We start from the raw sequence: 144,179 nt of genomic DNA, 5'->3' as shown, positions 1-144,179 counted from the left end.
CATAACATGGTAAATGCACTACATAACATGGTAAATGCACTACATTACATGTTGAATGCACTACATAACATGGTAAATGCACTACATAACATGGTAAATGCACTACATGTGATTATACATGCACTACATAAGACGGTAAGTGCACTACACTACATGATAAATACACAACATAACATGGTAAATGCACTACACAACATGATAAACGCACAAAAAAAACATGGTAAATGCACAACATAACATGGTAAGTGCACTACATAACATGGTAAATGCACTACATAACAAGGTGAATACATTACATAACATGGTAAATGCACTACATAACATGGTAAATGCATTACATAACATGGTAAATGCACTACATAACATGGTAAATGCACTACATAACATGATAAAGGCACAACATGACATGGTAAATGCACTACACAACATGATAAATACACAACATAACATGGTAAATACACTACACAACATGATAAATGCACAACATAACATGGTAAATGCACAACATAACATGGTAAATGCACTACATAACATGGTAAATGCACTACATAACAAGGTAAATGCACTACATAACAAGGTAAATGCATTACATAACATGGTAAATGCACTACATAACATGGTAAATGCACTACATAACATGATAAAGGCACAGCATGACATGGTAAATGCACTACACAACATGATAAATGCACTACATAACATGGTAAATGCACTAGATAACATGGTAAATACTCTACACAACATGATGATAAATGCACTACGTAATATTATGAATCCGCTACATAACATGGCAAATGCACAACATAAGAATATAAATGCACTACATAACATGGTAAATGCACTACATAACATCGTAAGTGCACTACATAACATGATAAATATACTACATGACATGGTAAATGCACTACATAACATGGGAAATGCCCTACATAACATACTAAATGCACTACACAACATGATAAATGCACTACGTAATATTATAAATGCACTACATAAGATGATAAATGCACTACATAACATGGTAAATGCATTACATAACATAGCGAATGCACTACATGACAAGGTAAATGCACTACATAATATAGTAAATGCACTACACAGCATGATGAAAGCACTACACAACATGGTAAATGCATTACATAAGATGATGGTAAATGCACTACACAACATGAAGATAAATGCACTACATGTGATTATATATGCACTACATAACGTGGTAAGTGCACTACATAACATCGTAAATGCACTACATAACATGGTAAATGCACTACATAACATGGTAAATGAACTACATAACAAGGTAAATGCACTAAATGTGATTATATATGCACTGCATAACATGGTAGGTGCATTACATAACATGGTAAATGCACTACATAACATGGTAAATGCACTACGTAACATGGTAAGTGCACTACATAACATGATAAATGCAATACATAACATTGTAAATGCACTACATACATGGTAAATGCACTACACAACATGATAAATGCACAACATGACATGGTAAATGCACTACACAACATGATAAATACACAACATAACATGGTAAATACACTACACAACATGATAAATGCACAACATAACATGGTAAATGCACAACATAACATGGTAAATGCACTACATAACATGTAAATGCACTACATAACAAGGTAAATGCATTACATAACATGGTAAATGCACTACATAACATGGTAAATGCACTACATAACATGATAAAGGCACAACATGACATGGTAAATGCACTACACAACATGATAAATGCACTACATAACATGGTAAATGCACTAGATAACATGGTAAATACTCTACACAACATGATGATAAATGCACTACGTAATATTATGAATCCGCTACATAACATGGCAAATGCACACATAAGAATATAAATGCACTACATAACATGGTAAATGCACTACATAACATGGTAAATGCACTATATAACATGGTAAATACTCTACACAACATGATGATAAATGCACTACGTAATATTATGAATGCAATACATAACATGGTAAGTGCACTACATAACAAGGTAAATGCATTACATAACATGGTAAATGCACAACATAACATGGTAAATGCACTACATAACATGATAAGTGCACTACATGTGATTATATATGCACTACATAACATGGTAAGTGCACTACATAACATGGTAAATGCACTACATGTGATTATATATGCCCTACATAACATGGTAAGTGCACTACATAACATGGTAAATGCACTACATAACAAGGTAAATGCACTAAATGTGATATATATGCACTGCATGACATGGTAAGTGCACTACATAACATGGTAAATGAACTACATAACATGGTAAATGCACTACATAACATGGTAAGTGCACTTCATAACATGATAAATGCAAACATAACATGGTAAATGCACTACATACATGGTAAATGCACTACACAACATGATAAATGCACAACATGACATGGTAAATGCACTACACAACATGATAAATACACAACATAACATGGTAAATGCACTACACAACATGATAAATGCACAACATAACATGGTAAATGCACAACATAACATGGTAAATGCACTACATAACATGGTAAATGCACTACATAACAAGGTAAATGCATTACATAACATGGTAAATGCACTACATAACATGGTAAATGCACTACATAACATGATAAGTGCACTACATAACAAGTTAAATGCATTACATAAAAGGTAAATACACTACATAACATGGTAAATGCACTACATAACATGGTAAATGCACTACGTGTGATTATATATACACTACATAACATGGTAAATGCACTACATAACTTGGTAAATGCACTACATAACATGGTAAATGCACTACGTGTGATTATATATGCACTACATAACATGGTAAGTGCACTACATAACATGATAAATGTACTACATGACATGGTAAATGCACTACATAACATGATAAATGCACTACATAACATGGTAAATGCACTAAATGTGATTATAAATGCACTACATAACATGGTAAATGCACTACATAACATGGTAAATGCACTACATGTGATTATATATGCACTACATAACATGTTAAGTGCACTCCATAACATGGCAAATGCACTACATAACATGGTAAATGCACTACATAACATGGTAAATGCACTACATGTGATTATATATGCACTACATAACATGGTAAATGCACTACATGTGATTATATATGCACTACATAACATGGTAAATGCACAAAATAACATGGTAAATTCACTACATAACATGGTAAATGCACAACATAACATGGTAAATGCACTACATAACATGATAAATGCACTACATAACATGATAAATACAATACATAACATGATGAATGTACTACATAACATGATAAATGCACTACACAACATGGTAAATGCACAACATACCATGGTAAATGCATTACATAACATGGTAAATGCACTACATAACATGGTAAATGCACTGCACGTGATTATATATACACTACATAACATGGTAAATGCACTACATAACATGGTAATTGCACTACATAACATGGTAAATGCACAACATAACATGGTAAATGCACTACATAACATGATAAATGCACTACATAACATGATAAATGCACTACATAACATGGTAAATGAACTACGCAACATGGTAAATGCACAACACGACATGGTAAATGCACTACACAACATGATAAATACACAACATAACATGGTAAATGCACTACACAACATGATAAATGCACAACATAACATGGTAGATGCACAACATAACATGGCAAATGCACTACATAACATGGTAAATGCACTACATAACATGATAAATGCACTACACAACATGGTAAATGCACTACATAACATGGTAAATGCACTACATGACATGGTAAATGCACTACATGTGATTATAAATGCACTACATAACAAGGTAAATGCACTACATTACATGATAAATGCACTACATAACATGGTAAATGCACTACATAACATGGTAAATGCACTACATGTGATTATATATGCACTACATAACATGGTAAATGCACTACATAACATGATAAATGCACTACATTACATGATAAATACACTACATGACATGGTAAATGCACTACATAACATGGTAAATGCACTACATAACATGGTAAATGCACAACATACCATGGTAAATGCACTACATGTGGTTATATATGCACTGCATAACTTGATAAATGCACTTAATAACATGGCAAATGCAGTACATAACATGGTAAATGCACTACATAACATGGTAAATGCACTACATGTGATTATATATGCACTACATAACACGGTAAATGCACTACATAACTTGGTAAATGCACTACATAACATGGTAAGTGCACTACATAACATGATAAATGTACTACATGACATGGTAAATGCACTACATAACATGATAAATGCACTACATTACATGATAAATACACTACATGACATGGTAAATGCACTACATAACATGGTAAATGCACTACATGTGATTATAAATGCACTACATAACATGGTAAATGCATTACATAACATAGCGAATGCACTACATGACAAGGTAAATGCACTACATAATATAGTAAATGCACTACACAGCATGATGAAAGCACTACACAACATGGTAAATGCACTACATAAGATGATGGTAAATGCACTACACAACATGAAGATAAATGCACTACATGTGATTATATATGCACTACATAACATGGTAAGTGCACTACATAACATCGTAAATGCACTACATAACATGGTAAATGTACTACATAACATGGTAAATGCACTACATAACAAGGTAAATGCACTAAATGTGATTATATATGCACTGCATAACATGGCAAGTGCACTACATAACATGGTAAATGCACTACATAACATGGTAAATGCACTACATAACATGATAAATGCACTACATTACATGATAAATACACTACATGACATGGTAAATGCACTACATAACATGGTAAATGCACTACATGTGATTATAAATGCACTACATAACATGGTAAATGCACTACATGTGATTATAAATGCACTACATAACATGGTAAATGCACTACATAACATGGTAAATGCACTACATGTGATTATATATGCACTACATAACATGGTAAATGCACTACATAACAAGGTAAATGCACTAAATGTGATTATATATGCACTGCATAACATGGTAAGTGCACTACATAACATGGTAAATGCACTACATAACATGGTAAATGCACTACATAACATGGTAAGTGCACTACATAACATGATATATGCAATACATAACATGGTAAATGCACTACATACTTGGTAAATGCACTACACAACATGATAAATGCACAACATGACATGGTAAATGCACTACACAACATGATAAATACACAACATAACATGGTAAATGCACTACACAACATGATAAATGCACAACATAACATGGTAAATGCACAACATAACATGGTAAATGCACTACATAACATGGTAAATGCACTACATAACAAGGTAAATGCATTACATAACATGGTAAATGCACTACATAACATGGTAAATGCACTACATAACATGATAAGTGCACTACATAACAAGTTAAATGCATTACATAAAAGGTAAATACACTACATAACATGGTAAATGCACTACATGACATGGTAAATGCACTACGTGTGATTATATGTGCACTACATAACATCGTAAATGCACTACATAACATGGTAAATGCCCTACATAACATACTAAATGCACTACACAACATGATAAATGCACTACGTAATATTATAAATGCACTACATAAGATGATAAATGCACTACATAACATGGTAAATGCATTACATAACATAGCGAATGCACTACAATACAAGGTAAATGCACTACATAATATAGTAAATGCACTACACAGCATGATGAATGCACTACACAACATGAAGATAAATGCACTACATGTGATTATATATGCACTACATAACATGGTAAGTGCACTACATAACATCGTAAATGCACTACATAACATGGTAAATGCACTACATAACATAGTAAATGCACTACATAACAAGGTAAATGCACTAAATGTGATTATATATGCACTGCATAACATGGTAAGTGCACTACATAACATGGTAAATGCACTACATAACATGGTAAATGCACTACATAACATGATAAATGCACTACATTACATGATAAATACACTACATGACATGGTAAATGCACTACATAACATGGTAAATGCACTACATGTGATTATAAATGCACTACATAACATGGTAAATGCACTACATAACATGGTAAATGCACTACATGTGATTATATATGCACTACATAACATGGTAAATGCACTACATAACATGGTAAGTGCAATACATAACATGATAAATGCAATACATAACATGGTAAATGCACTATATACATGGTAAATGCACTACACAACATGATAAATGCACAACATGACATGGTAAATGCACTACACAACATGATAAATACACAACATAACATGGTAAATTCACTACACAACATGATAAATGCACAACATAACATGGTAAATGCACAACATAACATGGTAAATGCACTACATAACATGGTAAATGCACTACATAACAAGGTAAATGCATTACATAACATGGTAAATGCACTACATAACATGGTAAATGCACTACATAACATGATAAGTGCACTACATGACATGGTAAATGCACTACGTGTGATTATATGTGCACTACATAACATCGTAAATGCACTACATAACATGATAAATGTACTACATGACATGGTAAATGCACTACATAACATGGTAAATGCCCTACATAACATACTAAATGCACTACACAACATGATAAATGCACTACATAACATGGTAAATGCATTACATAACATAGCGAATGCACTACATGACAAGGTAAATGCACTACATAATATAGTAAATGCACTACACAGCATGATGAAAGCACTACACAACATGGTAAATGCACTACATAAGATGATGGTAAATGCACTACACAACATGAAGATAAATGCACTACATGTGATTATATATGCATTACATAACATGGTAAGTGCACTACATAACATCGTAAATGCACTACATAACATGGTAAATGCACTACATAACATAGTAAATGCACTACATAACAAGGTAAATGCACTAAATGTGATTATATATGCACTGAATAACATGGTAAGTGCACTACATAACATGGTAAATGCACTACATAACATGGTAAATGCACTACATAACATGATAAATGCACTACATTACATGATAAATACACTACATGACATGGTAAATGCACTACATAACATGGTAAATGCACTACATGTGATTATAAATGCACTACATAACATGGTAAATGCACTACATGTGATTATAAATGCACTACATAACATGGTAAATGCACTACATAACATGGTAAATGCACTACATGTGATTATATATGCACTACATAATATGGCAAATGCACTACATAACAAGGTAAATGCACTAAATGTGATTATATATGCACTGCATAACATGGTAAGTGCACTACATAACATGGTACATGCACTACATAACATGGTAAATGCACTACATAACATGGTAAGTGCACTACATAACATGATAAATGCAATACATAACATGGTAAATGCACTACATACATGGTAAATGCACTACACAACATGATAAATGCACAACATGACATGGTAAATGCACTACACAACATGATAAATACACAACATAACATGGTAAATGCACTACACAACATGATAAATGCACAACATAACATGGTAAATGCACAACATAACATGGTAAATGCACTACATAATATGGTAAATGCACTACATAACAAGGTAAATGCATTACATAACATGGTAAATGCACTACATAACATGGTAAATGCACTACATAACATGATAAGTGCACTACATAACAAGTTAAATGCATTACATAAAAGGTAAATACACTACATAACATGGTAAATGCACTACGTGACATGGTAAATGCACTACGTGTGATTATATATGCACTACATAACATCGTAAGTGCACTACATAACATGATAAATGTACTACATGACATGGTAAATGCACTACATAACATGGTAAATGCCCTACATAACATACTAAATGCACTACACAACATGATAAATGCACTACGTAATATTATTAATGCACTGCATAAGATGATAAATGCACTACATAACATGGTAAATGCATTACATAACATAGCGAATGCACTACATGACAAGGTAAATGCACTACATAATATAGTAAATGCACTACACAGCATGATGAAAGCACTACACAACATGGTAAATGCACTACATAAGATGATGGTAAATGCACTACACAACATGAAGATAAATGCACTACATGTGATTATAAATGCACTACATAACACGGTAAGTGCTCTACATAACATGGTAAATGCACTACATAACATGGTAAATGCACTACATAACATGGTAAATGCACTACATAACAAGGTAAATGCACTAAATGTGATTATATATGCACTGCATAACATGGTAAGTGCACTACATAACATGGTAAATGCACTACATAACATGGTAAATGCACTACATAACATGATAAATGCACAACATGACATGGTAAATGCACTACACAACATGATAAATGCACTACATAACATGGTAAATATACTAGATAACATGGTAAATACTCTACACAACATGATGATAAATGCACTACGTAATATTATGAATCCGCTACATAACATGGCAAATGCACAACATAAGATTATAAATGCACTACATAACATGGTAAATGCACTACATAACATGGTAAATGCACTATATAACATGGTAAATACTCTACAAAACATGATGATAAATGCACTACGTAATATTATGAATGCAATGCATAACATGGTAAGTGCACTACATAACAAGGTAAATGCATTACATAACATGGTAAATGCCCAACATAACATGGTAAATGCACTACATAACATGATAAGTGCACTACATGTGATTATATATGCACTACATAACATGGTAAGTGCACTACATAACATGGTAAATGCACTACATGTGATTATATATGCCCTACATAACATGGTAAGTGCACTACATAACATGGTAAATGCACTACATAACAAGGTAAATGCACTAAATGTGATTATATATGCACTGCATAACATGGTAAGTGCACTACATAACATGGTAAATGTTCTACATAACATGGTAAATGCACTACATAACATGGTAAGTGTACTACATAACATGATAAATGCAATACATAACATGGTAAATGCACTACATACATGGTAAATGCACTACACAACATGATAAATGCACAACATGACATGGCAAATGCGCTACACAACATGATAAATACACAACATAAGATGGTAAATGCACTACACAACATGATAAATGCACAACATAACATGGTAAATGCACAACATAACATGGTAAATGCACTACATAACATGGTAAATGCACTACATAACATGGTAAATACTCTACACAACATGATGATAAATGCACTACGTAATATTATGAATCCGCTACATAACATGGCAAATGCACAACATAAGATTATAAATGCACTACATAACATGGTAAATGCACTACATAACATGGTAAATGCACTATATAACATGGTAAATACTCTACACAACATGATGATAAATGCACTACGTAATATTATGAATGCAATACATAACATGGTAAGTGCACTACATAACAAGGTAAATGCATTACATAACATGGTAAATGCCCAACATAACATGGTAAATTCACTACATAACATGATAAGTGCACTAAATGTGATTATATATGCACTACATAACATGGTAAGTGCACTACATAACATGGTAAATGCACTAAATGTGATTATATATGCCCTACATAACATGTAAGTGCACTACATAAAATGGTAAATGCACTACATAACAAGGTAAATGCACTAAATGTGATTATATATGCACTGCATAACATGTTAAGTGCACTACATAACATGGTAAATGTACTACATAACATGGTAAATGCACTACATAACATGGTAAGTGCACTACATAACATGATAAATGCAATACATAACATGGTAAATGCACTACATACATGGTAAATGCACTACACAACATGATAAATGCACAGCATGACATGGCAAATGCGCTACACAACATGATAAATACACAACATAACATGGTAAATGCACTACACAACATGATAAATGCACAACATAACATGGTAAATGCACAACATAACATGGTAAATGCACTACATAACATGGTAAATGCACTACATAACAAGGTAAATGCATTACATAACATGGTAAATGCACTACATAACATGGTAAATGCACTACATAACATGATAAGTGCACTACATAACAAGTTAAATGCATTACATAAAAGGTAAATACACTACATAACATGGTAAATGCACTACATGACATGGTTAATGCACTACATGTGATTATAAATGCACTACATAACATGGTAAATGCACTACATTACATGATGAATGCACTACATAACATGGTAAATGCACTACATAACATGGTAAATGCACTATGTGTGATTATATATGCACTACATAACATGGTAAGTGCACTACATAACATGATAAATGTACTACAGGACATGGTAAATGCACTACATAACATGATAAATGCACTACATTACATGATAAATACACTACATGACATGGTAAATGCACTACATAACATGGTAAATGCACTACATGTGATTATATATGCACTACATAACATAGTTAATGCATTACATGTGATTATAAATGCACTACATAACATGGTAAATGCACTACATAACATGGTTAATGCACTACATGTGATTATATATGCACTTCATAACATGGTAAGTGCACAACATAACATGATAAATGTACTACATGACATGGTAAATGCACTACATAACATGGTAAATGCACTACATGTGATTATATATGCACTTCATAACATGGTAAGTGCACAACATAACATGATAAATGCACTACATAACATGGTAAATGCATTACATGTGATTATATATGCACTACATAACATGGTTAATGCACTACATAACATGGCAAATGCACTATATAACATGGTAAATACTCTACACAACATGATGATAAATGCACTACGTAATATTATGAATGCAATACATAACATGGTAAGTGCACTACATAACAAGGTAAATGCATTACATAACATGGTAAATGCCCAACATAACATGGTAAATTCACTACATAACATGATAAGTGCACTAAATGTGATTATATATGCACTACATAACATGGTAAGTGCACTACATAAAATGGTAAATGCACTACATAACAAGGTAAATGCACTAAATGTGATTATATATGCACTGCATAACATGTTAAGTGCACTACATAACATGGTAAATGTACTACATAACATGGTAAATGCACTACATAACATGGTAAGTGCACTACATAACATGATAAATGCAATACATAACATGGTAAATGCACTACATAAATGGTAAATGCACTACACAACATGATAAATGCACAGCATGACATGGCAAATGCGCTACACAACATGATAAATACACAACATAACATGGTAAATGCACTACACAACATGATAAATGCACAACATAACATGGTAAATGCACAACATAACATGGTAAATGCACTACATAACATGGTAAATGCACTACATAACAAGGTAAATGCATTACATAACATGGTAAATGCACTACATAACATGGTAAATGCACTGCATAACATGATAAGTGCACTACATAACAAGTTAAATGCATTACATAAAAGGTAAAAACACTACATAACATGGTAAATGCACTACATGACATGGTAAATGCACTACATGTGATTATAAATGCACTACATAACATGGTAAATGCACTACATTACATGATGAATGCACTACATAACATGGTAAATGCACTACATAACATGGTAAATGCACTATGTGTGATTATATATGCACTACATAACATGGTAAGTGCACTACATAACATGATAAATGTACTACATGACATGGTAAATGCACTACATAACATGATAAATGCACTACATTACATGATAAATACACTACATGACATGGTAAATGCACTACATAACATGGTAAACGCACTACATGTGATTATATATGCACTACATAACATAGTTAATGCATTACATGTGATTATAAATGCACTACATAACATGGTAAATGCACTACATAACATGGTAAATGCACTACATGTGATTATATATGCACTACATAACATGGTTAATGCACTACATGTAATTACAAATGCACTACATAACATGGTAAATGCACTACATGTGATTATAAATGCACTACATAACATGGTAAAAGCAATACATAACATGGTAAATGCACTACATTACATGATAAATGCACTACATAACATGGTAAATGCACTACATAACAAGGTAAATGCATTACATAACATGGTAAATGCACTACATAACATGGTAAATGCACTACATAACATGATACATGCACTACACAACATGGTAAATGCACTACATAACATGGTAAATGCACTACATGACATGGTAAATGCACTACATGACATGGTAAATGCACTACATGTGATTATAAATGCACTACATAACATGGTAAATGCACTACATTACATGATAAATGCACGACATAACATGGTAAATGCACTACATAACATGGTAAATGCACTACATGTGATTATATATGCACTACATAACATGGTAAATGCACTACATAACATGATAAATGCACTACATTACATGATAAATACACTACATGACATGGTAAATGCACTACATAACATGGTAAATGCACTGCATGTGATTATATATGCACTACATAACATAGTTAATGCACTACATGTGATTATAAATGCACTACATAACATGGTAAATGCACTACATAACATGGTAAATGCACTACATGTGATTATATATGCACTGCATAACATGATAAATGCACTTAATAACATGGCAAATGCACTATATAACATGGTAAATGCACTACATAACATGGTAAATGCACTACATAACATGATAAATGCACTACACAACATGGTAAATGCACTACATAACATGGTAAATGCACTACATGACATGGTAAATGCACTACATGTGATTATAAATGCACTACATAACATGGTATATGCACTACATTACATGATAAATGCACTTCATAACATGGTAAATACACTACATAACAAGGTAAATGCATTACATAACATGGTAAATGCACTACATGTGATTATAAATGCACTACATAACATGGTATATGCACTACATTACATGATAAATGCACTACAAAACATGGTAAATGCACTACATAACAAGGTAAATGCATTACATAACATGGTAAATGCACTACATAACATGGTAAATGCACTACATGACATGGTAAATGCACTACATGTGATTATAAATGCACTACATAACATGGTAAATGCACTACATTACATGATAAATGCACTACATAACATGGTAAATGCACTACATAACATGGTAAATGCACTACATGTGATTATATATGCACTACATAACATGGTAAATGCACTACATAACATGATAAATGCACTACATTACATGATAAATACACTACATGACGTGGTAAATGCACTACATAACATGGTAAATGCACTACATGTGATTATATATGCACTACATAACATAGTTAATGCACTACATGTGATTATAAATGCACTACATAACATGGTAAATGCACTACATAACATGGTAAATGCACTACATGTGATTATATATGCACTGCATAACATGATAAATGCACTTAATAACATGGCAAATGCACTACATAACATGGTAAATGCACTACATAACATGGTAAATGCACTACATGTGATTATATATGCACTACATAACACGGTAAATGCACTACATAACTTGGTAAATGCACAACATAACATGGTAAATGCACTACGTGTGATTATATATGCACTACATAACATGGTAAGTGCACTACATAACATGATAAATGTACTACATGACATGGTAAATGCACTACATAACATGATAAATGCACTACATTACATGATAAATACACTACATGACATGGTAAATGCACTACATAACATGGTAAATGCACTACATGTGATTATAAATGCACTACATAACATGGTAAATGCACTACATGTGATTATAAATGCACTACATAACAAGGTAAATGCATTACATAACATGGTAAATGCACTACTTAACATGGTAAATGCACTACATAACATGATAAATGCACTACACAACATGGTAAATGCACTACATAACATGGTAAATGCACTACATGACATGGTAAATGCACTACATGTGATTATAAATGCACTACATAACATGGTATATGCACTACATTACATGATAAATGCACTACATAACATGGTAAATGCACTACATAACAAGGTAAATGCATTACATAACATGGTAAATGCACTACATAATATGATAAATGCACTACATAACATGGTAAATGCACCACACGTGATTATATATGCACTACATAACATGGTAAGTGCACTACATAACATGGTAAATGCACTACATAATATGGTAAATGCACTACACGTGATTATAAATGCACTACATGTGATTATAAATGCACTACATAACATGGTAAATGCACAACATAACATGGTAAATGCACTACATAACATGATAAATGCACTACATAACATGATAAATGCAATACATAACATGATGAATGTACTTCATAACATGGTAAATGCACTACACAACATGATAAATTCACAACATGACATGGTAAATGCACTACACAACATGATTAATGCACAACATAACATGGTAAATGCATTACACAGCATTATATATGCACAACATAACATGGTAAATGCACAACATAACATGGTAAATGCACTACATAACATAGTAAATGCACCACATGTGATTATATATGCACTACATAACATGGTAAATGTACTACATAACATGGTAAATGCACTACACAACATGATAAATGCACAATATAACATGGTAAATGCATTACACAACATTATAAATGCACAAAATAACATGGTAAATGCTCAACATAACATTGTAAATGCATTACATAACATGGTCAATGCACTACATAACATGGTGAATGCACTACATGTGATTATATATGCACTACATAACATGGTAAATGCACTACATAACATGGTAAGTGCACTACACAACATGATAAATGCACATTACAACATGGTAAATGCATTACACAACATTAAAAATGCACAACATAACATGGTAAATGCATTACATAACAATGTAAGTGCACTACATAACATGGTATGTGCACTACATAACATGATAAATGCAATACATAACATGGTAAATGCACTACATACATGGTAAATGCACTACACAACATGATAAATGCACAACATAACATGGTAAATGTACAACATAACATGGTAAATGCACTACATAACATGGTAAATGCATTAATAACAAGGTAAATGCATTACATAACATGGTAAATGCTCTACATAACATCTTAAATGCACTACAAAACATGATAAATGCACTACATAACAAGGTAAATGCATTACATAACATGGTAAATGCACTACATAACATGGTAAATGCACTACATTACATGTTGAATGCACTACATAACATGGTAAATGCACTACATAACATGGTAAATGCACTACATGTGATTATACATGCACTACATAAGACGGTAAGTGCACTACATAACATGATAAATGTACTACATGACATGGTAAATGCACTACATAACATGATAAATGCACTACGTGTGATTATATATGCACTACATAACATGGTAAATGCACTACATGTGTTTATAAATGCACTTCATACCATGGTAAATGCACTACATGTGATTATAAATGCACTACATAACATGGTAAATGCACTGCATGTGATTATATATGCACTACATAACATGGTAAGTGCACACCATAACATGGTAAATGCACTACATAACATGGTAAATGCACTACATGTGATTATGTATGCACTACATAACATGGTAAATGCACTACATAACATGGTAAATGCACTACACGTGATTATATATGCACTACATAACATGTGTAAGTGCACTGCATAACATGGTAAATGCACTTCATACCATGGTAAATGCACTACATTTGATTATAAATGCACTACATAACATGGTAAATGCATTACATGTGATTATATATGCACTACATAACATGGTAAGTGCACACCATAACATGGTAAATGCACTACATAACATGGTAAATGCACTACATGTGATTATATATGCACTACATAACATGGTAAATGTACTACATAACATGGTAAATGCACTACACGTGATTATATATGCACTACATAACATGTGTAAGTGCACTACATAACATGGTAAATGCACTACATATTATGGTAAATGCACTACATGTGATTATAAATGCACTACTTGTGATTATAAATGCACTACATGTGATTATAAATGCACTATATGTGATTATAAATGCACTTCATAACATGGTAAATGCACTACATAAAATGATAAGTTCACTACATAACATGATAAATGCACAACATGACATGGTGAATGCACTACACAACATGATAAATGTACAACATAACATGGTAAATGCATTACACAACATTATAAATGCACAACATAACATGGTAAATGCACAACATAACATGGTAAATGCATTACATAACATGGTAAATGCACTACATAACATGGTAAATGCACTACATGTGATTATATATGCACTACATAACATGGTAAATGCACTACATGTGATTATATATTCACTACATAACATGGTAAATGCACTACATAACATGGTAAATACACTACACAAAATGATAAATGCACAACATAACATGGTAAATGCACAACATAACATGGTAAATGCACAACATAACATAGTAAATGCATTACAAAACATGGTAAATGCACTACATAACATGGTAAATGCACTGCATGTGATTATATATGCACTACATAACATGGTAAATGCACTACATAACATGGTAAATGCACTACATAACATGGTAAATGCACTACATAACATGGTAAATGCATTACATAACATGGTAAATACACTACACAATATGATAAATGCACAACATAACATGGTAAATGCACAACATAACATGGTAAATGCACTACACAACATGATAAATGCACAACATAACATGGTAAATGCATTACACAGCATTATAAATGCACAACATAACATGGTAAATGCACAACATAACATGGTAAATGCACAACATAACATGGTAAATGCACTACATACTGTGCTGTGTATTCAGTCAAAATACTCGTATAATTATTGTAAGGCTTTTAACTGGCTAGCCGATTGCTCGCAAGCATTGCTACGGTAGTATCATATGGCAAAGCCTCCTACGATTTTCTCCAAAGATGAAGAAATATTCGCCAAAGGAAACTTAAGAGGCGATTGCCCCGGAAAAAAATAATGTGCATTTGTGCTTGAAGTGATATGATGGACAGATGATGATACGTGTTAAATTATTTATGCAAGGAAAAATTCAGTACTATTCTAATGTTGCATGTATTGTTGATGTACTGCTAAACATTTCATGTGCTGCTAAAACATTTCTAAATCGTTCCAAATAATCCAAATGACTACATGTGATTACAAATGCACTACATGTGATTATAAATGCTCTACATAACATGGTAAATGCGCAACATAACATGGTAAGTGCACAACATAACATGGTAAATGCACTACATGACATGGTAAATGCAATACATGTGATTATATATGCACTGCATAACATGCTAAATGCACAACATAACATGGTAAGTGCACTACATAATATGATAAATGCAATACATAACATGGTAAATGCACTACATACATGGTAAATGCACTACACAACATGATAAATGCACAACATAACATGGTAAATGTACAACATAACATGGTAAATGCACTACATAACATGGTAAATGCACTACTTAACAAGGTAAATGCATTGCATAACATGGTAAATGCACTACATAACATGTTAAATGCTCTACAAACATGATAAATGCATTACATAACATGGTAAATGCACTACATAACATGGTAAATGCACTACATTACATGATGAATGCACTACATAACATGGTAAATGCACTACATAACATGGTAAATGCACTACATGTGATTATATATGCACTACATAACATGGTACGTGCACTACATAACATGATAAATGTACTACATGACATGGTAAGTGCACTACATAACATGGTATGTGCACTACATAACATGATAAATGCAATACATAACATGGTAAATGCACTACATACATGGTAAATGCACTACAGAACATGATAAATGCACAACATAACATGGTAAATGTACAACATAACATGGTAAATGCACTACATAACATGGTAAATGCATTAATAACAAGGTGAATGCATTGCATAACATGGTAAATGCTCTACATAACATCTTAAATGCACTACAAAACATGATAAATGCACTACATAACAAGGTAAATGCATTACATAACATGGTAAATGCACTACATAACATGGTAAATGCACTACATTACATGATGAATGCACTACATAACATGGTAAATGCACTACATAACATGGTAAATGCACTACATGTGATTATATATGCACTACATAACATGGTAAATGCACTACATGTGATTATATATTCACTACATAACATGGTAAATGCACTACATAACATGGTAAATACACTACACAAAATGATAAATGCACAACATAACATGGTAAATGCACAACATAACATGGTAAATGCACAACATAACATAGTAAATGCATTACAAAACATGGTAAATGCACTACATAACATGGTAAATGCACTGCATGTGATTATATATGCACTACATAACATGGTAAATGCACTACATAACATGGTAAATGCACTACATAACATGGTAAATGCACTACATAACATGGTAAATGCACTACATAACATGGTAAATACACTACACAATATGATAAATGCACAACATAACATGGTAAATGCACAACATAACATGGTAAATGCACTACACAACATGATAAATGCACAACATAACATGGTAAATGCATTACACAACATGATAAATGCACAACATAACATGGTAAATGCACTACATGTGATTATATATTCACTACATAACATGGTAAATGCACTACATAACATGGTAAATGCACTACACAACATGATAAATACACTACATAACATGGTAAATGCACTACATAACATGGTAAATACACTACACAATATGATAAATGCATTACAAAACATGGTAAATGCACTACATAACATGGTAAATGCACTGCATGTGATTATATATGCACTACATAACATGGTAAATGCACTACATAACATGGTAAATGCACTACATAACATGGTAAATGCACTACATAACATGGTAAATACACTACACAATATGATAAATGCACAACATAACATGGTAAATGCACAACATAACATGGTAAATGCACTACATACTGTGCTGTGTATTCAGTCAAAATACTCGTATAATTATTGTAAGGCTTTTAACTGGCTAGCCGATTGCTCGCAAGCATTGCTACGGTAGTATCATATGGCAAAGCCTCCTACGATTTTCTCCAAAGATGAAGAAATATTCGCCAAAGGAAACTTAAGAGGCGATTGCCCCGGAAAAAAATAATGTGCATTTGTGCTTGAAGTGATATGATGGACAGATGATGATACGTGTTAAATTATTTATGCAAGGAAAAATTCAGTACTATTCTAATGTTGCATGTATTGTTGATGTACTGCTAAACATTTCATGTGCTGCTAAAACATGTCTAAATCGTTCCAAATAATCCAAATAACTACATGTGATTACAAATGCACTACATGTGATTATAAATGCTCTACATAACATGGTAAATGCGCAACATAACATGGTAAGTGCACAACATAACATGGTAAATGCACTACATGACATGGTAAATGCAATACATGTGATTATATATGCACTGCATAACATGGTAAATGCACTACATAACATGGTAAGTGCACTACATAATATGATAAATGCAATACATAACATGGTAAATGCACTACATACATGGTAAATGCACTACACAACATGATAAATGCACAACATAACATGGTAAATGTACAACATAACATGGTAAATGCACTACATAACACGGTAAATGCATTACATAACATGGTAAATGCACTACATAACATGGTAAATGCACTACATTACATGATGAATGCACTACATAACATGGTAAATGCACTACATAACATGGTAAATGCACTACATGTGATTATATATGCACTACATAACATGGTACGTGCACTACATAACATGATAAATGTACTACATGACATGGTAAGTGCACTACATAACATGGTATGTGCACTACATAACATGATAAATGCAATACATAACATGGTAAATGCACTACATACATGGTAAATGCACTACAGAACATGATAAATGCACAACATAACATGGTAAATGTACAACATAACATGGTAAATGCACTACATAACATGGTAAATGCATTAATAACAAGGTGAATGCATTGCATAACATGGTAAATGCTCTACATAACATCTTAAATGCACTACAAAACATGATAAATGCACTACATAACAAGGTAAATGCATTACATAACATGGTAAATGCACTACATAACATGGTAAATGCACTACATTACATGATGAATGCACTACATAACATGGTAAATGCACTACATAACATGGTAAATGCACTACATGTGATTATACATGCACTACATAAGACGGTAAGTGCACTACATGTGTTTATAAATGCACTTCATACCATGGTAAATGCACTACATGTGATTATAAATGCACTACATAACATGGTAAATGCACTACATGTGATTATATATGCACTACATAACATGGTAAGTGCACACCATAACATGGTAAATGCACTACATAACATGGTAAATGCACTACATGTGATTATATATGCACTACATAACATGGTAAATTCACTACATAACATGGTAAATGCACTACACGTGATTATATATGCACTACATAACATGTGTAAGTGCACTACATAACATGGTAAATGCACTTCATACCATGGTAAATGCACTACATTTGATTATAAATGCACTACATAACATGGTAAATGCACTACATGTGATTATATATGCACTACATAACATGGTAAGTGCACACCATAACATGGTAAATGCACTACATAACATGGTAAATGCACTACATGTGATTATATATGCACTACATAACATGGTAAATGTACTACATAACATGGTAAATGCACTACACGTGATTATATATGCACTACATAACATGTGTAAGTGCACTACATAACATGGTAAATGCACTACATATTATGGTAAATGCACTACATGTGATTATAAATGCACTACCTGTGATTATAAATGCACTACATGTGATTATAAATGCACTATATGTGATTATAAATGCACTACATAACATGGTAAATGCACTACATAAAATGATAAGTTCACTACATAACATGATAAATGCACAACATGACATGGTGAATGCACTACACAACATGATAAATGTACAACATAACATGGTAAATGCATTACACAACATTATAAATGCACAACATAACATGGTAAATGCACAACATAACATGGTAAATGCATTACATAACATGGTAAATGCACTACATAACATGGTAAATGCACTACATGTGATTATATATGCACTACATAACATGGTAAATGGACTACACAAAATGATAAATGCACAACATAACATGGTAAATGCACAACATAACATGGTAAATGCACAACATAACATAGTAAATGCATTACAAAACATGGTAAATGCACTACATAACATGGTAAATGCACTACATAACATGGTAAATACACTACACAATATGATAAATGCACAACATAACATGGTAAATGCACAACATAACATGGTAAATGCACTACACAGCATGATAAATGCACAACATGACATGGTAAATACACTACACAATATGATAAATGCACAACATAACATGGTAAATGCACAACATAACATGGTAAATGCACTACATACTGTGCTGTGTATTCAGTCAAAATACTCGTATAATTATTGTAAGGCTTTTAACTGGCTAGCCGATTGCTCGCAAGCATTGCTACGGTAGTATCATATGGCAAAGCCTCCTACGATTTTCTCCAAAGATGAAGAAATATTCGCCAAAGGAAACTTAAGAGGCGATTGCCCCGGAAAAAAATAATGTGCATTTGTGCTTGAAGTGATATGATGGACAGATGATGATACGTGTTAAATTATTTATGCAAGGAAAAATTCAGTACTATTCTAATGTTGCATGTATTGTTGATGTACTGCTAAACATTTCATGTGCTGCTAAAACATGTCTAAATCGTTCCAAATAATCCAAATAACTACATGTGATTACAAATGCACTACATGTGATTATAAATGCTCTACATAACATGGTAAATGCGCAACATAACATGGTAAGTGCACAACATAACATGGTAAATGCACTACATGACATGGTAAATGCAATACATGTGATTATATATGCACTGCATAACATGGTAAATGCACTACATAACATGGTAAGTGCACTACATAATATGATAAATGCAATACATAACATGGTAAATGCACTACATACATGGTAAATGCACTACACAACATGATAAATGCACAACATAACATGGTAAATGTACAACATAACATGGTAAATGCACTACATAACACGGTAAATGCATTACATAACATGGTAAATGCACTACATAACATGGTAAATGCACTACATTACATGATGAATGCACTACATAACATGGTAAATGCACTACATAACATGGTAAATGCACTACATGTGATTATATATGCACTACATAACATGGTACGTGCACTACATAACATGATAAATGTACTACATGACATGGTAAGTGCACTACATAACATGGTATGTGCACTACATAACATGATAAATGCAATACATAACATGGTAAATGCACTACATACATGGTAAATGCACTACAGAACATGATAAATGCACAACATAACATGGTAAATGTACAACATAACATGGTAAATGCACTACATAACATGGTAAATGCATTAATAACAAGGTGAATGCATTGCATAACATGGTAAATGCTCTACATAACATCTTAAATGCACTACAAAACATGATAAATGCACTACATAACAAGGTAAATGCATTACATAACATGGTAAATGCACTACATAACATGGTAAATGCACTACATTACATGATGAATGCACTACATAACATGGTAAATGCACTACATAACATGGTAAATGCACTACATGTGATTATACATGCACTACATAAGACGGTAAGTGCACTACATGTGTTTATAAATGCACTTCATACCATGGTAAATGCACTACATGTGATTATAAATGCACTACATAACATGGTAAATGCACTACATGTGATTATATATGCACTACATAACATGGTAAGTGCACACCATAACATGGTAAATGCACTACATAACATGGTAAATGCACTACATGTGATTATATATGCACTACATAACATGGTAAATTCACTACATAACATGGTAAATGCACTACACGTGATTATATATGCACTACATAACATGTGTAAGTGCACTACATAACATGGTAAATGCACTTCATACCATGGTAAATGCACTACATTTGATTATAAATGCACTACATAACATGGTAAATGCACTACATGTGATTATATATGCACTACATAACATGGTAAGTGCACACCATAAAATGGTAAATGCACTACATAACATGGTAAATGCACTACATGTGATTATATATGCACTACATAACATGGTAAATGTACTACATAACATGGTAAATGCACTACACGTGATTATATATGCACTACATAACATGTGTAAGTGCACTACATAACATGGTAAATGCACTACATATTATGGTAAATGCACTACATGTGATTATAAATGCACTACCTGTGATTATAAATGCACTACATGTGATTATAAATGCACTATATGTGATTATAAATGCACTACATAACATGGTAAATGCACTACATAAAATGATAAGTTCACTACATAACATGATAAATGCACAACATGACATGGTGAATGCACTACACAACATGATAAATGTACAACATAACATGGTAAATGCATTACACAACATTATAAATGCACAACATAACATGGTAAATGCACAACATAACATGGTAAATGCATTACATAACATGGTAAATGCACTACATAACATGGTAAATGCACTACATGTGATTATATATGCACTACATAACATGGTAAATGGACTACACAAAATGATAAATGCACAACATAACATGGTAAATGCACAACATAACATGGTAAATGCACAACATAACATAGTAAATGCATTACAAAACATGGTAAATGCACTACATAACATGGTAAATGCACTACATAACATGGTAAATACACTACACAATATGATAAATGCACAACATAACATGGTAAATGCACAACATAACATGGTAAATGCACTACACAGCATGATAAATGCACAACATGACATGGTAAATGCACTACACAACATGATAAATGCACAACATAACATGGTAAATGCATTACACAGCATTATAAATGCACAACATAACATGGTAAATGCACAACATAACATGGTAAATGCACTACACAGCATGATAAATGCACAACATGACATGGTAAATACACTACACAATATTATAAATGCACAACATAACATGGTAAATGCACAACATAACATGGTAAATGCACTACATACTGTGCTGTGTATTCAGTCAAAATACTCGTATAATTATTGTAAGGCTTTTAACTGGCTAGCCGATTGCTCGCAAGCATTGCTACGGTAGTATCATATGGCAAAGCCTCCTACGATTTTCTCCAAAGATGAAGAAATATTCGCCAAAGGAAACTTAAGAGGCGATTGCCCCGGAAAAAAATAATGTGCATTTGTGCTTGAAGTGATATGATGGACAGATGATGATACGTGTTAAATTATTTATGCAAGGAAAAATTCAGTACTATTCTAATGTTGCATGTATTGTTGATGTACTGCTAAACATTTCATGTGCTGCTAAAACATGTCTAAATCGTTCCAAATAATCCAAATAACTACATGTGATTACAAATGCACTACATGTGATTATAAATGCTCTACATAACATGGTAAATGCGCAACATAACATGGTAAGTGCACAACATAACATGGTAAATGCACTACATGACATGGTAAATGCAATACATGTGATTATATATGCACTGCATAACATGGTAAATGCACTACATAACATGGTAAGTGCACTACATAATATGATAAATGCAATACATAACATGGTAAATGCACTACATACATGGTAAATGCACTACACAACATGATAAATGCACAACATAACATGGTAAATGTACAACATAACATGGTAAATGCACTACATAACACGGTAAATGCATTACATAACATGGTAAATGCACTACATAACATGGTAAATGCACTACATTACATGATGAATGCACTACATAACATGGTAAATGCACTACATAACATGGTAAATGCACTACATGTGATTATATATGCACTACATAACATGGTACGTGCACTACATAACATGATAAATGTACTACATGACATGGTAAGTGCACTACATAACATGGTATGTGCACTACATAACATGATAAATGCAATACATAACATGGTAAATGCACTACATACATGGTAAATGCACTACAGAACATGATAAATGCACAACATAACATGGTAAATGTACAACATAACATGGTAAATGCACTACATAACATGGTAAATGCATTAATAACAAGGTGAATGCATTGCATAACATGGTAAATGCTCTACATAACATCTTAAATGCACTACAAAACATGATAAATGCACTACATAACAAGGTAAATGCATTACATAACATGGTAAATGCACTACATAACATGGTAAATGCACTACATTACATGATGAATGCACTACATAACATGGTAAATGCACTACATAACATGGTAAATGCACTACATGTGATTATACATGCACTACATAAGACGGTAAGTGCACTACATGTGTTTATAAATGCACTTCATACCATGGTAAATGCACTACATGTGATTATAAATGCACTACATAACATGGTAAATGCACTACATGTGATTATATATGCACTACATAACATGGTAAGTGCACACCATAACATGGTAAATGCACTACATAACATGGTAAATGCACTACATGTGATTATATATGCACTACATAACATGGTAAATTCACTACACGTGATTATATATGCACTACATAACATGTGTAAGTGCACTACATAACATGGTAAATGCACTTCATACCATGGTAAATGCACTACATTTGATTATAAATGCACTACATAACATGGTAAATGCACTACATGTGATTATATATGCACTACATAACATGGTAAGTGCACACCATAACATGGTAAATGCACTACATAACATGGTAAATGCACTACATGTGATTATATATGCACTACATAACATGGTAAATGTACTACATAACATGGTAAATGCACTACACGTGATTATATATGCACTACATAACATGTGTAAGTGCACTACATAACATGGTAAATGCACTACATATTATGGTAAATGCACTACATGTGATTATAAATGCACTACCTGTGATTATAAATGCACTACATGTGATTATAAATGCACTATATGTGATTATAAATGCACTACATAACATGGTAAATGCACTACATAAAATGATAAGTTCACTACATAACATGATAAATGCACAACATGACATGGTGAATGCACTACACAACATGATAAATGTACAACATAACATGGTAAATGCATTACACAACATTATAAATGCACAACATAACATGGTAAATGCACAACATAACATGGTAAATGCATTACATAACATGGTAAATGCACTACATAACATGGTAAATGCACTACATGTGATTATATATGCACTACATAACATGGTAAATGGACTACACAAAATGATAAATGCACAACATAACATCGTAAATGCACAACATAACATGGTAAATGCACAACATAACATAGTAAATGCATTACAAAACATGGTAAATGCACTACATAACATGGTAAATGCACTACATAACATGGTAAATACACTACACAATATGATAAATGCACAACATAACATGGTAAATGCACAACATAACATGGTAAATGCACTACACAGCATGATAAATGCACAACATGACATGGTAAATGCACTACACAACATGATAAATGCACAACATAACATGGTAAATGCATTACACAGCATTATAAATGCACAACATAACATGGTAAATGCACAACATAACATGGTAAATGCACTACATACTGTGCTGTGTATTCAGTCAAAATACTCGTATAATTATTGTAAGGCTTTTAACTGGCTAGCCGATTGCTCGCAAGCATTGCTACGGTAGTATCATATGGCAAAGCCTCCTACGATTTTCTCCAAAGATGAAGAAATATTCGCCAAAGGAAACTTAAGAGGCGATTGCCCCGGAAAAAATAATGTGCATTTGTGCTTGAAGTGAGATGATGGACAGATAATGATACGTGTTAAATTATTTATGCAAGGAAAAATTCAGTACTATTCTAATGTTGCATGTATTTTTGATGTACTGCTAAACATTTCATGTGCTGCTAAAACATTTCTAAATCGTTCCAAATAATCCAAATAACTACATGTGATTACAAATGCACTACATGTGATTATAAATGCTCTACATAACATGGTAAATGCACAACATAACATGGTAAGTGCACAACATAACATGGTAAATGCACTACATGACATGGTAAATGCAATACATGTGATTATATATGCACTGCATAACATGGTAAATGCACTACATAACATGGTAAGCGCACTACATAACATGATAAATGCAATACATAACATGGTAAATGCACTACATACATGGTAAATGCACTACACAACATGATAGATGCACAACATAACATGGTAAATGTACAACATAACATGGTAAATGCACTACATGACATGGTAAATGCAATACATGTGATTATATATGCACTGCATAACATGGTAAATGCACTACATAACATGGTAAGTGCACTACATAACATGATAAATGCAATACATAACATGGTAAATGCACTACATACATGGTACATGCACTACACAACATGATAAATGCACAACATAACATGGTAAATGTACAACATAACATGGTAAATGCACTACATAACATGGTAAATGCACTACATAACAAGGTAAATGCATTGCATAACATGGTAAATGCACTACATAACATGTTAAATGCTCTACAAACATGATAAATGCACTACATAACAAGGTAAATGCATTACATAACATGGTAAATGCACTACATAACATGGTAAATGCACTACATTACATGATGAATGCACTACATAACATGGTAAATGCACTACATAACATGGTAAATGCACTACATGTGATTATATATGCACTACATAACATGGTACGTGCACTACATAACATGATAAATGTACTACATGACATGGTAAATGCACTACATAACATGATAAATGCACTACGTGTAATTATATATGCACTACATAACATGGTAAATGCACTACATGTGATTATAAATGCACTACATAACATGGTAAATGCACTACATGTGATTATAAATGCACTACATAACATGGTAAATGCACTATATAACATGGTAAATGCACTACATGTGATTATACATGCACTACATAAAATGGTAAGTGCACACCATAGCATGGTAAATGCACTACATAACATGGTAAGTGCACTACATAACATCGTAAATGCACTGCATAACATGGTAAATGCACTACATAACATGGTAAATGCACTACATAACATGGTAAATGCACTACACGTGATTATATATGCACTACATAACATGTGTAAGTGCACTACATAAAATGATAAATTCACTACATATCATGATATATGCAATACATAACATGATGAATGTACTACAAAATATGGTAAATGCACTTCACAACATGATAAAGGCACAACATGACATGGTGAATGCACTACACAACATGATAAATGTACAACATAACATGGTAAATGCATTACACAACATTATAAATACACAACATAACATGGTAAATGCACAACATAACATGGTAAATGCATTACATAACATGGTAAATGCACTACATAACATGGTAAATGCACTACATGTGATTATATATGCACTACATAACATGGTAAATGCACTACATAACATGGTAAATGCACTACATAACATGGTAAGTGCACTACATAACATGGTAAATGCACTACATGTGATTATAAATGCACTACATAACATGGTAAATGCACTACATAACATGGTAAATGCACTACATATCATGGTAAATGCACTACATGTGATTATATATTCACTACATAACATGGTAAACGCACTACATAACATGGTAAATACACTACACAACATGATAAATGCACAACATAACATGGTAAATGCACAACACAACACAACATGATAAATGTACAACATAACATGGTAAATGCATTACACAACATTATAAATGCACAACATAACATGGTAAATGCACTACATAACATGGTAAATGCACTGCATGTGATTATATATGCACTACATAACATGGTAAATGCACTACATAACATGTAAATGCACTACATTACATGATAAATACACTACATGACATGGTAAATGCACTACATAACATGGTAAATGCACTACATAACATGGTAATTGCACTACATAACATGGTAAATGCACTACATAACATGGTAAATACACTACACAACATGATAAATGCACAACATAACATGGTAAATGCACAACATAACATGGTAAATGCACTACATGTGATTATATATGCACTACATAACATGGTAAATGCACTAAATAACAAGGTAAATGCACTAAATGTGATTATATATGCACTGCATAACATGGTAAGTGCACTACATAACATGATAAATGCACTACATAACATGGTAAATGCACTACATAACATGGTAAGTGCACTACATAACATGATAAATGCACTACATAACATGGTAAATGCACTACATACATGGTAAATGCACTACACAACATGATAAATGCACAACATGACATGGTAAATGCACTACACAACATGATAAATACACAACATAACATGGTAAATGCACTACACAACATGATAAATGCACAACATAACATGGTAAATGCACAACATAACAGGGTAAATGCACTACATAACATGGTAAATGCACTACATAACAAGGTAAATGCATTACATAACATGGTAAATGCACTATATAACATGGTAAATGCACTACATAACATGATAAGTGCACTACATAACAAGTTAAATGCATTACATAAAAGGTAAATACACTACATAACATGGTAAATGCACTACATGACATGGTAAATGCACTACGTGTGATTATATATGCACTACATAACATCGTAAGTGCACTACATAACATGATAAATGTACTACATGACATGGTAAATGCACTACATAACATGGTAAATGCCCTACATAACATACTAAATGCACTACACAACATGATAAATGCACTACGTAATATTATAAATGCACTACATAAGATGATAAATGCACTACATAACATGGTAAATGCATTACATAACATAGCGAATGCACTACATGACAAGGTAAATGCACTACATAATATAGTAAATGCACTACACAGCATGATGAAAGCACTACACAACATGGTAAATGCACTACATAAGATGATGGTAAATGCACTACACAACATGAAGATAAATGCACTACATGTGATTATATATGCACTACATAACATGGTAAGTGCACTACATAACATCGTAAATGCACTACATAACATGGTAAATGCACTACATAACATGGTAAATGCACTACACAACAAGGTAAATGCACTAAATGTGATTATATATGCACTGCATAACATGGTAAGTGCACTACATAACATGGTAAATGCACTACATAACATGTTAAATGCTCTACAAACATGATAAATGCACTACATAACAAGGTAAATGCATTACATAACATGGTAAATGCACTACATAACATGGTAAATGCACTACATTACATGATGAATGCACTACATAACATGGTAAATGCACTACATAACATGGTAAATGCACTACATGTGATTATATATGCACTACATAACAAGGTACGTGCACTACATAACATGATAAATGTACTACATGACATGGTAAATGCACTACATAACATGATAAATGCACTACGTGTGATTATATATGCACTACATAACATGGTAAATGCACTACATGTGATTATAAATGCACTACATAACATGGTAAATGCACTACATGTGATTATAAATGCACTACATAACATGGTAAATGCACTATATAACATGGTAAATGCACTACATGTGATTATGCATGCACTGCATAAAATGGTAAGTGCACTACATAACATCGTAAATGCACTGCATAACATGGTAAATGCACTACATAACATGGTAAATGCACTACATAACATGGTAAATGCACTACACGTGATTATATATGCTCTACATAACATGTGTAAGTGCACTACATAAAATGATAAATTCACTACATAACATGATATATGCAATACATAACATGATGAATGTACTACAAAATATGGTAAATGCACTTCACAACATGATAAAGGCACAACATGACATGGTGAATGCACTACACAACATGATAAATGTACAACATAACATGGTAAATGCATTACACAACATTATAAATACACAACATAACATGGTAAATGCACAACATAACATGGTAAATGCATTACATAACATGGTAAATGCACTACATAACATGGTAAATGCACTACATGTGATTATATATGCACTACATAACATGGTAAATGCACTACATAACATGGTAAATGCACTACATAACATGGTAAGTGCACTACATAACATGGTAAATGCACTACATGTGATTATAAATGCACTACATAACATGGTAAATGCACTACATAACATGGTAAATGCACTACATATCATGGTAAATGCACTACATGTGATTATATATTCACTACATAACATGGTAAACGCACTACATAACATGGTAAATACACTACACAACATGATAAATGCACAACATAACATGGTAAATGCACAACACAACACAACATGATAAATGTACAACATAACATGGTAAATGCATTACACAACATTATAAATGCACAACATTACATGGCAAATGCACTACATAACATGGTAAATGCACTGCATGTGATTATATATGCACTACATAACATGGTAAATGCACTACATAACATGTAAATGCACTACATTACATGATAAATACACTACATGACATGGTAAATGCACTACATAACATGGTAAATGCACTACATAACATGGTAATTGCACTACATAACATGGTAAATGCACTACATAACATGGTAAATACACTACACAACATGATAAATGCACAACATAACATGGTAAATGCACAACATAACATGGTAAATGCACTACATGTGATTATATATGCACTACATAACATGGTAAATGCACTAAATAACAAGGTAAATGCACTAAATGTGATTATATATGCACTGCATAACATGGTAAGTGCACTACATAACATGATAAATGCACTACATAACATGGTAAATGCACTACATAACATGGTAAGTGCACTACATAACATGATAAATGCAATACATAACATGGTAAATGCACTAAATACATGGTAAATGCACTACACAACATGATAAATGTACAACATGACATGGTAAATGCACTACACAACATGATAAATACACAACATAACATGGTAAATGCACTACACAACATGATAAATGCACAACATAACATGGTAAATGCACAACATAACATGGTAAATGCACTACATAACATGGTAAATGCACTACATAACAAGGTAAATGCATTACATAACATGGTAAATGCACTATATAACATGGTAAATGCACTACATAACATGATAAGTGCACTACATAACAAGTTAAATGCATTACATAAAAGGTAAATACACTACATAACATGGTAAATGCACTACATGACATGGTAAATGCACTACGTGTGATTATATATGCACTACATAACATCGTAAGTGCACTACATAACATGATAAATGTACTACATGACATGGTAAATGCACTACATAACATGGTAAATGCCCTACATAACATACTAAATGCACTACACAACATGATAAATGCACTACGTAATATTATAAATGCACTACATAAGATGATAAATGCACTACATAACATGGTAAATGCATTACATAACATAGCGAATGCACTACATGACAAGGTAAATGCACTACATAATATAGTAAATGCACTACATAGCATGATGAAAGCACTACACAACATGGTAAATGCATTACATAAGATGATGGTAAATGCACTACACAACATGAAGATAAATGCACTACATGTGATTATATATGCACTACATAACATGGTAAGTGCACTACATAACATCGTAAATGCACTACATAACATGGTAAATGCACTACATAACATGGTAAATGCACTACATAACAAGGTAAATGCACTAAATGTGATTATATATGCACTGCATAACATGGTAAGTGCACTACATAACATGGTAAATGCACTACATAACATGGTAAATGCACTACATAACATGATAAATGCACTACATTACATGATAAATACACTACATGACATGGTAAATGCACTACATAACATGGTAAATGCACTACATGTGATTATAAATGCACTACATAACATGGTAAATGCACTACATGTGATTATAAATGCACTACATAACATGGTAAATGCACTACATGTGATTATATATGCACTACATAACATGGTAAATGCACTACATAACAAGGTAAATGCACTAAATGTGATTATATATGCACTGCATAACATGGTAAGTGCACTACATAACATGGTAAATGCACTACATTACATGGTAAATGCACTACATAACATGGTAAGTGCACTACATAACATGATAAATGCAATACATAACATGGTAAATGCACTACATACATGGTAAATGCACTACACAACATGATAAATGCACAAAATGACATAGTAAATGCACTACACAACATGATAAATACACAACATAACATGGTAAATGCACTACACAACATGATAAATGCACAACATAACATGGTAAATGCACAACATAACATGGTAAATGCACTACATAACATGGTAAATGCACTACATAACAAGGTAAATGCATTACATAACATGGTAAATGCACTACATAACATGGTAAATGCACTACATAACATGATAAGTGCACTACATAACAAGTTAAATGCATTACAAAAAAGGTAAATACACTACATAACATGGTAAATGCACTACATGACATGGTAAATGCACTACGTGTGATTATATATGCACTACATAACATCGTAAGTGCACTACATAACATGATAAATGTACTACATGACATGGTAAATGCACTACATAACATGGTAAATGCACTACGTAATATTATAAATGCACTACATAAGATGATAAATGCACTACATAACATGGTAAATGCATTACATAACATAGCGAATGCACTACATGACAAGGTAAATGCACTACATAATATAGTAAATGCACTACACAGCATGATGAAAGCACTACACAACATGGTAAATGCACTACATAAGATGATGGTAAATGCACTATACAACATGAAGATAAATGCACTACATGTGATTATTTATGCACTACATAACATGGTAAGTGCACTACATAACATCGTAAATGCACTACATAACATGGTAAATGCACTACATAACAAGGTAAATGCACTAAATGTGATTATATATGCACTGCATAACATGGTAAGTGCACTACATAACATGGTAAATGCACTACATAACATGGTAAATGCACTACATAACATGATAAATGCACAACATGACATGGTAAATGCACTACACAACATGAAAAATGCACTACATAACATGGTAAATGTACTAGATAACATGGTAAATACTCTACACAACATGATGATAAATGCACTACGTAATATTATGAATCCGCTACATAACATGGCAAATGCACAACATAAGATTATAAATGCACTACATAACATGGTAAATGCACTACATAACATGGTAAATGCACTATATAACATGGTAAATACTCTACACAACATGATGATAAATGCACTACGTAATATTATGAATGCAATACATAACATGGTAAGTGCACTACATAACAAGGTAAATGCATTACATAACATGGTAAATGCCCAACATAACATGGTAAATGCACTACATAACATGATAAGTACACTACATGTGATTATATATGCACTACATAACATGGTAAGTGCACTACATAACATGGTAAATGCACTACATGTGATTATATATGCCCTACATAACATGGTAAGTGCACTACATAATATGGTAAATGCACTACATAACAAGGTAAATGCACTAAATGTGATTATATATGCACTGCATAACATGGTTAGTGCACTGCATAACATGGTAAATGTACTACATAACATGGTAAATGCACTACATAACATGGTAAGTGCACTACATAACATGATAAATGCAATACATAACATGGTAAATGCACTACATACATGGTAAATGCACTACACAACATGATAAATGCACAACATGACATGGTAAATGCGCTACACAACATGATAAATACACAACATAACATGGTAAATGCACTACACAACATGATAAATGCACAACATAACATGGCAAATGCACAACATAACATGGTAAATGCACTACATAACAAGGTAAATGCATTACATAACATGGTAAATGCACTACATAACATGGTAAATGCACTACATAACATGATAAGTGCACTACATAACAAGTTAAATGCATTACATAAAAGGTAAATACACTACATAACATGGTAAATGCACTACATGACATGGTAAATGCACTACATGTGATTATAAATGCACTACATAACACGGTAAATGCACTACATTACATGATGAATGCACTACATAACATGGTAAATGCACTACATAACATGGTAAATGCACTACATGTGATTATAAATGCACTACATAACATGGTAAATGCACTACATAACATGGTAAATGCACTACATATCATGGTAAATGCACTACATGTGATTATATATTCACTACATAACATGGTAAATGCACTACATAACATGGTAAATACACTACACAACATGATAAATGCACAACATAACATGGTAAATGCACAACACAACACAACATGATAAATGTACAACATAACATGGTAAATGCATTACACAACATTATAAAAGCACAACATAACATGGTAAATGCACTACATAACATGGTAAATGCACTGCATGTGATTATATATGCACTACATAACATGGTAAATGCACTACATAACATGTAAATGCACTACATTACATGATAAATACACTACATGACATGGTAAATGCACTACATAACATGGTAAATGCACTACATAACATGGTAATTGCACTACATAACATGGTAAATGCACTACATAACATGGTAAATACACTACACAACATGATAAATGCACAACATAACATGGTAAATGCACTACATGTGATTACATATGCACTACATAACATGGTAAATGCACTAAATAACAAGGTAAATGCACTAAATGTGATTATATATGCACTGCATAACATGGTAAGTGCACTACATAACATGATAAATGCACTACATAACATGGTAAATGCACTACATAACATGGTAAGTGCACTACATAACATGATAAATGCAATACATAACATGGTAAATGCACTACATACATGGTAAATGCACTACACAACATGATAAATGCACAACATGACATGGTAAATGCACTACACAACATGATAAATACACAACATAACATGGTAAATGCACTACACAACATGATAAATGCACAACATAACATGGTAAATGCACAACATAACATGGTAAATGCACTACATAACATGGTAAATGCACTACATAACAAGGTAAATGCATTACATAACATGGTAAATGCACTATATAACATAGTAAATGCACTACATAACATGATAAGTGCACTACATAACAAGTTAAATGCATTACATTAAAGGTAAATACACTACATAACATGGTAAATGCACTACATGACATGGTAAATGCACTACGTGTGATTATATATGCACTACATAACATGGTAAATGCACTACATATCATGGTAAATGCACTACATGTGATTATATATTCACTACATAACATGGTAAATGCACTACATAACATGGTAAATACACTACACAACATGATAAATGCACAACATAACATGGTAAATGCACAACACAACACAACATGATAAATACACAACATAACATGGTAAATGCACTACACAACATGATAAATGCACAACATAACATGGTAAATGCACAACATAACATGGTAAATGCACTACATAACATGGTAAATGCACTACATAACAAGGTAAATGCATTACATAACATGGTAAATGCACTATATAACATGGTAAATGCACTACATAACATGATAAGTGCACTACATAACAAGTTAAATGCATTACATAAAAGGTAAATACACTACATAACATGGTAAATGCACTACATGACATGGTAAATGCACTACGTGTGATTATATATGCACTACATAACATCGTAAGTGCACTACATAACATGATAAATGTACTACATGACATGGTAAATGTACTACATAACATGGTAAATGCCCTACATAACATACTAATTGCACTACACAACATGATAAATGCACTACGTAATATTATAAATGCACTACATAAGATGATAAATGCACTACATAACATGGTAAATGCATTACATAACATAGCGAATGCACTACATGACAAGGTAAATGCACTACATAATATAGTAAATGCACTACACAGCATGATGAAAGCACTACACAACATGGTAAATGCACTACATAAGATGATGGTAAATGCACTACACAACATGAAGATAAATGCACTACATGTGATTATATATGCACTACATAACATGGTAAGTGCACTACATAACATCGTAAATGCACTACATAACATGGTAAATGCACTACATAACATGGTAAATGCACTACATAACAAGGTAAATGCACTAAATGTGATTATATATGCACTGCATAACATGGTAAGTGCACTACATAACATGGTAAATGCACTACATAACATGGTAAATGCACTACATAACATGATAAATACACTACATTACATGATAAATACACTACATGACATGGTAAATGCACTACATAACATGGTAAATGCACTACATGTGATTATAAATGCACTACATAACATGGTAAATGCACTACATGTGATTATAAATGCACTACATAACATGGTAAATGCACTACATGTGATTATATATGCACTACATAACATGGTAAATGCACTACATAACAAGGTAAATGCACTAAATGTGATTATATATGCACTGCATAACATGGTAAGTGCACTACATAACATGGTAAATGCACTACATTACATGGTAAATGCACTACATAACATGGTAAGTGCACTACATAACATGATAAATGCAATACATAACATGGTAAATGCACTACATACATGGTAAATGCACTACACAACATGATAAATGCACAAAATGACATAGTAAATGCACTACACAACATGATAAATACACAACATAACATGGTAAATGCACTACACAACATGATAAATGCACAACATAACATGGTAAATGCACAACATAACATGGTAAATGCACTACATAACATGGTAAATGCACTACATAACAAGGTAAATGCATTACATAACATGGTAAATGCACTACATAACATGGTAAATGCACTACATAACATGATAAGTGCACTACATAACAAGTTAAATGCATTACATAAAGGTAAATACACTACATAACATGGTAAATGCACTACATGACATGGTAAATGCACTACGTGTGATTATATATGCACTACATAACATCGTAAGTGCACTACATAACATGATAAATGTACTACATGACATGGTAAATGCACTACATAACATGGTAAATGCCCTACATAACATACTAAATGCACTACACAACATGATAAATGCACTACGTAATATTATAAATGCACTACATAAGATGATAAATGCACTACATAACATGGTAAATGCATTACATAACATAGCGAATGCACTACATGACAAGGTAAATGCACTACATAATATAGTAAATGCACTACACAGCATGATGAAAGCACTACACAACATGGTAAATGCACTACATAAGATGATGGTAAATGCACTATACAACATGAAGATAAATGCACTACATGTGATTATTTATGCACTACATAACATGGTAAGTGCACTACATAGCATCGTAAATGCACTACATAACATGGTAAATGCACTACATAACAAGGTAAATGCACTAAATGTGATTATATATGCACTGCATAACATGGTAAGTGCACTACATAACATGGTAAATGCACTACATAACATGGTAAATGCACTACATAACATGATAAATGCACAACATGACATGGTAAATGCACTACACAACATGAAAAATGCACTACATAACATGGTAAATGTACTAGATAACATGGTAAATACTCTACACAACATGATGATAAATGCACTACGTAATATTATGAATCCGCTACATAACATGGCAAATGCACAACATAAGATTATAAATGCACTACATAACATGGTAAATGCACTACATAACATGGTAAATGCACTATATAACATGGTAAATACTCTACACAACATGATGATAAATGCACTACGTAATATTATGAATGCAATACATAACATGGTAAGTGCACTACATAACAAGGTAAATGCATTACATAACATGGTAAATGCCCAACATAACATGGTAAATGCACTACATAACATGATAAGTACACTACATGTGATTATATATGCACTACATAACATGGTAAGTGCACTACATAACATGGTAAATGCACTACATGTGATTATATATGCCCTACATAACATGGTAAGTGCACTACATAATATGGTAAATGCACTACATAACAAGGTAAATGCACTAAATGTGATTATATATGCACTGCATAACATGGTTAGTGCACTGCATAACATGGTAAATGTACTACATAACATGGTAAAATCACTACATAACATGGTAAGTGCACTACATAACATGATAAATGCAATACATAACATGGTAAATGCACTACATACATGGTAAATGCACTACACAACATGATAAATGCACAACATGACATGGTAAATGCGCTACACAACATGATAAATACACAACATAACATGGTAAATGCACTACACAACATGATAAATGCACAACATAACATGGTAAATGCACAACATAACATGGTAAATGCACTACATAACAAGGTAAATGCATTACATAACATGGTAAATGCACTACATAACATGGTAAATGCACTACATAACATGATAAGTGCACTACATAACAAGTTAAATGCATTACATAAAAGGTAAATACACTACATAACATGGTAAATGCACTACATGGCATGGTAAATGCACTACATGTGATTATAAATGCACTACATAACACGGTAAATGCACTACATTACATGATGAATGCACTACATAACATGGTAAATGCACTACATAACATGGTAAATGCACTACGTGTGATTATATATGCAACACATAACATGGTAAGTGCACTACATAACATGGTAAATGCACTACATGTGATTATAAATGCACTACATAACATGGTAAATGCACTACATAACATGGTAAATGCACTACATATCATGGTAAATGCACTACATGTGATTATATATTCACTACATAACATGGTAAATGCACTACATAACATGGTAAATACACTACACAACATGATAAATGCACAACATAACATGGTAAATGCACAACACAACACAACATGATAAATGTACAACATAACATGGTAAATGCATTACACAACATTATAAATGCACAACATAACATGGTAAATGCACTACATAACATGGTAAATGCACTGCATGTGATTATATATGCACTACATAACATGGTAAATGCACTACATAACATGTAAATGCACTACATTACATGATAAATACACTACATGACATGGTAAATGCACTACATAACATGGTAAATGCACTACATAACATGGTAATTGCACTACATAACATGGTAAATGCACTACATAACATGGTAAATACACTACACAACATGATAAATGCACAACATAACATGGTAAATGCACTACATGTGATTACATATGCACTACATAACATGGTAAATGCACTAAATAACAAGGTAAATGCACTAAATGTGATTATATATGCACTGCATAACATGGTAAGTGCACTACATAACATGATAAATGCACTACATAACATGGTAAATGCACTACATAACATGGTAAGTGCACTACATAACATGATAAATGCAATACATAACATGGCAAATGCACTACATACATGGTAAATGCACTACACAACATGATAAATGCACAACATGACATGGTAAATGCACTACACAACATGATAAATACACAACATAACATGGTAAATGCACTACACAACATGATAAATGCACAACATAACATGGTAAATGCACAACATAACATGGTAAATGCACTACATAACATGGTAAATGCACTACATAACAAGGTAAATGCATTACATAACATGGTAAATGCACTATATAACATAGTAAATGCACTACATAACATGATAAGTGCACTACATAACAAGTTAAATGCATTACATAAAAGGTAAATACACTACATAACATGGTAAATGCACTACATGACATGGTAAATGCACTACGTGTGATTATATATGCACTACATAACATCGTAAGTGCACTACATAACATGATAAATGTACTACATGACATGGTAAATGCACTACATAACATGGTAAATGCCCTACATAACATACTAAATGCACTACACAACATGATAAATGCACTACGTAATATTATAAATGCACTACATAAGATGATAAATGCACTACATAACATGGTAAATGCATTACATAACATAGCGAATGCACTACATGACAAGGTAAATGCACTACATAATATAGTAAATGCACTACACAGCATGATGAAAGCACTACACAACATGGTAAATGCACTACATAAGATGATGGTAAATGCACTACACAACATGAAGATAAATGCACTACATGTGATTATATATGCACTACATAACATGGTAAGTGCACTACATAACATCGTAAATGCACTAAATGTGATTATATATGCACTGCATAACATGGTTAGTGCACTGCATAACATGGTAAATGTACTACATAACATGGTAAATGCACTACATAACATGGTAAGTGCACTACATAACATGATAAATGCAATACATAACATGGTAAATGCACTACATACATGGTAAATGCACTACACAACATGATAAATGCACAACATGACATGGTAAATGCGCTACACAACATGATAAATACACAACATAACATGGTAAATGCACTACACAACATGATAAATGCACAACATAACATGGTAAATGCACAACATAACATGGTAAATGCACTACATAACAAGGTAAATGCATTACATAACATGGTAAATGCACTACATAACATGGTAAATGCACTACATAACATGATAAGTGCACTACATAACAAGTTAAATGCATTACATAAAAGGTAAATACACTACATAACATGGTAAATGCACTACATGACATGGTAAATGCACTACATGTGATTATAAATGCACTACATAACATGGTAAATGCACTACATATCATGGTAAATGCACTACATGTGATTATATATTCACTACATAACATGGTAAATGCACTACATAACATGGTAAATACACTACACAACATGATAAATGCACAACATAACATGGTAAATGCACAACACAACACAACATGATAAATGTACAACATAACATGGTAAATGCATTACACAACATTATAAATGCACAACATAACATGGTAAATGCACTACATAACATGGTAAATGCACTGCATGTGATTATATATGCACTACATAACATGGTAAATGCACTACATAACATGTAAATGCACTACATTACATGATAAATACACTACATGACATGGTAAATGCACTACATAACATGGTAAATGCACTACATAACATGGTAATTGCACTACATAACATGGTAAATGCACTACATAACATGGTAAATACACTACACAACATGATAAATGCACAACATAACATGGTAAATGCACTACATGTGATTACATATGCACTACATAACATGGTAAATGCACTAAATAACAAGGTAAATGCACTAAATGTGATTATATATGCACTGCATAACATGGTAAATGCACTACACAACATGATAAATACACAACATAACATGGTGAATGCACTACACAACATGATAAATGCACAACATAACATGGTAAATGCACAACATAACATGGTAAATGCACTACATAACATGGTAAATGCATTACATAACATAGCGAATGCACTACATGACAAGGTAAATGCACTACATAATATAGTAAATGCACTACACAGCATGATGAAAGCACTACACAACATGGTAAATGCACTACATAAGATGATGGTAAATGCACTACACAACATGAAGATAAATGCACTACATGTGATTATATATGCACTACATAACATGGTAAGTGCACTACATAACATCGTAAATGCACTAAATGTGATTATATATGCACTGCATAACATGGTTAGTGCACTGCATAACATGGTAAATGTACTACATAACATGGTAAATGCACTACATAACATGGTAAGTGCACTACATAACATGATAAATGCAATACATAACATGGTAAATGCACTACATACATGGTAAATGCACTACACAACATGATAAATGCACAACATGACATGGTAAATGCGCTACACAACATGATAAATACACAACATAACATGGTAAATGCACTACACAACATGATAAATGCACAACATAACATGGTAAATGCACAACATAACATGGTAAATGCACTACATAACAAGGTAAATGCATTACATAACATGGTAAATGCACTACATAACATGGTAAATGCACTACATAACATGATAAGTGCACTACATAACAAGTTAAATGCATTACATAAAAGGTAAATACACTACATAACATGGTAAATGCACTACATGACATGGTAAATGCACTACATGTGATTATAAATGCACTACATAACATGGTAAATGCACTACATATCATGGTAAATGCACTACATGTGATTATATATTCACTACATAACATGGTAAATGCACTACATAACATGGTAAATACACTACACAACATGATAAATGCACAACATAACATGGTAAATGCACAACACAACACAACATGATAAATGTACAACATAACATGGTAAATGCATTACACAACATTATAAATGCACAACATAACATGGTAAATGCACTACATAACATGGTAAATGCACTGCATGTGATTATATATGCACTACATAACATGGTAAATGCACTACATAACATGTAAATGCACTACATTACATGATAAATACACTACATGACATGGTAAATGCACTACATAACATGGTAAATACACTACATAACATGGTAATTGCACTACATAACATGGTAAATGCACTACATAACATGGTAAATACACTACACAACATGATAAATGCACAACATAACATGGTAAATGCACTTCATGTGATTACATATGCACTACATAACATGGTAAATGCACTAAATAACAAGGTAAATGCACTAAATGTGATTATATATGCACTGCATAACATGGTAAGTGCACTACATAACATGATAAATGCACTACATAACATGGTAAATGCACTACATAACATGGTAAGTGCACTACATAACATGATAAATGCAATACATAACATGGTAAATGCACTACATACATGGTAAATGCACTACACAACATGATAAATGCACAACATGACATGGTAAATGCACTACACAACATGATAAATACACAACATAACATGGTAAATGCACTACACAACATGATAAATGCACAACATAACATGGTAAATGCACAACATAACATGGTAAATGCACTACATAACATGGTAAATGCACTACATAAAAAGGTAAATGCATTACATAACATGGTAAATGCACTATATAACATAGTAAATGCACTACATAACATGATAAGTGCACTACATAACAAGTTAAATGCATTACATAAAAGGTAAATACACTACATAACATGGTAAATGCACTACATGACATGGTAAATGCACTACGTGTGATTATATATGCACTACATAACATCGTAAGTGCACTACATAACATGATAAATGTACTACATGACATGGTAAATGCACTACATAACATGGTAAATGCCCTACATAACATACTAAATGCACTACAAAACATGATAAATGCACTACGTAATATTATAAATGCACTACATAAGATGATAAATGCACTACATAACATGGTAAATGCATTACATAACATAGCGAATGCACTACATGACAAGGTAAATGCACTACATAATATAGTAAATGCACTACACAGCATGATGAAAGCACTACACAACATGGTAAATGCACTACATAAGATGATGGTAAATGCACTACACAACATGAAGATAAATGCACTACATGTGATTATATATGCACTACATAACATGGTAAGTGCACTACATAACATCGTAAATGCACTACATAACATGGTAAATGCACTACATAACATGGTAAATGCACTACATAACAAGGTAAATGCACTAAATGTGATTATATATGCACTGCATAACATGGTAAGTGCACTACATAACATGGTAAATGCACTACATTACATGGTAAATGCACTACATAACATGGTAAGTGCACTACATAACTTGATAAATGCAATACATAACATGGTAAATGCAATACATACATGGTAAATGCACTACACAACATGATAAATGCACAAAATGACATGGTAAATGCACTACACAACATGATAAATACACAACATAACATGGTAAATGCACTACACAACATGATAAATGCACAACATAACATGGTAAATGCACAACATAACATGGTAAATGCACAACATAACATGGTAAATGCACTACATAACAAGGTAAATGCATTACATAACATGGTAAATGCACTACATAACATGGTAAATGCACTACATAACATGATAAGTGCACTACATAACAAGTTAAATGCATTACATCAAAGGTAAATACACTACATAACATGGTAAATGCACTACATGACATGGTAAATGCACTACGTGTGATTATATATGCACTACATAACATCGTAAGTGCACTACATAACATGATAAATGTACTACATGACATGGTAAATGCACTACATAACATGGTAAATGCCCTACATAACATACTAAATGCACTACACAACATGATAAATACACTACGTAATATTATAAATGCACTACATAAGATGATAAATGCACTACATAACATGGTAAATGCATTACATAACATAGCGAATGCACTACATGACAAGGTAAATGCACTACATAATATAGTAAATGCACTACACAGCATGATGAAAGCACTACACAACATGGTAAATGCACTACATAAGATGATGGTAAATGCACTATACAACATGAAGATAAATGCACTACATGTGATTATTTATGCACTACATAACATGGTAAGTGCACTACATAACATCGTAAATGCACTACATAACATGGTAAATGCACTACATAACATGGTAAATGCACTACATAACAAGGTAAATGCACTAAATGTGATTATATATGCACTGCATAACATGGTAAGTGCACTACATAACATGGTAAATGCACTACATAACATGGTAAATGCACTACATAACATGATAAATGCACAACATGACATGGTAAATGCACTACACAACATGATAAATGCACTACATAACATGGTAAATGTACTAGATAACATGGTAAATACTCTACACAACATGATGATAAATGCACTACGTAATATTATGAATCCGCTACATAACATGGCAAATGCACAACATAAGATTATAAATGCACTACATAAGATTATAAATGCACTACATAACATGGTAAATGCACTATATAACATGGTAAATACTCTACACAATATGATGATAAATGCACTACGTAATATTATGAATGCAATACATAACATGGTAAGTGCACTACATAACAAGGTAAATGCATTACAATACATGGTAAATGCCCAACATAACATGGTAAATGCACTACATAACATGATAAGTACACTAAATGTGATTATATATGCACTACATAACATGGTAAGTGCACTACATAACATGGTAAATGCACTACATGTGATTATATATGCCCTACATAACATGGTAAGTGCACTACATAATATGGTAAATGCACTACATAACAAGGTAAATGCACTAAATGTGATTATATATGCACTGCATAACATGGTTAGTGCACTACATAACATGGTAAATGTACTACATAACATGGTAAATGCACTACATAACATGGTAAGTGCACTACATAACATGATAAATGCAATACATAACATGGTAAATGCACTACATACATGGTAAATGCACTACACAACATGATAAATGCACAACATGACATGGTAAATGCGCTACACAACATGATAAATACACAACATAACATGGTAAATGCACTACACAACATGATAAATGCACAACATAACATGGTAAATGCACAACATAACATGGTAAATGCACTACATAACATGGTAAATGCACTACATAACAAGGTAAATGCATTACATAACATGGTAAATGCACTACATAACATGGTAAATGCACTACATAACATGATAAGTGCACTACATAACAAGTTAAATGCATTACATAAAAGGTAAATACACTACATAACATGGTAAATGCACTACATGACATGGTAAATGCACTACATGTGATTATAAATGCACTACATAACAAGGTAAATGCACTACATTACATGATGAATGCACTACATAACATGTTAAATGCACTACATAACATGGTAAATGCACTACGTGTGATTATATATGCACTACATAACATGGTAAGTGCACTACATAACATGATAAATGTACTACATGACATGGTAAATGCACTACATAACATGATAAATGCACTACATTACATGATAAATACACTACATGGCATGGTAAATGCACTACATAACATGGTAAATGCACTACATGTGATTATATATGCACTACATAACATGGTTAATGCACTACATGTGATTATAAATGCACTACATAACATGGTAAATGCACTACATGTGATTATAAATGCACTACATAACATGGTAAATGCAATACATAACATGGTATATGCACTACATGTGATTATATATGCACTACATAACATGGTAAGTGCACTCCATAACATGCCAAATGCACTACATAACATGGCAAATGCACTACATAACATGGTAAATGCACTACATGTGATTATATATGCACTACATAACATGGTAAATGCACTACATGTGATTATATATGCACTACACAACATGGTAAATGCACAAAATAACATGGTAAATTCACTATATAACATGGTAAATGCACAACATAACATGGTAAATGCACTACATAACATGATAAATGCACTACATAACATGATAAATACAATACATAACATGATGAATGTACTACATAACATGGTAAATGCACTACACAACATGGTAAATGCACAACATACCATGGTAAATGCATTACATAACATGGTAAATGCACTACATAACATGGTAAATGCACTGCACGTGATTATATATGCACTACATAACATGGTAAATGCACTACATAACATGGTAATTGCACTACATAACATGGTAAATGCACAACATAACATGGTAAATGCACTACATAACATGATAAATGCACTACATAACATGATAAATGAACTACATAACATGGTAAATGAACTACGCAACATGGTAAATGCACAACACGACAAGGTAAATGCACTACACAACATGATAAATACACAACATAACATGGTAAATGCACTACACAACATGATAAATGCACAACATAACATGGTAAATTCACAACATAACATGGTAAATGCACTACATAACATGGTAAATGCACTACATAACAAGGTAAATGCATTACATAACATGGTAAATGCACTACATACCATGGTAAATGCACTACATAACATGATAAATGCACTACACAACATGGTAAATGCACTACATAACATGGTAAATGCACTACATGACATGGTAAATGCACTACATGTGATTATAAATGCACTACATAACATGGTAAATGCACTACATTACATGATAAATGCACTACATAACATGGTAAATGCACTGCATAACATGATAAATGCACTACATTACATGATAAATACACTACATGACATGGTATATGCACTACATAACATGGTAAATGCACTACATGTGATTATATATGCACTACATAACATAGTTAATGCACTACATGTGATTATAAATGCACTACATAACATGGTAAATGCACTACATAACATGGTAAATGCACTACATGTGATTATATATGCACTGCATAACATGATAAATGCACTTAATAACATGGCAAATGCACTACATAACATGATAAATGCACTACATAACATGGTAAATGCACTACATGTGATTATATATGCACTACATAACACGGTAAATGCACTACATAACATGGTAAATGCACAACATAACATGGTAAATGCACTACGTGTGATTATATATGCACTACATAACATGGTAAGTGCACTACATAACATGATAAATGTACTACATGACATGGTAAATGCACGACATAACATGATAAATGCACTACATTACATGATAAATACACTACATGACATGGTAAATGCACTACATAACATGGTAAATGCATTACATGTGATTATAAATGCACTACATAACATGGTAAATGCACTACATGTGATTATAAATGCACTACATAACATGGTAAATGCACTACATAACATGGTAAATGCACTACATGTGATTATATATGCACTACATAACATGGTAAGTGCACTCCATAACATGGCAAATGCACTACATAACATGGTAAATGCACTACATAACATGGTAAATGCACTACATGTGATTATATATGCACTACATAACATGGTAAATGCACTACATGTGATTATATATGCACTACATGACATGGTAAATGCACAACATAACATGGTAAATTCACTACATAACATGGTAAATGCACAACATAACATGGTAAATGCACAACATAATATGGTAAATGCACTACATAACATGATACATGCACTACATAACATGATAAATACATAACATGATGAATGTACTACATAACATGGTAAATGCACTACACAACATGGTAAATGCACAACATACCATGGTAAATGCATTATATAACATGGTAAATGCACTACATAACATGGTAAATGCACTGCACGTGATTATATATGCACTACATAACATGGTAAATGCACTACATAACATGGTAATTGCACTACATAACATGGTAAATGCACAACATAACATGGTAAATGCACTACATAACATGATAAATGCACTACATAACATGATAAATGCAATACATAACATGATGAATGTACTACATAACATGGTAAATGCACTACATTACATGATAAATGCACTACATAACATGGTAAATGAACTACACAACATGATAAATGCACAACATGACATGGTAAATGCTCTACACAACATGATAAATACACAACATAACATGGTAAATGCACTACACAACATGATAAATGCACAACATAACATGGTAAATGCACAACATAACATGGTAAATGCAATACATAACATGGTAAATGCACTACATAACAAGGTAAATGCATTACATAACATGGTAAATGCACTACATAACATGGTAAATGCACTTCATAACATGATAAATGCACTACACAACATGGTAAATGCACTACATAACATGGTAAATGCACTACATGTGATTATAAATGCACTACATTACATGGTAAATGCGCTACATGTGATTATAAATGCACAACATAACATGGTAAATGCGCTACATAACATGGTAAGTGCACTACATAACATGATAAATGCAATACATAACATGGTAAATGCACTACATACATGGTAAATACACTACACAACATGATAAATGCACTACATAACATGGTAAATGCACTACATTACATAAGATATGCACTACATTACATGATAAATGCACTTCATTACTTGGTGAATGCACTACATAACATGATGAATGTCCTACATAACATGGTAAATGCACTACATAACATGATAAATGCACAGCATGACAAGGGGAATGCACTACATGTGATTATATATGCACTACATAACATGGTAAGTGCACTCCATAACATGGTAAATGCACTACATAACATGGTAAATGCACTACATAATATGATATATGCACTACATAACATGATGAATGCACTACATAACATGGTAAATGAACTACATAACATGGTAAATGTACTACATAACATGGTAAATGCACTACATTACATAATAAATGCACTACATTACATGATAAATGCACTTCATTACTTGGTGAATGCACTACATAACATGATGAATGTCCTACATAACATGGTAAATGCACTACATAACATGATAAATGCACAACATCACAAGGGGAATGCACTACAAAACATGATAAATTCACAACATAACATGGTAAATGCATTACATAACATGGTAAATGCACTACAGAACATGGTAAATGCACTACATGTGATTATATAAGCGCTACATAACATGGTAAATGCACTACATAACATGATAAATGCACTACATAACATGGTAAATGCACCACACGTGATTATATATGCACTACATAACATGGTAAGTGCACTACATAACATGGTAAATGCACTACATAATATGGTAAATGCACTACACGTGATTATAAATGCACTACATGTGATTATAAATGCACTACATAACATGGTAAATGCACAACATAACATGGTAAATGCACTACATAACATGATAAATGCACTACATAACATGATAAATGCAATACATAACATGATGAATGTACTTCATAACATGGTAAATGCACTACACAGCATGATAAATTCACAACATGACATGGTAAATGCACTACACAACATGATAAATGCACAACATAACATGGTAAATGCATTACACAGCATTATATATGCACAACATAACATGGTAAATGCACAACATAACATGGTAAATGCACTACATAACATAGTAAATGCACCACATGTGATTATATATGCACTACATAACATGATAAATGTACTACATAACATGGTAAATGCACTACACAACATGATAAATGCACAATATAACATGGTAAATGCTCAACATAACATGGTAAATGCATTACATAACATGGTAAATGCACTACATAACATGGTGAATGCACTACATGTGATTATATATGCATTACATAACATGGTAAATGCACTACATAACATGGTAAATGCACTACATAACATGGTAAGTGCACTACACAACATGATAAATGCACATTACAACATGGTAAATGCATTACACAACATCAAAAATGCACAACATAACATGGTAAATGCACAACATAACATGGTAAATGCATTACATAACATGGTAAGTGCACTACATAACATGGTATGTGCACTACATAACATGATAAATGCAATACATAACATGGTAAGTGCACTACATACATGGTAAATGCACTACACAACATGATAAATGCACAACATAACATGGTAAATGTACAACATAACATGGTAAATGCACTACATAACATGGTAAATGCATTAATAACAAGGTAAATGCATTGCATAACATGGTAAATGCTCTACATAACATCTTAAATGCACTACAAAACATGATAAATGCACTACATAACAAGGTAAATGCATTACATAACATGGTAAATGCACTACATAACATGGTAAATGCACTACATTACATGATGAATGCACTACATAACATGGTAAATGCGCTACATAACATGGTAAATGCACTACATGTGATTATACATGCACTACATAACATGGTAAGTGCACTACATAACATGATGAATATACTACATGACATGGTAAATGCACTACATAACATGATAATGCACTACGTGTGATTATATATGCACTACATAACATGGTAAATGCACTACATGTGATTATAAATGCACTTCATACCATGGTAAATGCACTACATGTGATTATAAATGCACTACATAACATGGTAAATGCACTAAATGTGATTATATATGCACTACATAACATGGTAAATGCACTAAATGTGATTATATATGTACACCATAACATGGTAAATGCATTACACAACATTATAAATGCACAACATAACATGGTAAATGCACAACATAACATGGTAAATGCATTACATAACATGGTAAATGCACTACATAACATGGTAAATGCACTACATGTGATTATATATGCACTACATAACATGGTAAATGCACTACATAACATGGTAAGTACACTACATAACATGGTAAATGCACTACATGTGATTATAAATGCACTACATGTGATTATAAATGCACTACATAACATGGTAAATGCACTACATGTGATTATATATTCACCACATAACATGGTAAATGCACTACATAACATGGTAAATACACTACACAAAATGATAAATGCACAACATAACATGGTAAATGCACAACATAACATGGTAAATGCACTACATAACATAGTAAATGCACTACATAACATGGTAAATGCACTACATAACATGGTAAATGCACTACATAACATGGTAAATGCACAACATAACATGGTAAATGCACTACACAGCATGATAAATGCACAACATAACATGGTAAATGCACAACATAACATGGTAAATGCACTACACAGCACGATAAATGCACAACATAACATGGTAAATGCACAACATAACATGGTAAATGCACTACACGGCATGATAAATGCACAACATAACATGGTAAATGCATTACACAGCATTATAAATGCACAACATAACATGGTAAATGCACAACATAACATGGTAAATGCACTACATACTGTGCTGTGTATCCAGTCAAAATACTCGTATAATTATTGTAAGGCTTTTAACTGGCTAGCCGATTGCTCGCAAGCATTGCTACGGTAGTATCATATGGCAAAGCCTCCTACGATTTTCTCCAAAGATGAAGAAATATTCGCCAAAGGAAACTTAAGAGGCGATTGCCCCGGAAAAAATAATGTGCATTTGTGCTTGAAGTGAGATGATGGACAGATGATGATACGTGTTAAATTATTTATGCAAGGAAAAATTCAGTACTATTCTAATGTTGCATGTATTGTTGATGTACTGCTAAACATTTCATGTGCTGCTAAAACATTTCTAAATCGTTCCAAATAATCCAAATAACTACATGTGATTACAAATGCACTACATGTGATTATAAATGCTCTACATAACATGGTAAATGCACAACATAACATGGTAAGTGCACAACATAACATGGTAAATGCACTACATGACATGGTAAATGCAATACATGTGATTATATATGCACTGCATAACATGGTAAATGCACTACATAACATGGTAAGTGCACTACATAACATGATAAATGCAATACATAACATGGTAAATGCACTACATACATTGTAAATGCACTACACAACATGATAAATGCACAACATAACATGGTAAATGTACAACATAACATGGTAAATGCACTACATAACATGGTAAATGCATTAATAACAAGGTAAATGCATTGCATAACATGGTAAATGCACTACATAACATCTTAAATGCTCTACAAACATGATAAATGCACTACAGAACAAGGTAAATGCATTACATAACATGGTAAATGCACTACATAACATGGTAAATGCACTACATTACATGATGAATGCACTACATAACATGGTAAATGCACTACATAACATGGTAAATGCACTACATGTGATTATATATGCACTACATAACATGGTACGTGCACTACATAACATGATAAATGTACTACATGACATGGTAAATGCACTACATAACATGATAAATGCACTACGTGTGATTATATATGCACTACATAACATGGTAAATGCACTACATGTGATTATAAATGCACTACATAACATGGTAAATGCTCTACATGTGATTATAAATGCACTACATAACATGATAAATGCACTACGTGTGATTATATATGCACTACATAACATGGTAAATGCACTACATGTGATTATAAATGCACTACATAACATGGTAAATGCTCTACATGTGATTATAAATGCACTACATAACATGGTAAATGCACTATATAACATGGTAAATGCACTACATGTGATTATATATGCACTACATAACATGGTAAGTGCACACCATAGCATGGTAAATGCACTACATAACATGGTAAGTGCACTACATAACATCGTAAATGCACTACATAACATGGTAAATGCACTACATAACATGGTAAATGCACTACATAACATGGTAAATGCACTACACGTGATTATATATGCACTACATAACATGTGTAAGTGCACTACATAAAATGATAAATTCACTACATAACATGATATATGCAATACACAACATGATGAATGTACTACAAAACATGGTAAATGCACTTCACAACATGATAAATGCACAACATGACATGGTGAATGCACTACACAACATGATAAATGTACAACATAACATGGTAAATGCATTACACAACATTATAAATGCACAACATAACATGGTAAATGCACAACGTAACATGGTAAATGCATTACATAACATGGTAAATGCACTACATAACATGGTAAATGCACTACATGTGATTATATATGCACTACATAACATGGTACGTGCACTACATAACATGATAAATGTACTACATGACATGGTAAATGCACTACATAACATGATAAATGCACTACGTGTGATTATATATGCACTACATAACATGGTAAATGCACTACATGTGATTATAAATGCACTACATAACATGGTAAATGCTCTACATGTGATTATAAATGCACTACATAACATGGTAAATGCACTATATAACATGGTAAATGCACTACATGTGATTATATATGCACTACATAACATGGTAAGTGCACACCATAGCATGGTAAATGCACTACATAACATGGTAAGTGCACTACATAACATCGTAAATGCATTACATAACATGGTAAATGCACTACATAACATGGTAAATGCACTACATAACATGGTAAATGCACTACACGTGATTATATATGCACTACATAACATGTGTAAGTGCACTACATAAAATGATAAATTCACTACATAACATGATATATGCAATACATAACATGATGAATGTACTACAAAACATGGTAAATGCACTTCACAACATGATAAATGCACAACATGACATGGTGAATGCACTACACAACATGATAAATGTACAACATAACATGGTAAATGCATTACACAACATTATAAATGCACAACATAACATGGTAAATGCACAACGTAACATGGTAAATGCATTACATAACATGGTAAATGCACTACATAACATGGTAAATGCACTACATGTGATTATATATGCACTACATAACATGGTAAATGCACTACATAACATGGTAAATGCACTACATAACATGGTAAGTGCACTACATAACATGGTAAATGCACTACATGTGATTATAAATGCACTACATAACATGGTATATGCACTACATAACATGGTAAATGCACTACATGTCATGGTAAATGCACTACATGTGATTATATATTCACTACATAACATGGTAAATGCACTACATAACATGGTAAATACACTACACAACATGATAAATACACAACATAACATGGTAAATGCACAACACAACACAACACAACATGATAAATGCACAACATAACATGGTAAATGCACTACATAACATGGTAAATGCACTGCATGTGATTATATATGCACTACATAACATGGTAAATGCACTACATAACATGTAAATGCACTACATTACATGATAAATACACTACATGACATGGTAAATGCACTACATAACATGGTAAATGCACTACATAACATGGTAATTGCACTACATAACATGGTAAATGCACTACATAACATGGTAAATACACTACACAACATGATAAATGCACAACATAACATGGTAAATGCATTACACAGCATTATAAATGCACAACATAACATGGTAAATGCACAACACAGCATGATAAATACACAACATGACATGGTAAATGCACTACGCAACATGATAAATGCACAACATAACATGGTAAATGCACTACATAACATGGTAAATGCACTACGCAACATGGTAAATGCACAACATAACATGGTAAATGCACTACATACTGTGCTGTGTATTCAGTCAAAATACTCGTATAATTATTGTAAGGCTTTTAACTGGCTAGCCGATTGCTCGCAAGCATTGCTACGGTAGTATCATATGGCAAAGCCTCCTACGATTTTCTCCAAAGATGAAGAAATATTCGCCAAAGGAAACTTAAGAGGCGATTGCCCCGGAAAAAATAATGTGCATTTGTGCTTGAAGTGAGATGATGGACAGATGATGATACGTGTTAACCTATTTATGCAAGGAAAAATCCAGTACTATTCTAATGTTGCATGTATTGTTGATGTACTGCTAACCATTTCATGTGCTGCTAAAACATTTCTAAATCGTTCCAAATAATGTGACAATTTTTATCACTTACTACTTTTACTGATTAAATCATGAAATAAATTCATCATTTTATCATACATAGAACACTTCATTCCTGTGATTGTACCGTTATCTGCAAAAACTGACCCCATATTCAACGACTTTTTAGCTTGTCTGTCTGGTAAAGTCATTGTCAATTTTTTGTGTCCAGGGTAACTAGATTACTTGCCTGCCTCGGCAAATAAGATGTCAATACCTTGAGACATACATTACGCTGTGTATGCAGAAATTCCACATAATAACAGTCTGCTTGAAAGCAAACACGACGCCGTTATTCAAGATATGTATTAATTACAGAAGTGTTATTCACAGTGGTGGCATATACTATCCGACAATGCTCCAGGATGGGTAGAGCATTATGTTGGAATCTCAACCTACTCTAACTAAGCAAGCATCATCCTGGGTCTTGCTCTCAAATCTAGGGTAATACTAGAAAAAGTAACATAATGAGTAAAAAAGGGTAATCTGAGAAGATTGGCACCCAGGTTGCGCTAAATGTCAGGCCGATTCAAAGGACAATACTGAATGCTACAATGAGATTGTTTTGTTGCCGAGGAAATTTGACATGCGTCAAATGATGTATGGTGTAGCGAGGGCGTGTGGCAAACCAACAAGCACTGACTGCTGTATAAACTAGCAGAAACTGACTGACAATCAATGCATAATACATTCACCTACTCAAACGTCAATTAGTGTGTTGCTACATTGCGACAAATTGCGTCAGATTAGCAATGTTGATTGTGTTTTTTTAATGTAGTGGCTTAAATCATTACAATAAACTGATGGAAATGAACTGGTCAAGCAGAGTATGGTTTCCTCTGCTGCTTAGTTTTTTTTTGGAAATGTGAGCCTTCCGGGCCATTTAGTGTTAAATGCGGAAACTTTTCTGAAACCCATTGAAATGCAAGGTATTTTAATATGCAACCCTTCCGTAAAACATGTGATGCTAATAAAAAACACATGATTCTGTGACAAACGTATTACAGCTTTAAATTGAGGTTAAATGCAAATAATTTTCAAAAAAGCACTATAATGCCTAGCAATTTAACATGTTTTTCAAAAGTAAAATATAAAAGTGAAACAACGTCAACCTCTTAGGCAAATCAAAGGCTAAAATGCGTCAAAATCTTGCGATACACACAATATAACTTATGTAGGATTCGTAAACGCAGAAATGTATTACATACTCCTAACATGCGTGCATTGACACGAATTTTGAGACGAGTAACCAAATAAAACTATTGTCAAGTAATGTTTTAGTGTACTGGATATACTCTGGGATGGTGTGTCATTGTATTAATCAAAACTATAGTTTGAAACTAGGAATCCTTAGATGGACATTCATAAAAAAACATATATTGCATTCATTGTCAACGCTATTGTAACTAGTTGACTCAAGATAGACCTGAGCAGTTATACTGTACAGTAACATGAGATATATGTGGATGATGTATGAGTGAACACCCACGTGGATACTTCCACTAAACATATAGAAGGTGTTGCCGTTGAGCCGTTGAAAGGTTTGTGTCTGGCACGCATTTTTCAAGGAATGAAGCTGAAATGTAACACAGTTAACAAGGACTTCAATGCTTGTTCGGTTAAAATATCAAATTCTCAAAATCTCATAGTTAAATAAACGATATGTTGAGTATGAAGTGGAAACATGTGTGATGTGTAACATAGAACTGTGCTATATATAATCTACAATTATGTAATCTACAAATTAATCGTTTTCACTATAAATCATAATTTGTTTTAAAGTGTGAGTCTGATATTCAATTAATTCAATTTCCTCAGCTGTCAACAATTGCTTCATGCTAACAGTGAATTCATTGAATAAACAGTAGTTTCATTTTACTAACTTTATTTCATGGCCCTGGGTAATCATATCCAATGACATTTCATATTTGTTTTTTAACACTTGAGAAACGAAAAGCATCGCTGCCGGGATTTGAAGAGTATCCTATTCATCCCCTTGAAGTGAATGTAATAAATAATCTAATTCTCGATCGTGTCATTTTATTCACATCGCCAAATTGTATTAATAATTCAAGACTAGATCTATGCATTGCAAAAGAAAAGACCAATTATTATAATCTGTCTACCGAGAATTATGATTCGTTTATTTAACGTGATTGCGTACAATTCCAAAAAATTAAATATACGTTGAATAACATTTACAAATTAATTTGAGTTCAATAAAGGAAATGTCAACAACTAAATTCATGTAATTAAATCATTCTATCGAAATATTTGTGTGTGAACTGATTGAATCAAACTCATTTTTTACATATTGCAGACACTTTTTCGTCGGAGGTGCTTCATCAAAAAATTTGAATCAGAATAAGAGACTGAATCTAACAAGAAGATGAAAAACTGGTTATCTAGAATAATAAAAAAAATCATACAATGTTCACGTGTATTGACTAAGCGATTAGTCGGCTTTGATGACCTATAACGGGATTGACTCCACAAATACAATTGAAAGGCCTATGTTCTATTGAAAATTGTGTAGATACACCATTGTTTATGAGAATCCATATACAATTGGGCGAAAATAGTGACGTTTAACACTGTTAAAAATGGGCTCCAGTATGTGATGCTGAAGATTTAGCTCATCAAGTATTAAGGTACCATTAAAACGTAGAAAAAATGAATCATGGTAAACCATACAAAAATTGTTGTGTGATGATTCACATACATGTAAGTCAATCATATTTAAAGTTTTTACGTATACTAATATTCGTGACAGCCATTTATCACAGATCACCGAACACAATTTTGAGTTTTCGAGGTTTTTTTGTGGGCCATATATTTTTTTTTTAGAATTTTAACAGTAACCCAACTCCTCTTGCTGGATTTCGAGGATTACTGTGTTTGTTTTGTTAATGGTAGCGAACTACCTCAAATAATGTATTCACTATATAGTTGACTCAAACAATAATATGTAAATGATAGTGAAAATGCTTTTCTGATGAACATCGTGACTAAATCAAAGTTGTTTATGTCGACAACTCAAATTACGCTATGAACACGTGACTAACGCCACGTCCAAGCTTACATATGTGTGTTCCGCATTCCCATGCCATTCTTTGTAATTAGTTCTTTTATGTCTTATTCAACGTCACAGTTAATATTGTCCAGGTTTGTAGTGATTTGTATATAATTTCATGTCGTTATTTTCACCATGTGCCATCGCGAACTTGCTCTAACACTGTAATTTAATTCAGTTGCACAGTTTTCGGACTATAATATTTATACCGTACTGAGATGTCACTACATATGGGAAGTTGGTAGACGCAGAACCCTGAACAGGATAATTGGGATATTGGGTAACTGGAGAACTTATAGTGAACTAATTTGTTAATTATTATTATTACTGTTAAATGTTGCATTCTCTTTTTTTCGAATAATGATACAGTGTGTCACCATCATGTAGTTAGGCCCGGTGTTAATTAATGTGAATCTGTATTTAGTAACTACTTTAAAAAGTTGATTGCGCTATCACTATAAGCCTAATTAATTACAGACCCATGAAGTGTTACCAGTTAGATGTCTACCATTCAATACGGGTTTCTAAAATAAGTTATACATATAAACACCACCACATAAAACTCGGGTTTCGAACTCATGGTCATGACAATTGCCACGCCATGCTCGCAGTGCCCCAAAGAAGAGTCAGTTCGAAATGACGTATATGTAACAGCGCCCACAACGACAAGATGGCAATGCACAAGAAGAATGTTTGACAATACAGACAAGTATATAGCTATTCAGTCAAGGTTCGAATGGATTTTAATTGTTACAATTGACCACAGAGACATATGTATCTGTCCACCGACAAAATCCACTCAAATTATTAAATTATACTTGCAAATAGACAGACAAACTATTACAACATGAAACACGGGATTCGAACTCCCTATCACAGTAATTGCCTAGCCACTGCAGAGGACAAATAACGCAGTTGTAAATGACGTATAGTAAACACTGCTCACAGCAACTAAATGGTAATGCACAAGTCGAATATGCGACATCGTAACATTCAAATGTTTGTAGTGCATTTTGTGAATTGCACCACTTCAATTATGGGTAACTGTTCAACCTCACAATGTCACATGGTGTTTTAAGCACATTTCAAATTTACCGATTTTTGAATATGACTATAATATATTCTTTACGCTGTCGGTGACATTATCCGTATGTTTAACATATGTTGGACATATTTTTATAACTTGAAAGGTAGCAGTTTGTCTTCTTTCTTGGTCTGATACAATGGCTGCCGTGATTTCGTTTGGAACCACGAGACTTGATTTTCTCCTCATATAGTGCTCAAGTCTCCCAGTTTATCGCGTCTTCTAATTTTAAAAAGAATAAAACACTACTGTTTAGGCAATTTGCTTATAATATAAGGTCTATTTATTTGTAAGAATTCTGAAAAAAATGCAACAATTTAAAAACAATCCTAAATTCAATATCTCGACTGCATATTTATTTGATTATTAGTGTATTATCAGACAGATAATTAAAAAAATGTTGGTAGGTACGACTGCCAATGAGACAATCATAGCGATTCTGTCGTTGTCACGTAAACTGTCTATTTGATTATGACACGAGAGAGGCAGGTGTCACGTAGGAAGAAAGACATAATGAGTTCATTTAAAACACCTGACATCCTTCTTGTTCTTGATATAGTTGTGAGATTTACTCAGATATCGAATCAGGTCATCACATGCACGTCTACATAATACCTGACACAATCATTAAGAACAGCTTATGAATCACATCTAATGTGTTGCCACGTTTTGACAATACACCTGAAGCTTACCTCGGGTTTACAAGAGTGAAAATCCTGTTACATAAATGTAATTGTGCCACCTCTTATATATCACCCATTCACAAGACATGTACAAGAACCATGCACATTATTATCTATCATAATTATTACATATTCAGTCACATCTCTAAGCCATTACAAGAAGGCAAATAAGCATATGATATCCGCTCACATACAATATATGCCGAACATTTAATGCGACGGCTACTAATTATTATATAAATAGATTATATTTGATAATTAATGTCAAAATAGCTAGACGTTTCGAGCAATGGCACTTGACCTTGAGATTGGGAACAATTATAATCAGCTGTTTTAGTGTTAAAAAAGATAAAAAATACGATTGTCGTTGACTCTAGTAGAAAAAACATTACTAATATCTCGTGTGCGTATTGTATAATCGGATTGAATTTATTCGAAAGGTTTAATGACATACAATAATTCATCGCGACCAGAGTCTGGTATCATACCATTATATATGTTCCTTGTATATGTTCCCGCAAAAAAATTATTCAATCCTCCTGATAAGAATAAACTCGCATAGCTTGAACCAAAACGACTACCAATTGCAACTTCTCGTTTCTGTTTAAAAAAAACATCACCATATTATAAAAAAAAAACAAGACAAAAGTGGAAGGTTTCATCACTGCACTCATACAAATATATAACAATAAATGGTGGGATATCCATGGAAAATAAATATTATTCAGTAATAACTTGAAATAACTCGTCTTCTCGGCGCAGTAGTAGCATTCTGTAGCATTGCTTTTGAGCACAGCAAAGTAAATCGGTATTTATGGTCTTCGAAGAACAAGACTTTTAGCCGTTAGCATTGTAACCATTTATTACAGTTACTGCTGGTACAGTGACGAGACAGCCATAATCCAAAAGATGTACTCGCTACCGTGTTTGAAAATTATATGTCGGGGTTGCTAAATGAGGATAGTGTAATACGCTCTTTATATACTACACCATGATACCATCCTCTAGTTATTTGCAAATTTTTGCACGGTCACTCCGCACATAGAACATAGCATTCAGTATTTACCATGCATGACATATATTCATTAAAATTATAATGAAAGTGTCTAGATTAAACTCAGAGGATACTTTATTTTCTTTCATCACTTTGATGCAGGATTGCCATTAACTTGGAAATTGGAAACTCGTCGTTTGAGGCGCTATTATCAAACGTTTAAGAGTCTATTTTAGTTTAGATACGTTACATAATCTGCCAAGAATAAGACCCCGTTTCCGTTTGTCCTATTTTTTATTTCAGTTCTTAGCGTTCTTAATTGTTTTGCATTTTAGAGTGCGGTATTTGAACCCATAAATCTGACATAATCCCACAACTAAACTCTCAAAGTGTGAAACTAACTAGACGAGTGCAGTGCAAAATGTGAAACTGGCGTGGAATGTTGCAAAACTAGATGCAAATTTGAACGTGTAAAGTTGTTTATTTTTATTTATTTATTTATTTATTTATTTATTTATTTATTTATTTATTTATTTATTTATTTATTTATTTATTTATTTATTTATTTATTTATTTATTTATTTATTTATTTATTTATTTATTTATTTACTTCACATGCCATGATATGTAAGTTTAATTCACCGGTTGATTTGCAGAAAATGAGCAACATAAATACAGGCTAGTTTTTCTATTATTTGATATCGAGTATTAATGCTATATTTCCTTTATTTAAAATTGTACAAAAGCGATTTTCAATCAAACAAATCATCCCAATTTGAAAATCATTGCAATGAACATCTCACAACCAGTCTGAGTGAATATTTAAAAATGTCATTAGAAACCAAAGAATGTAAAATCTCAGATAAAACGATCCCGCCATTTGTTCTTAATTATTAAAATAGATTCTGCCGGCGAATTAAATAAGACTCAGCGCTCTTTTCATGTGATTACAACGTGAGTGCTAAATAATTCCTGTTCTGTGTAACCATATCCGTGTTACCAAATCACGCATACACACAGTATACACTACAGGTCCATTTAAACACAGTCAGTAGAAGTAAGGTGTTTTACATTTGAAATTTATTACGAATACAGTTTTTACAAAATGTTTGATGATTAGCACTTTACATCAATTATAATATTATGCAAACTACGCAAGACATGGTATATATAACTATCGCATTATTCACAGCATAATAAATATACATTAAAACTGACTGCATTAACTTTCATCGTTTGCCTTGCATCGGCCTCTGATTTCAAGTTACATATTTATTTACATGCGTCAGATCTGACTAATCACAGACACACTACTGGGAATACTCCTCACGATTGAGAAAAAAACGACGACATTAATGCAACATTTAGTGTTTTGTACCATCGCCTGTAGTGAAGTGGATCTATGTAAATCAAACGTTCAATACATTCCGTGGAACGTATTAAAATACAAATCACGACACATCGTAATGTTGGATATTCAATGTAGACGATTACACAGCACGACATGTATTTACCATTCTATTGTACAGCAAATGTTATCAGGCAGCGTGGGATAAGATCAGCACCTTTATTTCATATTAGCTTGGAAATTAGTTTGGGTATATCATAAGAGACTTTGTTAAAACACAGCGAGTGTTGCGAGACGTATTGCCAAGCAACGATGTATTATAATCAGCTACATGTGACCACCACCAACATTGTACTATATCGAGAAAATAATATATAAAAATCAGTTCATGTAAAAGCGTTCTTAATAATAGTGAAAACAGTAAATGGATGTTCATGAAAATATTCATCGAACAACTGTTGGTTTAATTTAACCTGTGTGATATATATATTGATAATATGCGGCAGAAACTGGGCCTCAGGCACTGATTGCATCACATGCACTTAATAAATTAGGAAAAATATTTGACTAAACTTTTAAAATTGAACACACGTGAAGACTATGCAAACACACACTATGGGTGCCATGTATGTACAGTGTTAGACTACTCTGCATTCAAGTGTAATCCGTCCTTGTCACTCAATGACTCGTTCAAAACAAAACAAACAGAGATTCGTGACCATCGGCAATACTGATCTACGCCCATGTTAGGCTCGTGCATTTTTAGTGTATTGGTGGCGTATTGTCTTAGCATGCAAATATTCTATTGAATATCTGAAAAATGGTGTCAAACAGCATATTCTGAAAAAGTTATATATTCCTGAAAGCAATATTGAACAGACACGATTCGTATAATATCATACTTGATCGATGTTGCTTGGCAGATTGCACTGAGTGTCCTTTCCTGGAAGCAGTTTTGTGCCTTCCATTTGTGTCCATGAATACGGAGTTGAAAAGTTGTCACAAAGCAAAGACTTCTTAGCTGGGTTTATCACTATTTCGTGGAAACTTTTTCAGAACATAGCAGGCAATTTTGGTAAAATGTTCAATCCGTTGTATTTAGATTCTATATAATGCTGGTCTAAACTGACGACACGTCGACCCCGGGGTCGTGCAGTCCTACAATTAGGTTATTAACCTTGCCATTCTCGCCAATCAACCCGGGTTTAAAATCCAGATGGTCATCACACTGGTCACATCGATTCACGCCATTAAGCGAGGCGTTCGCCTCCGGCTCTACTGTCCTCATTTTCAATATATTCCTGGGCTGTAAAATAAAAATTAACAAATCAACGGAACAATAAATATTCTGTGAAACAATGAATAATATTATTATATTACCAACAACTCATTTTAAACAGATATTTCGCATTGTTCAACAGCTGTGATTGATATTTATTTGAGTCCCAGGTTTTGTTTTTCAAAGAGAAACCTGATGGCGAGTCATTAGGCATACATATATTAATTTTATTGTACAATTTACTATGTTTTACAGCAACCCTATTCCGTTCCAAAAATGTAACGAAAGAATTTATTTATCATAACTATGATTCAGTCAGTAAATATATCAAGCAACAAACCAACACACTTGGACTTGTGTGGTGTGAATGACGCATATGTAATCGACAACACGCACATCCATTTAGAAGTTCGATCGATTAATAAATATATAATACAATAAAGTATCACAACAAGTGGGGTCAGATTGGATTTTGCCAAAAACATAAATGCGTGTTGATCTCTACGTGTGCGACGACTCGCTTTGTTACCTCCTAGTCTGACGATCGCGACAGCTAGATTTATACGTACATCGACAGATTTGATTAGCAGCTCTAATCAGACGGAAACCTGTAACTTATGTTAGCAGATGATACCCACAGTTAATTACTCCAAATTATCAAATCAGATGGGACAAGCAAATGCATCACTGATATCGACTACATTGTGGACTTGTTTTCGTTAAACGATTCAAGAAGTAAGTGCTACAGTTAATACTGGAGTATATGCTCTTCTACACGATGTCATAACCAGAAATATAAAAGCATGCAAGTAAGAAGAATGAAACACATTATGCACAGATGAAGATGGAGTTATACGTAGGCATATCATGCATTAAAATGCCAGTTCTCATTATGCAAAATATCAAAATATCAAATATCAATTTACCACCCCCAAATTTGACCAAATACACTTTTAAAAAATGATGAATTAATGTCATTCCTTTTCCACATTTTGGGTAGAGCATTATCAGAATAGAGGTGTTAGTGTTATGATGAGACGGTGAAAGATTAGGAACGTACGATAGACAGAAATTATACAGTGCATATTTGGCCTTGGAAGGTCACAGTACCGTCTCCTTCGTTGTTCCAGTTTGGTTACCAAATGATGACTGGCCTCTGGTGTGTGGGCGCATATGCCCGTTATCGCTTCTCAGACAACTTGGACAGCATTTATTAGAGAACAACTCAGCAAAGCCTTTGCGATAGTTCTCGTTGAATCCACAGTAAATTATGGGGTTCATTGCACTGTTAGCATAACCTAACCATATGCAGAAGAATACAATTTGTTTTCGTGCGGCAGACGACAGCTAGAAGTGAGAACAAAGAGAAACCACTGTGAGCTGTGATAATATTATCTGTAAAACAACTCAGTTAAGCAAGGAGTTGTTTTAACATAGTTAACACAAGTCTGATTTGAAGTCTGATTTTGTTTGTCATTACCGTTTCGATAAAAACAAATTTAAACTGTATAATTAAATTAAGGAAATTTTAATAGAGAGTGAGATATTTTCTAATTGAAATTTAACATGTGAAATATATACTTATTCTTGTTTTCAGTACATTGTAAAATGTGTGTATGTGCGTGAGAAACGTCCGAATCGAATGTGGCCAGCATTTCTCAATATTAGTACACACCGCACATGAAAGATAATATGTGCCAGGGTAATGTTAATGTGTGTAGGCAATATGTACTTGAACTTTTATGAAAACAGCAATGTACCACAAATGCATATCCTAAATATTATTTAAAAAAGAACGGTTCCAGTTCCAGTAAGATCAAGTCTTCATTTGATGAGTAGAAAATTAGACTTGTCATTAGTTGAATGCAGCAACGTTTTAGAATCATGTGCGCTATTTTGTGGGTAGACGTTGTACCAGTTTTGCCCTAAAACGGTCATAATTTTGTTTTAATTTTTCATTTACGCCAAATTACTGCATATACTTACGTGTACCTAAAGGAATTAAATGGATACTCTAAGTTTATATGAATAATATGAATAATGACTTCTTCGGAGCATTCAGAAATTAGTTCAGACGCGTTTTAGGTGATATTTGAATTATAGGCGGTGAGCTCCTATTCCGCAGCCGCTGACAAATTAATAATAATTGAATGCGTTAAAATGAATAACAATTAACACAAGTGTTCCAACATAGAGATTTTAAATCCAACATATCTCATTATATATTGTTATCGACAACGTACGTCATTAAAAGTGTTATACTAATTAATTCAATTCCATGAGCTTTGCAACAATAACGGAGAATGACATTCAAACTGTTATATTATAAACAGTTAACAGTTACTTTTTTCAAATGCTGCTACTAAACCAAATGCAACCTAACTCGTTGTGTCGTCACAGGGAGCGTTTTTTCAGCACAGATCTATATCTTATGACGTCTTGCTAGCCGATTTTGTCTATAAAAAGCGCTCCGCGACCTTTTTACACTAATGTTCAAACACGAAACTCGATACTTCTTTTTACGATTTAAGTTGCTTTTTAATAAAATATTTTAGTGAAACGTTCTTTTGTGAGAAAAATATTATTGTCATACGTAATTCAATCTTTGGAATAGCAGGAATTAACTCATAATACGATAATAGAATTTGTGTTTGAAGTTCGAAATTGCCCGTGTAATTTCGGTTTCAACTCAATCCCCCACAAAGAGTTCTATTTCTACGATTATGAATCTGTCACCACGAGATCTTATACTTGTCGTTAATTGGTCGATGCGTCACAGTGGTGTTACTTTCAAAGACGCCCACGAAAACATTAATGAATGAACGCTGCTCGCACTGATAGATATGATATAAAGTAAATAATATTTTGTAATCGTTGTTCTAAAAGTTACTAATAAAAATATCTAGACGTCTCCATACATGAAATGCAATATACAACATTCCTCGACATCTCCTATGGGACCAAAGACACTATTAGAATCAGTAATAAAAGGACAAGCCGGTAGGCTGGTTGGCAAACCGCTTAGCTGTTTCCATGGTTTGACATAAACGTGAAGCTAACGTCGGTTTATAACTAAATGGGCCCCGTATACGAAATTCGCAAATACCATTCAGTCGTTAGAAGTCACTTAGTTTATTACTAGGATGACGTATTCTGCTGTTACATTTATTATTTCCAACCGTTTTGCGATAGTATTTTCTAGAATGAAGGCAGCATTTACAGTTCATTCAAAGTTTAAAGTTGCGTTGGAATTACGTTGATACAGTGTAACAATGTCGGCGCCGGTGCGCAATGTAGCCAAAATAAAAAGCATAATCTTTTGAACACAAAACTGGTAGGAGGTTATACATTTGGGCGATGGCAGTGGTGGGCCAGAATTTCTTTCCAATTAGTGACTGTACGACCTACCTGTGAAGTATGAACGAATTCAGCCGAGCCAAAAAAATTAAAAGTTAAAAGCCGTTGCTGGTGAAAATTTTCTCGGTTATGAAAAAAGATATCAAAAATTCAAATAGTAACTTTGTGTCCACACTCAAGCTGAGTAGTATGAGCTATGTCTGAAGTGTTTTATCCTAAATTTATAGGAGGAGATACATTTGGCGCGAAGTTATAGAAAAATCAGTTTTTTGGGCCGTTGCAATGGCAACGGTGGGCCAAAAAAAATTCTTATTTTTCCTAATAACTAGGGTGAAGATGTGACCTAACTGCGTTTGAGCGAAATCGGCCAAGCCAAAAAATCACATAAGAAATAATACGTGAAAACACTGGAAATCACACATACAAAAAACGACAAAAGTGATTATAAGGGCAATTCTAGCGGAGCGGATCGCCAATAAGTATTACACCTGGGTCGATTACATGGGACAGAACGATATTTCTCGGTGTCTCCTCTTTCCCCAGTATGAACCAATAACCCTCTCAAATGTTGTTTATTTGGAATAGTTACCTAGGACAACGATTACCAAATATTATCTACTTTACATCAAATTATTGCAACGCTGATGTTCGATTTTCGAACCCGACGCGTAGTAAAAGACTTGTTGCGTTTCACCACAAAATGACGGTGTGTGGTTGTACAGCAACTTAACTGATCGTGGTACAATTTAACTGTATAGTTCTTGGTGGAGTATAATAATCAATATTTTTATATTTAAGTAATATATAATAATTCTCACACGGCAAGAGTACACCCAGAAAATCGAGCTGTCAAATACAAAAATAATCCTTGCACAAACGGAAGGAATCTTTTAATATCATTTTAATAATTTAATGATATCCAACGGTTAATAAGCTAAGCTGTATTCGATGACATTTTATAAACATGCTTTCAGGCATTAACGACAATCCGGGTAACCTCCTCAATCTTGGATTGAAACCGTTGAACATAGTGACTGATTTCAACTCTATATATTTAATTAGCTAATAGTGTAATATTTCAGCAATAAAGCTATGGTTTCTTACAATCGTCTTAGTAGCATTGACGTCTGATATCTAGTAGCAAGGACATTGCTTTAAAATATTAACTGAACCAGCATACTAATATCTGTGCGTACTTTACTGTCAAATGAATGTCAATTAAAACCGGTATTGCGACTAATACACGAACATTGTTGAATTCGATTTAATATCGGTCATACCCAAAATGACAGAAAAACGTTTAATCGCTCAAATTAAACACACGCCCAGGGGTAGAAAAATACAATTAAAGTAAACAAGTGAACAAATCAGTGAGATATTGACTAAGGTTGTGAAAATATACTTCTAGCCTAAAACACGTTTTTTGTACAACAGTGAGCATTGTATCGATATGGTGGTAGTGCACGTCCACTTTCAGTGAGCATTGCACTGAGCTGATGTGAGTGCTTGTCATAAACTTGTGAGTATCGTATTGTTTTGGTGTGAGTTTTTGTAAAACTTGTGATCATTGCAGTCAGCTGGTGTAAGTGCATGTCCAGAAAATTGTGAGCATTGCATTTGGTGTGAGGGTACAATTAATGTTCACGCGATTGATCACAATGATTGTTATATTAGTAATATGTTCTGCTACCAGCGGGCATTAGTCATCAGAGCTAATTGGTCCAATTACCTAACACAAAGTGAATCAATTGCTTGTTTGGCACTACACGAAATGATCATAGGGCAATTTGTGTTGAGTACCAGCAACAGCTGTGCGTCTAATTGATAAGAATGAGTGGTACTCTCAAAAAATATATCAACTTTGACCCTGATATATATGACATGGTGAAGGGCGATATTAATAACTGTCCGCTGTTCAAAGAAACTGACAAGGTGAGTTACAACTACAATCATACGTTACCTCGAATATCATATAAATCAGTCACTGGTGATTGCGTATTATAATGACGAACAGTTAAATTACGACTCACTTGCACGGAAAGAAAATTACTGTGTTTGAAACGTGATCCGTAATCGTATCGTTTTTATAACGTGTTATTTGTGTTGTGTGCGAAAACACATAATAATTTTTTTTTTCATGAATATCAGGTGTCCAATGCAATGTCACACACATGTATGTAAATGTATTTTACTTGACAGTACACGTGTGTTGTTAATGATGGACAAAATATCAGTTGCCATGATACTTAAATTTATTTCAATAAATTCAGATCGCCTTTTCATATAATATAATATATTATATCAAATAATATCGCTAATCACGGAAACATATAGTGTATTGTACATTGTCAACTGATACAATTGTGATGACGCAGAGGAAAATAAGACTTACACACTTTCATACAACTTGCGATATTATTCAATGACATGATATAAATGCAACGGTAAGCCTCTGCCAAATAGGTTACCATACAGCGTTCAAACCACACTATCGCCTCTGTAGAATCTTGCTATTAAGTATTTTAAACAGAGTTATAACAATGAAAGGGCTCTGTCATTTCAAATAAAGGAAAATGAATTGGCATGTGTATAGAAGATTTACATAGAAATAAAATGATTATATTATTATGTCAAAACTATCTGATCTAAACACATTGTCTAGTCCGACTCACGATCCTGACAGCGACAATAAAACATCGGCGTTGATTTACACATTCGTATGCTTCAAAGTAATTGCATCGTGTAAGTTTATTACGTTGATCTATGTGCAATTATCAGCTGTCTGATGAGTTTTTACGCATCATTCCAACGCTAATTGGTCTAGGTTATCACCAATAATTAGGTATTTCCAATATTGTCGGCAAAATTCAATCATATGATATGTATTTAAACGGCTGAAACAACACACTCTTAACCGTAGTAATACATCTATCTGACAAGTATGTCACTACAGTGAACACATAAAATGTGGCGTGTAGTGTTTGTAAATGTTAACATGTATCCATTTGCTGCAAACACGATCTATCATCTGTGCTAAATATTCAAAATGTTACTATGGGTTGACAAACATTTCAAATACTACCGCATATAACGATATGGCTTATCAGGAGAGTTGGTGCATGTATGACGGTGTATATTGTTAATTCATTGTTAATTTCATTATTATTTTAACTTATACCAAAGAGTTATATATATGATGGGCAATGGGCCAATGTCAACATAATTTGGTGGTTGTTTTACAATAGTAAAGTAGAGGTAGGAAACTAATACAACGATACGATTATATTAAATAAAAAAGCAAAAACGAGTTATGTCTGTGATAAGTTGTCGCTTATAGTTCCACCCAAATAGAAATGAAAATATACGATACCAATTGTATTATTATCGATACACTATAACGATTGTTGTTAATCACAAGATAAATGTTTATTGTCAAGTTCAAGGAATCGTAACTATCACGAACTGCTAGGATGTAACCAACTCACATATTGTATTTGATGTTTTTATTTATATTTAATGCACTTTTAGTGATTGCGTCTGAAAGTGGACATGTTTCTGTCTTCACTAGTTATATGCTATATTATACGTGTTGTTCTTGTCAAATGAATGAAGTTGTTATATCTCTGATGATTATTTATATACTGTAAATATTTTATTGCGTCATGTTCAAAAAAGCAAAGAAAGAAACGTTACCTAATTGGACTTTATTGAATATCAAATATTATAATTATTCTATTCAAAGGTTTAGTGTAACATTAACGAAGTACTGCGCTGATGACAGTCACGTGAATGTACATTGTCGGTGTGTGTGTCTCGTAATATATGTAAGAAATGGTGTTATAAAAAGTTATTCACGCTAATGATAGTAAATGTGACTACCTTGTTCTCGTCTTGTAGGAACTCGTGTACCACCACATATACTTGGTAAGGCAGCCAACAGAAAGCAAACACCGATACTACCACCAATAGCATCTTGATCACCTCAACAAGAGAAAAACAAAAATACAAGAAAAATGTTTTTTAATAAATTATTGATCAAATAATAGTCATCTGAATCGATTGACTTTGTTATAGAGTCGCATAGTTCACGTTTTACTCATTATATGTGAACCTGTTGTATAAGTCTTTGATATTGAAACAAATACAGAATGATGTAGTGGTCAGTGATAGAAGGCAGGCGTACGCTCTGTTGTACTCTGTTGTATGTACAACAAGATAAAGGACACAATTTCAACCACATAGAATGTATGATAGAATTGCCAGGTGTCTTAATAGTATTTTTGTAAAAACATCTGATACGGCTTTACATCCACCACATGGTGGATAATAAATGTGTTACTTGTTTATATCAGTTAGTTTGCATTGGCAGAATAGCTCAGTTGTGCTAAGTAACAGCACTCGCGCGTTAATATATTACATGATTTGCGTATATATTCATGCATGTATGAGCGCGTACGAGACGATCCATTTCATTTCAACGCCTTAGTTCAATTGGTCATGAAAAAAAAATAGTCTTAAACGGGGCTGTCAGTTGAAAATCCTAAGAAGTGTCAGAAAAAATCAGAATACTGGGAGAATTATGCCCATATTGATTTGAAATAATACACATACACAGAACCTTTAAAGCGTGAGTGCAACATAATGTACAGTACAGCCAAGGTGAACACTGGAACGAACATTCAGACAGCACGATGGGAAATAACGGACACATGCAGAATATATAATATGGTACACTTTGCGTCAAACTCAAATAATTACAGTTGACGTAAGGTTGATGAGAAGCTTTCTAGCCAGATTTGATGTGAATATGTGGTTTGCTTGGAACAGACTCACAAAGAAACTGTCAGTGAAATGAGAGTATATTCAAGTATAAGAGATATGTGAATACATTCGAATTCGAATTGGTAGCTATGGGTTGCTAGGTGTCATTAATGTATTTTCATATTCGGTATATTAGCAATTGTGTTTATGTACTCCAATATTTTCAAATTGTTTGCTATGGTTATTGGTTTCGTTTTCATAAATATTTTAATTCCCCAAAAATATATATATTTTGCCACATTTTGAACCGCTATTTTAAAAAATATAAAAGGTTCGTGATATTTGCATGTAACTATATGCAGTGTCTGTATTTCAAACATAAACCACGTAATTTAAACATTTCTCAAGTTACAAAGAACCCGCTTCATATAGGGAATTCCTGATATTTGTATGTAGATACAATACATGTTAATACGATACCATAGCTTAAAACCTTCTGTTTTTTGGTTGAACACACATATTACATCTTTGCTTGTACATACATGTACTACATTAAATAGATCCCAGATCCCAATAACAGCTTTCGCGGTATAGAGGTATACAAAATGTGACCTTTCACCTAGTTAAGTTAGCCCTCAAATAATTAAAAACTCTTTAAGAAATTTTCATCTCCATGGATGTGCGAACATTTTTGTTTTAGGCAAAACAACTTTCTAGTTCTGGAGAAGAAAATTCTTAATCGTAATATAGTTCCAAAATGTGAGGGTTTCATCAACAATTTTAACTTATGAGACGCACAACTTTCTACCGTTGCTTTACATCATCACGAACAGATTCAGAAAAAGAATTTGAATCCTAATGAGAACAAAAGCAATAGATTTTTTCATCAGGCTGCGCTAGCTGCTAGCATAACTGTGTTACGTGGTTTACTGTAAATCCTGTCATTGTGCCAATTGTAAGTAGACACTGCTTTTCTATAGCAAACATCTTCATACACTCCGAATCGTATTATACTAACCACATTGGATACCAAATTGGGCGAGACAGGGAGCTTTGCCTTTTTAATACATCGGCATCACTATATGATACAGCAGCGAGATTGAAATTCGGTCAAAAAGTACCGCTATTATTATTCCTAATAGAGACTGATTATCGATATGCCCTCTGGGTAATAACCATCATTACTTTTAACAAATAGTATGACACCCGGAGTACGATGTATTTTAATGCATAACGCTACTTCACTGGCTTGGCAACAAGTATTTTGATAATTATAATTTATAGTGCATGATGTAGTTTTTTTGTTGAGTGCATATCGAGCAAAAAACAGTGCGGTATTGATGAAAACACCGAGAAAGAATGTTGTTTCTCGTAACGCAAGACAGACTGGTTAATTTACGTAAATACCGAATGTATTGTACACTTGACATTTGAGTGATCCTCTGATTCCTGGTTGCCCTCATCATTTCTCAAAAGCTAGCGGTTAGAAACACTAGCTGTTGTGTTTGATAGTGTGGTTTGTTCATCTTGTTGGCCAACTTTTTCTACAGTCCGCCAACCTACAATTGCTCCTGTTCAATATGGGACCCATAGTAATGTATAAAACAAATAGGTTATTTGTTTACATAAATTCGAACACACGCTGCTTGATAGCTGTAAGATTTTAAATACATTTTTTTTTCGTTCAGCATTTACGAATAAAGGACTATTTCTTTGTATCCTTCTGCAAATTTCTTTGTTTTCAATAATACCTGTTTACTAAAAAAAATGATATAACGATCTTGTTCTCTCATGAAGAAGTCGGTAATGGATCTTCCCCTCACTATTTAAAAGTGTAATTTCTTAGGGTGGCAAAAATTAGATTATAACCAAGGATTTACAGAACGACGAACTGACGAGCTAAGTAGATGATTTGTGATTGAATTCAACCTGCAGTGTACTATGATGCGTACATGCATCAGCTGCAACACGTAATTGGCCCATTTTTCTTCTATACAAAAGGAATTACGTAACAGTCGTACGCTGTAATAACACAACCCGCAATGGGCTACAAAAGAAACACCTAAACCTCGACAAGTTTGAAGCACTGTCTACTTCGTTAAAGTACGGCAACTGTAACAGTAACGGTAATTAACGTCCTGTTTGGGGTTTTCGAACCTCGACACCAAAGGGCCGTTAATTATTATATGCTATTGTCTTCGTAGCAACTACACTTAGCATATGAACACCAATGTAAGAATTACATTCTGCATATAAATACAAATATGGACAGTTTACAATCAGTTTATTCAGACGTGTACCAGATTTAACCGTATTGTTTGTATTAAAAATTCGAAAAACCTACCAAAACAATTCGATTTAAATCGGTAAGCATCCGGTAAGTGTTAGTTCACGAATTGGGCGAGTTTCTTTAATTTATGTCGATTTCACCAGTTTTGGGGGATATTCTGCAACCCCTGTTATGGTTGATGCTTGCATATGTTATGTAACCCTTTGTGTAACAATTGCTACGTTCACACGACAGCACTTTATCGGAGCCCTACGGCTCGAGCCAGCAACAATGGCCGTGTATAGTCGACTCGAGCTAAGTTCGGCTACTCTAAACCCTCGACATGACCCCGACATACAGTGCATACGCATCGGCGCCCAACTATCAGAGCCCAATTCACGCCCTCAATCGTCTTTTTCAAGTAACGGTATCTTTCGTAATTTCACGCGATAACCGGCTTGACGAAGAGGTATACGCCCTAATATCTATTTGGCAGAGTAAGGAAATACTGAGATAGATTGACTCTGATCGAACTGAATTGAACTCTAAGAGATCTCGGCTCTCGTTCGGCCCGACCGTTGGCAAACACTCGATATGAAACGATCTACCTATCGTGTTTGTTTCAAGCACGAGTTGGCATAAAAACTGCGTGATTTAACCTCATAGATCAAGTCGTCTATTAACCAATCAGAATGCTGGGTGGTTCAAGACGAAATTTCCGAATAGCGTCGGAAGACAAACACAACACAGAAGTGATTTATAAATATAGTAGTACGATCTCCTGGCACTGATTTCGGCAGAAAAAGCATAACGTTGTTAAAAGAAACAGGCAATTGGGATTTTTGGGAGATGAACTGATCATTGAAAAAGTATTAAACATTTTTCACGGCGATAACAGCTCATTGTCAAATGGAATTTACCTACTCACTGGCACGCAAGTCAGAATCTCACTTCATGTGACAAGGCGTCAGCGACTACTGAATACGTAAATTAAACTCTCTTTTAGGCGCCAGTAACGGTACGAGTAAGCCCGGAAAGATTCCAACGAACAAACCGTAACGATTAATGGCATGATCAGAACAATAGCACAGAGCCAACGGACTGGTCATGCTGGCACACTGTACTATGGTTCGTGTTCGGTTTTATTCTCTCTATATTAATTGTCATTGAATCTAAGTCGTGTTCATCAAACAAAATGTAGGCTTCTTAAATTGTAATTATGATAAATGGTAAATTTGTATTCACGCGTATTCCGTATTGCGTATTCTGCGATCGCGTATTTGTTTATCAACTAACGCATCATCTAATTATTGGCACAGCTAACAACCAATGAGTGGCGGTGAAGTCTGTATTTGTTAAAGCGGGGGAGTCGTCACCTACGCATGCGTCAGATGACCATAGCGTGTCATTGTTTACAACCAAGCGTCTGTTTTTAGCGTGTGTTGTTATCGTCGGTTGGGCCTCAATTTAATCATTCATAAACACAATTGTTTAATTTTAGAAGACCAATTAAATGTGACTTAAATGATAAAATGACAGGTCATAGTTTTTAATTTAAATATACCGCTCAGTTGCAGTCTGTACTATCATTAACTTGTAGCTACGGCGAGCTTCCAGTCTGAGACTAGTTGCACAATTACTTGTTCTTCGCCACTGGCAATTCGAGGATTGCGTGCATGATACCGAAACAGACAGTTTTCATATATTTTCTTGACTGCTGCCTGTCAAATTCCATTGACTGCACAGGGGGCACATATTATAGTTAGTCTTGCTTCATCGATGTGTGTAAATAGGTAAAGTGTATACAACGTTTTTATTTTACTTTACAATGTGGTCATGTACATGTATAGCTGGCTAACAAAAAGACCAACACAGTGACAATCAGTCATATCAGCTCCCAGGTCATATAAAAAACGTATTTCATTATTTGATATTAATATTATTTAAAACACAATACAAGAATAAAATTGTCGTCGTGCAGTATTTTCACAGATTCTACCTAGAGTTGAATGCCAAAAATTGATCGACACTTTCTATGGGTGAGTGTAGCAGAGAGTCATTTACTTACGGGGACGCCTTGGAGGACCAACTAACAGTGCATCTGGAGTACACAACATGTTTCAATTTAGAGAAAGATGATTGTGAATGATAGTGTTTATTCGGATCTACTACCTTATACAATATTCAGTTCTTGCGTAAATTCGAGTTTTTTTAGCGTTTCGATCCATAAATCACATCAGCGCACGATATACATTATAATTTACTTCCAATGTGTATAGGAAATCAGACTAGACTAGCAGTAAGCTATTTTCTGATTTCCTTTTTACCCAATATATATATATGTATTTTTCTTACCATTTGTTTTTCTGTATGGCTTACTTTTGTTTTGTTTTTGTTTTTTCAGTGTTTCTTATTTATATATATATATATATATATATATATATATATATATATATATATATATATATATATATATATATATATATATATATATATATATATATATATATATATATATATATATATATATATATATATACACTTAACCAGAACACTTCTTTATTGTATATGTTACGTAATGTTTTGTTGGGACATGGTCATCACTGTCGCTGTTGTCAAAGGGAGACATCTGGACATGCTCGCATTTGTCTGAACATACATCATCGTTTTTCCTGAATGTTAACTACATTATTTCTGTGTATGCTTTCAATGTGCGAGACAGTTATCCATCATCGTGTCCAGAGCTATTAAAGACATATCTTGAGTAATCGATCTGCCACATCAGGGGATTTTGCTTTGCAAATTACCGACTTCACGTCAAGATGCTCCAGGTCGATGAAGAACATAGTGATGGCACCGTACCAGTATTCTCTTTTATTTAATAAATAGAACTGCACTATAGTTTCGTGCTTGTGAAGATAGTTGCCATGGAAACTACGACTGCTCCATGCCGCAACTGCATAGTCAATACATTTGCCTTTTTCAATCATTATTCTTTTGAGCTTTATTTAAGGCCCCATTGTTTGCGACGAGCATCTGTAATATGGGTTCAATTTTCAAACATTGGCAAAACGCTAGGCCCAAGGTTAGAATATGCCATTGCCGGGCAACGCATATTTACTCAGCAAAAATGCAGGTATATAACAACAATACTATGTAATTTTTAGCAAAATTCAATGATACAATTTTCCTGTAATACTGATGAAATATTTAATACAATCGTTTTTCTGACGTACGTGAGAAATATTTCTTTCGTATATCAATCCGACGACAAACATTATTGTTCTAGCTAGTTATTGATTGATTTATAATTAACTAAAAAATATACGCCAATCAGATCAAGCTATTGTGAATTGATATTCAACGAGTAACGTAAGAAATTTGTATATTGTGAACTTCACTAGGCCCCATCACGTGTAAGAATTAGAAATCATGTTTCAATTCAAATCCTACTCACAGATTTCATTATGTAATGTCGCTACTTTGTCACAACTATACTACCGAACATAATGGCGATATTTAATGATATTGTACATTAAAGGAGGCATGTCATTAAATATAATTTTCTTTGACAATGGATAGAATATTATGGCATTCAATCATCATGGTCGTTGATCTTTTACAATCATGCCATAGCCATTAAATATTCGTTTTACAAATGTAGGTAAGTGAAGTAAATATTCTAACTATGACATTCGTGTAACATTATTTAGTATTTCCAAAAACGGTTCAAATAAAAAAGCAGTTGGCTGTAAAAATGAATCTATAATTAATTCGTCGTTGATTGACAATGACAGGCCACTTCAACATTCAATCTTCTGTTAAGTGATGTGTTAAAAATCGCTGTATGTTCGTGCGTTAAAACTTAACTGTATAGACTGAATCGCATATGTTTTATAATATATGTACATTCACCGATAAAGAATCACTAATAAAGTATTTGTTTTCAAAATGTTGACAGAAATATTGACAGAAAATGAAAAAATACTAAATGTCGTCATGGTAATATGCTCGGTTTACACGTATATACTATATATGTTACATATAATTACTGCTTTAGTTGATAAAGCGGCATGCTTTGACTTCCGGTACACAAGGATGCCTGTATCGCCGTCATTATAGGAATATTTTAAAAATAATAACAGACGACAGTGAGTGTTATGCTAACCGTTGTGTCCTCATCTTTTATACAAATACTTTTTTTCTCTTTACGTATACATTTTTTATGATTAGTGCAGAAGTCTCGTCGTAATTGATCTGAATTGACATGATACAAGATCAGGTGTACAATGTATCAATGACAGTGAAACACCTTGGAATACATCGTAGTTCCATATGTTGGTTGTCTGTTGACAAACGTGTTCCATCTGATAAGATGAATAACGATGCAATATCGAAATGGACATCTCACGTAATTATTAAAAAACGGAATAGTAAATGTTTTAAACTAATGCCATTCGACAAGTGGAATTAAGTATATTTTGTCATTATCACAGAGATATAATAGATAACAATTATTCAAATATATTACTTTTTTAGTCTGAGTGAATGCAGGTGTATTGTGTGACATGCATTTTTTTCACTATATTTTTAATATTATGTAATTTTTGGTGTTTTTTTATTACGTAAACTTTATTTTGTATTATTTTAACTATCGCTTGTAGCATGTCACGATTACCGCCAGTCAATAAATAATTAAATAAAATAATAATAAAAATAAGATAAAATGTTGATGGAATAATGTACAAACCAGGATCTTATTTTAATCAGATCAATTTGTTTTTTTATGAAAACAAACATGTTAATTTTATTTAATAATTGATATCGTCTCAGTGTAAGTAAAAAAAAAGGATGTAAATTGTGTATCGGACAGTATCATCTCTAACTTCTAATTTGCGAGCAAATTTGCAAATGTTCACTTGTTTTTATATGTCGCGGTTGCCATGACAAAATTTACCCTGCCGTAATGACGAATTTATGATCATGAGCCTGAGGGAATCGTTATTTATGTCACTATTTAATCCCTGCTATTATGACTTATTATTATAGATCAGTTTATGATTCATAAAAGTGAAGGCTTATTATTGGGCAATGTGAAACCTTTCAATATGAACCCCATTACCGGTACAACGAAGATTTCAATCAGATGTCCAGTTCGAGTCAGAGGATTAATCCAAAAAACCCACAATGCATATTGACAACATGAGACAGAATCAATTAGAAATAATATTTACATTTCCTGTACGAACAAAATAGGCAGTTCTGGTAGGTCGAGGACAATGCCGATAAATACATATTTAATTTTGTTATCAATACAAGACCATAATTATTTTATTTTGATCTGTCAGATTATATATGCGTTAAAATATAATACAGTTACAACCAATATAATGTGTTTTTTTCGGAATAAATATTGATATACACTCTTACTAGGTTAAGAAGAATTAATTTCACGAGTACAGGGGCGTATTACAATTGTAATGGCGGACTCCTACTAGAATAATTGCCATGTTTACACGTGCTTATGCCTCACTTGCCCTGAGATGTGAGTACATTGTACATCCACTATGTATATCATATTTATCGCTTCTAGCAGCTTTCACATATTTACAAATTGTGCATGCATTCGGTTGACGAATTGACCCAGTTCAATACAATTCTGTATAATTCCACATGTTGATAGGCTACTGATGTAAGATGCCCAGTAGTGTGAAATTGGCATGTTCCTCCCAATTAGAACAGGCTGTATAGTAACGAGTTCGGATGTCATTTTTCTAGATTATATTAGTTACTTCAAGACTACTGATTTAAAGTACATCGACACTGAGAAGTGTCAGTTCTGGTCGAATTGACGTGTCATAACAAAATGCGAATTGTTTCAGCATTCCACATTTATCTACATATATGTTGCCTGCAAACATATAATTTCAAATACCTGTTAAATTCATCATATCATTTATAAGAAAGCAATCAAAATGCATGTATTGTACGTATGCCGCTGGTCTACAACATAAACCCGATAAGAAAATGATTACACGTGTGCAAATAAAAACGTGTTCCGCGTGTCTAATATCGCAACATAAACTTGAATGTGATTGAACAATCCCAAACTAAATTATCACAAATACCAATTACTGATAATAACAGAACGGCTACGAGGGCTACGAGTAGTTAACTAGAAACTCGATTCCCAACAGCACGTTTACTACAGCAGTGTTAAAGTAGTAAGTAGTAATGCGAATTTGGCGAGTTAATTGTGTTTCGTTGTTGTCACAATGTACATGTTAAGGCAATGGGCAATGACCTGTAGAAATCGCACCTGACTCGTATCTTATGCCCCATTTTTAGGGGAAAATTGTACTCTCCACTTATATCATGCGAGAATAAGATCATTCTGTAAAAAAAACAGTATTTTCCTAGTAAAAGGGCACTGTTTGGAACGAAAAGGTACATTTCTATTGAAAATGTTGAACGAAAACTGACCGCTATCAAAGATTATCGTAGTGCTAGAACAATAGAGATGTGTCAAATAGTATTACTGTTCTTATCGAATCGGACAGGATTATTTCATATACTCGGATTCTACTTGACACGAATACTTCCATTGAACAATATGTCTAATATTTTGAAAAGATTCAGGTGATACTCATCAACAGTATTGTCAAATTTGACTCAATTAAGCGAAATAATGAATACTTATAATTATATTTGTAGTTAGACATCAGACAAGACTCAATATAAATCCATCATCTACTAGACAATATGACACTGTAATTTCTTTCTAACGTTTCTACGCTGCTTCTCGTTGAATATTTTTTGTAATCGAACAATACTGATAATAATAGTATGATAAGAACAATATGATGTGCATTACTTGGATTAATTATGAAGTTAATCACATTGGATAAAACAAAGCAAAGCCTACAATTCGACATTGAGCATAATTCACGCTTACAGATACCTTTCTCTTGGCTTTTTCTTTTGCGTTGCTGGAATCTTTTCTCTTTGCTGACGGTCCTTTCTTTGTCCATAGTTTTCTTCCAATTGAACCATAAGCAAATATCATGATTACCAATGGTAGGATGTAAGTGAAGATGAACAGAGCAACAGAGTATCGGCGTTGCCATTCTCCTGAAGGCCAATGTTCCCAGCAAATATTCTGAGATACGCCGTCGTCCCAAACAAACTCTTCATAATCCATAACTAAAAACAGGGGCAAGTTGATAGAAAAGCTGGCCGCCCACACCACTAGAATAGCTACTACACACGTTCTTGCCTTAGTTTCACGCCACATCAATGGAAAGATAATCGCAAAGAAACGGTCACCGGCAATGACTGTTAGTGTCAGGATACTGCAGATAACCGTTACACCTAAAAGAAAGAAGAATTAGAACATTTAAACGTTATTCATTTATTCAGTTTAAGACTTACCAATCGGATGTTCTCGGAATATGTGATACTTTTCCTTGTATCAAGCTTGATGTACGCTCAACGCGTGAATGCAAGTTCTCTATCTGAAGTAGGTAATTTGAATTTAAAGTGTATTTAAGTGAATCACATTTGTTTGTTATCCCCCAAAACGTCAGGATTTGTCAAGATGTGCGATTTTAATGTACTTTGTAGAGATTGGTTGTGGCCCATGTCTTTACCGATAAAACCGCTATCGTGCTATGTGAATTTACTTGCAGTGCATGCTTTGAATATCTCAAAATAGCTTGCATAAATAGGAATGTAAATTAACCGGTGACAATCCACGATTAATGCATCTTAGAAGCTGGCTCAGTATACTACTTTTAACAACATACGGAAATGTTGTGTAAATAAAATAAAACGAGATAAGAATTTGTTTATTTACATGTATTCAGATATTTGTTTACATTGCTTAATAACGCTGTTCGGCGTTTCCTCGTAGGTCTTTGAATATATATCACGTTGTGTGCGGCATATATCTTGGAGTATGTTGTATATATAATGTAGCTCGTGGTATATATCTTGCAGTTCGTGGTATATATAGTGTAGTTCGTGGCATATATCTTGTGTGTGGTATATATAGTGTAGCTCGTGGTATATATCTTGCAGTTCGTGGTATATATATAGTGTAGCTCGTGGTATATATCTTGTGGGTGGTATATATAGTGTAGCTCGTGGTATATATACTGTGGGTGGTATATATAGTGTAGCTCGTGGTATATATCTTGTGGTTGGTATATATAGTGTAGCTCGTGGTATATATCTTGCATTTCGTAGTATATATAGTGTAGCTCGTGGTATATATATTGTGGGTGGTATGTATAGTGTAGCTCGTGGTATATATCTTGTGGTTGGTATATATAGTGCGGTAGCTCGTGGTATATATCTTGCATTTCGTAGTATATATAGTGTAGCTCGTGGTATATATCTTGCAGTTCGTAGTATATATAGTGTAGCTCGTGGTATATATCTTGTGGGTGGTATATCTTGGAACATCTCGAGGTATATAACTACTTGTTTCGATGACGGTGGTGTGTGTTAATGACAGAATTGTAAAAACCGATTACTGGACTGTTTTTACGGGTTTGATCTGAGAAATCCAAGCGAATATTTCAACTTGAAATCAATCATGATAGGTCTAAGTTTAGTTTAGACATAGATCATATAAACCATATGGCTAATGCGTTTGTTTAGAGCAATAAAGAATTATCCAGTCTGTAGCTGTACATCTCGATGCACAATGTATTACTTATATCAGAGTCTCGTTTATTTAAACTAACACGAATATAATAGTGAGTCTGTGTGTCGCATTAAACGAGGGCATGACATACGTATAAATACATCCCATTTCCGTACGCAATCAAACGTCATTCGCAAAACCATGTACAGCGGAAATTAGTGCTGCTCGACAATTTGACAGTGACACAGTTTGTGTTTTTAATTAAATGAACCAAAATGAAGCGGAGTTCAGATATAAGATACACTGACTCAAAGAGACCATCAGAGACAATGTAGCTGATGATAATTATAGACTTGGTCGACGTTGATTACTCTAAATGCATGATGTCACACTAATCATCCTCCGGTATTTATAAACACGCGTGCTCGTTTGATATAAGATATTGATATTATTAAACCGAATGTGCTTTTAATAAACTTATAATTATTGTTTTAGTAAATCACCAAACAAACCAAAATGTTGCTCGCCCCACATGACCTAATAGTCAAACTAAATCCATGTACAATTCGTGTCTGACGTATTTTTGTCCAGCAGTTTATATAAATAAACAATATCCGTGGTGCCGAGGTACTCGCATAAAATAAAGTATCGCTGACAAAATTTACTGGTAGGAAACAAATAAATAATGGGCTTTCGTTTTGCTTTGTGTCAGTGATAACTTGTTTTTAGTTTCTAAATCATTTTCAGACTTTTGTTGTGTAGAGTAAGTTAAAGGAAGCCGGCTCAGTAAGCGCAATTTAAATAGTGCTAAAAACAAATGAATTATTTTTTACTTAGAAAATGTATTCTGTAGTGTTCTTTTAAATAAATGGTGAAGCCAATCCTGCTGCAGTACTCACATCGCCGATGCCAGTTCATCAGTGAAACAACGTGGCAGTATTTCATAGTTGTACTGCCACCGTATTCCTTAAAGTTTCTCGGGGAAATAATGACGAATTCAGAGCTACATGGATGTAATCACTCAGTTTACATTGTACAGTAATCGGATATAAGTCTGTATACCCATTAAATCATGTATCAGTAAAAATCGAGCTCAAGTACCATTGTGTCACGTCAGTTAATGATAATAAAAATGTTACCGGTATACCAACATATTTCAACAGTATTACCTTACTACTGAAACGTTATGCATGATGTGAGAATTATGTTTGCTTGGTTGGACTGTATTTGAGCTAATCATATTAAACGTACTGGGTAAATGGTTTATTCTGGAACACAGAAAATTGATTTGTGGTACCTAAGCTACTCCGATCTTATCAAGACGCATAAAGCGACAACAGATAATAAGTCGACTATGTTCTGCATCATAACGAACTAAATATATAATTATTACATCAATTGAACTACCTGGAGTGCAGTTTAAAATAACCTGCACCTAATTACGCGTTCTCTCAATATATTGCTAAATTGGTTGTAATTGTATTCGTCATAAAATAGACAAAAAACTGCAATTATCAATAAGTACTGGAAATATTTTACCCGATTTTAAGCGTTAAGTAAATCTGACATTTTACAAGTATCGTCGATTTTTGAATTGTCATTGTAATGAGGTGCCGAAAGTAGGGTTAACATGCCAATAACAAGTCAATTGCCATAGGAAAGATTATAAACTGTGCAATGTGCTCTCAGCGTGCTCTCAACCAAATTAGTAAACAGTCATACAATGAATCCAGGGCATATGGGATTGCAGTCTCACAAATAAGTAATACTAGTTCCAGGCGATATGCGTTTACAACTTTTCAAAAATAATCTCACTTTTACGGCATGAATAATACTGGTATTCATGTAAATTCTGGCGTACATCTGATTCAACCAAGTACGCGCTATCTAACTTATATTCCGCTAAACTAAACTAAACCAGTAACATTTGTTTTATTTCTATCGTGTTGCGACAGAACGTATATATATATATATAAAAACTTCAATATTTTGTTAAAGATGGGAAATTGATGTTGCGACCCGTTAAAGATGTTTATCTGATGTCTTATTGGAAGCAGCAGTGAATGTAGACAATGTAGACAATGTAGACAGGTGACCACATTTCCACCTATATAATCACTATAATCTGCAATAATAACGAGCTTCTACTACTACACAATAAAAGCGTTGTTATCAGACAGTGACATGTGTCACCATGCATACCGTCAAATATTATATATACATATTTAATATTTTCCGCACGCTGTCTCTTTCGTTCAAGTTGTTTCTGCCAACGTGTGACATGTCAGAGCACGATACCACCCAGAAATGCGTCAATTACAAATGATTCACATATTACAAACGTATGAACACGGAACACGGAATTGGAACTAACAACAACGGAAAGAGCCTGCTGGGTTATGATTAAAAAAGCTATTGGAGCTATGATTAAAAAATCTCATGCCTAATCTCTTTGAAGAGAAATGCACATCTGGTCAGAAATGTACAATCAATTTATGACAAATTATACGTCATGAACGTTCATGGTAATTTTCTCACTGTAGCCACTGGCAATCGATTTTTATCATTTGTGAGTAAATTACAAAATTGTGAGTTCTAACGTTGGACATCTCGCTGAACTATTCTCATGGCTCTATCTGTCAATGACTGCACAGCAGAAGTGAAAGAATGCGTTCCCAGCATGCATCAGCGTATCCATACATAGCACAGCATTAGGCAGACAATGTGTTTGAAACACGCTGATAAAAAACGACTATGATCGCTATCTTACTATGATAGAAAATAATTAACACAATTTTATGTCTGCATATGGGGTTATTAGTGGTGATCTAATATTTGCATTGCAAAAGTAATGATAGTTGTGATATTGTAAAGACTATACAATTCACTAGAATTTACGTGATGCGTCCTTTATATTGATACATTACTCAGGGTAATGTACGTGTGACGTCAGTGTAATTGTGTAATACAGACGTAGTATTTACCGTTCCGACGGTGCCCATCTAATTTATGAGCAGAATCTATATAGGATTATTAAAAAAACGCGCTTCAGAAACACCCACTCTAAATATGTTGAAGAGTGCAAGACTTCATCGACACATACTGACCCCTGGTTCAGTGTTAGTATGCTGTATTTATTTCAGCGTACGTAGAGTGTTAATGCATAATTCTCTCTCCCGTAGGGAGTGTAAGTTCTAGCTATCCCGTGGTAATCCGCTACGCTTCGCGACGGGGATAATATTTTTGTTTACGTGCATGAGGAAACTATTAGCACAGCTTTATGTCCCTTCGCTATTATCGCAACTTATAAATGCCACTGGCGTGACAGTATGTACTAAGTGGGTTGTTTGTACTTTTTACCTAGTGCCCGGCAGCCGTGCCAGTCGACTCTTTACTCTCCACAATGCTGGATGAGCACGCTAACAATTGGTTGTATATGTTAGCTTCAATTTATTTAATACATTAATTAATTAACTTGCTGGCAAGAATTATGCTGGCCATCAATTATCCTGCAATTTATTCCAATGTCTCACAGAGAGTAGATTTGTGCGACGCTTCGAGAAAATTGCAAAGCCGCATGAGTGAATTAGGGATGCGTGACAGCCTCATTAACGGCAAAGACTTGTGTAGCAGACATCTGCGTGGGATTACGCTTTAAGTCTGGCATATTTTAGTGAAAGGCACAAACCAAGTTGGTTTGGATTCATCATTGAAATATGTTTTTTTAATAAATAAATTGATACGTAATGGAGGATGGGACACAATTATGGGGTTGCGAGTCACACAGAACTCTCGCTTCAAAAGAGATCTCGTTCACCATTAGCAGGAATGTTTTAATGTTGAGAATCATCACATCCACTAGCGCAAATAACACGTATCCCACGACTGTTCCAAATAAACACATTGTAACCGATGTTGTCACAGTTTACCAGAATTCGAAGTAGTCATAGGTGAAAATTACAGCGACCTATTAGATTTGCAAAACTAATCACGGATCGGGCCAAGCGCTTATAATATGAATTTTGATGGACTTAAAGGGCGGTAGTCGTCGCGCCACGCATGCGCGAGATACATGGGGGTCTCATGTAAACAAAGATGACGACTTTGACTGCTGCGCAGATCAACAAGTACAAACTAAGGCATTTTCTTAGGTCATTGGAAAGTATCGAAAGAGTCATGGCGGTAATTAGTGCAAGCCGCGCCCAGGTCAAACCTCATACTCGTGATTTCCATTAGAAGAGCTCATTGGGTTGTGGGAAAATCAATGTTTATCAACACAATTGTTGCACATCCACGGCACGACGACTGCCGCCCTTTAACGACTTTTAAAAGTATTTTCTTGAGTTTTCACCCTGATGAGCCGATGTGCTAAAAATAGTTTATATAAGAACCGCAATTTTAAAGTGCGAGGACGCAATTGGGTCTAGTCGAGATGTGAGATAAGCCTAAATCAGCTTAAATTTTAGCCCATACTTCGTGTAGCGTGAACACTAAACAAGTCGCATTATATGTGAATACATATCATTTGTCCGTAGCGGTCGTAACAAGAAAACGAACTGGAACATAAACATTTGGTCGTTCCAGCTAGCTTTAAAATATACGGAAGAAATATGATAAGAGCATTACAATTATAATCTATAATTAAAAAAAAAAATATGTGTGCTTATTCCCAGGTTAACAATTCTTCAACAAATCCCTGAATATATGCAATTATTATTATTAATGTTTTTAATTTATACTGCTCGCATGAAATCGAGATTAGTCACATAAGTATATGAATACAACAAATATATATTGAAAAAAGTTACATTGAAATGAACATAGATCACAGTCACGTGGTAATTAATTACGAAGTTACCAACGAGGAGATGCGTGCTTTCTCTGAGCATGCGTGGCCAGGCCTTCCAAAAGCATCTTTTCGGTGGCTCTGAAGTAGGGTTTCAACAGTGCCACTCAAAGTCCACCATAATTGATAACTGAAAAGAAACTACTCGCGTTCATGTGAATTTAGACAGGTGACACTCTAGAAAACACGTCGACACTTATTTCAATCACGTGATACTTAGTCGAATACGATTTAACACTCATGCAAATGTTTTCAACACGTTATGAGAGAATGGAAACTTGTTTAACAGAATACCGCGACACCCAACAGACTGCATCAAGACTTGAAGCGCAGCAGATTGACGATTTTCATCAGTTCCATTAATCGAACTATTACCTTTTCACCCATTTTCATCTTGGAATGAAAGAAGGCTAATGTGCAAATATATTGCATATGTATCAATATGGCGGTTGTGTTCACACATTGTTGCTATTTTTAGTCATCATTGTGTTTGCATATTACATATATCAAGTTATAACACATTGACGTAACTATAGTATCCAGTGTAATTAAACGTTTCAGTTTATACCCTCGCCACTGTGGTACGCTTTTTGTTAACACTTTGACATTTTTAATATTGCAATCTTACTCGACACTCGACAAGAGACGGTGTATGTATTTACAAAGGAATGTCATTTTATTTTGATACATTATATATAATAGCTTTGCTGGTGTATGTCCAATGTAGGAATCGACGGCTTTGATGAAAGGAACACAGATTGACATAGAGAGACCGGCAAAGTGTGTTTTTTCTCCATGTGAGTGTGTTGTCCCTAAGGTATTATAAAGCATCTTGTTATCGGGTTCATGTATGCCACTTGATCCGCGTGCGTGCGAGGAACATAATAACAACGGGTTTTCAAAGAACAACCCATGCTTATTCATTTTGTCTATCATACAATTGCCGTTCATACGTTATATTCATTACTACGAGAAGTCGACTGAATCCATTTGTAGCTGCAGCCCGAAGAAACTGAGTACCGCAGTGTTATTTTTAGCGAGCCGTTTCACCATAAGTACAGACATGTGAAACGGGACACTGAAAATTACTCTGCAATACTAGGTAACAATAAAACGTGACACGATTAGATATTCTGTTCCATTCTTAGCACGTTCTAAGATGAATACTCATTGTAAAAGAATTCGAACTCCATTCGTCTCAGTGGCTCTGAACATAATAATCATGACGTGGTTCAATAACTACGTGTCCATTGAAATTAAACGTGACAAAACTACGTTTAGCGCATGTAACTGTGAATAGATATCGGTGAATGAAAAGTTAGACATCGGCGTAGAACAAACGGTGAAGGACATGTTGCCCTCGGTGAAACAAAATTGAACTATCGGCCCAGAAAACGTTGGATATCTGTGAAGGCCAGTAACACAGAAAATGTACATTGTTACGAATTGTAGGTGCAAGAAATAGAGAAACAAAAAACCTTCATATTACATACGTGGAAAATCCAGTGAAAGGTAACTGGTATGCTAGTCATATTTGCGAAAAGGCAAACAGACATGACCCTGCATTGTTTCACTTGTAACTTAGTCAACAAGTTATAATAACGTGATTGACTTGAGACAATTAATTTTAAAATGTTCAACACTCCTCACACCACATTGGTGTTCAGTTTTGGTTGGCATTTGATTGGTTCGTTTTTGGTAAACACAGATGTGTCATTCAACTAGAATGTATGTAATTACATTGGTGTTGCATTGGACATCGTTCCAGTGTTCCTGGGAAAACAATTAGATAATTAAATTGTGATCATTGTATTATTGACATGGCTATAAAAATAACTTTAAATGTCCTCCAAAATAATTATTTTATCTAAAATTAGAATCTAATTGCAATTAATAATAATGTGTCTAGAACAAGCAAATTTAATAAATACAGGCATCAAACCGTTGCGGTTAAACGGAGAGAGCTAATATTGCGGTTAATTTAAATACCTTATACCAAACTATTCTTCAGTATTACATTGATTGGTGCCATTGAAGCTCTGTCTTGAATTGCGTCATATAATGCATTTAAACGGAGTTCTATTTTTCGTGTATGGATTAGGTTTGTAGGCCCAGTAAGCATGTGCCACAGAAACGTGCATGTTAATGGTTGACTACTGTGAAAACACGTTGTTATCTATGTACCATAGATTAATGAGTTCAGCATTATATAAATCTTTCACTTAACAACAAAATATCGATCACATGCTTTGTTGTCCATACTCCTAGAGTTTCGTCTCTGTGTGCATTTACAGGGAAAATCAGCTGACTGTCTGCATTAGCTTCCTCCGAACAACAACATATAACGATGCAATCACAAAAGTAACTGTAACTTGACTTTTAAATGATACCCTGTCGCCAGAATATTAACAATAAAACATTCTACGAGCGGCGTTCAATATCAAGTAAATATGCCTTATTTATAAATGGCGGCCGAGATGTCACCGACACCGTTTATTAAATTATCAGGATATTAAATATGGTTTTATTATCAATGTTACACCAAGTTTAATATAACTCGTGACAGTGCTAAAACGTTTTCAAATACTTGCGAATGCAGAGAAAAAATGGAGTCAAATCTAATTTTCTTAACCAAGTATATGCCCGTAATATGTCTGTAATTGTATAATTTCTAATCAGATGTTTTAAACTGGTGGTCATGTTACTTTTCCTCAAGGGGAAACTAAACCGAGTAGGTCGCACTGACCCTCAATACCTGGTTTTATACGTATCTCGTTGTCTTAGACGTTATAGATTCGGCTCATCTAGTTGAAGGGGCGCGCATTCATCGAGACACTGTTTGGAGCCGACATATTTTGGTCGGTGACTGCGCGTGCGGCGTACTGATATGTCCGTTTCTTTTCAGTGGTTTGCCGTGGTCGTGGGTTCGAATCGTGTGCTTGTTTGTCTATATGCCGTTTATCTGCCTGTACTTGCATTGATATTTTTAATTCTGCACTCAATCCTGCATGTTTACCGTAGCTACAAAGTAAAAAGTTGTCACAATAGCATATAGCCGAATTATTATTATTACGATTTATGCTTACAGATTATAATCCCCACGGACCCAAGCCAGTGTTTTCTATTATCTAGCCGAGGTATCGCCACTCCTCATCTTTCGCTCCAACACTTATCAATTTTGTGTCGTATGACGTGGTATCAGATTATAACCACATCACGTTAAGCCGATTCATGTTGCAACTTTGTATTATGCAGATTGTGTGTGGTGCCTAACACTTGGCAATGCACATTCAGCAGTTAACTTACTGATTAAGAGCTTATTTATTATTGCCAAAACCAACGGTCAAAAAAATTGTCCCTGTATTTTTGCAGGGTATGCTAAAACAAGTGAATATATCGTCATTAATACACATATACAACCTGGTTCTAAGCGCGGGTATGTTCGTTGTTTCAAACAATCCGTGTTTCGATGTCTCTTCACCTTGAAATCATGGGCATCATAATATAACAAGCCACACCGTAGGCTCTTTTATCACGTTGTCCCTGTGCGAATTTATCTATAGCTAATGAGTTTTGGATAAGAGCTTTATCTAACGAAACTCTACGACATACGTATCAAATTTATCGTTGCTCAGCAAAAATAATTATATCTAGGGAATACTATAATGTTTCCAATAACCCGATATTTCCTATATCCTGTTATCTAATTTATTAACGCAAGTGAACACTTGAGCAAAAGTCTTCATTTCACATTTGGCGTCATATAAATATGAAACCACAAATAAGTACGTGGTCGATAAGAACACTGGCAAATTGCAGCGACTGACATTCTGGGGTCATGTTTCGTTCTATTGATTGTTCTGCTTAATGCATGTCGGATTTATATGTAATAGATTATCGGTCGTTGTGGTCTGGAAGCTACTGCTGTCGTCTTCTTAGCATCTAATTTATATTCAGGTTTAAATTAAACATACGTTTGAAAGTATATAATTATTATTTCATATTATGTTAAATTGGTGCTGGCTTCTATATTAGTCGCCCATCAGTAGCCAGTGTTCGACTGTATTGTTATTTAAAACATACCTTACGTGTATGCATTGTAGTCACGCACCAATCAAGGCTATTGTCCATTTCTTTTGCGTAATTTTGTAAAAACGTCACACTGTGCAGGCCGTGTTGAACGATGACTATTGTAAATTGAGCATACATGCAATACGTTGTCAGAAATGATTGAGATGATTTTTGAAGTAGCATATTGTCAATGGAAATATATATATACACATATAATCAGCGATATTCACACGCCACATGTCTATGTGATGAAACGTGCATGATTAAAATTCTGGTACAATCGTGACAGTGCCTCTTGTCATTAAAATCGAAGTTCAATTGACGTATTTGAGACTAGCAGTAATGCCTTGTGTAAACTTCGTATTTAGCAATTAAGGCTGTGCCTGAACAAATTAAAATTCAATGTATTTTTAAAAGTAAATTAGTATAAGTTACTCTCAGTGAGTATATCATATTAGTGCATTATATTGGAACTATATCCACCAAGGGACCGAGTAAATGGAATCACTGTGTAAGCCAATTCAATCAATTAAATGTAGTAACATATTTTTGACTTTAAATTATCTCCAATCTTCGCTTGAATTCCTGATTATTAAAACTCATCCCACAACCAGCTAATATCCGGGATTTGTTTGAGAAGTTCAATTTAGCGTGTAATTGGTATTTCACAACCGACTTCTTCCAAACGGCTGACGTTTAAGTTTGTATACAGCGAAACATAATGGTAAAAGTCATCCATGTTATGAAAATTAAGCACAACATATCATCAGTTGGAATCAGTGCAGTGGAACATGAAACTGCAAATATTCACCGATCTCCACACAATATAATACAATAACACAGAATGGTAATTTGATAATAAATATAGAACCCGACTCTTAATTGTCTGAATTACGAATTATCAGCAGGTACCGTAACGGTTTACTGCACACATAGGAAAGGCACCTTCTTCCGAATAGAACTATTCTAACGGTACATTGTACGCATAAGTATTTCAACTGTAAATCTACTGTGTATGCATAGAACAACTAGGAAAATACAGTAGAACAACTAAAACGGTATCATATACGCATAGGTAAGGCCCCTTTAGAACTACTAGGGAAATGCATTATATGCCTAAACATGGAGATGTACTAATGCATATGCAGGGGTATGTTCCTATGTTGATCTGACTCACGTTTTCATCGTGTGCCCAAGATCGGCACCACTTTTCAGCATTTTAAAAACTATCATCCACAGACTAATAAATATGACAAAGTTCAACTGTCCAGGTAAATATTAAATCCACCATGTAAGCGAGCAACTCCAAGTCACCGCCTCTTATGCTATATTATGACCACCATGAAAGCAGCTATCCACGTGACCGGGATCAATAAGATGAATGAACTGTTCCAGACAGATGTAGTGGAGTACTTTAAAACCAGAATCAGGCAAAGGTTCAGAAATGAGTACAACTACCACATGGTGACCAGTTCTCTTAATAACTTTACATCGCTTTGGTGTACCAACGATGCCATATCCACTGTTGTTGGACAACTACTAGAGTACCCGGACTACATGCTCCATGGAGATGATGGTTAACATAGGAATGATGCTGGTGAATGCTGACATGGATAAATATCCGAATTGCCTTTTCTCGTAAATGAAATGTATACGATGTATACGATGTGAATTGCTAGCAAATAATCGCTTGGTTTAGTTTTTCGCTCCCTTCGAAAAGTGTTTTTAATTACTTTCTGTACATATCTTTATTAATGCAATGTTGCCTTTTAAACTTGCTAATACAAAATCGCCTCTCTTATGTTTACCTATTGATTTGTCAATGTATTCCACCACTTTTGCAGTCACACTTGCATTAGTTGTTTTGATATATGTCATCAATACCTTCTTTTGATATGTAAGTACATTTCAAAATTGCCATATTTTCGACCATATTTTTGTCAATAATACACCATATAAGTGCAACATTTCAAAACTGCAAGTTATACCGCTAATGATCAGATTTATAATCTTCCTACATTGTTCCAGTCTCGCACGTAATAATGATACATGCACTATTACAACGGAAAAAAGCATATGCGTTTTTAATTTCAGTAGACTATAAGTAAACAACAAAAACGTCTAGTAGACAAACACGATAACTCTAACGTCAATGTTAACTCAAAGGCCATGAACACGACAGTAATAATCATACAAAACTGTCATATAGATAAAATAGACATATTTTTATAAATTGTTTCCATCTGATCGTGCTTTAAACTCATTATTTATATTTTGTAGATTTACAACTGTAAATACATCTCGGCCGAATGCAGTGCGATACGCGATACATTGCCTATTTAGATAGGTGCTTCCCCATTTCACAAACGTTAAGCAGTATATCCTAAGAAGAGTGATTTTCAAGCCATAATGTTTTTATGTGTAAATATCCCATCTTTCGAAAAGGCATAAACAACATGCCAAAGCATGCGACTAAGTTCTGAAACCCAGTCGTATAACCTGCATTATTATGTTTGTTATATTATAATATTATACCAGAGCTAATTAAATGTACTGTAGGCTCCAATTTTTGATGTTAACGATCTTTTCATGTTTGTATCGCTCGTAACAGTTTTACATAGTTTCTGTATTTTTGACTTTGAAAATAGTTACTGATAACGTATGAAATGGATCGTTGTAAATCTACGTATTACGTGTATTTGGGTGGTTGACTGCATCAGCAAAAGTATAATAACGGATTAGCAACTAATTGTAAACCAGACGACCCAGGTTTTTTTTTTTTTTTTCACGTGTATAAACAAAGATGGTGAAGAATATGCGGTATACAGTATTTCTTTGTACGTAAGTAGACTAAAAATTGAGATAAATAAAGAAACAGAATATTTATTGTGAACAATTCAACTGCGCCATATACCCCTTGGCAATCTCCCAGGCAGAGTTCTATTCCACGAATATATCTCTGCCACCACGCGATCTTATGATCGTCGTTGATTGGTCGATGCGTCACAGTGATACTTCTTTCAAAGACGCTCACCAACATTGTTGGGGCAGCGCTTCCTGTGACGACACAACGCGCTCACCAAAACATTGGCATGCAAGTGTTCGATTTTCGAACCTGACGAATGTGTACGCGCTGTTTACAAATTAGAAGGTTAGAAGCTTCTTTTTTTCTTTCTGTGAAACAAACGCTGTGACCGCAAGACGATTTAGTCGTTAATACTACCTACTAGTGCCTTCGTTTGTTTATATTTCTTCGCATAGCAATCGACAGGACGGTCAGTTTGATGAACCAAGTAGTGACCGTTATTCCGCGATGAAATTATTTTGTAAATTATAACTATTTCACCGTTTTCAGTAGTTTACGAAATCAACACGAGAGCCCTATAACAAAACAAAATAACAAAAATACGCAAATGATACGCGTAGTAAAATGTTTGTGGTGTTTCACCACAAAATGGCGGTGTGTGGTGGCAGAGATACTTTCGTTATTCTAACCGCAAGGGACTCTGGGAATGAAAATGATCCCTTGGATGCATATCTGCTCAGAAACGTTCTCAGAGCCAGACAGTCGCGTCACAAGATATCATGTTCTCTTTGACAAGGTATGTATAGAGTAACAGGAATCATGTGATAATGAGCAGGACAACACGTACTTAGTGGCCGGATGTCAGGTGTTCAGCACTCGCTTTAGTAGAAGGGTGCCACGCGCTCAGGGATACGGAACATGCCCAGGGACACGAAGTGTTCGGTGACAGGAAATTATGCGCTCGTGAATTGAAAGACAAGTGCTCAGTAGCAGGATGTCAGCTGTTTAATACCAGGATGACACGTGCCATGTACCTGTATATTGGTTGTTGGGCTGAAAAATAGTCCCAACAAATTGAATGGAAGGAATATCGAGGAAGTGCAAACATACATTAAGAAGATAATTTATCTTAGTACATTTCCATTTATTAAAGGCGTTGTATGATTGTAATATGTGTTACTCTCTTGAACTCAATTACTTGTTAGTTTGCAACTACTGTATACGCCTACATCAAACATTCATCCATCAGACATGAATGAAGATTGTACTATATTTACCAAACGTATGTCAAAACCCATATGCGAAAATATCTTCAAATTCCACCAAACAGGCGTTTCCATTGTTAGTTTTGACATATATATTGCGTTGATGGATTCTTAATGACTTTTTTGTGTTATTTGACGAAAACGAAAACACAATACACTCATGATAGACAAGTCTCTTACGCAGACTTAATTGTTTGCTCGCACGTGCCCGGGAACACTTCAAAGGCAATTAACTCCTTGCAGTCAATGGACCAAGAGATACAAAGCAAACAACGTGTCGACCGCAAATGTGTGACAGATGCCACATCATTAATCATCAGTGGTAGTCAACCATGACTATTTTTTGATCGTGTGTGTTTCAAAAGCGTATTAATCACACTGGCTACCATATTCAAATCTAAAACTAAAGGCCTGATCATTAACAACCATATAACTAACACTTTGCCTTTATTTAGTTCTGGGCTATTTTTTTTAAGATTAATGTAAGCTTTTTTAATAAATGTATTTGAGATCTGATTTTCTCTTTGCAGAAATGTTTATAATGGTCCTCCCTAGGATATTACAATAATTACAAATTACATAGAATATATATCCTAACAGAAGGTGTAACTGATTTATTCAACATAATCCACTTCAATTTGGATTAGTATTATTCGCACTGACACTGACTGTCAGCAATTAATTTAATTGACATTAATAATTATCATTATATTAACGTATGATATATGTGTTTTTCAAATGTGGTTTGCCGAGTGTAATAAGTACGCAGAGTTTCAAACACACGTACAAGTTTAAAACATGTGTATATCAATGATATGGTATTACCGTGTCGTTGGCATGGCTTACAACTTTACATGTATCGTGGCCATGTTTGATATGATATGGTATTATCGTGTCGTTGGCATGGCTTACAACTTTACATGTATTGTGGCCATGTTTGATATGATATGGTATTACCGTGTCGTTGGCATGGCTTACAACTTTACATGTATTGTGGCCATGTTTGATATGATATGGTATTACCGTGTCGTTGGTATGGCTTACAACTTTACATGTATCGTGGTCATGTTTGATATGATATGGTATTACCGTGTCGTTGGCATGGCTTACAACTTTGCATGTATCGTGGCCATGTTTGATATGATATGGTATTACCGTGTCGTTGGCATGGCTTACAACTTTACATGTATCGTGGCCATGTTTGATATGATATGGTATTACCGTGTCGTTGGTATGGCTTACAACTTTACATGTATCGTGGCAATGTTTGATATGATATGGTATTACCGTGTCGTTGGCATGGCTTACAACTTTACATGTATCGTGGCCATGTTTGATGTGATATGGTATTATCGTGTCGTTGGCATGGCTTACAACTTTACATGTATTGTGGCCATGTTTGATATGATATGGTATTACCGTGTCGTTGGCATGGCTTACAACTTTACATGTATTGTGGCCATGTTTGATATGATATGGTATTACCGTGTCGTTGGTATGGCTTACAACTTTACATGTATCATGGTCATGTTTGATATGATATGGTATTACCGTGTCGTTGGCATGGCTTACAACTTTACATGTATCGTGGTCAAGTTTGATATGATATTGTATTACCGTGTCGTTGGCATGGCTTACAACTTTGCATGTATCGTGGCCATGTTTGATATGATATGGTATTACCGTGTCGTTGGCATGGCTTACAACTTTACATGTATCGTGGCCATGTTTGATATGATATGGTATTACCGTGTCGTTGGTATGGCTTACAACTTTACATGTATCGTGGCAATGTTTGATATGATATGGTATTACCGTGTCGTTGGCATGGCTTACAACTTTACATGTATTGTGACCATGTTTGATATGATATGGTATTACCGTGTCGTTGGCATGGCTTACAACTTTACATGTATCGTGGCCATGTTTGATATGATATGGTATTACCGTGTCGTTGGTATGGCTTACAACTTTACATGTATCGTGGCCATGTTTGATATGATATGGTATTACCGTGTCGTTGGTATGGCTTACAACTTTACATGTATTGTGGCCATGTTTGATATGATATGGTATTACCGTGTCGTTGGTATGGCTTACAACTTTACATGTATCGTGGCCATGTTTGATATGATATGGTATTACCTTGTCGTTGGTATGGCTTACAACTTTACATGTATTGTGGCCATGTTTGATATGATATGGTATTACCGTGTCGTTGGTATGGCTTACAACTTTACATGTATCGTGGCCATGTTTGATATGATATGGTATTACCGTGTCGTTGGTATGGCTTACAACTTTACATGTATCGTGGCCATGTTTGATATGATATGGTATTACCGTGTCGTTGGTATGGCTTACAACTTTACATGTATCGTGGCCATGTTTGATATGATATGGTATTACCGCGTCGTTGGTATGGCTTACAACTTTACATGTATCGTGGCCATGTTTGATATGATATGGTATTACCGTGTCGTTGGTATGGCTTACAACTTTACATGTATTGTGGCCATGTTTGATATGATATGGTATTACCGTGTCGTTGGTATGGCTTACAACTTTACATGTATCGTGGCCATGTTTGATATGATATGGTATTACCGTGTCGTTGGTATGGTTTACAACTTTACATGTATCGTGGCCATGTTTGATATGATATGGTATTACCGTGTCGTTGGTATGGCTTACAACTTTACATGTATCGTGGCCATGTTTGATATGATATGGTATTACCGTGTCGTTGGTATGGCTTACAACTTTACATGTATCGTGGCCATGTTTGATATGATATGGTATTACCGTGTCGTTGGTATGGCTTACAACTTTACATGTATCGTGGCCATGTTTGATATGATATGGTATTACCGTGTCGTTGGTATGGCTTACAACTTTACATGTATCGTGGCCATGTTTGATATGATATGGTATTACCGTGTTGTTGGTATGGCTTACAACTTTACATGTATCGTGGCCATGTTTGATATGATATGGTATTACCGTGTCGTTGGTATGGCTTACAACTTTACATGTATCGTGGCCATGTTTGATATGATATGGTATTACCGTGTCGTTGGTATGGCTTACAACTTTACATGTATCGTGGCCATGTTTGATATGATATGGTATTACCGTGTCGTTGGTATGGCTTACAACTTTACATGTATCGTGGCCATGTTTGATATGATATGGTATTACCGTGTCGTTGGTATGGCTTACAACTTTACATGTATCGTGGCCATGTTTGATATGATATGGTATTACCGTGTCGTTGGTATGGCTTACAACTTTACATGTATCGTGGCCATGTTTGATATGATATGGTATTACCGTGTCGTTGGTATGGCTTACAACTTTACATGTATCGTGGCCATGTTTGATATGATATGGTATTACCGTGTCGTTGGTATGGCTTACAACTTTACATGTATCGTGGCCATGTTTGATATGATATGGTATTACCGTGTCGTTGGCATGGCTTACAACTTTACATGTATTGTGGCCATGTTTGATATGATATGGTATTACCGTGTCGTTGGCATGGCTTACAACTTTACATGTATTGTGGCCATGTTTGATATGATATGGTATTACCGTGTCGTTGGCATGGCTTACAACTTTACATGTATCGTGGTCATGTTTGATATGATATGGTATTACCGTGTCGTTGGTATGGCTTACAACTTTACATGTATTGTGGCCATGTTTGATATGATCTGGTATTACCGTGTCGTTGGCATGGCTTACTACTTTACATGTATCGTGGCCATGTTTGATATGATATGGTATTACCGTGTCGTTGGCATGGCTTACAACTTTACATGTATCGTGGCCATGTTTGATATGATATGGTATTACCGTGTCGTTGGTATGGCTTACAACTTTACATGTATCGTGGCCATGTTTGATATGATATGGTATTACCGTGTCGTTGGTATGGCTTACAACTTTACATGTATTGTGGCCATGTTTGATATGATATGGTATTACCGTGTCGTTGGTATGGCTTACAACTTTACATGTATTGTGGCCATGTTTGATATGATATGGTATTACCGTGTCGTTGGCATGGCTTACAACTTTACATGTATCGTGGCCATGTTTGATATGATATGGTATTACCGTGTCGTTGGCATGGCTTACAACTTTACATGTATCGTGGCCATGTTTGATATGATATGGTATTACCGTGTCGTTGGTATGGCTTACAACTTTACATGTATCGTGGCCATGTTTGATATGATATGGTATTACCGTGTCGTTGGTATGGCTTACAACTTTACATGTATTGTGGCCATGTTTGATATGATATGGTATTACCGTGTCGTTGGCATGGCTTACAACTTTACATGTATCGTGGCCATGTTTGATATGATAATCCTTAACAGTTGGTTTATACCGTACGTTTGTGATCTGTATCAATAACAATATTCCTCAGATGTTTTTTAATGTCATGTCCAAGCGGACGAACGGTTTGTCCTTGGTAACTACATTTGTATGTCCGGTCTGTTGACACTTATTTTCTGTTCTGTTTGTATTGGCATATCCCACAGGATTGTTATTTCCTCGTTCACATTTACTGTATCTGTGTTCATGTTATTTTTTCTGCTGTCTTGGTCTTGTAATATTTGCTGATCCTCCAGTTCATGTATATAGCTGCCCTGTTTTTGTATTTGTGTATTTGAATGTATTTTGTCTTTGCTAATTCAGAAACCAAACAAAATGGTCGATGGTCTCCTCATATCCAAATATTCTTCACTGGAGATCTGTGTCATCTTTGATAATACGGTTTTGATATGATCTAGTTGTTTTTTGTGTCCATCACTCTTTAGTCATTGATTTGTAATATGTTGGTCAACATCTGCCTTTTTCAATCTCATTGTATACTTGGCATGCATTACCTTTTTTGCCGAGTTCTTTTGCATTATATCCGGGGAATGATATTTAGCTTTTTTTTAAAATTTTTTTTCTAACTTGTAATTCTCATTTGGTTGGATTTCATAAGGCATGTTTGTATTACTTGCTTCTTTCGAGGTAGAGGAGAATTTTCTTTTTATCTCATGTAGGTTGTTGTACTAGCTGGAGCAGGGGGTCTGTAGAGATTGCAAGGTATATGTCCAGGCCGATTGTGTTTGTCTTGAAAGGTCATTTCCAGCTGGATCTTGCCTTGTCAGGTAAAGGTCGTCTACATCAGAATGGGGTGGTGCATGAGACTGGGGGTGCATTCTTTCTAGAGGATTTGTCGTGTTTTGTCATCTAACTTCTTGATCTTACACAGATGGTGTTAGGGCTGTTAATAGCTTCAAATCTATTGATAGCATTGAGTTCACTCCTTAAGATCGTTTTAACCTGTCTGTAACATTTCTTACTGACTTGAGATTCTGGGATTCATATCGATTTGTGCCGTTATTGAGCGTGGAACTGAGGGAGCAAGGGTAAGGCAGAAGAGCATGGGTGATAGTGAACGGAATTCCAGTGATATTTCAGCATGATTCAAATATAAGATGTTTTTCCATGTATTCATGCTCTCAGAGATGAACTTTGTGATGGTAAGACATATTTTGTACATTTAAAGTGTCTTAGTGATACAGCTGTTGGGCAGGCTGTCAAAGGCCAATTTGTAGTCACTCCAGGCTGTTAATAGTTTATTTCCATTACCTTTTGCTTCTTCCAGGACAATTTTGTTGACGAGGAGTTTGTCCTTGCATCCCCTTTTCTACATCCGTTTTGCTTTGCTGGTAACAGATAGTTCTGGTCAAAAAAAGCGTACGTTCTTTCAGTTATCATTGATGTTAATCTCTCGTACATGGAAGACGAGTTAGAGGTCTGTAGTTTTTCGGGTTCTTTGTTTTATTCGTCGTAATGCTGCTTCCTGTTACAGGTCTTAGTTCTCATAATCTTGTTTTTAATCCAAGGGGTGCTTGCACCTGTTTTTGTATTGTTTTTCGCTTTCCCATATGCTGGTTCAGAATTTTGTATTAAAGCTAGTTCATTTAAATTACGTTTCTCTTTCCTTAGCTCTATGTAGAGGGTCTTTCTGTTCTGTATATTAATTGTGATTTTTGTTGGTTTTCTGTTTGCACTTACCGGCGTAAAAACACCACCAAGACTCAGATATTACTTCACAACAACAACACTTCATAATATATGTTGTTCAAATGAAAATAAAACCGCCTACATCGTTATGTTTGCTTGCTAAGGGAACGATTGATATATACATAACTTCTGCAAACCAACCAATGTGTATATTTACAAGTGCATATTCTTGTGTGAACTAAATAATATATCATACAACTACGTGTTGTTGCTGGTGTGTATTTCAATAGTACACTTCGTCTATCTTTATACACGATATTAGAATCAGAACACACCTGGCAATTTATTTGTTATATATTTGTCACAGTTGCAAACACTGAAACACATTTCAATACAAAAGGTCGTCATTAACAATATAACCTGTGGCGTACAGAATGGGGTCGTTTTAGAAATTTGTTTCGAGGTTGCTTAAAAGCCTCCTGTACACATACTTTGCGCAAAGTAGAATGCATGGAACAATGTGCGACATATGGTTCAACCAGAACCTTCTGGACATTAGTGTCTGAGTTGATTATAATGAAGACTCGTGATTGACAGTTTGTCACAATGAATATGTTCCTAATTGTTATGGGCTTATTTGGTGTTATTCTTTTTTTTTATCATCAGAGCCGACTTTTAGGTCAATGAAATTTACTTTGAATACCACAAAATTGCAACGTTGACACTTATACACGTTTTAGCTTACTAGTTAGTATAAATATTGTTGTCAATAATGATAATGTGTAGGCATTTATATAGTAAACTTTAAAAGGTTCTTTACAGACATCAAAACAACTGTGTACATAAGATGAGCCCTAAAATGTATCCGGCATAGAAATTATAAGAGGAAATATTGTTGCTGAATTGGTATCTTATATTGATGAAATTGAAGTCTATAATGTAATAGATTGTGATAGAAATTCGATAATTTCATTCAATTTTGTAGTTTCCTTTAAATTATCGCTTTACTATTGTTGTTATAAAGTACATTATCTATATATCTTAATGTGAAATTGGAAATGTGGGCTTATTTTGTTGTTGATAAATTTCTGCAGAAATTGTTGAGTAAAGAGCGAAATTATTTCCCACAGGAATTGATATACTTTGTTGTTGTATGAATCTTCCAGTCGACAAATAAATCAATTATGAATGCAGAGATATTAATACTGATCTGCCCAGTGTTGGATTACGTACCTTGGCACAACAGAAAGCTACTACGATATATTATTTTGTAAAGTTGTTGTTAATGGCACACGCCTAATGATTTATGTTCTATCATATGGAATATTCTAGAATTTAACAGCTTTTTTATTTGCATCATTTCAAGATGAAGTAAGATCACAGTAGAAGCGAGGGAATATACAGATTTACCATTGGGTACATCCACCAAATTATTTTTGATTGTGCCAATAACATGTGTTCTGCAATGGCGGCAACGATCTGCGGTCAATACATGTTGCGCCAGAAGTTATGTTTCAGACGTGATTTATTGCTTCTAGTAAATACCACGTCCAAATAGAAAGTCATATCTGAATCACATCAAAATGTAGATACACTTATATATTGACTAGTAATATACTACCAATGATTACATTAAAAAAAAACATCTGTACAGTGTTTGGCAATCTACGACTTTATTAAATTCCATTGTTATTGAAATTCCAATTGATAAATACATCCGGGCTTATGCAATTGGATCAATTTCCACGTTATATGCTAACATATGTTCTTGTCATGCGATGAATAACATGTTAAAAATGTACTGTCAAGGTATACAAACATAACTAACAATTTCACAACGTTAAAACTTTGTTAAATTCTGCCAAAAAACTATGGTATATTTTTGATGAACTCATAGCATAGTTGTAATCCTCTTCCTGTTTACTAAGGTTTGATTGTGATTTTTGTCCCCGTGTAATTTCCTCAAACTACCGATCTATCATCAACTAATTTACTCAGATAAAAACACACACTTTCCTTATTTTCTCCGTGTATTGTAACCAAGAATTGAATATGGTATATCATCGACTTGTTTTATTATGTTGAAAGAGATATTATTAATTTGATGCAAACTGATGTTCATATTATCTGTTTTTTATTAAATTGTGTGTCTCATCAATCATTACCAAACTACATGTAGTTGAATGGGAACGACCCTGTTCACACCTCATGGCAAGGCAAATCACCAGCTTCTGCCATTCGTAGAACACTTTCACACATAGTAACAACGTCAATCTTAAGGTATTATCAGTTAAAATTATGTTCACATCTTGTAACAAGTTACAAAGTACTGCTTTCTAAAAAAAATATATACAGAGTTATGGAATTAAACGCCGTGTTCTGCCGCTCAAAAATGTTCACCCATAGTGACAAGCTAAATCACTAGTGATACTACCAGACACAAGCATGGTTAAACACAAAATCACCAGGTACTGCCGGTAGAAAACCCGTGCAAACATGGTAATAGGGAAATTATAAGGTAATGACCACACTTTGTGACAAAGCCAATTACAAATCACTGGTCACTGCTGGTCGGAACTATTTTTGCACTTCTTGACGAACTCTGTAATATAGAGTACTTCGCGATTCACGTGAATAACTCTCTTCTGTACCAGTTCTATTCTAAACCCACTCAAGCTCAGAGAGTTGTCTATAGAGATAGTACACTCGTAGCCAGAATAGAAGAAAGCGGCGTGGATTAACACTAATATAACAAGAATGTTCAAATGTGTTTTTTTTTCAGAATAATCAGTAATGTTTGAGGCAATTCGCATGGAGCTCAGTTTTGAAGACCTTATATTGATCTTTTCCAATGACGACCAAATCGAATTCTGACTGAAACTAAATTAGGGTTCATTATGTCATTTAGAATAATACACTTGAATAACAATCTACAATACAGTGGCCTTGGTTTTCAAGTGCAGGTCGAAAAACACAGATGGCTGAGATCGATATTCTCTCTGACTACGTAAAGCTGTATGTATTTGATATCTCACATATTGCAAATGCTGGCTACGATACAATTTTAAGACACTAATAAAAACTGCAGGACATCAAACACCGATTAGCTAAGATCCTGACTAATTTCAAATTAAATTACACATTACTTCGCGTCGAATGTGTAGCTATGAAGACAGAAGCCAATGCAGACATGTATGTGATTGTTGCCTTCGAACTACATATATATGAAGACCAATATGGCGCTTCGCATATTGATGAAATATCGAATAATCCAACCGCTGAGTATACCACATGCCAATCATCTTGATCACCACTCGGAGGGCACATTTTCTTGCTGTGTGCATTCGATACGAGCTTCTCCATTCCATATCCGTGTGTTATTCACGGAGAGTTTGACTTCATGATTTATATAAGCGTGCCATATTTAGTATACCCATGGAAGCTATATTTGGATCACTAATGTTACTGGTCTTCAGCATTGTGTACTAATATCTAGTTGTCTTTTTCTGCATTGTTCATTCCTTTGACACTTATTTTAAATTCAAGTTATTTTGGCATGTGATAATCATGCATAATGTTTGTTGGTTTCGACTTTATAAATCAAAATCAATCCATGGGGACGCATACTTTAAAATGGGTTGGTCTTATATGGCACTGTATTTGGTTCTACAGTGAACACATCAGCTGCCAGATGTTGTAGTAAAATAGTTATTTTTTTTTTCATTTACGAAACTATACTAAATCAGACAATATTTCCCTATGGTAGGTCGATCTATGGAAATATATATAAAACATTTTGTATTCAAATCCAAAGAAGGTGCTTTACTTCGCGAGAACGATTTAATATACGAGATTTAATATACATCCGCTTAGACATTGTAATTGGTAAAATACTTTTCAACCGTCATTTGAGATGTTTTAAAACGATTTTAAATATTGTATATTACAAATACCCATGCCTCGTGACCTCTGTTTGTTTAAGCACATCGCATATGTGCGCAATACTGTAGTTTGCGTGTAAGGAGTAAAAAGTACGTCCTACCAAAACTACCAAGCACGCAGTATTGGGACTGGGGGTCAAATTTTATCCGATTGGGACGATTGAAAACGTATGTCCCGTGCGTTTGTCCTTTAGCTGTCGCACGTTAGTTAAAAATAAAGTATCATCATCGCATAATTTTCCCGATGAATGATGGTCATTTTACTAATATCCGTCCTTATAAAAGCTTCAAGATCTGTAATTGTGTGTTTTTTTCTTTAGGTTGATCTGAGTAATAAAATAAATAAATTTTCGCAGACTGTGAGTAAGCTGCAGTTTTACTGTATGCTTTAGACATTATTTGGCTTATGCACATGCGTCTGAGATACATTTTAAAATGATAAAGAAGCACTCTACGATTTGTGTCTGTTGCTCGGCTTAGAGGATAAAGCTTAACATGTTGTTTACCGTAAATGTAGTAACCAATTGAATTAATGTCAGAATATAAATGTGCACACGTTACGACATTCGGCGTATTCCATTCACTGTTATCGTATTCACAAAGACCATAGCACAATACATGGTACATTAAGCATGAGACTCGTGGGTACGTGGTTCGTGGGCGTCTATATATTGAAACCTGTAGTTCATAGTGAAGATGGCATTTGACTACCAACATGATATATATTTCAGTTAGCTGTGTGTGTGAATTGTTTGAAAATGTTTTTGTTTCGCAAACTAGTGGAGTGTTTGCGCGTTTCTCTCGAAAATAGACCTTTTCAAGTTTTTCTAATTCAAAACAGACGTACGAAAAACATACTGAATTTGTAGACATTCTGTCTATTGTTATCAGCAGAATGGGAGTCAGACTGTATCCGAATTGTACAGTAGTGCGAGCCTTTTTTTTTTTTTTTTTTTGATTAGGAATCAAAAGTGAAAACTTCGCAATTATGAAAATTACCGTTTGTTTTATTCTACCAAAGATTTCTGTCGTTTTAATTATTTCATCGAATAATGCGATACGTACAGTTACTGGTATACTAGATGAAAGTCTTCTGTGAAAAAAATAAACTGTTCCATTATCCGGCGTCTGCCAGACGTCTATTAAAGTATTGCGCGAAGTGTCAAAATGAAACGCTCGAATACGGCAATTTTGCATAAAAGTAATTTCTCGCATTCGTACTCGTCTCGAAACCTATTTGAAAGCATTATTTTTTTCATTGCAATTCGCTTAGATAATAATCATACTACTATCATAATCGACGAAAATAATCATACTACGACGGATATTGTAGGGGAAAGTGCAACGAAGTTTCTGAAACCACCTGGTAAAAATGGCGTCACTTGTTCATGAATAAACTTGGAAGGACAACGATTTAATCTTAACACAAATATAAACGCGAAGTGTAATGAATACGATACGTGGAATTATGTCATAAACCATGTTAGTCTTAAAGCATGTTAGGCGTGACGAAGGAAATCCTAACAGCTAAAGTTCGATTTAGAAGTTCTACATAGTCCTCGGTCATGTCAGTTGGTCGCGTGTGTTGAAAGTGAAAACAGTTATTGCAGTAGCACCACCCACGTGAGGTACTTAAACTACGGTCAAAGTGACGGCGGCACCGGGGGGCAGAAGGGGTGGTCGCCCACTCGAAAAAAATGTTGAGGGCCGTCGCCCCCCCCCCCAATCAAGCTGAAACCCTTTGTGACAGCAAAATTTGCATTTCAAAATAGCGTTTCAGAGGGTCTAGTTTTCAGATCTCGCCCTCATGCAAAGTTTCGTGCCGCCGCCTCTGCGGTTATATTACACAAAATGATTTACACTAAAAAAATACGTCGATTTATATAATATTAATTTTCTCGTGGGCGGTATTTCTGCTTCGTCCAAAGCGTAATCAAAATCAGAGCTTGAATCGGTGTCAGAAAGCATCATGGTCGTAATATGAACCAGCAATTTTTGGTCGAACTTGACATGCACTCCTTCCTTTGTTTGTTTTTCTTTGTCGGAGCAGGTTTTCTCTTTTTACAGGAAACTTGCAATATAAACGTGTTAGCACTAACGATAACCAAGTTGTTAATGTTACGCCTGAGTGGAGCATGAGCAGAACTTATCAACGAGAAGGAAGCAGTGATTTGCGTAATTCTCTGTCAATCTATGTTAATTAGTCTCGTCGTTAAGCCCCCCCCCCAAAAAAAAGATGACACGCGTAGCTGTTTATCATCGCATTTTTATTAAATATTTAGCACTTTTCTAAGCACAAATTTAACTATTTCGTTTTACTAGTGTGAAGACAACCTTGCAACATATTTACAAAATATGCAAATAAAAATGTCCAAAAATATGCCACAAACCTGGGTCACATCTTCAATATTTCACATGTGACAGTTGTGTAATGTTATTATTACATGCGTTCATGTTTAATATGGTCAGTTTCACTTGACGTTATTTTTGCTCTTATGACCCATCTACTGAATATTTCAACAATTCATATTTAATATTAAATTACAGTAAAATAGTTTTTGATCTGTGGATCACTTATAAAATGCAGTCTCTTTTTATTGACAGTTCACCTGTCTTTTTGCTTTTTATGGCTATTTATGAGACCTGTTTGAGATCGCCATACAAATATTTAACCATGGGGTATAGTAATTGACATCACATTTTCACATTTTTCAAGATGGCGAATTGTATGACGTAAGCCGATATAACTGTCACATGACACTAGTACAGCAAATGGTAATGCATTTTCACAGGAGAATGTTCCATAGCTGTGTATTTAACGATTTCTTTATAATCACTTTTATGCATACTAATGAGATCACCTGGCACCACCTATTCTGACTCCCCGCTCCATCCACCACACACACACACATACAGTGAAAATAAAACAAAAGCATCATAGTGTATGACCTACACCGTGAATAATGCAGGACTCCATTTCACAGTAATACAAGGGTTAATGATAAAGTCGCGTAGGACATATATTTTAATACAATATATTGAAACAATTCACTTGGTTAGATATTTGCATGTATTCACAAGAAAGGTTAATTACTTGTCAGAATAGTTTTTTAAAAGTACATAATATTTCAACAAATTTATAAACACAATTTTGAACTATTCCGATATATTTCCAATATATATGAATTCCACGTGCAATTTATTATGTCCCCACGCAGCGTCAAGGTCATTACTCTTTATTGGAAAACAAATATACATACATACTTTATGTATACGCCAACTGGCCAAAGAAATACATGATGAGATGAGACAACATCTATTGAATGTCTAATTTACATATTAGAAGGGGCAGAGAACAGATAAAACTACCAATCTGTATGGTCATCAAAGACTAGAAGACATGCCTTATGATACGATAGTCATGTGATAGTTTCCGATTTAAACTTATTGTGGTTCTTGGCGAGAAGTCCTAAAGTCTAAAGTCATGTCCCTTAAAATAAATTCAAAAATAAAAGCTAAGGTACTTTGCTCACTTAATGTGATACAGATGCCTCATATGTCAATATCATCATAGAAAGCCTTCAATTCTTCATGGAAGTTGGGCAGATTTACCTTTTTTAATATATAATAATATAAATAATTCATTATTGTTTTAATACAGGACTTTCAACAATAAGATTCAATTACTACCTTGGGATTCGAATTCTAATGGATCGAATAAATACATTTCTTCATTGTAGACACTGGTGCTCCATTATATGAACTGTCAATTGCACCTTAAAATAAACATGTACTACGGTAAAGCATATAGTTTTTCATAGAGTGAACGTCATTATAGTATAAACTAACTGAATCAAAAACGCCCCAAAACATGGGTCCGTCCATGTTAAACAGGTTATGATTTTTTAATACGCTAATCCAGTGTTATTTGTGTTATTCTATTGAAGCAATTTGATTTGTTTTATTTGTTTTGTCCACCAGTTGAATTTGTTATCGTCATCAGCAACATTTTAATTCGATGTATCCAAGGAATTCACTAATTGGTATAGTGAGGAGGGGCAAGGCTTTTTACAATTTACAAGGGAAAAAACACGTTTTTACAGTTTACAGTGAAAATTGAATTTTGCAGTGAATTGTGTCATCTAGTCGTTTTACAGTTGAGAGAATGACTAAGTGATTATATCTAGATTGGAGCAATGACAATACTGCGAAATACTATAATATAGGCTTACTTTACTTCGACTTTCAGATGCCATATACAGGCAGTGGTTTTACGACAATTTCCACGAAATGACTAACATTCCATTAATGTATTCTAATCTAGCCACATTATAGTACGTTTTTTATGATGATGATACTGTACATTCAAATTTCCAACGAATTATACATTGCTTCTCCGTGCATTATATTGAACGTAATACAATGAGGAAAATAGATTCGTGCATTCGATTCGAGGTTCATAATTTTTTCGCAAGAAACATATTCGAGAAATTAAAATTAGGATATACTTAATATTTTCGATTGTCTGCTTTGAATGTAATATTACTGAGAAGTGCAGTTTGGTTTGATTGTATCATTTATGCGCAGATGTCTGTCAATATCGGCGTCATCAAAGCTGTACATCATTCATATGTTCTAAGTTAATCAATGATTCGTGAAAATAAGTAAACATTCAGAATCTCAATTAAAAAGGCATGACGGTAAAGTGGTGTTTTATTTGTATTCACTTATTATTTATTTATTTAGCAGGTAAACATGTGGGTAAGATTAGGACATCCCGCGGTAACCCGCTACTCGCTGTGAGGAAAAGCTATTATGAGTTACGTTCACTGATGACAGAAACAACACACGGGCCAACATAGCTACATATTTCCAACTCTGAATATAGTAGAAAGCAAGTTAGCAGTACGTATTTTTGTTTTCTCTGTCGAATACGCAGTAAACTACGGAAGTCAAACCCACAATAAAGTTGGGCGCCCATGGTAACCATCAAGCCACACATCATTTTTTGAGTTACCATACGTAGCGTCTTATATCTACCGGAACGTGGTGTGTTCACACCTGTAGGTATGTGTTGTTTTTCGTTCGTGTAGGTGTATGGCGTTTACATATTTTTCGGTACGAGCTGTTTACATAACTCCCCGTACCTTATGTTTACATATATTCTGGTACGCGTTGTGTTTACATATCATTCGGTACGTGGTGTTTACATACCTTCCGGTACGTGGTGTTTTCAGATCTTCCGGTATGTGGTGTTTACATACTTTCCGGTATGTGGTGTTTACATACTAGTGCTTTCCGGTACGTGGTGTTTACATACCTTCCGGTACGTGGTGTTTACATACCTTCCGGTACGGGATGTTTTCAGATCTTCCGGTACGTGGTGTTTACATACCTTCCGGTACGGGGTGTTTTCTGATCTTCCGGTACGTGGTGTTTACATACCTTCCGGTACGGGGTGTTTTCAGATCTCCCGGTACATGGTGTTTACATACCTTCCGGTACGGGGTGTTTTCAGATCTTCCGGTACGTGGTGTTTACATACCTTCCGGTACGTGGTGTTTTCAGATCTTCCGGTATGTGGTGTTTACATACTTTCCGGTATGTGGTGTTTACATACTAGTGCTTTCCGGTACGTGGTGTTTACATACCTTCTGTACGGGGTGTTTTCAGATCTTCCGGTACGTGGTGTTTACATACCTTCCGGTACGTGGTGTTTTCAGATCTTCCGGTATGTGGTGTTTACATACTTTTCGGTATGTGGTGTTTACATACTAGTGCTTTCCGGTACGTGGTGTTTACATATCTTCCGGTACGTGGTGTTTACATACCTTCCGGTACGGGGTGTCTTCAGATCTTCCGGTACGTAGTGTTTACATACCTTCCGGTACGGGGGTTTTCAGATCTTCCGGTACGTGGTGTTTACATACCTTCCGGTACGGGGTGTTTACATACCTTCCGGTACGGGGTGTTTTTTTATATCTTCCGGTATGTGATTTTTATTTCTGTCGGTACGTGTTGTTTTGATATTTAACATACTTATAACAGTTTGTGGACGAAACCGTTGCATCATGCGTTGGTGTTACCTGTTATATTGTGACATTACATTATTTTATGTGCCTAGTAATTCTATCAATCGTCCTAGTTCGTTTCAACGTTACATACGACGTTAATGTTTAAACTATTATAAGACCTTACACATAATATTGTAGTCTATTGTGGTGTTGTGGTGTAGCAAAACGCGAGGTTCGGTCCGTCGTTAATTTTAACCCAGTGTTGCAAAACACGTGTGATCGGGCGTGGCCGTTCTCGACCCGGTTTAATTTAGCTCGGAGTCGGGGTCTGGTCTAGCCCGTGTTTAACACAGAGATGAGACACTTGTAAACAAGATCCCAGGGTTTACAAAATGCCCTTTAACGGTGACCCAATGGAAGGTTAATGAGCCATGAAAAGGTTTGTACGCAGAGTTGAATATAAACCACCATGATGTATGAACAGAACGCAGATTTAGCATACTAATATAGAATATTTCAAACGATTAGCACTCCATTTCTCGGTAATTGTTAACAAGGCTTATTGAATCTCTCATCTGTTGTTAAACAACACATGGCTATTATTGATCCGGTCAACAAGAGGTGTACGTTCGTTCACATATTAGTGGGGGTGTGGGTGCATCAATGGTTCATATCACCTCGTACAGCGAACTACAATCATAGCGAATTTCATCTCACAAAGGGGTACTTAAATTTGCATACTTAGCGAGACTGTCGCACAATGTAACAGCTATATTAAAATAACGATGGATTACTTTTCAATAAAAAAGTAATGACGATTGACAGGAACAGAGAGGTTATCTCGCAAACATTTTACCTTAAATGCGCGGGTCACAAGCCAGTACACATTTAATTAAACACGGATATATGAATGAAGGATAGACTATTGGTGGCATTGCAATACTATCAAATACTCTTGGTTATAAAAGAAGTAGAGATTCTGGAACTGTGACGAGAGAGTTATTAGGGCGTATCTCGGTACTTGGTTGGGTTAGAAATACCCAATCATTTACTGTTGTAAAGTTATATTAGTGCGCTCATATTTATATTATGTTTAGTATTAAACAACTAAGGTATCAATGTTGCTATAGTTACCACATATGGTTCATTTCCTCTATACAAGTGAAATGGAACTTTGCCGAATTCGTATTATATATAGTTAGAAAACTGCATTGGCAATTATGTCTATTACAATATTATATTCACTAGGTACCGGTGCCATGCGCAACATGCTGACATTTTATAAATATTGAAGCAGCGAGGGGTGGTACAAATTGCGTGGGTATTTGATTAAACCGAGTGACTATAATAGTAACTACTGGGAAATATCAGATATTATCCGATGCCGTGGCAGTGAATCACAGCGTAGAGAGGTTATATTAAGGTCGTTGTCTGTCAGTTTAGCCCATCATAATGTGTTTGTAATCTGCAATGAACCGCCCCAATTGAAGGTAAGCTCGGTACCATGCGGACATGACTACATACATGCAAACAGAATAGCGGTTCATCATATGGCACTGTTACAGTGCGGTATTTATATGTAGTTATTTGCGTCCATGAAGGTAAAATGTGTTACACAGCCACATAACAATAGACAATATGAATCAATATAATGTTGTCCTGAATACAAATGGTGTATATTACCGAATTACATGCCTGTGTATATACAAAAAATAACACGCACCATGCTCTGGCCACCGCACTCGCTTTATGCCCCCCCCCCCCCCCCGCGCCAGCTCATACCATTTTATTCTTGTTGGACAACACTCACGTCATCTTCCTCCCAATACACATACACGCGCGCACGCACTGAAGTACAACGCACGTCATGCTCCCCAATCACTGCATATTGAACGACATTCAGAGCAGGTATCGCTGTAGCAAAACATTAATAATCTTCTAAAAGAGCTGACTCACGACGTACAATTGCATTTGCGTTGTAACACATCAGTATACATAAACTGAAAACTATGCATCAATGAGATCGTATTTCATGACACCACACAATATGCGATCTTGAATAAATCAGAGGCTATAAAGCGGGTATTAAGCGTACCAAATGACATTTAGTAATATTTCGTTCTCCCAGTTAATGATCATCGGTTCGATTCAATATCTGCTATGCCCTGAATCTATAATATGCCATAGTTTAAACTCTGTCATGCGGGAATCATCACTGAGTGAAATATTGTGCATCGATTTATACATTTCATCCCCAAAGCAAACATGTGGAAATGTGTACATGATTGCACATCAGTTGTACATTTGCCTAGCGGTAAATGACCGTTTTCGATACGCTACATGTTTCTAAATACATTAGCAGCTGTTTGCAAACTGTCACGCACGTCTTGATTACAGGACTTTACCGCCGCATGTACGGTTGGCACCCGCCGGGACTAGAATCTTACACTGCATGCCCATTAAGGTACACGAGCTGCTGTTAAACATATTTAAGTGAAAACAATGTTGCTTGTAGTAGTATATGTAAGATCATTTTTGTTGAAGTAGTTTTATAATTTTATAACGACCGGAATTATACATAATCGTCACTATATATCTATCTAAACCAGATACAAGTCGGTCTTAAAACTGGTAAATCTTAAAGAATCTAAGAATTAAAGTTAATTAAAATATTTACATATTTTACATTTATATGTGTTCTATCAATCTATCACTAAACGTTCTACATTAGTGCGAACACCATTCTTCGTACATTCTTACGTGTAGCAGAATATAGATGTTAAATATGTGTGCAAACATGTATTGTTCTCAGTTTTGTTCAAATCACAACTATACATGAATCAGTTAACAGTCACGCAAAGCGTTCGCATCTAAATTTATAAAACCATTTCAGCTGTTCTTTTAAAAGTAGTGCCAGTGGTCATTTTTCGATAATCGCCGGAATTATTCCCATTATATTTTCAGAATTTATTGTTTTGTTTGAATTACATTATCATATTTTACGTAATTGCATGTCTTATCTCATATGTAATAGCATACCAAAACTAGCGTACCTTTACAAATAAGTCCGTACTCCCATTTACCTTTTTTTAAATTATAGTTCTCGACACACTGTTTATTATTTTGAGGCCCCAAATATAATTGAACTGGCCATATTTGATTTCTCTCCATAGAGTCACATCTATTCACTCTGTAACCACATACAGTAATACTCCATTTATCTTTACACTTTTGTATAGGAAATAAACAATCTTTCTTTCGCAAACAAGTCCGAAGACTTTCATGAAACTGTAATGATCAACCTTATTGTGAATATTCCAACAGCGTTACAGCGCAATAAAACGACACAACTACAAATGCCATGCGCTAAAGTCACGTGATAATATGCAAAGAATAAGATTACATTAGGTCAGTACGTGGATATTATTTCTCGCTGGCCACGCGTACGTTTGATATGCTCAATTCAGTGATGTTATAAACATATTATAGTGAGTAATAAACTAGAGACTAATTATGTTTTCTTAACCCCTGTCTTAGTATATATATACATTTACACGAAAGACACGAAATACTATACAATGTCATGCCACTAACAGGAATATTACAATATCTCCGCGGGCAGAAATCGCACTCTATTATTTTAGAAATGTGAACTTCTATTTGTGTTTAACATTGCAACATTTTGCATTAACAAGCACAAAATAAAGTTACATTTAATTCACCTTAATAGGATATTGTATTGGAGCTTTCGAGTCACGGACTTGACCTTTCATTGTTAATAGACATATATTAAAGTTGACAGAACAATAATGTTGCTATTGGTTTCACATTTTGGGTTATGCTTAAAGTATTTATTACGGTGACTAACCAAGTTGAACTTTTCACTGTCATTGTATTGACATACAAGATACCAATCTCACACTTGAGCAATTGGCCGGTCATACAGAGTTTATTGCCTGTTGGGGGTAATTGTTATTTCGTCAAAAAGGTTATAACTCGAGATTATATAGAGATATAAGTTCTGAAATAGTAACAAACAAAAAAGATCAAATACAAGTTAAATAAATAGTGACAGCTGCACAGCTGACCTCGCAGGCTGTTCCCGGCTTTTTAGGGGCAGTATTTTTACAATTTGCAAATTACAGTACAATAGAACGACGACTAGCAACATCCAAAATTAAAGAACTTGCCCTCTCCTTCAAATAACATGTTAACCCTCCCGTAGAGATGTGCAATCTAAAATGACATTTGTTTACATATTGCCTTATTATATGATTACCGGCCATCGATATTTAATTTAGAGAATACCCACAGCGACAGGATATTCAATCCTAGTAACCTTTTCATCTGGGCGATTAACGTTGAAGCGTTCTTCATTGTCACGTTAAGTACGCGTATTATCAACATCACTGTCATCCAGAGTATATATACAATCTATTCCCCAGTGACAGCGTTAAAATCAATTACAGAATGTATCACGGTTAGTGAGTTAGAAACAGACACACATTGCTAAAAGATTGCAATTATGGACAGTGAATGTTTGCTAAGTCCATATTATATTCTAAAACGATGAACGTTATTCGATACGTTCTTAAAAATTATGACAAATGAGGGTTGTAGTTTTCACTTAATGAGAGTACGGATACCTACACGCAGTTCATAAGCACTCCATCAACCAACGAGTATTGATTCACTTTAGAATGACGTATATCGCTAGTGTCTGTAAAAAGATCAAGATCAGTTGACGCATGTAAGATACAGCCGCCTGTGTCACTGTCATAACAAATATCCTCATATAATTCTTTTCAAATTTGTTATCACAATTTTGTGAATTTTACATTCATGTTTTGTCTTACGTGTAATTTTTACGGCTCATTAAATTCGGGTCTTTCGTGTATTCGTGTAAATACACACAATGCACATTGCATGAGGTGATTTATCACAGACACACTTGTATTCACATGTTGATTAACCACAATTGTATTTATAATTAGATTATTAACAACAAACCCACATTCACACGTAGATTGTTAACGGCATACTTCTATTCATATGTAAACAATCATACACTAGTATTCATATGTAGATTATTATTCACACGCTTGTATTAGTATGCGAACTGCAAACAACACACTTGTATACATTTGTTGATTATGTTAACAACACACGTGTATTCATGTGTAGATTGTTAACAACATACATGTATTCATATGTAGATTGTAACAACATACATGTATTCATGTGTAGATTGTTAACAACATACATGTGTTCATATGTAGATTGTAAACCACATACATGTATTCATATGTAGATTGTAAACCACATACATGTATTCATATGTAGATTGTAAACCACATACATGTATTCATATGTAGATTGTAACAACACACGTGTATTCATGTGTAGATTGTTAACAACATACATGTGTTCATATGTAGATTGTAAACAACATACATGTATTCATATGTAGATTGTAAACCACATACATGTGTTCATATGTAGATTGTAAACCACATACATGTGTTTATATGTAGATTGTAAACCACATACATGTATTCATATGTAGATTGTAACAACACACGTGTATTCATGTGTAGATTATTAACAACATACATGTGTTCATATGTAGATTGTAAACTACATACATGTGTTCATATGTAGATTGTAAACAACATACATGTATTCATATGTAGATTCAATCTGATTAAAATCTGATGTAGTGTACGGGCTTTAATTATTTTGGCTATAAACTTGTTTTATTTTTTTTTTTTTTACTTTTGTTATTAATGCCCTTTTATTTTATTATTTTACTTTGATTTTTTTTAATTCCGCCCTACCTACATCTGAACCGACGCCTATGTAAGTCCCGTTCAAATCTCGCGTAAGTAACAGCCAATCACAGTCCCCCTTTTATACAGGCTGTCGGTTGCTTACTTTTCAGTGTATACGGGCAATCTTTCTGTACATTTATATTTCGCCCACTTGAATAAACCATTAATAGAAAATTGCTAGTATATTTTTATTTGAGAAAGAAATTCCACAACATTTTACAATTTTTGTCATTTCATTGAATATTTTTGTCACTTCCAACAAATGTGTACACTTCCAGATACATCAAGGTTCGTTCATTCAGTCATCGCTTCAATTTTACATCACTGAGCATAATTATCTAGAATGGAAGCAAAAAAAAAGTAAATCGTAATGATTAGAACACTGTAAACAGCTATAGTAAACAATGCAAACTGATTTTAAATTGTATAACGGTCACCGGCCCACGGCATCGACGCAGAAAATTTGAGCAAAACAATATTTTCTGATCAATTGCGATGTGTTCCAAATAAAAAATATTTTATTCCAGTCCAAATCAGCTCAATTACTTTAATAAAGTGTTATTGTATAATGTACAAAATGTTGATAAAATTTGATGAATATTTACAGCTAAGGCTTCAATACCGTAGACGATTTTGGCCCGATCGTCAACAAAACATCACCCGTCTCCAGGGCAGGCGACTGGAAAAAGACACTGGTGTTCGGTCGAACCGGTGGAAACAAAATCGTCACTCCCAGAATAACTATGCAAAATAACGATCTAAAGTCGAACCATTCGAGCCACAATATTAACATAAAAATGACTTTCGTTGCATTTGACAATGATAAACTTACCGAAAAGCCGTGTTTTTCTCGGTCGGTATAATCCGCCATTTTATTTGTGTGTTTGCCACCAGGCTCTGCCCGGTGACGTCATCATGTGCGCTATAGAAGGAAGTCTGTGATTCGTTGACTAAAATCGTCGATAGTGGGTCTCGTTGAAATCTCGTTACATAGGCATCGGTTCAGATGTAGGTAGGGCGGAATTAAAAAAAATCACAAAATCAAAATCAAAGTAAAATAATAAAATAAAAGGGCATTAATAACAAAAGTAATAAAAAATAAAATTAAAATAAGTTTATAGCCAAAATAATTAAAGCCCGTACACTACATCAGATTTTAATCAGATTGATGTAGATTGTAAACCACATACATGTATTCATATGTAGATTGTAAACCACATACATGTATTCATATGTAGATTGTAAACCACATACATGTATTCATATGTAGATTGTAACAACACATGTGTATTCATGTGTAGATTGTTAACAACATACATGTGTTCATATGTAGATTGTAAACAACATACATGTATTCATATGTAGATTGTAAACCACATACATGTGTTCATATGTAGATTGTAAACCACATACATGTGTTTATATGTAGATTGTAAACCACATACATGTATTCATATGTAGATTGTAACAACACACGTGTATTCATGTGTAGATTATTAACAACATACATGTGTTCATATGTAGATTGTAAACTACATACATGTGTTCATATGTAGATTGTAAACAACATACATGTATTCATATGTAGATTGTAAACCGCATACATGTGTTCATATGTAGATTGTAAACCACATACATGTGTTTATATGTAGATTGTAAACAACATACATGTGTTCATATGTAGATTGTTAACAACACTCGTACTCATATAGATTGTCAACAACACACTTGTACTCATATGTAGATTGTAAACAACATACATGTGTTTATATGTAGATTGTAAACAACATACATGTATTCATATGTAGATTGTTAACCACACACTTTTATTCCTATGCAGATTGTGAACCACATACATGTATCCACATGTAGATTGTGAACCACATACATGTATTCATATGCAGATTATCAACCACATACATGTGTTCATATGTAGGTTGTCAACCACATGCATTTATATGCAGATTGTAAACCACATACATGTCTTCATGTGTAGATTGTCAACCACATACATGTATTCATAAGTAGATTGTCAACCACATATATGTATTCATAGTTAGATTGTAAACTACATACATGTATTCATATGTAGATTGTAAACCACATACATGTATTCATATGTAGATTGTAAACCACATATATGTGTTCATATGTAGATTGTAAACCACATACATGTATTCATATGTAGATTGTAACCCACATACATGTATTCATAGTTAGATTGTCAACCACATACACGTATTTATATGTAGTTTGTAAACCACATACATGAAATCATATGTAGATTGTAAACCACATACATATGTTAATATTTAGATTGTAAACCACATACATGTATTCATATGTAGATCGTAAACTACATACATGTATTCATATGTAGATTGTAAACCACATATATGTATTTATATGTAGATTGTAAACCACATACATGTATTCATATGTAGTTTGTAAACCGCATACATGTATTCATATGTAGTTTGTAAACCGCATACATGTGTTCATATGTAGATTGTAAACCACATACATTTATTCATATGGAGATTGTAAACCACATACTTGTATTCATATGGAGATTTACAACCACATGCATGTATTCATATGTAGACTGTGAACCACATACATATATTCATATGTAGATTGTAAACCACATACATGTATTCATATGTAGATTGTCAACCACATACATGTATATATTGTCCCTATGGGATGTATACAGAAGATATTCGATATTGTCCCTATGGAACGTATACAGAAGATATTCGATATTGTCCCTATGGAACGTATACAGAAGATATTCGATGTTGTCCCTATGGGATGTATACAGAACATATTCGATATTGTCCCTATGGGATGTATACAGAAGATATTCGATATTCTCTCTATGGGACGTATACAGAAGATATTCGATATTGTCCTTATGGGACGTATGCAGAACATATTCGATATTGTTCTATATGGGACGTATATAGAACATATTCGATATTGTTCCTATGGGATGTATACAGAACATATTCGATATTGTCCCTATGGGATGTATACAGAATATATTCGATATTCTCTCTATGGGACGTATACAGAAGATATTCGATATTGTCCTTATGGGACGTATGCAGAACATATTCGATATTGTCCCTATGGGATGTATACAGAAGATATTCGATGTTGTCCCTATGGGATGTATACAGAACATATTCGACATTGTCTCTATGGGACGTATACAGAACATATTCGATATTGTCTCTATGGGACGTATACAGAACATATTCGACATTGTCTCTATGGGACGTATACAGAACATATTCGATGTTGTCCCTATGGGATGTATACAGAACATATTCGACATTGTCTATATGGGACGTATACAGAACATATTCGATGTTGTCCCTATGGGATGTATACAGAACATATTCGATATTGTCTCTATGGGACGTATACAGAACATATTCGACATTGTCTCTATGGGACGTATACAGAACATATTCGACATTGTCTCTATGGGACGTATACAGAACATATTCGATATTGTCTCTATGGGACGTATACAGAACATATTCGATATTGTTCCTATGGAACATAGTGTGAAATACATTATTCGTTTACACAAAAGTTGAGCATGCTGTGCAAACAAGGGTAGCGCATATATGTGTGTGTTATATATAGACCACTCGTATATTTAAGGAATATCCGCCCTCAGAGTTGGGTATATTCCACGAAACTTTAAGTTTCACGACATATACATTTTTGAAGGTCATTCGGAGTCACATAAATAACTTCAAAACACTCAAAACCATGAGCAAATGAGATACAGCATCTGAAGCGCTGTATTTGTTTACCATAATTAAATGAAATGGGTCTGGAATTAGCATGCAGCGATTATAGATATATCGAGCGATGGCGCAAATTGGCCATACGCCCGATCGCGTGCCATTACAGGGATTCAATTTTTTAGCGTCGTTTGCGCAATTCTGAATAATTATTCTCTCAGGCTTCTCTTCCGAACCGCACATACACGTGAGTTGTCTGTAGCACAAAATACTATTTAGGTTCCAATTTCAGTGAATAGAAATATTTAATTCTATTGTGTGATATTCACGTTCGGGTGCTACTTTAAGCATGAAAAAAACATGATAGATCGTCTATTTAATCACAACTTATATTTATACATAATTACAAACACCCTCTCGGCCAATCAGAATGACGTATTCAGATAATTTAATACTATATACCTGGTACTCGTTGCAAAAAAATCTTCCCTTTTATTAGTGCATGTTTGATCCATGAGCGACTGGTTGTTATAATATTGTTAAAAATATATTAGATTTATACTTGTGTCACGTGATAACTTGACGAACCTTGTTGTAGTAGTAAGGAAGTGTAGCAGACATAATTACTCGCGTTGCCGGTAATGATGTCCGAGCTACGTTCTCAGATGATAGCACCCTAGTCTGTAATATTATTTATAATAACCCTCATCGGAAAGACATATCGCTCTGGTTAAGTGATTATTGGACTGAAATGATATTGCAGAGTTAACTTATCCCATGTATTAGATGAACTGTCCACATATTTAGTTTCCGGTGAGTATAAGTTGATCACGTTCACAGTTGTCAACACGGATAACCAAGGTATTTGTTCTTAGGTGTGAATCTAACTCTTAAACGTCATCTGATGACGATTACGGAACATGCATGTGGTTGATTTCACATCCGAAACAACTCACTGTTGCCTTGGTTACATCAGGTAGTGATATCCATGAGAAGATAGTATATATATAGGAAAGGAGAAAACTGATGCAGCACTGTAATTGACAATGTTGCTATGCAATAAACCTGCCCTGGTCATATGTAGTGCAGATTTATGTCGCATATTTAGGGTCATTTACTATCTGCTCTTTATTCACAGCAAAGATCGGACGTGCTACTCTGACTTGTGGTACAATAAATTGTGCACTATAAAGCGTAAACACAATGGCGTGATTTCAATTGAATCATGAAGTCTGTATTAATGGGTGTTAAACGTTGTCTAAACTACGATACGAAATAATAATCTATAATTCGACTTGACAAAAGAGCTAGTGGTGCACATCCAATATGCATAGTACGCTAACAAATCTGGATGTGCAGACCGTAACATTCGAACTACGCTATTAATTTATGTACATGGGATCCAGGATATTTCTTGGAATCTATAGAATATACGAAGTGCCATCAATTATGATTTGTGTCCATTGAAGCGGCATCAGTAATCAGGGTATCTAAAATCATTCAGGTGGAAGTGAAGTGTCAGTCTGTCTCATCTTACAATCGTCTCGCCACTGATTCAAATGCGGTTTGAAGATTGTCGGCTGCATTGTATACTTGTCAATTCATAGAATATTGGCAACGCAAATGAAAGCAAAACTACTCGACAAATTTACTCTTATGTGAAATACAAAGCACTCCTCATCATCGTAGAGGAATGTTGTACCATGGAGGTAACCTCCATGGTTGTAGAGCAGTGAGCATGCGTATAGGAAATCAGGCTTCATCTGTAAACAATGCTAGCAGGACCCGGATGAACCATAGAAGCAATTCACCTTCAAAGAAAGTCAAAAGCACATGGTAGTTTATGTTTCTACTCTATATGCCTCCCAGACAGATATACGACTTTCAGACAACAGAGTGAATGAAATATCGTATCTATGCTCGGCTAACACATAGCCTACTCACGCAATACAGTGTAGTCGATTTTCAATTGATCTGTATCTATAAACCTTCAAAATCTGGGTGTTTTAACATTTTATTTAGCAGGTATCAATGAATTTCTAAATCCTGATCATTACTTCATCATTAATCAGGTTCGACCGATGGTTACGTGTCTCTGTGTCGTATGTCAGAATTGCATATTTCTCCAACGTTTATATGTGTGTCCATAACAATACTCTATGTGCTATGTGTTCTAAAACTATTGTGAAACATGTCGACAGTGTTACCATTAACACGGCTTCATAAGGGTTGATTAAGAACGTAAAATGATAACGATGATAACGAACATTAGCTCAAATTGTCTTCATGTAGATTAGAAGGGATGTGGTGTTCACGGCGCGTTATGCTCAATATGGGACTCACAGTGATGTGCACACTGCAACGCATGTAAAATACACTGTTTATTTACATGAAATTCGAACACGAGCTGCGACCACTCCATGAATCAAACTCGCCACCCTGCAAAAATAGTGGTCTATCCGTGTTGGGAATGTGTTTACTTCCTAAGGGTGATGGATTCTTTGCAGAATTGGTGATTACGCAATCAATTTTCTACAAAAAACAAACAACCCCAAAGAGACGTGAAGGCCGCGGAGTTTCTCAATGGCCTCAGTGTTTGAATAGCGTGGACAGGTACAGATGGCGTCTAACACAACTGAGGGCCAGCACGATTGATTCTACTAAATATTAATGAATCATTCATGACTCGTTCTACTTAGTCTTCATGGCGATGTATGAGGAGATTCAAAGAGCGCTTAATTGTGGTCGATAATGGGGAATACTTTGTTGAGTACATATTACCACCAAAGATGCGCGGCATGTTGCTATTTCCATCTAAAATGTGCCAACTGTTTAGACATGCCTTGGATACAAAACTAAGGCTAGACGTAAACAATCATCCGTGGGATACTGGTTCTGCATTGATGCTAGCTTAGAAAAGGTAACGGCCGAACCATTATTGTTGTCGAACAGCTGAATGAGAATCAGTTACAACGAAGGATGGACCTAGATTTATACTGGGTTACAACGTTAGAGTCAAATACATCAATGGGTTAACCGCAACACGCGTTGAGGGACTGAACTACGATCATACACAAAGGGATGGGCCATTATCTATATTGGGTAACTGCGTTAGAATCGTTAGGGTGGACCTTTATTAATGCTGGCTAGCTGCTTTGGAATTAGTAGGCACCCCCTCTTCCAACATAACGAAGTAATAGAGTAACAGATGAGTCGCACTTTCATATTTAGTATAATAATTTTGGAATGGGTCAATGGTCAAGTTGAAATAACGAAAACAAAATTATAAAAACGCATCAGCTGCGCCTAATCCCTTAAACTGATTTAGTTGAAATGAAATACTTGTTGTGATACTGACAGCTAGATAATTGAATACAAATTACACCATATTGTAGATATTATATTCGAATATAGCATCCGTGTATACCCAACACTTTTGCATAAATACAGAATCTAAATCGACGCTCATAATTATCTATTTAATAAATTAATTAAATTAATTAAATTTATTTATTTATTTATTTATTTATTTATTTATTTATTTATTTATTTATTTATTTATTTATTTATTTATTTATTTATTTATTTATTTATTTATTTATTTATTTATTTATTTATTTATTTATTTATTTATTTATTTATTTATTTATTTATTTATTTATTTATTTATTTATTTATCAGGCCACTATGTTCACTGTATGAACTGTAGTGTTATCAATTGAATTACTGAATTACTCCACGATAATAACACTAACGATGTTTACCAAGACACCATAAACATTGAGACATCAATACACTTGCTCATATAATTTAATTCATCAACAAGTTGTCTTTCCGCCCACGTGTGTATAGTATAGCTGCCGGTAACACAGTTCATTACGAGCAACGTCAATATGCACATGATATAACTGCAGACACAGGGTCCAAATAACCATCTCTGGGGTGTACTAACCTGTCAGCATTTTGCTGATTTCTTCGCGTAGTTATTAAAGTAACACAAATTGAGTGGCGCCGCTCGAGATTTCTCCCGGGCGTAATCCAGCAGCTGAGGCTATAAGTTAATGTATTAATAATAAATAGGAAAATTTAGCTCCGAGTACACATTTGGTCGGTATTGGAGGCGATAAAGCAAATTATCGACTTTTCCCAGTTATTCTATTTTAATATTCCGATAACAAACATTAATAATAGTTAGCTACATCACCTTAAACGAACACATTTCAAAATGTTAGATCTCATTTTCATTCAGATGTTGTAGTTCCAATCATGTGAACATTCTGTCACGATGTGCTTAAACATATAAGGTACGAAAACTTTAATTTGCTTAGAAATATACCTATATGTAACCTATAACTTCCACGTACCGTGCCATGGGGGAATTTTATAACACGAATGGCAACCAATCAAACACCCCAACAAGATCACGTGTTACAAACAACTGAATTTGCTGGGTTACTCTATTACATGTGTTTCACCATGTCCCACTAGTTCTTCCCGGTTTTGTATTCAACTGTTCAACTTACACGATTACTGTTAAAGTGGATGTTCGGACATTGTTTAGCTCAGAGAAAAATCCTTCCATTCAATGGCTGAATCACGATAAAATCACCAGCTCGGTCAGTTCACTCAAACTGCGGTCTAGCGTAATATTGTGTATTCCCGCTCATTTAAAACGCACGAGCACATTGGTTGAGACTGCACTTTTATTAATTCAATCCATTTCATTTTATAAACGCATACAACTATACAGCAGTGTCGCTTTCAGGAGTAACATATAACGCACGTCGAAAGTAGCAACATTTTAAGACTTGTTTTATTTTCGGTGTTTCCTTAGAAACATTCAAATGTTTCTGTGTTTTGCTGATATACTGTTTCTGGCTGACTTCATAAATTACATAAACATCCTAAAATCCTATTTTACTGCTGGTACTCTCGATTGGTCGATTTGCGGTAAAATCGCAGGGCAAATTAGTTACAGAGTCTCATTATGCGTTTTTAGCTTTGGAGTTTGGGTGGCGAAATAATATGTACCCATACTATAACGCAACCGCAAATAGACGCTCATGTTTGTTACGTCTCGGTGTGTGTCGTCTCAACTTCAACTGTAGTGTGTGTAGTTGTTATACTACACCCACAAATACGTAGTAAAATATGTGCATGCACGTGCCTACATGTGGGTTTTAAAGCGTGTAGCTATACGTATTAAAATTGCCCCCGGCCATTCAGCGTGTGACAGAAACTCAAGATAGAAATGGCCAGATAAAAAAAACAGTTGGAAAAATTGCATACAAAAAACAGCCAGCCACATGTGAACACATATATACGCGATGTGACTATTTTTTGACAATATGAAATTTACCCCAAAAATAACTGAAATATACATTGGAATTGTGAAACGTTATGAATATTCCTAACAGATTAATAAATCTGAAAAAAATTATACACAAGACAGAGATATAGATATAGGGATTGTAAAAACAATCTGGCATATGGTTGCTGAAAAATCAATTGAAACGTTCTCCAAATAAAATTTTCATTTACATTAGAACAATCAATCATTTCGCTGACAGCTTGGTTAAAATAGCGCTATGTACCGGTATATTTTCATTCAGTTTCTAGTAGCCGCTCTAAAAAAATAGAATTGTTAATACATAAACAACCAAATTCCCTAAAAACTAGGTACACTACACTACTTCTATTATGAAACAATTCTACAGAAAAATATAGCTATTAAATCTGCAGGCTCAATTACATACGTACAATTTTTTTTATTCTGAAGATCTGTGTTCGCCAGGCTTGTTTGCTTATTTAAACTGCAATTATAATCTGAAGGGCATGAAACCCAGTGTTCTGGTGTATGTAAATTGAGGGGGGGCAAACTATAATGCTTTATGCCTTCCCGAAGAGTCGTGGACAGACTCATAGAGGTGTGCCTGTTCTTGGCGATAACTGGATGTACAGTGTACAGTTAAATACAGACGGCTTACCTGTAAACATAAGCATCGATTGACAAGAGTTTACTCAGAATAGGGGTAGTTCAATTCAATGTGTGCTGGTCACGTTCAAAATATTTGTTAGGGAAAAACGCATAATGACCGCCAAACTAATACCATGTAATCCATATAATATGCAGATTACAAATAGATGGAAAATAATCTACAAAAGCATTTATCGGATTTGTGTTAATGCGGTTACGACCGACATGGTCACGAATGATGAATCGCACATATGTCATCGAATGTGACAACATAAAATCGTATTCTCTTAATCTTTCATTGACCTTTATGAACTCTTGGTGTTTTATCAACGAAAAAAAATGCATGCGATAAGGATATAACTAAGACATAATCCTGCAAAGTACATATCTAGTTCAATATTAAGTGAAATAGAAAATAATATGGACAGTTTTTTACTGTCTGTAGTATGGAGTCAGGCAATAGGTATCATATTAACCGAGATACACAGCTAAGAATGTAAGTGGGACATTAAGGTGCCTGTACCACTGTGCTCCAGTTTCAGACAACTTACTCCAGTTGTAACTCAATAATGAGTTGTCAAGCTAAAATAAAGTACTTATGTTATGGCGCAATTACAGAAACTTAATAGGTTTACGTGTAGAAATTAAATATGCATATAGGCTCAGATGATTTCATTAAGTGGTTACAAATGACTATTTGCCATTAAAAGTTCTATCTAAAAAATAGATAGTATTGATCCCTGCGTTATAAATTAATAGTAAGTTATCAGTATCAGTTGACATTCTATTTCCCGCACATGGATCATGGATCTCCTCGCGGTCTGCATAAAAAATACATGTGTTGCCAACAAACCATTAGCGCAAAGAAGATTGTTCACATATTATATTCACAATTTTATAGAGATATTTAAACCCTCAACCACAGTTGCCAACAATAGAACAAATTCATTATTGTAGAACAAGCAATATACAATTTGGCAGTGGATTTGAGAAGACATAGGTTATTTTCAGAATGTTATCACTCGAAAACACTTTCCATATACGATATCATGATCATACACACATCAACGTAAGAGCTGGTGGATAGTTTCCATACCCTTATATGGTATCATTAATATGCTAACAATGGTTTCATTTTCTTGTCTCAAGTAACAGTGCGTATGTTACCAGTGGTTCGTTTTATTGTCAGTTCTTATGATACCAGCGGATTCATTTTCCTGTTTTAAAAGTCAGTTGGTAAGTCACCGGTGGGTTCATTTTCTTGTTTCATGTGTTCATAAATTAACAGTGGGCGTATTAAAATGCCAATACGTAGATTGCCAGTGGGTGCGTATAACGTAACAGTGGGTTTATTTCCTTGTCTCAAGAGTCAGTGCTTGTGTTAACAGAGGATTCATTTCTCAAGGGTCAGTGCATTTGTTAGTAAAGGGTTTATTTGCATTTCTCGAGTGACAGTGTGTCTGTTATCAGTGGGGTTATTTCCTTGTCTCAAGTGTCAGTGTGTGTGTTAACAGTGGGTTAATTTCTCAGGTGTCAGAGCATTCGTTATTAGAGGGTTCATTTACATTTCTCGGATGTCAGTGCGTCTGTTATCAGTGCGTTTATTTCTATGTGTCAAGAGTTGAGTGGGTTAATCCTTTCGTCTGGAGTGTCAGTGTGCATATTAGAAGCGTATATAACCGTTTATTCCGTGTCAGAATCGTTGCAGCGGGTTTATCTTTGTTTCGAATGTGTCTGTGCGTATTTTAGTAGTAATATATTTTAAATTTTAGCAGTGGGTATGTTAGCATTTTGAATGTTGGCAGTGTGTATGTTAGCAGTGTGTATGTTAGTAGAGTGTATGTTAGCACTGGGTATGTTAGCAGTGTGTATGTTAGCAGTGTGCATGTTAGCAGTGTGTATGTTAGCAGTGTGTATGTTAGCAGTGGATATGTTAGCAGTGTGTATGTTAGCAGTGCGTATGTTAGCAGTGTGTATGTTAGCAGTGGGTATGTTAGCAGTGTGTATGTTAGCAGTGTGTATGTTAGCAGTGGGTATGTTAGCAGAGTGTATGTTAGCAGAGTGTATGTTAGCAGTGTGTATGTTAGCAGTGGGTATGTTAGCAGTGTGTATGTTAGCAGTGTGTATGTTAGCAGTGTGTATGTTAGCAGTGGGTATGTTAGCAGTGGATATGTTAGCAGTGTGTATGTTAGCAGTGTGTATGTTAGCAGTGAGTATGTTAGCAGTGGATATGTTAGCAGTGTCTATGTAGCAGTGGGTATGTTAGCAGTGTGTATGTTAGCAGTGGGTATGTTAGCAGAGTGTATGTTAGCAGAGTGTATGTTAGCAGTGTGTATGTTAGCAGTGGGTATGTTAGCAGTGTGTATGTTAGCAGTGTGTATGTTAGCAGTGTGTATGTTAGCAGTGGGTATGTTAGCAGTGGATATGTTAGCAGTGTCTATGTAGCAGTGGGTATGTTAGCAGTGTGTATGTTAGCAGTGTGTATGTTAGCAGTGGGTATGTTAGCAGAGTGTATGTTAGCAGTGAGTATGTTAGCAGTGAGTATGTTAGCAGTGTGTATGTTAGCAGTGGATATGTTAGCAGTGTGTATGTTAGCAGTGTGTATGTTAGCAGTGTGTATGTTAGCAGTGAGTATGTTAGCAGTGGATATGTTAGCAGTGTCTATGTAGCAGTGGGTATGTTAGCAGTATGTGTGTTAGCAGTGTGTATGTTAGCAGTGGGTATGTTAGCAGAGTGTATGTTAGCAGAGTGTATGTTAGCAGTGTGTATGTTAGCAGTGGGTATGTTAGCAGTGTGTATGTTAGCAGTGTGTATGTTAGCAGTGGGTATGTTAGCAGTGTGTATGTTAGCAGTGTGTATGTTAGCAGTGTGTATGTTAGCAGTGTGTATGTTAGCAGTGGATATGTTAGCAGTGTCTATGTAGCAGTGGGTATGTTAGCAGTGTGTATGTTAGCAGTGTGTATGTTAGCAGTGAGTATGTTAGCAGTGGATATGTTAGCAGTGTCTATGTAGCAGTGGGTATGTTAGCAGTGTGTATGTTAGCAGTGTGTATGTTAGCAGTGAGTATGTTAGCAGTGGATATGTTAGCAGTGTCTATGTAGCAGTGGGTATGTTAGCAGTGTGTATGTTAGCAGTGGGTATGTTAGCAGAGTGTATGTTAGCAGAGTGTATGTTAGCAGTGGGTATGTTAGCAGAGTGTATGTTAGCAGAGTGTATGTTAGCAGTGGGTATGTTAGCAGTGTGTATGTTAGCAGTGGGTATGTTAGCAGAGTGTATGTTAGCAGAGTGTATGTTAGCAGTGAGTATGTTAGCAGTGTGTATGTTAGCAGTGTGTATGTTAGCAGTGTGTATGTTAGCAGTGGGTATGTTAGCAGTGTGTATGTTAGCAGTGTGTATGTTAGCAGTATGTATGTTAGCAGTGTGTATGTTAGCAGTGTCTATGTAGCAGTGGGTATGTTAGCAGTGTGTATGTTAGCAGTGTGTATGTTAGCAGTGTGTATGTTAGCAGTGTGTATGTTAGCAGTGAGTATGTTAGCAGTGGATATGTTAGCAGTGTCTATGTAGCAGTGGGTATGTTAGCAGTGTGTATGTTAGCAGTGTGTATGTTAGCAGTGAGTATGTTAGCAGTGGATATGTTAGCAGTGTCTATGTAGCAGTGTGTATGTTAGCAGAGTGTATGTTAGCAGTGTGTATGTTAGCAGTGGGTATGTTAGCAGTGTGTATGTTAGCAGTGTGTATGTTAGCAGTGTGTATGTTAGCAGTGGGTATGTTAGCAGTGGATATGTTAGCAGTGTCTATGTAGCAGTGGGTATGTTAGCAGTGTGTATGTTAGCAGTGTGTATGTTAGCAGTGTGTATGTTAGCAGTGTGTATGTTAGCAGTGAGTATGTTAGCAGTGGATATGTTAGCAGTGTCTATGTAGCAGTGGGTATGTTAGCAGTGTGTATGTTAGCAGTGTGTATGTTAGCAGTGTCTATGTAGCAGTGGGTATGTTAGCAGTTGGTATGTTAGCAGTGTGCATGTTGGCAGTGTGCTTGTTAGCAGTGGGTATGTTAGCAGTGTGTATGTTAGCAGTAGGTATGTTAGCAGTGTGTATGTTAGCAGTGGGTATGTTAGCAGTGTGTATGTTAGCAGTGTCTATGTTAGCAGTGTGTATGTTAGCAGTGTGTATGTTAGCAGTGGGTATGTTATCAGTGTGTGTGTTAGCAGTGGGTATGTTAGCAGTGTGCATGTTGGCAGTGTGTATGTTGGCAGTGTGCGTGTTAGCAGAGTGTATGTTAGCAGTGTGTATGTTAGCAGTGGGTATGTGTTAGCAGTGTGTATGTTAGCAGAGTGTATGTTAGCAGTGGATATGCTAGGAGTGTGTATGTTAGCAGTGGGTATGCTAGGAGTGTGTATGTTAGCAGTGTGTATGTTAGCAGTGGGCATGATAGGAGTGGGTATGTTAGCAGTGGGTATGTTAGCAGTGTGTATGTTAGCAGAGTGTATGTTAGCAGTGGGTATGCTAGGAGTGTGTATGTTAGCAGTGTGTATGTTAGCAGTGGGTATTATAGGAGTGGGTATATTAGCAGTGGGTATGTTAGCAGTGTGTATGTTAGCAGTGTGTATGTTACCAGTGGGTATGTTAGCAGTGGGTATGTTAGCAGTGTGTATGTTAGCAGTGGGTATGTTAGCAGTGGGTATGTTAGCAGTGTGTATGTTAGCAGAGTGTATGTTAGCAGTGGGTGTGTTAGCAGTGTGCATGTTAGCAGAGTGTATGTTAGCAGTGGGTATGTTAGCAGTGTGTATGTTAGCAGTGGGTATGTTAGCAGTGGGTATGTTAGCAGCGTGTGTGTTAGCAGTGGGTGTGTTAGCAGTGGGTATGTTAGCAGTGTGTATGTTAGCAGAGTGTGTACGTTAGCAGTGTGTATGTTAGCAGTGTGTACGTTAGCAGTGTGTACGTTAGCAGTGTGTATGTTAGCAGAGTGTACGTTAGCAGTGTGTATGTTAGCAGTGGGTATGCTAGGAGTGTGTATGTTAGCAGTGGGTATGATAGGAGTGGGAACTCATAATTGCTGTCGACATAGGAAGTAAATTAAGCAAATAACACCGAATAAACAGCAAGGTAATTACTACGTCTAAAACGCAGTACGAGTTTACTATAATTAGACGTAGTATTTACCTTGCCGTTTATTCGGTGTTATTTGCTTATGATAGGAGTGGGTATGTTAGCAATGTGTATGTTAGCAGGGTGTGTGTTAGCAGTGGATATGTTAGCAGTGAGTATGTTAGCAGTGGGTATGTTAGCAGTGTGTATGTTAACAGTGGGTATGTTAGCAGTGGGTATGTTAACAGTGGGTATGTTAGCAGAGTGTATGTTAGCAGTGAGTATGTTAGCAGTGGATATGTTAGCAGTGTGTATGTTAGCAGTGGGTATGTTAGCAGTGTGTATGTTAGCAGTGGGTATGTTAGCAGTGTGTATGTTAGCAGTGTGTATGTTAGCAGTTGTTATGTTAGCAGTGTGTACGTTAGCAGTGTGTATGTTAGCAGTGTGTATGTTAGCAGTGTGTACGTTAGCAGTGTGTATGTTAGCAGAGTGTATGTTAGCAGTGGGTATGTTAGCAGTGTGTATGTTAGCAGTGGGTATGTTAGCAGTGTGTATGTTAGCAGAGTGTATGTTAGCAGTGGGTATGTTAGCAGTGTGTATGTTAACAGTTTGTATGTTAGCAGTTGGTATGTTAGCAGTGAGTGTATTTTTGTTTCATATTTATCTATTAGAGACGCAAGTCACGCATTGCATTCATTCATCAATCACGAGCTTACCTTAGTCAGTACAGCGACCAACCTACTACTTTTTTTTAAATAAAACAGGGTTCGATGCCCTGGTAGTACTAATAAAAAAAATGTTTTGAAATTGACGAGGAAGTTGCACTCACATTTTTCATGGGAAATGAGCAGGTGAATTTAAATTCTAGTTCTAGAATAAAATCCGAGAAATCCTAGAACCTATCTAGAACAAACTGTTGGTAGTTGTAGAACCTACCTAGAACAGCGGGTTGTTCTGTGACTTATTCGTCACAAGTGTGTTCATGTGGTTTAAGTTAGCCCTCGGCGATCCGAAGCCATATACTCTTCGGTACTATGGGCACAGGGAGTGCTGTGGGTTTTCTATTACTAATCAAGTGCCAGTGTGTATACAAACAGCGGGTTTATTTCCTTTTTTTCTAATTTCAGTCCGTCCGTGAGTTTATTTTTGAAACGTCAGTCGGCATTAATTCTTTTTCACATTGCGCATGTTAGTATAGGGTTTGTTTTTATGTTAACGTTAGCAGACGGGTTGTTTCTTTGACAACATGGAAACTCCTACTTGTATGATTTCTATAAAATGCCACAGCGATGTAGTTAATTGGAGCATTGAATATCAGAACTGTTGTGACAAATTGTTCGTCATCACTGGTGATGTGTATTTTTGGCCAGTATGAATCGGATCGATATTACACGTCTATACAATTGTTTGGTCATTTACAGAGTGGTTAATGGTAGACAGCACAACTCAAGCATGCACACGTCCCATGTACCGGGGAAACTTTGCGACAATGACAACTGGATCTTTCACGTGCACTGAGGATTGGGGACGACACGAAAGACGCTATATCTTAAATTCGAATGCCGTGAGTTTGCAGACAACTATGGGAGTGAAACCTACAATAACCTTGATAATGACCAGACACATTAACCATTGTGCTACACGTGAGGTTTTGTCTTACCCGCTCCTTTTTTGGAGGCTACCACTGGGACACGTTCATTCCAATAACAATTCATGGAACCAGCTGCATTCTGTTCTATTTTAAAACAGTATTTTATCCATTGGCAATACCTGGGATGAAAATCCTATTTCATTTCGATCAGCAAAGTAGTATGGTGGTCAATATACTGATAAAGCTAAGCTTATGAAGAAATGAAATAAGTGACCCGTGGTAAATAAATGCGTGTATCAGGTGTGCCATGCCATTTACATCCGGATATTAAATTGGTATTGTAAATAAATAATACATGTGCTGAAATAAACAACCACAACCCGTCAATTAAAAATCGTTTTCAGATCAGGTATGTGTTGCTTTTGCCAGTATAAGAGGAAAACACAGGTATGGGCACGTTACACCGGCGTACATGAACAATGGTCATCAACAATGGTACATCAACACTGGTGTAACTATATGAAGTGAACACAAAACAGACATAAACGCCATTACCCAGCGATACAATAGTTTTGTAAATGAACTGGGGCCATAAACAGTATTTTACTGCAACGATCAACTGTACGTGTTCACAGTATTGCTGAATTTTAGGGCTGTTTAGAAAGTTTACATGTGTGTTTATTAATATGCGTTTAAAGTGAGCCAAGAGTCTCAACTATTAATGATCGATTGCCGACGTAACTTTTTTCTAGTGAGAACGCGGTAATTGTAAGACAGTCGATTGTTAATATACCAAATACAGTTAAACAATTGATGTTTTGGCATCAGTTGCACAAGGTATGAATATTGAAATAACGATCACATTCTGATTCTAATTACAATCGATATTGTTAATGTCCGGTAACATTTGTGAGTGGATGTGCACAGAAATTATCATTAACCAAACAACACACATACACTCAATCAGAATAGTTGTCTCGTCTATTGTGAAATATAAATTTATCGTACCGCATTGTAAATCACTCAGGCAATTGTCATTAACAATACGGATGTGTTTTTGATCTCTATGGAAACGTGTAACTAGTATCACTTGTGTTCCATCCATATCAAAGGTTTCCGACAAAATAGTGATTCGACTATGAGAATAATGACCGAGCCAGTTCGGGCGTTAAGGTAGATGTACTATTGAAATGCAATAACATTAAATAAAATGGTGAGTTCAGTTTGGGCATTTTATTATAACATTTAATTAAAGCGGAGAGTCGACAACTGCGCACGCGTCTGATGGCAATAGCGTGCCATCGTTTATAAACAGGCGTCTACCCATGAGCCTTTGCATTTTTAACGTGTGTTGTTATCGTCGCTTGAGACTCAATTCCCGCGCGTGCGAGGTGACGACCCTCCCGTTTTAAACATACACAATCACGGTATTCACTGCGACGGGTTACTCAACACAACGCCAACATTAAAGTTGATAGTCCAGTGTCAGGGGTGAAATTTATGACAAAATATTGTATGCATCAACTTTCATCATCATCACGTAAAATATATTATTTTAACAATAATTTTTACGCTGTGTGATACAACATGCAAATACGATGACAAAAAAGAACTAAGAAACTAATAATACATTACGAGTACTCTTACAATGTGTGTTTGATGCTCGAGGAACAAAATATCTCATGACGTCCACTCCGACTGCATTAGTTTAACGATAACATGCGACAGTCGCATTTAAAATTAGATTACTTTGCAAACGGCCAACAGACATATAATTGAGCAAGCCTGTATATCTGAAGACAGAAATCAATTTTCTGTAAAGTAGCAGATCAACCAAGTACACTATACTGTGAATGTTAATGATGCCAATCACAAATTAATTTCAATTAAATACTAGTCATATATTCCGAAAATTATGATTAATTTACAAGGATTTCACTGTTGTGAATTTTAATATAAAGAATAATAGAATTATATAATTTAAAATTTTGATTCAACAATAAGTGTGGTTATTTTTACATCGTACTAAACAATGCCTTGTTATTCTGATTAACACAATTATAATATTAAATAATTTAATTTGACATGATAAACAATCAGACTTAATTGTTTCCCATTAAAACATTTTGTGTCTTCTGGTGTTAATTATTTTCATTATTATAACACCTGTCTTGATATTACCATATTTACACAAACAACAAGCTTGAGTGTTGTATTGGTCACGGTGATTGAGTCAAACAGTGAGTTGTGCGTCTGAGCTGAATATCTCAACCATCCAATACCCACATATGTTGTAAAAATTGCGATAAATTTAAATATACTGCCGTTTTAATCCATGTATGTTGGATTTACGTTTTTTTGCTTCCAGCAGACATTCAAGCAATATAATATGATATTATATTTGTTTCAATTTTTTTAAATTCTGTATGATAGGATATAATATATATAGGTTGGGTGAAATTTCTTTTTAGGTAGGGTATTTGTAGTTTTATTAGCTTTTGTTTTCAGTGGCGTTCATACTGACAACTATTCACAGTGTTCCTATTGTGTATTCAAAGGCAATTCGCCACATTTTGCGAGATACCTGACAGATTGCCAAGTGCGACGATGGTTTTGTTGCGACTATAACACATTTGTTTATTCAATAATAATGAAAAAATGATCACAAATCCATTAGATGTAGACATCATCATACATACATCCATATATTATTTTTTTATTGTTGCGTTTCTTTAAAGCATGAACAAATAACAGACATATAATGTTTTAGTTATTTGTAAAACATGTCAAATTCGTGCTGCGGTGCAATTTAAAAATCACCCACCGTATACTGATCAATCAAATTGATTGTCAGAAAGAACCTCATTGACACTATGGTAGACGGATTTTGGTATTTATTTACCAACTAACCATGCATGCTTTTATTTATTTATTTATTTATTTATTTATTTATTTATTTATTTATTTATTTATTTATTTATTTATTTATTTATTTATTTATTTATTTATTTATTTATTTATTTATTTAATTATTTATTTATTTATTTATTTGTGTGTTTGTTCTTTTATTTATTTATTTATTTATTTATTTATTTATTTATTTATTTATTTATTTATTTATTTATTTATTTGTTTGTTTATTTGTTTATTTATTTATTTGTTTGTTTATTTATTTATTTATTTATTTAATTATTTAATTATTTATTTATTTATTTATTTATTTATTTATATAAATACTAAACAGTTATTATAAGTATAAGAAGTATTTCACTCATTTCTTTTTGTACAGAAAACAATTTGTTTTAATTTCTATCGTCATTTCTATCTAATCGTTAAACTAAATTTATGTTATCTATAATTCATAGAACGGTCGTTTTGAGACTAGACGCAAGAACGGGATTACTAGATTATCATTGGAGCAGCAGGTTTGGATGAAAAGATTGTTTTGGTTTTATGTCGCTGTATGTAAAGAAACATAGAAATGTACGTTGTTGATGAATGATGCAAGCTTTCTGTTGTTTACATGTCTATCGTGGGTTATTTTGGGTTAGAACGACACTGTACAAAAAGTGATAAGCTCCTTGATAGTCGAACGTCTTTGGTTATAGCATTTAACTCTCATGTAATGGACAACATTCACCATTTACTTGTATGTAGGTAGGAATATGCGCAAATACAAGGGAAGCATCGGTTCCATTGCTGAATGATTCGATAACTGCAATGTGTCTACAATTGCATTACACGTCATTATGGTAAGAGAATAGTTCACTCACACGTTTTCGTATCTGATTATTCACCATTCACATTACGAACAAACTGTAAAAGCAATTTGCAAGAAAATTACACCGTGAAAGTTTAGCATTGGCAAAAGAAAACACATGAATCCAAATTTTAAAATGATTATATTTCAAGATATAACACTGTCATTCTCCACGCAAAATAAAGAGGCATAAGGGCAAATGTAAGAGAAAGGTCTGAAAAAATGTAAACAAAAATGTTCGCAAAAGACCTTCACGAAGTGTCTGTTTTAATTAATCAAATATGTCAAGTTCCGCGTCCATGACACGTAATATTGGTCTCAATCGTGGGGCACCCAATCATTTTGCAACCACGATCTGAGAAATGAGTAAATGTTCGTTGACTGGATGACAAGATAGGTGTTAAGATTTAACAAGCAGCTGCGATATCTTGGAACAAACTTTAAACAAAAATCAGACAACATCAGTATCAGTATCAGTTTGTTTCTTAGTCGAGACTGCGTCATTTGCATTTCTTCTAGTCTGTTGCGGCAATAGCTTGTAAGTTTCTTTTGATTTTATATTAATCAGTGTTCAGAATCGAATCGATTTCCGATAACACATAAAAAGATAATAGCTGTCAATATAGTAGTACAGTATCAAGCTATCAAGAACGTCGTTTTGAAAACAAACAAACAAACAAGACAAAGAAACTAATTATGTTCCATAATGCTACTCAAATACAGCGTTGGGGAGGCGGTTCTTACCTCGTGTATATCATTGTTACATTTAGCTTCCTAGATATAATTGAAATTATGTATGTATGCATGTATGCGATGTTGTTATTTGAAACACATGAACAGAACTTCAAGGGTATTGTCGAATAACGCACACTTGAGCGGATGTCATTATTTCACCTGTATAGACACCAGCCGCAACATTATTTATCTCGTTTTCTAATTTAGACTCATATGTTAAATGATGCATATTTTAAAATCCTTCAAAATCGAGGCCCAACGTGTCATTTTAATATTTATTATTTAGGCCCATTGACGTAGTCTATCTTTAGTGTTTGTCCAACTTTTTCATCAACAACCTATTCTGCCCCAACCCTATCATTTAAAACATATTCCGAGTCCCATCCAACCCTATCATCAAAACATATTTCAAGCATCTGTTCAAACTTCTCACCTACGACGCATTTTGAATCCTTGTCCATCCATCTCACTAACAACGATTTCTAGCCGTGTCCAACCCTCTTACCAACGACGTATTTCTAGCCCAACTATCTCAAACACAATGACCCATCCCTACTGTGGAAAAGTTTACCACTTATACATACACGACTAAATCAATATAACGGGTGGTACGGCCCATGTAATTGCATTAATAGCCAGTAATGACAACAATGCTAATGTGTCTCATACTGAATACGTCATATACGACACAGAATAAGTGCGGTAAACGCAATGGTGTGTGTGTGTGGAGACGCGTGAATATAGTGATGAAATAACCTACCTTGCAAAGTGTTGCAAAACACACACATGAAATGCCCGAACGGCCAACTGTGCATTAAATGCCCAACCAGATACGTCCACTCTACAAAAGTAGCGACGAACAGGTCTGAGATTGCAAGGTTCACGATGTAGTAATTAGTAGAATTCCATAATTTCTTGTTTCTCAACACGATGATTATGATTATGACATTTCCAACTAGAGTTGCTAGGCTGGACAACGTGATTAATGTAATCTTAGTGATGACTATTGCCAGCGGTCCGTTTGAATAGCCGGGATATGGATTGAAGTCCTCTGTCGAATTTGTATGAGTTGACGAAGTGATGTTCGACGAATTCATGTTGGTGTAGTTAAATGTCTACTCCGATCACACAACTCTATGCTTCTCGTACGAGTGTCCACAGCTATGTTATGTGTATGTACACCACACCGCACCACACACAACGAACGCAGCAATTGACTGTATGAAACGTGCTCGCGATCGGATCTCACTAACAGTACAATTCCAACTCCCGGTATCAGTGTCGGTGGCGCTCGTGCTGCTGGACTTGTACTAGTTGACGACGACGTGGCTGAGTTGAAATGCGGCAGCTCAGCGGTTCATGTGATTTATAAAACTGCATCAGAGGGCGGGTTGCCTGCGGGCGCCCTTCCAATGCTCATGTATCACGGTCCTGAGAATCTGATTGGACATGACAGTTTATGACGTAGTAGCCTGATGATGGAATCGTCGCCACCCGTAAACAGTACTTAACTCACGTGGTACTTGAAAACAAGGGACTAAGGTATTTCTATGTTCAGACGTTGTCAAGAACCAGTAGCACTTATATGGCGATATACAGATATGAGCTGATTCGCTGTAGCATTATATGAATACATCTAATATTGAGTTATTACTCTCATAAAATATCATATATGGGGGCGGCGTACATTAGTGTGCAGCATTCATAATGTTTTTCCAAGACACTGCAATCAGTCTAAGGGACACTGTGTTTGGCGAAATCAGATTAAAACAGCTAACCAATTTAAGCGGATATTGATTTCCCGTTTATTTAAACTATGATGTTACATAATATACATGCTACCCTTCACATTCCTCTCACTGAGAAACATATTTCTCAATCGATGAGGAATACTGTGTAATTACTTGTCTTTTTTCTGCAATTCTTCGCATTGGTTGAAAGTATCAAATTTTACAAATATCACACACTCTTAATTCGTAAGCTACGTTTGAAATTAAAAATACTAAGGTATCAGTTAAGTTTAATTGCCACACATGGAGCAGCGCAGAGCCGATGACTTGATGAAACTAGATGAAATCAGAACGTGGTAATGAAGGTGTGCAGTGGACGTTGCTGAGAGGAGTAATCGTTGGTTCAATTATTATCACATAGTATTTGTGACGAGTAAACGTGTTTGAATGATCTGAGTGAGAGTGAGGTGTTGGTGTATTACTGTGCACGTATTGTTCTCAGATACGTGGATGTTGAGAACACGGCAAATTAGGTATTGCTAAACAGAAGTGTTAGTAGTTGCAGGTATATCGTTGCTATTGATGACAAGGTGTGGCCATTAAAAGCAAGTCTCGTTTGAGGTAGCTGCAAACCGAAGTGTGCTTTTCAAGACGACGATTCGTTAGTAACTCGGGTAGTTCTATATTCAGCAATTAGGACGTTAATTTAGTAATAAATAGGAATACTAGAATAGGTGTTGTTCTTTGTGTCAATATCAATTAATAAGTAACACTGGTAAGTGTGTTCGACGTTTAGATTCAATGTAGTGATGTAATGATGGGTCTAGCATTTTGTGGAAGCTTTTCAAGTGTGTAGTATATGCATAAATAGGAAAGCCGTTTGTAGTTCAGCGGTGTCAAGTTTGAATATGTTCTATATCTGATTTATTGAATATCCACCTATATATATATATATATATAGTGTAGATACGAAAGTCGATTATTCCAAAACAAAACGTACCAGCGAAACGTACGTCGAACTTACTGGTAATGAATTCAAAACAAGATACAGAAACCACACGGCCTCATTTCGCAATCAGGCCTCCAGAAATGCGACAGAAATAAGTAAACACGTCTGGTCACTCAAAGAAAAAAATATTGAATATAAAATACAATGGAAAATTCTTGCTCGCGGTAGCCCGTATAATAATAGCTCCAGCAAACGATGCATTTTATGTTTGAAGGAAAAAAATTATCATAATTTTTAGACCCCACCACTCCACACTAAACAAAAGAAATGAACTCGTGTCATCATGCCGACACAGATCAAAAGCTCTAATATGTAACAATTAAACTTTTTATTTAATTTTAATTAATGTGTTAATTTGCAAAGCTTATAATGTATGCACTTTGGTGCAGCGAGTTATTAAACATAAAGCTTCTGATGAGTGAGGTACTTGTACCTTACGAAACAGTGCTGTCGAGTTTCAATATTCACGAGTTGTGCATAAATTCCTCTATCACCGTATATATATATATATATATATATATATATATATATATATATATATATATATATATATATAGCAGGATTATACAATATATTGCCTAACATATATATGCGATAGCAAAATGCATATGTATATGGAACTTTTGCAATAAAATCGATTACATGAGAACGATATATACATTCATTCATGTTATTTCACAGTGTATTCATTTCCAGGTATCGTAAAATCATCGCATAATTGAAAGAATAAATGTACGTTAATCAATATTTAAACAAAAAGGCGTTTTTTTGTTTTTTTAATTCATTATGTCAGGAATATTTTTTTTATTTTTTTTACTATAGCACTATAAATAATACTACACAGTACACGAGTCATAGGTCGTTCTTATCTTAATCATAAATTTAGACTTTGTA

General features: G+C 34.4%; 1 protein-coding gene across 3 annotated transcripts; it reads right to left on the bottom strand.

Moving 5' to 3' along the window:
• Positions 1-64,220: 64,220 nt before the first annotated feature.
• LOC100377103 (neuropeptide FF receptor 2-like) lies at positions 64,221-141,819 on the bottom strand. 3 transcript variants are annotated; one of them, XM_078006220.2, is made up of 5 exons: positions 141,307-141,819; positions 83,133-83,542; positions 73,021-73,122; positions 66,895-67,131; positions 64,221-65,811 (listed from the first exon to the last, which is right to left on the bottom strand). In XM_078006220.2, exons 1-5 carry the CDS (start codon positions 141,641-141,643, stop codon positions 65,626-65,628), a joined length of 1,272 nt encoding a protein of 423 aa, XP_077862346.1. In that variant the 5' UTR covers positions 141,644-141,819; the 3' UTR covers positions 64,221-65,625. The 3 variants fall into 3 exon arrangements, with proteins under 3 accessions (XP_077862346.1, XP_085349804.1, XP_085349805.1); XM_085493678.1 differs by having other exon boundaries at positions 73,021-73,113; XM_085493679.1 differs by having other exon boundaries at positions 65,674-65,811; positions 66,845-67,131.
• Between the last annotated feature and the right edge of the window lie 2,360 nt (positions 141,820-144,179).

Source organism: Saccoglossus kowalevskii, chromosome 19, assembly GCF_978046115.1.
Source record: "Saccoglossus kowalevskii chromosome 19, keSacKowa6.1, whole genome shotgun sequence".
In the NCBI taxonomy this organism is placed as follows: domain Eukaryota; kingdom Metazoa; phylum Hemichordata; class Enteropneusta; family Harrimaniidae; genus Saccoglossus; species Saccoglossus kowalevskii.
The sequence above is the reverse complement of the archived record's forward strand: the minus strand, read 5'-3'. Positions and strand labels throughout refer to the sequence as shown.

Coding starts and splice junctions, on each gene's coding strand:
- LOC100377103 (XM_078006220.2), bottom strand. CDS start 141,643: ATGAATTCGTCGAACATCACTTCGTCAACTCATACAAATTCGACAGAG. Junction 83,543..141,306: donor GTTTTGCAACACTTTGCAAG/GTAGGTTATTTC, acceptor TCTTTCTTTTAG/GTGTAACGGTTATCTGCAGT. Junction 65,812..66,894: donor CTGGAACAACGAAGGAGACG/GTACTGTGACCT, acceptor TTTATTTTACAG/CCCAGGAATATATTGAAAAT.